The 124,230-nt window shown below is 43.3% G+C and overlaps 8 protein-coding genes, 1 long non-coding RNA gene and 1 other non-coding gene across 11 annotated transcripts; 5 read left to right on the forward strand and 5 right to left on the reverse strand.

Moving 5' to 3' along the window:
- Nucleotides 1–18,355: 18,355 nt before the first annotated feature.
- LOC9266823 (uncharacterized protein At5g39865) lies at nucleotides 18,356–22,392 on the reverse strand. Its single transcript, XM_015782344.3, has one exon. It carries the CDS (start codon nucleotides 22,248–22,250, stop codon nucleotides 21,477–21,479), a length of 774 nt encoding a protein of 257 aa, XP_015637830.1. The 5' UTR covers nucleotides 22,251–22,392; the 3' UTR covers nucleotides 18,356–21,476.
- Nucleotides 22,393–25,404: 3,012 nt separating this feature from the next.
- Nucleotides 25,405–25,476, reverse strand: TRNAG-UCC (transfer RNA glycine (anticodon UCC)). The gene has a single exon. It is a non-coding gene; the product is annotated as a tRNA-Gly (tRNA).
- A 25,589-nt stretch (nucleotides 25,477–51,065) lies between these two features.
- LOC136356429 (uncharacterized) lies at nucleotides 51,066–51,885 on the forward strand. Its single transcript, XR_010741227.1, has 2 exons — nucleotides 51,066–51,356; nucleotides 51,456–51,885. It is a non-coding gene; the product is annotated as an uncharacterized lncRNA (long non-coding RNA).
- A 431-nt stretch (nucleotides 51,886–52,316) lies between these two features.
- Nucleotides 52,317–55,266, forward strand: LOC136356683 (protein FAR1-RELATED SEQUENCE 5-like). Its single transcript, XM_066310928.1, has 7 exons — nucleotides 52,317–52,393; nucleotides 52,475–52,697; nucleotides 52,840–53,095; nucleotides 53,423–53,533; nucleotides 53,621–54,078; nucleotides 54,175–54,462; nucleotides 54,535–55,266. Exons 1-7 carry the CDS (start codon nucleotides 52,317–52,319, stop codon nucleotides 55,264–55,266), a joined length of 2,145 nt encoding a protein of 714 aa, XP_066167025.1.
- A 5,736-nt stretch (nucleotides 55,267–61,002) lies between these two features.
- Nucleotides 61,003–62,403, forward strand: LOC107278201 (protein G1-like8). Its single transcript, XM_015782768.3, has one exon. It carries the CDS (start codon nucleotides 61,223–61,225, stop codon nucleotides 61,937–61,939), a length of 717 nt encoding a protein of 238 aa, XP_015638254.1. The 5' UTR covers nucleotides 61,003–61,222; the 3' UTR covers nucleotides 61,940–62,403.
- An 11,332-nt stretch (nucleotides 62,404–73,735) lies between these two features.
- Nucleotides 73,736–78,226, reverse strand: LOC4339078 (probable methyltransferase PMT23). Its single transcript, XM_015782178.3, has 8 exons — nucleotides 77,293–78,226; nucleotides 76,736–76,885; nucleotides 76,174–76,444; nucleotides 75,931–76,041; nucleotides 75,553–75,724; nucleotides 75,080–75,322; nucleotides 74,340–74,534; nucleotides 73,736–74,254 (listed from the first exon to the last, which is right to left on the reverse strand). Exons 1-8 carry the CDS (start codon nucleotides 77,914–77,916, stop codon nucleotides 74,065–74,067), a joined length of 1,956 nt encoding a protein of 651 aa, XP_015637664.1. The 5' UTR covers nucleotides 77,917–78,226; the 3' UTR covers nucleotides 73,736–74,064.
- A 1,037-nt stretch (nucleotides 78,227–79,263) lies between these two features.
- Nucleotides 79,264–84,542, reverse strand: LOC4339079 (ribonuclease MRP protein subunit POP4). Its single transcript, XM_015782171.3, has 9 exons — nucleotides 84,198–84,542; nucleotides 81,738–81,950; nucleotides 81,627–81,659; nucleotides 81,475–81,548; nucleotides 81,120–81,382; nucleotides 80,848–80,916; nucleotides 80,132–80,190; nucleotides 79,933–80,037; nucleotides 79,264–79,523 (listed from the first exon to the last, which is right to left on the reverse strand). The coding sequence occupies exons 2-9, from the start codon at nucleotides 81,946–81,948 to the stop codon at nucleotides 79,387–79,389; spliced, it is 951 nt and encodes a 316-aa protein (XP_015637657.1). The 5' UTR covers nucleotides 81,949–81,950; nucleotides 84,198–84,542; the 3' UTR covers nucleotides 79,264–79,386.
- A 3,068-nt stretch (nucleotides 84,543–87,610) lies between these two features.
- On the forward strand, nucleotides 87,611–96,363 carry LOC4339080 (zinc transporter 9-like). Its single transcript, NM_001420533.1, has 3 exons — nucleotides 87,611–88,290; nucleotides 88,884–89,033; nucleotides 95,552–96,363. The coding sequence occupies exons 1-3, from the start codon at nucleotides 87,658–87,660 to the stop codon at nucleotides 95,855–95,857; spliced, it is 1,089 nt and encodes a 362-aa protein (NP_001407462.1). The 5' UTR covers nucleotides 87,611–87,657; the 3' UTR covers nucleotides 95,858–96,363.
- A 1,091-nt stretch (nucleotides 96,364–97,454) lies between these two features.
- On the forward strand, nucleotides 97,455–102,367 carry LOC4339082 (zinc transporter 5-like). Of its 2 annotated transcripts, NM_001420537.1 has the most exons (3): nucleotides 99,497–100,264; nucleotides 100,412–100,561; nucleotides 101,477–102,367. In NM_001420537.1, the coding sequence occupies exons 1-3, from the start codon at nucleotides 99,659–99,661 to the stop codon at nucleotides 101,780–101,782; spliced, it is 1,062 nt and encodes a 353-aa protein (NP_001407466.1). In that variant the 5' UTR covers nucleotides 99,497–99,658; the 3' UTR covers nucleotides 101,783–102,367. The 2 variants fall into 2 exon arrangements, with proteins under 2 accessions (XP_025881476.1, NP_001407466.1); XM_026025691.2 differs by lacking the exon at nucleotides 101,477–102,367 and having other exon boundaries at nucleotides 97,455–100,264; nucleotides 100,412–100,921.
- A 20,368-nt stretch (nucleotides 102,368–122,735) lies between these two features.
- On the reverse strand, nucleotides 122,736–123,807 carry LOC4339083 (abscisic acid receptor PYL4). Its single transcript, XM_015782587.3, has one exon. The coding sequence runs from the start codon at nucleotides 123,751–123,753 to the stop codon at nucleotides 123,100–123,102; it is 654 nt and encodes a 217-aa protein (XP_015638073.1). The 5' UTR covers nucleotides 123,754–123,807; the 3' UTR covers nucleotides 122,736–123,099.
- Between the last annotated feature and the right edge of the window lie 423 nt (nucleotides 123,808–124,230).

Genomic DNA, 124,230 nt, shown 5'->3' on the forward strand with positions numbered 1-124,230 from the left:
TGGTTGTTGGCATGTTCTGTATGACTCTGGCAACCGGCATGTGCAATGCAAATGCTGGGCTGCAAGCGGCCAAAGGGCATCATTGCCGGGAAACTCTGCGAAATTAATGTCGCAGCAATTTACTTCTCGTTTGGTGTAATGCATAGAGCTCACCCATATTTTCTAATATATCAAAACGGTTTATTAAAATAAATACTAATTTTTATGTAAAACTTTTATATGACTTAAAATTCAATGCTTTAAAAAATACATTAAAAATACCTTAAAATTGATTTCAAAATTAAGTTTAAAAATTTAAATCTTGACTTTGGCTTTGGCTTATTCGAGCAACCGATGGGACCTGTAAAAGTATATCAACGCCATTTTTAAAACTGTGGAGATTGACTTATAAACAAGCTATAGAATTCTTTGAAACCAATATAATAAATATTTGAGTAAATTTCACAGAACTACAGGTATTTTGACCAAATTATCACGAAACTATAGATTTAAGGAGTTGTATCACAAAACTACATATTTAGCACCAAATTTATCACAAAACTACAGATTTTAGATTAAGTATCATAAAAATGCATATTTAATATTGAACTTATCACAAAACTACAACTTTTGGAGTTTAAATCCCTAACACCATTGTTATGTGTGGAGCTATAAACATCATTACTTTGTGATTAAATAGATTCTAAACCTGTAGTTTTGTGATAATTTAGTTACTAAATATGTAGTTTTGTGACACTTCATCTTAAATGTGTAGTTTTGTGAAAACTTTGGTGTTAAATGTGTAGTTTTATGAAATTTACTCTAAATATTTTGGATGTAAAACTATGATAAGTTAATTCGCCATTGTAAATATATGATGTTATACTTTCAGTTTTTCGTGAGATGTATAATCAAACTTCAAACTTATATGGCTATACCTATCATTATCTCTATGACTATTTGATTAAACGTAAGTAACATTTTTGTTGTATCATTTATCCAATCTTATTATAAATACATCACACTATAAACCAAAAATTTAACCTATATATGATTCGGTCTTATTTGTGGTTTGAAGTAGAATTGATAGGTTATAAAGAAACCAAAGTTGCATGACAAATTCCTCAGGAGAAGTAGTCAATCCACAGGTAAAGCAAGAAAAAAAAAGGCAAACCTATAATGCCAAATAAAACATAATAGAAGATAAGAACAATGAGTTAGAAACAAGAGGGAAAAAAAGATAAAGTGATTACCACTTGTGCAATGGTCTAAGACCATTATATTTCTCCATTTTTGTAAGGAGTTTTGCACGTTCATTTGGTACCCCAAAAATGCAAATCCAGTGCAAAAAAATGTGATTTTTCACTCGATAAGTCAAAAACGACCCATAGGCTCTGTTTGTTTCAGCTTATAATTATTATAATCTAGATTATTAAACCAGATTACTGTAAGCTGGATTATAATAAGCTGACATAGAATAAGCTGTGAGTTATTTGTTTGTCTGGATTATTGGAGGCATAGATTATTGGGTTTGAAAGACTAAAGTCTATAATGCCTTCAGCTATCTGTTCGGTTGATGGCATAGGTGGGTAATTTTTCTCAAGTATATAGGGGTAGTGGGTCTTTAGCACTCAATAATCTCAAAAAAGCTCCTCTAGAGCAGCTTATTAGATTATAATAATCTGGCTTATAGATTATAATAATCTGCTATAATAATCTACTTGTTTGTTTCAGCTTACTCCTAATAAGCTAGATTATAATAATCCTAAGCTGAATCAAACAGGACCATAATACAGTTATGTACTTCCTTATTATGATACAAGCCAGTCGTCTCCCAAGTTCTTAGCTAGTGTAGAGATCTCGGATGTGGCCATGTGGCAATAACCTGAAAAGTCAATATTCATGCATATATGAAGATGTATAAGTCTTCAATCGGTATTCACAACAATTCTTTAGGACATATTAATAGTGCATACTCCATACTCTTTCTGCATGGTAGTGTCTTCTTTCTAGTGCACATCTTTGCTCAAATACTATTGTCTCCATTTTTAAACATGCAACATTGTTAGACTTTTGAGTTGACTATTTGTCTTATTCAAAATTTAGTTGCACTATTTAAATTGTACAAAAAAAATGATTGTATTTTGATAACCACAAGTCCACAAATATAATAAAATCCTTTCTATTAACAACTAGCATATTGGTAGCGTAATATTGAGACTGGAATAAACTATTCCCTCCGTTTTAGGTTATAAGACGTTTTGACTTTGGTCAAAATCAAATTGTTTCAAGTTTAACTAAGTTTATAGACAAATATAGTAATATTTATAATACTAAATTAGTTTCATCAAATCAATAATTGAATATATTTTACAATAAATTTGTCTTGGGTTAAAAATATTATTACTTTTTTCTATAAACTTGGTCAAACTTAAAGCAGTTTGACTTTGACGTTTTATAACTAAAATGGAGGGAGTATCGTTTTGTACTACTGCTACTTTTGAAAAGAAAAGGGAATAGTTACAAATTTACAATCATTTTGAATCGTTATTATAAAGCTGACACTAGAAAATTCTAAAAATACCACTAGGACTGTCATTCGAGTCATTCGAATGCCATTCTTGCAAAATATATAAAAACAAACAATGAAAATTTTGCAAATGCCCAGAAGAAAAACTGAACGTCAAATGGTGCATGTCATGTATATCCCATTGGCCATTGGATGCCAATTCATGTCTGACCGCCAACTTATTGAACTTGTAACTTTCGTATGCATCTACCTAAATTTTATCTCGAATATACATCGGGATCGGGATATGGATTGACTGTACTGTTAGTTATACATATACGGGATAGTCTCTTTTTTTCAATGATAATAGAATAACATTCCGTCCTTTGCTCAACGAGTTACACCAAATTATTACAAAGTCTACTTGTGAACAAACTAACCACATACTGACATAACATAAATTAAACACAAACTAATAAAAACCAACACAAGATTACTGAATTCTATTTGAAAATCTCCATCCAAAGTTGGTGAAAATGTGCATAATTATCGAGTCAAGTTTACGACATCCATCATTTATTAGTTTGATATCATCATTATACTTTTGCAGTTGAGTCTAACCCTAAAGCCAATATGTTGCCCTAAAAAGTACCTGCAAATAAGATTTTAATTATGTTTTATCAAAAATCGTATCATTCCTACTAAACCAAAAGCCAACATATGGCGGAAGCCTCTACAAATATAAGTACTATACTTGTACGTGGTGTACCGGTGTAGGTTACCGTTGTATGTTCTTCTGCAGTTGTCTTCTATTGAGTAGAACATCCATGATCCTGCAACTAGAATCGATCAGGCTCAGTTTGTTCTCATGCTCCCTCACGTGTATATATGTTAACAACAGCGATAGCGAGGAAGACACAATGACGACTAGTCTGTTTTGTACGGTTACTTCTCGCGGATTCCATGGAAACAAAGAACCAGTAAAGCGATCCATGCCAGGAAACCAGGAACCGCCACTCGTTAATTCTGCTATCCCGGCCACATACTACACGTCTACATCGATAATTTTGCTTCCAGACAGCCAGATGCCAGAGCAATTGCGTGCAACGTACTTCATCGCTCGACGGCAGCACCCATCGACGAAGCGGCACCCCTATATGGGGAAAGTATAAAACAATACTACCATAGGAAATATATATGTGACTAAGATTTAGCAAAGGCGAATGTAATTAAACAAGGCATTTGTTAGATTTCAGTTACTTGGAATGCATGAATTAATAGTGGTTGAGTACAATCTACGGACTAACTATCAAACTGAAATTCATGCAAATTCAGCTCTACGATGAGCTATTTTTATGATGATGGCCTAACGTTGTCAACGGTCCTAACTAGGAAATGCGTTAAGTGCGAGGGGAAACTAGGCCACTAGGGGATATTGAACATGAGAGTTTTACATGTGATAGAACTTGATGATCATTAGTGAAGGATGATTTTAAAGTACTTACTGTCAGAGTTGTTGAGAATATAGGCATATAATGATTTAATATATTTCATAAATAAATCATGACATTACAGATGTATACTAGCATTAACGCATCATTAGATCTACACATGTAAACTAAGCAGTAAAACATGAACAGATCAAATATGCGCAACATGTCGAACACGTACCGAGGTGGCGGAAAGACCGGTTGCTCGGCAGGAACTAGTCGCGATTGCGAGCGTCGACGAAGGCGCGCAGCACGCGAGCGTAGAGGAAGGCGAGCTGTCGCGGACGAACAGGGAGCAGTCGCGCGAAGCGCTTCCCAAAAACCTTATTGATGCCTTCTCCCGGTGCAGGACGTCGAAGGCAGAGGTTCCGGAGACCTGCTCTCCCGATCGCCTGTGCAAGCTGGCGAGCGGGATGGAGTAGTCTACGAGCGACGGCGCAACACAGAGGAGGAGGCAAACCCTAGATTGATTTCGCGTGTGTTGCGTGAAGGCGGCGGCACGATTTATATAGAGATAGGTCGCTTGATCAGGGCGCCCGCACGATCTCCACTCTGCGTAACCGAGCCGGATAAGTCGCGCGTAACTTATCCGGACTCCACGCCGTTTTCACGCACCAGATTTTTCGGAATGTTTCCAACAACAAAACAAATCCGAATTTTCCTGCAGCAAAACAAAACTGCAAAAGGAGGCTGCATCTGCGCAAGGGTGAGGAGCCAATTTTGCGGACCATTCGACGCGTACGTTGTGCACGCGCGCCGCCTGCCCGGCCCGGCCAGGCCAGCGAGCGCGCGCGTGTGTTCCCCCTCTTCTCTTCACCACACATGCTTCAAGTGGCTAGGAGGGCATCCTCCCTTTTAAGGAGGTCCCCCTCTCCTAGAATAAGCAAGGTGGTACTAAACTCCACATGCATGCCATCCCATGAGGTGGGCTTTTGTGATTTTCCAAAGAATTAATCTTCGAATGGGCCTTAGCCCATCTATTAATTCCAACAATCCCCTACCAAATTTCAAAATCCCACTGAGATTTGCCTTTTCCAATGTACTGTTTATATACCAGTGGTTCAATGGAGACCGATTAAGGTTGAACATTCACCTAGAACTCCAAGCTACACTTACTCACAACTTGAACAATGGACTACGCCTTGAATTGCAAGTCTTGTGCAAGCAAGTTTCACTCAGAGTCTTATCTGGTACTAGACCGTCTGTAGACTACCCCTCGGGTGGAGCGTATAAGTCATACTCCTAGGTCTTTAGTAAGCTTCCTAGAAGATTCACTCAAAATCTTCATAGACTGCGACCAACAGTCAAGCTTACAAAGGTGAGTTCTTTCAAGAATGCTCTGCAGGACAGCATCTTCGCTAATTAAAGCCAACAGAACTCATTAAGGCATAGCCAATCTGCCTTGCAGCTCACGAGAGTACATGCATCTTCACTTAGAGAAGGTATAGATTGGTACTCTCCTCTAGTTTACTAATGGTTTGTTCTTCCCAGGTTCTAATTCACGGGATCTCCGATCACATAGACTGGGTTACCACCATAGTATAACTCACATGGGTCTCAAACCCATCTCCTTCGATACATTATCTATCACATTTCGTGATAGTCCCTTCGTGAAGGGATCTGCTAGGTTTCTAGTTGTTTGGATGTAATCCAACGTTATAACTCCGGAGTTTCTCAATTTCCTGACAGACTTCAATCGTCTTTTCACATGTCTAGACGATTTCATATTATCCTTAGAACTATTCACTTTGACAATTACCGTTTGATTGTCACAGTTCATAAGGATAGTCAGCACCGGTTTTTCAACAATAGGCAGATCCATTAATAGATCACACAGCCATTCTGCCTCAACAGTAGCAGTATCCAATGCCGTCAGTTCTGCTTCCATGGTTGACCTCGTCAAAATAGTCTGTTTGCAAGACCTCCACGAAACAGCACCACCACCTAGTGTGAAGACATATCCACTAGTGGCTTTGATCTCATCCACATCAGAGATCCAGTTAGAATCACTATATCCCTCCAGTACCGCAGGATACCCAGAATAGTGAAGCCCCAATTCCATAGTACCTTTCAGATAGCGCATTACTCGCTCAACCGCACGCCAGTGATCATCTCCCGGATTAGAGGTAAACTGGCTCAACTTGCTCACAGCAAAGGAGATATCAGGCCTAGTTGCACTAGCCAGGTACATCAGCGAGCCAATGATTTGGGAGTATTCCAGTTGATTCCTAGCAATTCTCTTGTTCTTGCGAAGCAACAAGCTAGGATCATAAGGTGTTGGAGAAGGCTTACTATCAATGTAGCCAAAGCGATTAAAGATCTTCTCCACATAATGGGACTGTAAGAGTGTAATCCCATTCTCACCTCTAATTAGCTTAATGTTTAAGATAACATCAGCTACTCCCAAATCCTTTATATCAAAATTTTGAGACAAGAATGATTTAACCTCATTTATCACCTCAAGGTTTGTCCCAAATATCAGTATGTCATCAACGTACAATCATAGAATAACTCCCTCACCCCCACCATGGCGATAGTACACACATTTATCTGCCTCATTGACTGCGAAGCCTGCAGATGTCAATGTTTTGTCAAATTTCTCATGCCATTGCTTAGGAGCTTGTGTCAGACCATACAAAGACTTCAACAATTTACACACTTTGCCTTCTTGACCTTCAACTACAAACCCATCAGGTTGATCCATATAGATCTCCTCATCCAGCTCTCCATTAAGAAAAGCTGTCTTAACGTCCATTTGATGAACGAGAAGACCATGTGAGGCTGCTAGGGAAAGTAGCATACGAACTGTGGTCAATCTAGCAACAGGTGAGTAAGTGTCAAAGAAATCTTCACCTTCTTTCTGAGTATAGCCCTTAGCAACAAGCCGAGCCTTGTACTTTTCAATAGTACCGTCAGGCCTGAGCTTCTTCTTGAACACCCACTTGCACCCCATAGGTTTACACCCATAGGGTCGCTCTGTCACCTCCCAAGTCCCATTAGCGATAATGGAATCCATTTCACTACGGACAGCCTACTTCCAGTAGTCTGCATCAGGAGATGCTTATGCTTCTAAAATTGACTTAGGAGTGTCATCCACGAGGTACACAGTGAAATCATCACCAAAAGACTTAGCCGTCCTTTGTCTTTTACTCCTTCGAGGAGCTTCACTATCATCCTCCTCAGTAACATGTTCATGTGTATGTTCAGTTTGTTCTGGTAGTGTGATTGAACTGGGAATTATTTCAGAGGGTTGGCTAGAACTTGTCACGCCCCGAACTAGTCCCGACCGGAACTAGCCCGTGACGCTCCAAATTAACCTGTTAATCGATACCAGTCCCAGGAAACAGTGCTGGTATCACAGGGAGACAGAGTATCACAGCAACAGAGGTCTCTTTATTATAGAGTAGAAGTACAGTCATGTTGGGCTGCGGACAGATCCCGAGCTCACAACTGCATTACAAAAGGAAAGCGGAAGCCAGGACTTGGACCAATCATCACAGGCGCGACTTGGGAACTAGGCCGAAACCCTAAAACTCATCGTAGCCGACTTGCTCCTGGAAGAACTCCTCGTCAGCAGGATCCACTTCATCTTCTTCAGCAACTGGGGGGGGATTATTTATATAGAGCAAGGGTGAGTACGGGAGTACTCAGCAAGCCATGGGAATTAAGTGTTTAATGCAGGCTTCAAGGAAAGGCTGTTGTTTTCGCAATTTATTTTATTTAAACTCTTTTCTAAATACAACTAAGTGAGTGCTTCTCAAACGACACGGATGAGACAGTGCGTCTCGTCCGGTCGGAGTATGTGCAATGTGTCAGTCTTTAGAATTAAAACAAGGTTGGCACCCGGCCAACAGCTTTTCAAACGGCCACCCGGGCCAACAACTTTTCAAACGGCCACCTGGGCCTACAACTTTTCAAACAGCCACCCGGGCCTAGCTGATCCCATCAGCTGCAGATTTTTCAAACATCGAACCCCTTTTCACAACAGCAATTTCACAAGCAGTAGTCAAACAAAACTACGCTAGGAATCACCTCACATCCGCCCATGACCGTGGGCACGGCTGTTCGAACAGTTTGTTAACCTCTGCAGAGGGGGTACACTTTACCCACACGACATTACTAACCCGGGTCACCCAGCCCGTGGGGATCAGCCACGTCGGGAGACCTCCAAGCTTTCATGACAAGGCATTTCGAAAGTCGATACAGGTTTACCATATGCCGACGAGAGGGGTCCCAGACCAACAACAGGTTAGGTCCCAGACCATACTGTGCCAGGAAGCCCAGGGGTCCTCCCCGACACCACCCCGGCGAATCCACATGTCTCTCGGCATCAAGGCTCCCCTGATAAGCTAGTTACTCAACCAGGGGTGTCCCATTCAACCCATGTGGTCGTACTTGTCTTATGTTTGGATGAAATTCCAAGGAAATCGGTCCTTAAGTGCGAGAGCGGGAAGCCGTACACCCGGTACGTTCCCCGGTCCGCGGTTTTGGAAATTCATTTAGTTCGCAAGCACCGACCCAGGTGTCGGGTTTTCCAAATCTTTCGTAAAACCCAAGTTTTACCCAAGTTGTTATTCAGATTATAAGTTTGAAGGCGTCCGTCGATACTCGCACAGGATGCACAAATATCAAGACGCAACTAGGTGGTTACAAGGGGACATGCTGTAACAATTAACAAAGGAAGGATCAAATGCAACAAATTAGGTAGGTCTGCCAATCTGCCTTGCAGACGGGACAATAGATTAAGTGTGATCCTATCAATGCATAATATTTCGCAAGCAATATAATTAAATTTCAAATATAGGCACAAGATGTTCAAAGGTGGCTTGCCTTGCTCGAGATCTGGAGCTTGATCCTCGAAATCCTCGCACTGCGGGTCTTCGGGCTCCGAAACTACACGCGAAACGGGACAACTCAACAAACGGCGAAAATAAAGCCCTATTAAAGACCTCTAAGCGTGCCACTAGATAGATCTCGAGATTTGGGAAATTTTGGAAGTTGAACGGAGTCAAACGGATTTACGGTTAGGAAGATATTGAATTTCTAAGATTATTGGATTTTTGGTCTAAAGGAAAAGGATTTAATTAAATCCTTTTTGAAAAAGAAAAGAAAAGAAAGAACAGAGAGATGGAAATTAGACTTTTCCTCGGGCGGCTAGGGCGCGGTCCAAGGTAAAAGGAGCGGCTCGGCCGAGCTTAACGGGCCGGCCGGCCCAAGACGGCCCAAGCGCGCGCGCGCGGGAGGGAGGAGAGAGAGTCCGGTGGACCGGGCTCACCACGCGCGGTCCCGGGTGGGACCCGCTTGTCAGCGGCTCGGCTCACCGTGCGGAGGGAGTACGCGTCTCATGCGCGCGGGCGGGGAAAGGACGCGGTGCACGCGCGCGGTCCGTGGTGGACGCAGGTGCGGCGGGCCCACGCGCAGCCTCACGGCTTGCGGTGGAACGCGCGCACGGGGAGGGACTGACCGGGGTCGGCTCGATCCGGTCTAGGCTGAGCTGGCGCCGACGTGGCGCCTACGTGGCGGCCACGTGGGCTGGCGGGAGGTAGACGACGACCCGGCCGCGAATGGACGGCGGGCGGCGGCGGCGAGCGGCGGAGCGAACCACGGCGATACGGGCAAAAGCGTGCACACCGGGCGGTTGCACGTGACAAGGGGAGACGAGCCAACGGCTCGGATTCGCCGGAGGTTGCTCGACGGCGGCGGATTGCGGCGGCGGCAACCGGCGGCGGGAGAAGAGGGAAACGGCGACGAGGTCACGAGAGGTCGATTCCCGGCGGTGAGAGCATCTATGCGGCTTCGGGAACTCGACGCTAGCGTCGGATTGGGCGGAACTACGCCGAGCGAGGCCGGCGACGAGCGGGTGCTACGGAGCTCGAGCGGCGACGGCGGCGAACACACGGCGAGCGACGGCAACGGTCGGGGCGGCGCCGGCTAACTACGGGGAGGCTACTCAAGCTACTACCGAAAGCTAGGGGGAGGAGATGGAGCGAGGAGGAAGAACGGAGAGAGACATCACCGAGAAGAGGAGGGGCGCTGTGACGAGAGGCCGGCGGCGCGGGAGTAATCTCTCCGGCCTCGGGCCGGGGAAGAGGAAGGAGAGGGCGCGGCCAAAGTCCTCTTCCGCGTCCTCGAACGCACCGGCTCTCCCGGCGCTTGGCGAAGGACGGCGGAGGCGAGACAGAGCACGGGGGCGGCGGCAACGGTGAGGAGGCGAATGGGAGAGGAAGGGAAAGGGGGAGGCTTGGGTTTATAGGATGGCAATGTCGGTTTGGGAACCGACTTAGGGCGGTCAAGGGCGCGAGCTGGCGCTCGGCGGTCGCGGCCAAAGCGGCGACAGGGAGGATGACGCCGGCGAGGAGGAAAAAGGGGAAAAGGAGGGGGAGAAAGGGGGCTTGCCCCTTTGCCGATTCGGGAAAAAGGGGGAGGGGAGCGGGGGCGACGCGGCAGAGAGAGGAGGGGCGCGGCCTCCTTCCCTTGGCGGCTTGCGCGCGGAGTGGCGGGGGCCGGGCGGTGACGACGGCGATGACGGCGGGCGGTTTGGAGCGGAGCGGCGACACTGGCGACAGGCGCGGCAGACGCTGACGACGGCGGCGACCGGGCGGTCGGCCACTCGGCGCGCGCGCGCGGGAAACAACGGGCGGCGTCCGCGCGGGCGCGCGCACGCGAACACGGCGCGCGGGAAGCGTCTTTGCGAGCGGGGAGCTCGCGCGAGGGGAGGGGCGCTCGGCGCGGGCGACTCCCGCGCACGCGCGCGCGGCGCGCGGGCGGGGCGGAGGGGGGAGCGGGGAGAGAGGCGCTCGGGGCGGCTCTCGCACGCGCGAGCAGCGTGTGGGCGGGGAAGAGAGAGAGAGAGAGAGAGAGAGAGAGAGAGAGAGAGAGCGGGAGAGCGCCCGGGGGGAGAGGGAGAGATGGGCCGGGGAAGAGGGGAAGATGGGCCGAGCGAGATTCGGCCCATCGACCTCGGGGGAGGCAAAATAGACTTTTGCGGAGGAATGATTTTGGAAGGATTTGGATTCAGAATTGGACTCGACGATAGATCGGGGATTGAGATCTTGAGATGGCACGGACACTAGACAACAAGCAAGGAAACAAATTTCGCAAATAGGGTTTTTAAGAGATAATTTTCCCGCTAGGCGCCACGACGGAACGGGCGCTACAGAACTACTATGTGTATCCTTCATTGGGAAAAAGCTCTCAAAGAAGGTAGCATAACGAGACTCCATAATTGTACCAAGATGCATGTCAGGTACCTCAGATTTAACTATTAAAAATCTATAGGCAATGCTGTGGTGAGCATATCCTAGAAAGACACAGTCCACAGTCTTAGGTCCAAGTTTGCGCTTCTTCGTTATTGATGCATTGACTTTCGCCAAGCACCCCCATGTGCGCAAGTAAGAAAGTGATGGTTTTCTCCCAATCCATATCTTATATGGTGTTTTGTCCTTATTTCTGTTAGGAACTCTGTTTAACACATGATTCGAGGTCAACAATGCCTCCCCCCACCATGCCTTAGGTAGTCCCGCGGTGTCCAACATGGCATTCACCAAGTCGGTCAGTGTGCGGTTCTCGCTTTCAGCAAACCCATTAGACTCGGGAGAATAGGGAGGCGTCCTCTCATGTATAATGTCATGTTCCTCACAGAATAAGTCAAACTCGTTTCAGAAAAACTCTACATCACGATCAGACCTAAGTCTTTTTTTTCTTTCTGTCAAGTTGATTTTCAACTTCTGCCTTATAAATTTTAAAATAGTCTAGAGCCTCGTCTTTCGTTTTCAACAAGTACACATAGCAAAATCTAGTAGCATCATCAATCAACGTCATGAAATATCGTTTTTCACCCTTCGTCAACACCCTATTCATTTCACAGAGATCTGAATGTAGGAGTTCTAGAGGTGCCAAGTTTCTCTCCTCAGCAGCCTTGTGAGGCTTGCGAGGTTGCTTTGATTGCACACAACTATGGCACTTAGAACCTTTGACAATGGAAAACTTAGGAATTAAACACATGCTGGAAAGCCGAGACATCAAGCCAAAATTAATATGACATAAACGTGAGTGCCATACATTAGCCTCATCATCCACACTGCCACAAATATGGTTCATAGACTTATTGCAGAAATCAGAAAGGGAAAAGCAGAACAGGCCTCCGCACTCATAACCTTTGCCAATAAAATATCCATGTTTAGACACGACTACTTTATAGACTCAAAAACCAACTTAAATCTGTCTCTAGTCAGACGGGAGCCACTAACAAGATTCCTGTCGATAGAAGGGACATGCTGCACATTCTTCAGCTGCACGATCTTTCCCGAAGTAAACTTCAGATCTACCGTGCCAACACCATGAACAAAAGCATGTGACCTATTCCCCATTAGGACGGTGGAACCCCGTGCGACCTAAGAAGAAAACAATGAGATGTCAGCACAAACATGTGCATTGGCCCCTGTATCAACCCACCAATTAGTAGACTGGTTAACTGAAAAAACAGTAGGTAAATTACCATACCCGCTTCCATCTCCAGTGTTGCCAATGGTCACATTAGCAGACTTAGAGGTCTGCCCTGCAGGTGCCTTCATCCCCTTGCGTTGTGGACACTTCCTGGCCAGATAGCCAGGTTGACCACACACAAAGCAAGTCCTCTCATCCTGATTAGGATTGTTGTTATTGTTCTTCTTCTTGAAGTTGGTGGTCTGCTGAGCTTTGTATTTCCCCTTGCTCTTGTTCTGGGCCTTGTGCACAACATTGGCAGTGGACTGCCCACCATCGCCCTTAGACGCGGCATCTTTTTCCCGAGCTTTCTCCTCAACATCAAGAGACGCTATCAACCCCTCAACGGAGTATTCCTGTCTCTTGTGTTTGAGTGCAGTACCGAAACCTCTCCAAGATGGAGTTAGTTTCGCAATAGTGCACCCAGCCACAAATTTGTCGGGTAAGACACACTTAAGGAGTTCGAGTTCCTTAGCCGTGGTTTGTATCTCATGAGCCTGTTCGACTACAGAACGGTTGTCAGCCATCTTGTAGTCATGAAACTGCTCCATGATATACAGATCATTGCTAGCATCAGTAGCACCGAATTTAGTATTCAGTGCATCTCACAACTCCTTAGCGTCGGTCATATGCATATACACCTCGACCAGACGATCGCCAAGCACGCTAAGAATGCATCCCACAAAGAGAGTAGTGGCCTCATCGAATTCTTTCTGCTGGTCAGCATTAAGAACGCCCATAGGCTTGTCAGTACTCACCCAGAAGCATTTCATAGCTGTCAGCCACAGAGTGACCCTGATCTGCCATCTCTTAAAGTGCACACCGGTAAATTTATCCGGCCTCAGTGCATCGGCAAAACCAGCCATAGTAAAATCACAGCGCCTATAATAAGGTTTTTGGATTGTTGAGAATATAGGCATATAATGATTTAATATATTCCATAAATAAATCATGACATTATAGATGTATACTAGCATTAACGCATCATTAGATCTACACATGTAAACTAAGCAGTAAAACATGAACAGATCAAATATGCGCAACATGTCAAACACGTACCGAGGTGGCGGAAAGACCGGTTGCTCGGCAGGAACTAGTAGCAGTTGCGAGCGTCGACGAAGGCGCGCAGCACGCGAGCGAAGAGGAAGGCGAGCCGTCACGGACGAACAGGGAGCAGTCGTGCAAAGCGCTTCCCAAAAACCTTCTTGTCGCCTTCTCCTGGTGCAGGACGTCGAAGGCAGAGGTTCCGGAGACCTGCTCTCCCGATCGCCGATGCACACTGGCGAGCGGGATGGAGTAGTCTACGAGCGACGGCGCAACACAGAGGAGGAGGCAAACCCTAGATTAATTTCGCGTGTGTTGCGTGAATGCGGCGGCACGGTTTATATAGAGATAGGTCGCTTGATCAGGGCGCCCGCACGATCTCCACTCTACGTAACCAAGCAGGATAAGTCGCGCGTTACTTATCCGGACTCCACACCGTTTTCACGCACCGGATTTTTCGGAATGTTTCCAACAACAAAACAAATCCGAATTTTCCTGCAGCAAAACAAAACTGCAAAAGGAGGCTGCATCTGCGCAAGGGTGAGGAGCCAATTTTGCGGACCATTCGACGCGTACGTTGTGCACGCGCGCCGCCTGCCCGGCCCGGCCAGCGAGCGCGCACGTGTTCCCCCTCTTCTCTCCACCACACATGCTTCAAGTGGCTAGGAGGGCATCCTCCCTTTTAAGGAGGTCCCCCTCTCGTAGAATAAGCAAGGTGGTACTAAACTCCACATGCATGCCATCCCATGAGGTGGGCTTTTGTGATTTTCCAAAGAATTAATCTTCGAATGGGCCTTAGCCCATCTATTAATTTCAACAAGAGTTAAGCTAAGGCTCAAGCCAGCCTATACTATTAAGTCTCAAACTAGACCCATTCGTGATGAGAAGTTATCTAAGAGCATCCCAAGAGAGTGGCCAAATGACTCTCCAAGTTAAATTATAGCCAACACATAAAAAAAATGTCCTCCAACAACATCTTCAACCGGCCGGCCAAGCCATCCCGCTGGCCAAACCCTGCTAGCAACTGGCCAAATCTAGCAAGCCACAACCGCTGGCCAACGGTGGGCCCCATGCCCTCTCCCTCTCCCTCATCCGGCTCCCTCGGCGAGCCGCCACATCCGGCGCCGTCGCCTCCGCCCCTGGCTGCATCCGGCACCGCCGCCTCCATCCCCGACCGCATCCGACGCGGCCACCCGCAGCCCTCCCATCATCAGCGTCGCTCCTCTCCCCTTCCCAAGCCGCCGCATCTGCCCCCGCCCCCCGACCTTCTGGCGCTGCTATCTCCATCCCCGCCATCCAGTGTTGCCCCCTCTGCCTCAGCTCCACGGGTTGTCGTAGAGAGAAGCCGCCGCCGTCGCCAGCCTCTACGTGGTCGTCATCACGTGGGAAGATGAACGAGAGAAGAGGAAGAAGGGAGAGAAGAGGAAGAGGGAGAGAAAGAGGAGGAAGAAGATGTAGTAGAGGCTGACGTGTGTAGGATCGAAACACAAGAATTAAGCCAACCATAGGGGGTGAATGGTTGGTATACCCAAAAACCCAAACTATTTGCGGAATTAAAAGTTACCCTCAAATTCGACGGATCACGGTCTGACCGAAGTAGTCGCACCGGTCTAACCGCCTGGATACCACCGGTCTGACCGAGATTGAACCTTCGGTTGAACCGCCGAGATCAACCGATGTCGCCTGTAGTCACCGCCGGTCTGACCGCATGTATGCCGCCAGCCTGACTGCCACAATGCCGCCAGTCTGACCGCGGGTGTTTCGCCGGTTAGACTGCCGAACCCGAGAAAACACAAATCGAAGAACTCTCAAAGTAGATGACAACTTTATTACTTCTCTCTGTGTTTACAAAGTGCAACAATAGCACTCCTAATGAAAATCTCGACTAAACTCGAAACCCTAACTAAACTCACAACTCAATGCTCTCAAAAACGTTACCAGGTGTCAGGGTTATGGATACCACATACCCAATAGTAATCGACTAAACTCGGCGGGGCCCACCACATGCCATGTCTTATACGGAAATAAACTGTCGACATTTGATATTACGACTACGGTATTTGGATGGTATGGGGATCGTTGGTACCAGGGTATATGCGAGATTGAGGTAAAAGAGATGGAGACAGGGATTTTTATACAGGTTTGGGCCCCTTATCTTACAGGTAATAGCCTTATATCATGTTGGCCGAAGCCGGTGTTGTTCTTTATTCATCTGGATCACACAAATACAATATTTGGGATAACCTATCTAACTGTTGTCGACTTGGAGGCTAGATAACCAACTCGTAGTCGACGACAGGGGAGTCTTCCTCGACGAATCCGTACTCGGCGAGATCAGAGATGGCGCTAGATCCCTTTTGCCGGCTTCCGTAGGCACCGGATGGGGTATGTCTAGGCTAATCTCTGATGTTGATATCCGGCGGCTTGTCTTGGCATATATTGGCTTGTGTATTGTGTGTCTATGGTGGGTGTGTCCCCTCTCCTCCTAGGGGCTTGTATTTATACCCATAGGTGCTCCCTTGTCCAAGTAAGACTAGGGAGACCAAATGGATACAATCTGAGTAGTCCTTATCGTTTCCATATAGAACTCTACTTGTCCTTCCTTATCCGGAACTCCTATATACGAGGTATGATTCTGTATAAGACTTGGTATGTGGTGGGCCCTGCCGAGTTTAGTCAACTAATATTAGGTATGTGGTATCCATAACCCTGACACAAACCTCGTATATAAAAGGAGTTCTGGATAAGGAAGAATAAATAGAGTTCTATATGGAAACAACAAGTACTACTCGGATTATATCCATATTGGTCTCCCTAGTTTTATTTGGACAAGGAGACACCTATGGGTATAAATACAAGCCCCCTGGGAGGAGAGGGGACGAGCCACAAGACACAACATACACCCAAGCCAATACGCCGCCAGATATCGACATTAGAGTCTAGACCTACCCCATCCGGTGTCTACGGAGACCGGCAAGAGGAATCTAGCGCCATCTCTGATCTCGACGGGTTCATATTCGAGGAGGAAGACTGCCCTGTCGTCGACTACGAGTTAGTTATCTAGCTGCCAAGTCGACGATAGCTAGATAGGTTATCCCAAATATTGTACTTGTGTGATCCAGATGAATAAAGAGCAACACCGGCTTCGGCCAACAGGATGTAGGGATATTACCTGTCAGATAAGGGGTCCAAACCAGTATAAAAATCCCTGTCTCCATTTCTTTTACCTTAATCTCGCATATACCCTGGTACCAACTATCCCCATACCATCCAAATACTGTAGTCGCGATCTCAAACGTCGACATCGGGAAGCCTCACGCTCCCTCTCTATTTATACATAAGGTAGGCAGCCTAAAGCCACGAACCAAACTCATACTAGAAGTCCTAATCCACCTAGGAAACCTTCCCGTACAAGAAACAAACTTTACAAACTCCAATCATACCAAATTTGGACTCCTTCCAAATTCGACTCCGCATCCCATACACACACAATATCTTCATCGTATGCCATATGGAATCTTCACCAACCATGTGCATTGAACTCTAGCCTAAGTATCCCGCATGATATCTGACCGTCCGGACGTCACCTTATCCCCCAGTCGACTCCCGATCCATCACCGGCAATACTCTCCCGAGACATCAAGTCACCTACACATGAATCAAACAAAGAAACCATATTCCGAGACCAAGCTATCTCTAACTTGACTCATTGTTAGCAAACAACAGTATTACATACGTATAATATCCATCTAGAAGCCATAAACATGAAACAATCACGAATATCTAATAAAACAACCCGAAACCAAAACCGATATAGAGTCGGCCGGTCAGACTGCGGGCTGGCCGGTCTGACCGCGCGAATAACTCCGGTCTGACCGGCCGCACCAGCCCGATCTGACCAGACCCGACAAAAACAGTAACCTTGTTCATCACCTGAAAAATCAATCATCTCCAAAACCACTTCGCCAATAATCTCCAAATATCAAAACCAATAATCACAGATGCCAATTGTTCATCACAGAATAAGAATCAAAAACATTTTGATTTTACAACGTGTAGGTCCCAGTGTCATAGGCTCATAATGAAGAGTGTAGATGGAGAGGCTATTGAAATGAGGAATGAGTTTGGCTTGACAAATCAATTAGAGAGCTGGCTATATGTGTGTTTGGAGAGTCCAATTTAGAGAGGCTGTTAGAGACGCTCTAAGCCCATGGACTTTTGGCTCTATGCTTAAGCTATAGCCCAAGTATTCGAGGACTGGACCCACCCTAGATAAAAATGGTAGGGGATGTGTTTAGCATGACATAGGACACTAAAGAGGAGTTTAATGTCAATGATCGAGAATAAAGGTTAAGCAGACAGGGGAGAATCAAACGTATGACATTGAGCATTACACCAATATTCCTCATGATCTTATCTACGCGACTACGAGCTATCTCTAAAACATGGATTTCTATCTCAATTATTTAACACCAAAATAAACTCGTTTAGGGGAAATCGAATGCAGGAGATTGAGTACCAGCTCTTGCAAACTGTGCCTACAAAAGGGTTGTTTGGTCGCATAAGCGTTGTACCCAGCACGAACATTATGCGAGCATGAAGGAAGCAGCCGCGGGTTGGTTGCAGCCGGATTTGCTGCCCTACTTGAGAAACAACTCTAAAGGGTGAAATCAGAAGAGTGTAGTGTAAAAGTTATAAGAAAAGAGTCAAAGTTGGGCAATAAATTGGCATCACGAATCAGGATCCGAACTAGTATGTACTGTTCTTTTTATGTCAGGTGATGAGAGACATCGAGCACTAGATTATCCTTGTAAACAAGCTTCGCGGACATGATAGCCACGTAGCGGAGGAATGCAAATTATGCAACTGCAATAGTACCGCCATAGTGGACACTAGCAACAAGCATTCACAGTGCAATGCGTTGGCATTCAGCCCAATCGATCCACATCGGCAAAGCAGTAGGAATCTATGCCACATCGTGTTTGGGCCCACCAACCTAAAGTCCTCGCGTCCAAAGAAGGTCACGAGTTCTTCGGTGAAATCGAGGGTGCGTGGGGCAGGGAGAGAGCGCCGCAGCCACGCTGTGGAGCGAGAGGCTTCTCTGTCGTTGCTCCGCGCGCGCACTCACCCACGATCTCCTCGTCCCGCTCCATGTCCGGCGCCGACCACCTCGTTCCAAGTTCGACGCTGGCGCCCCGCTCCATGTCCAGCCCCCCCCCCCCCCCCCCACCAAAATCCCCGTCCATGTCCAGCACCCGCCGCCTGCTCCATGTCCAGCACCCGCCGCCCAGCTCCACGTCCGGCGCCCGCCGCCCCATTCCAAGTCTGACGCCGGTGCCCCGCTCCATGTCCGATGCCCGCCTCCCCATGCCTGGGTCACGTCGTCCCTCGATCCGCGCCGGCTACGCTAGCGTCGATCTGCGCCCGCCACCGAGACCCGCCTTGGGGTCCTCCGCCGACGACGAGGGAAGGAGGGGCCATGTCCGGCCGGGAAAGAAGATACGCCGGCGGGGGAGGAGATGAGGAGCGTTGGCTGGGGGAGGAGTGGCGCCTGCCGGGTTGCCGGTCGCCGGTGTGAGGAGAGGATAGGAGAGGAGAGGGAGCGGCGTTAGGATAAGGGAGAGAGGGGGAGGGGGATTTTATATTATTTTCTGGATCCTATGGTGTTGTGTGTCAATTTTAGACCTCCACGTAAATTAAAAAAAATATGAGAACTAAAACAAAAAGTGCTAGGGACTAAAATATAAAATTAAAGCCACTTCTCGAGTCACTTACACTGTGAAGAATTTAGATTTTAGATACGTAGCCTAAGTCTACGTGGCACCTGGGGCTCCTCATATGAGAGTCGCCCTAAGGCCTTTCACAGTGCGGGACGTGGAGCGTTACCTCGTGTTGCTAGCTCGGATTTGTGCGTGTGTGGCACTAGAGCATGGAGCTCTGTTTGGTTGCTTGTCCCCCATCTGGACGACGAGTTATCTCATCAAAAACGAGGGCGCGTGTTGCCGTTCCTTGTGCTGTGGAGGTCGTTCCCTCGCTCGGCATCTTGCTCCCACTGCCGCTCGGCCCTGAGGAAGCCGCCGCCTCGGCCACCGTGCCGCTCGAGATTGCTATGTACACCGCGCCGGCCGGAGACAAGCCCGAGGACGCCGCGCCACTGCTCTAGATCCGTGGAGGACGACGAGGCAACCGCCGAGGTTGCCGTCGTCGGCCGAGCCGCCGCGTCACTGTCTCGAGGACCTCCGCCGCCTCCTTCAGAGGACGAAGTAGCGTCGCCGTCTCGAGGACCTCCGTCGTCGGTGAGGAGGGCTAGGCGAGGACGCTCCAGATCCACGCTGCCGCCGCCGCCTTCCCACCGCTGCTTCTTCACCAGGCCCCAAGGACGCTGCTGCCGCTCGGCGTTGGGGCAAGCGGCGTGCCGGGAAGAGGGAGAGTCGGGCTAGCGGGGACGGCGCACGCTGCCGCGGGTGATGACGACGCCACGTCGTTGGCGACCACGCGGGCGACGACGACGCCGCGTAGGTGTCGACGACGGCAACCACCACCACCGCGTACTCCACTCCTGTGAAGAGAAAGAGGAATGTGAGAGAGAGAAAGGGAAAAGTGGGAGAGAGAATGGGTTGGTGGTTGGTTTGAGGATTTTATGTAGTAACGTGCACTGTGAGATGTGTGGATTCGTTGTGTATCTATACTACGTGGCATACGAGGTGCTTGCACTGCTACTGCCCTGATACCAACGGGATCTAGCCAAGCAATGCCATCGCACGATGAGATGATCCACATCGGGAGACATCAGGCAGGAAAAGCGAAAAAGAGCAGAGCTGGACACTAGTCATTCAGCAGAATCAGCCAGTGCTCTCTGCTTTCTCTCACGTGATCAATACTCCAATAATCAACGGAAGAAACCGCCTCCGCCTAGCTCCTCCCCAGTCATCATCACTCAACTCACCACTTCATCAGTCGCCAGCGTTTTCACCACCACCGCGCTGCTCGGTTGCGAACTTGCCGAAGCCTGCCGAAAATCCAGGATCGAGCCGTGGCGGTGGCGATCCAACCCAACACAGGCAAAGCAGCCGATCTCTCTCGCCTCGGTCGGTCTCGGACTCTCGGAGATGCCGATACCACCGACCGCGCGTAGCAACTCCCAACGATTTTTTTACCCGGCACGCACGCGCGCGCGGCCACGGCCGGGGCCAGCCAAAACTCAACTCGCTCTGACCGTGCGCCCCGTCGCACCGCGCATGCCGCCGCGTGGTTCCGCGCGTGGCGTGGCGTAGCGTGGTTGGCCGACACGCTACCGAACCGAACAGTCGCAGTCTGTCTCGCACGCAGATCGCACAAGTTGATGATGTAACGCCAAAATGACATGAAGTCTAAACAAAGCCGGTGATAGAGCAATTGACACGCACCGGGGCACGCGGGCTCCTCCTCACGCCACCTCTGCACTGGCGCACTTTGGATCCATGCGTAGAGCGTGCCATATCCAATGGCGCCGGCTCCGGATGCAGGGGAGGGCAGGGATCCCATGCCTTGTGAAATTATTAAGAAGGCTTGAAAATTGAAATATAGTATTACTCCTACATCCGGAGTCAGATAACCAGATGTATAAAGTATAAACTGGGGTATCAAAACTATGATATAATAATGGCTGCAAGGTTGATGATTAACCAAGAGCAGAAACTGAAAGATTAATCTCTTCTAAAATCAAGTTGTAATTCCAAGGCTGGAGGACAGCTAAATTGAACTCCACTCCACAGCCTCATCTGTAACTGACTAAGGAGTAACAGGTTACTCTACTACTCACTAATCACTAATGAGTAAATGACTAATGCTAGAGTAATTGACAGAACACGGACACACGGATGAATGGATGATCTCCCTCTCCCATGGTTGATGAGAAGAAAGTTTGAAGTTGAAATGAGTTGATGAGTTGTTTGGAGGGGAGCCATGGCCACACGGATCTTGGATCTGGATCAGGCGGGCGGGAGGCAGCAGTCCGGGCACCGGACGAGGCCGTTCTCGTTGCACATGGCGCAGGCGCGGAATCCGCCGCCGACCTTGTGGCTGTACCGCTTGTGGCTCCCGTCGCAGCTGCCGCACAGCACGTAGCGCTCGCCGGCGCAGCGCCCGCAGGAGGCCGGGGTGGGGTTCGCGGCCGCGACGATGCGGCGGAGCTCGCCGGACTCGTGGAGGCGGCGGACCTCCTCGGCGCCGCCGAGGTGGCGGCCGTTGACGAACACCTGGGGGAGGGCCACGTGGCGGCGGTGGGGGAGGAGCGCGGCGAGCTCCGGGAGGAAGGCCGGGTCCATGGAGAGGTCCCGCTCGTCGACTGCGGCGCGGAGCCCCCGCAGGATGGCGCGCACGGCGCGGCAGTCCTCGTAGGTGCCGCGGACGACGCGGAGCGAGGTGTAGTAGAGCACCACCCGTGCCCCCTCGCCGCCGCCCGGCTCGCTCCAGATGGCGGCCGCCGCGTGCGGCTGCTGCTGCTGCCCCGCGGACTGGAGGTTGCGGAGGACGCGCAGCGCGCACGCGGCGACGCGGATGCGGTGGAAGACGCGCGGCGGCGACGGGGAGGAGGAGGACAGCGCGGCGTGCGGCGGGACGAGCAGGGACTGGAGGTCCTTGAGGGAGGGAGACGAGAAGGTTAAGCGCTTGGAGGCGGCGACGAGCGCGGTGGAGGTGGTGTCGGCGGCGGCGGCGGCGGGCTTGGACTTGGAGGAGCGCGTCCTCACCCAGGACGGCCACATGGGGGGCGGAGGGCGGTGGCGAGCGGAGGAGGGGAGGGGAGGGAGGAGGAAGACGGCGGAGTGGGGAGATTATTTTTCTCCTCTTCGCTTTGCGTACCCGTTGAGTTCGCCTCGCCGGCCTTTTGTGGTTTTATGTGTGGCTGTGGAAAGGCCTGGGTTTTACTGACTTTTATCATGGGGATGGATGCCTTCTGAAATTTCAGCTCATATGCCGCATGAACCAAAGTCACCAGCAGAGTGCCAGGATTGCAGTACTTCTTGTATTCTTTTCATCCAGATACAAATCAACTTATAAATTATAAAGTTAATTACTCCTAAACATTACGTATAACCAAAAGTTCTTATGTTTATTTTGATCAGAGATATCCATACACAATTTAGACTTACACTAGTAATCCTATTGCTCTCAACGAGATAATGTTGTTTCTTAGATGGTGCCCATTATATATATATATATATATATATATATATATATATATATATATATATATATATATATATATATATATATATATATATATATATATATATATATATATATATATATATATATATTCAAACATAAAAATAGGGCATCTATTTCTATTATACCCACAAGCTGTGTGAAACTCATCATGTTTCATAAGGCGGGTTATTCTGGTCCGATTTTGTTCATATGAAGCCTACCATTAAGTGAGGTTAATTTGTTCTTAGATATACTCAACTTGTCATTATCCAAACGAATGCAAATAGAAAGTCGGAAGCATTTGGTATACGAAAATTATCATGGGGATGGATGCCTTCTGAAATTTCAGCCCATATGCCGCATGAACCAAAGTCACCAACAGAGTGCCAGGATTGCAGTACTTCTTGTATTCTTTTCATCCAGATACAAATCAACTTATAAATTATAAAGTTAATTACTCCTAAACATTACGTATAACCAAAAGTTCTTATGTTTATTTTGATCAGAGATATCCATACACAATTTAGACTTACACTAGTAATCCTATTGCTCTCAACGAGATAATGTTGTTTCTTAGATGGTGCCCATTATATATATATATATATATATATATATATATATATATATATATATATATATTCAAACATAAAAATAGGGCATCTATTTCTATTATACCCACAAGCTGTGTGAAACTCATCATGTTTCATAAGGCGGGTTATTCTGGTCCGATTTTGTTCATATGAAGCCTACCATTAAGTGAGGTTAATTTGTTCTTAGATATACTCAACTTGTCATTATCCAAACGAATGCAAATAGAAAGTCGGAAGCATTTGGTATACGAAAAAAGAATCTCATGATTAATCCATGTCTATCCAATATAGCTCAAATCCGTCGGCATGTTTTAATGGAGCAGATTTGATTACGATTTAGTTTCCATATATGTGGATTTACTTCTTTTTGGTAAACAGTTCATAGTTTATTATCCATTGGTTAAGCGAAACTCATGGCACTATGTTATCTATGTAATCAATGTTTGGTAATGCCGCAATGTTCATGAAATTCATCGTGAGTTTGACGAGAAACCTCTAAAAGTCTTGAGTGTGATTTCCCTCATATCGAACCTAGCCTTGAGTGAGGTCCTTATTTATTCTTAGATTGTGTCAGTTGTCCATTTGAATAAAATAGAAATTTAAATAACTTGGGAAGCATTGGTAGTTTAGTGGTGGCAAACTGAAGTCATAGGTATAACTCCACCCATCAGATTTCAAATCTTAGTACCCATAAATATCACATACACGCAAATGTGTTTTTGATAGGAGTTTAGTGACCGTTAATCTCGGTCTTTTCACGAGTGTGTTAAGTGAGACATTTAAATATATCTTTGATATGATCACGCGACTTAGAAAATTGAAATCTCTCTGTTCTTTATATTTAGAAGATAAAGATATAATACAATAAATAAATACCAATATAGCCTTATCATATATGATAATGAAATCTAATACACTGTATTTACAGAAAAGGTGTTCATTTATTTGGAAAGAATGAATGACATACATACAATGCATTATAGACGTATAACCATTATACCTTTCAATCGGGTTATTCTATTCGACTATTCGACTTCTAGATAGAGAAAATGACTAAGGGAGAATGCATGAATGAAAAAGAAGACATAATTCGGATAGGCCCATGTTATCATATATGATGGTAATGATCATACTTTAACATTACTCTAGTGCTACGGATTTCAATGTGGTAGACATTCTATCTGAGTATGTATTAATGGGTGTATTTGTTATGTGTAATGGTGTATTTACATGTGTGTCTTGCTTGTAGTGAAACTGATGGGATAACTTTATACTCTATGGGAAAGAAAAGAAGATGATATGAATACTTGTGTCATTATCTAAAAAATGAATACTTGTGTTGAGTCACCAAAGCTTGAAAATGTTATTCCATTTTATATTGATGGAGCAAAAGACCACGGACATGCTCGAGCAGGTCCAATTACAAGTTCAACAAAACTAGCACGCGTTCCCTTCTTGAAAAAAGTTCACTATATGTTCCTCGAGTAAGGATCGAGTTTATATCGTGTTCATTAACTGTAAAACCAATACAACACGTCCCTTATCTTTTAAAACTAATACAAATATAGTTCCAAGATGATATGAATGGTGTTTTTAGCTGATGTGACGTCCACATGACGTGCTGATTTGGTAGCTGACGTGGCATCCACATGACATATTGATTTGGTTTTCATCGGACAACATAGCATCTATATGACGCTTACATGGCATAACTATCAAAAATAAAATAAAAATAGTGACATCGTATCAGTCGAAACTACCGTCCAAACCATCTTAGGACTATATTTGGACTGATTTTGAAAGGTGAGAGGCACGTTGTATCTGGTTTTAGATGAACACGAGCCAAATGAACTCGACCCTTAGATAAGGGACCTGAAGTGAACTTTTTTTCCCTTCTGGCCCCTCCTCCGGGTCTTCCCTTCTGCCCACAACAAAAGGTGTTATCGGATAGGCCCATGTTATTGGCCCATACCAGCAGCAAAAACACAAAGACCGGCCCACTTTTTTAACATGTGTTCATAACTTGTACTAGCTGGTAGTTTGGGTTCGTCTGAAAAGAGTCAAAAAAATTCAGTAGTTGACCACTGAAATCACTCTCTGAACTCGCTCGCAAAAGAAATGCGTTCGCCGGGAGTCGAACCCGGGTCTATTGCTTGGAAGGCAATTATCCTAACCGTTGGACTACGAACGCTTGTACGGCCCACGAGCAGATTCATCACATTCTATCCACAAACTATCTAAGCTTCGGGGGCTTGACTCTGCAAAGCAAAGGAAGAAGGGATCGAGGACAGGACACAGCGCACCGAGCGAGCAACATCGCCATCTGCATCCGCGCGCTACAGTAAAAACGGGGCTACTCTTGCCTGCCACTGCCGCGATCCGACGAGGCAACCCATCGCCATCTTGCGGTTAGGATCTCTCCTTTCCCGCGGATGCCGCACACACCCAAAAGCAGCAGCGGCAGCAGCTGGACGAAGGAAAAAAAAACGGCAGAGCCAAAAGCCAGCTAGCACGTACTACGCTCGCAGCTTTGGAATATTGTAGCCTTTCATTGTTCCAGAAAAGGATCAGGCCCCCGGCCCTAGCTAAGCTAGCTAGCTTCGCTACAGTCTTCTACTGAAAATTCCCCGGCCTCCTTCCGTTTAATCTGCGCCGTACTTTTGTACACAAAACGTAGGAGTAGCTTTCTTTGGCAGCCGTCTCGATTGGAAATGCTACATTTTTTTCGTGAACACACAAAAGAATTGCACATTAATATATTAGAAGAAAAAAAATTTTGTTACACAACGCAATCAGCCAGAGACCGGCTTATGCCAAAGGAAGAAAAAATAAAACAAGATAAGAAACTAAAGCTTAGGAAGAACTATGGCCGCTAATTTAAACGCAACTCCTAATAGCGGGAAGGGGCAGAGCCATGCTATACTCCCAAGAAATCCCTAAAAGCGGTAACCCCTGCTAAGGACCACAGATGACTCTTCGAGAGGATGGACTCTAAAACCACTGAGACCGAATAAAGCGCCGAGTCAAAAACTCTGAAGTTCTGTTACTTCCACAGCTGTCGAGAGACCAGGAGAATGAGGGAGTCAAACATCAGAAATACTACTCACTCGCTATACATTCATATATTGGCAAATGGTAACTGCCGTGTTTTTGAATTTGGCTTTGCTCCTTCTCAATCAATATTCAATCATTCGTGCAAACCAGTGACACTGCTGTGTCGATTTGTTCCCTCTCTGATCGTCCACTGTGTTGCGATTCCGATCAATAGTTCATCGGCGTCTGAGAGCGTACGTCACTGATCATCATCTGCTGTCAACAATTTGGCAGTGACCTACGACAGATCGATCGGCCGTCCAGATCGAGGTTTCTGCAAGACGATTAATCGGTTCTGAATATATACATACTACATCAGTAGATCCATATTTAGATCTTCCTGTCCCCAATCAATTATTATTTGGCTTTTTCACACACTACACACATACTGGTACACCTGACACTGTTCCAAGATTCTACTAATCGATGGGAAGGGTATGGTGCAAGCTGTTTAGCTATTTGAAGCTGTGTACAAGGTTAAACGTTCTTGACGGGAAGAAGAGATCATATCGATCGAAACACTTTTGCTTTTAGTATTTTTTGAGCTGATTGTGAGTGCCAAAGTACTTTTTAATCGTAGGCTATCATTGGTCGTTGGGCGATATGATGTGACCTGGAAGAAACTTGATCGATCATACACTGATTTTAAGCCCCACATGCTTACAACACATAATCTGGAGCTGATCTAGAAAGGTAACGGCGATTAGCACCTGTGTTGTCGTTGTTGAGCAAGTTGTTGTGTGCGATCGAGGTCTATCTCGTATTCTCGTCATGTGTGTGTAGTCGATATCAGCATGTCCTATACTTATACTAGTTTAATCTCGAGCAATTTGATTGGACTCGTACGTTTGGGATCAAAATCTGAAAGGAAGCACAAATTAATCAGAGACCAGCAGCCCGTCAATATATATACTACTCCAGATACTATTAATTTATTTCTTTTATTCTTATATTTGAAAAAAATATATTAATTTCTTCCGGTCACATGTATATCTTCAAAGATCTATGTATATCTGTACTAACAAAAAAATAGAAAAAATAATACTAGTATTATGGTTAGTCTAATAATGTCATGTTACTATATTTTAAAACGAATGGAGTAATATCACACTACTACATGATTGATTTTTCTGGACGACCCCCGTTTTTGTTTCCATATGGTCCGTAAGTGGAACCGCACGGAAAAATAGAGGGACCGGCGCCAGTTTATCACCCGCACAGGAAAATCAATTTTCGTATGCGGGCCACTTAACAGACCCACACGTAGACTGTTAAGTGACCCGCACACGAAAATAGCCCACCCCACGAAAATAAAGTGCTGCTCCCTCCACCCGGCTCCTCCCACACTTATCCTCATCATCCTCCTCCTCCCACAGTTCTCCCTCTCCCTCTCCTCTTTCCCCTCCTCCCATCGCCCTCTCCCTCTCTCTCTCGTCCTCGGTGACGCCGCCCTCGGCTAGGGCGGCGGAGGTGGCGGCATCAACTACGGCTCCTTCCCCTCCTCCCATCGCCCTCTCCCTCTCGTCCTCAGCGACGGCGGCGCCCTTGGCTAGGGCGGTGGAGGCAGCAGCATCGACTACGGCTATGGCGGCGGCATCGGCTACGGCTACGGCGACATCGGCAACATCGGCTATGGCTATGGCGGCGGCGGCTGCATCGGCTACGGTGCGGCATCGGAGGAGGCGGCATCGACTACGGCTCCTCCCTCTCCTCCCATCGCCCTCTCCCTCTCATCCTCGGCGACGGCGGCGCCCTCGGCTAAGGTAGCGGAGGCGGCGGCATCGACTACGGCTACAGCGGCGGCATCGGCGGCGGCGGAGCGTATCCGTACGCGGGGAGGCCGGATCCGTCGCTTGCCACTGCGGGGAGGCCGGATCCGTCGCCGGCGACCTCGGGGATGACGGCGGCGGGCTACGGGAAGGCGGCGACAACGATGGTGTTGATTTTTGATTAGGGTTCGTGGTTGGATTTTGATTAGGGTTCGTGGGTGGATTTTGATTTTTTTTCCCTTTTTTTATTATCACGTGCGGTCGGTATAACACGACCGCACGGGATAATCGATTATCCCGTGCGGTCAGCCCGCCCGCACGCGAAAATGGCGATTTTCCCAGCGACCGGCTGCAGACGGGCTGGACCCTGCACGGGATAATCCAAACACCCGCATGGGAAAATGGGTATTGTAGTAGTGTCAATTTTTTTTGTCAGTATATAGTATACATAGATCTTTAGAGATATAAATGTGAATGGAAGAAATTAGTAATAGTTTTTCTCTAGTAGTAGTGATGGGTGAGTGTGCGTGCGTTGCGAGTATTTGCGTTGTGCTATGTAATTCTAAAAAAAAGTAGGAATACAACTTAACTTATTAATTCATAATTTAAAAATGATTAAATTAAGGAAATAGAAACTAACATGACAAGTATTATGATCGATGAAATTTGTATGGAGTTTTTTTCTCCAAATATTAATTTTGGTTAAAATAAAATTATTTTGTTTTTGAAATTTGATCGAAAACAGTTTATTAAGTGCGTTGCACGGACCTATGCAATTGCACGGACTAGTAACAGGCTTACAGCTGCTAGCTATCTAATCGATCCGTCACGTAAGCTCCCGATAGAGTGAGGGTCCAGCCAGTACCGTCACAACGGGCAGTACTATGCCGTTAGGCTCAAAGCTAGAGCACATAAAACACAAAACGCGAACCTGCACGACGTACGTACGCGAACTCCATGCATGCGTGTCTCAAGGTAGGAGTACATGTACGTATTCTAGTACACACAGCTATAGCTAATAGTAATAGCTACTCCCTTCGTCATCCCATAATATAAAAATTTAAGATGGGCTTAGATACAACATTCTGTTCGGATACATTGTAAACATTTGAGAGTGGATTTTAAACTCTCGAGAAAACATTTTTCTCTCCTTAATTATTTGCATGCCACTCAAACAATTAAGATTTTTTTTAACAAAAAAAATTAAGAAGATATATTAACATGTGATATATCACATACAAGTTAAAATTTAACTTTTATAAATTATAAAAAAACTTATAACTAGTTAATGTATATTCACAATTAAATTTGTTTTTATTCGTTGCGACATGTAGAAGTTAAATTTGATCACTGGTGGAGAAACCCTTTGTAGTCCCGGTTCGTAACCCCCTTTAGTCCCGGTTTCCAAACCGGGAGTACCAATCCGGGACTAAAGATCGCTATCTTTAGTCCCGGGTGAAATAACCGGGAGTAAAGATCGATCTTTAGTCCCGGTTGGTAACACCAACCGGGACTAAAGATGGCTCAGCCACGTGGCCGGCTGAGCCATCTTTAGTCCCGGTTGGTGTTACCAACCGGGACTAAAGATCGAGCTGACCTTTTTTTTTTTTGCATAGCCCTGTTGCTGCATGGTTTATATATATATATATAAACCATGCATATATATGTTTCAATACATATATATGTATATATATATATATATATGTTATATTATATTATATGTATATACATGCATAATATATATGTATTTATACATATATGTTATGCAAATGCATATGTATATAGATATATATATGACCAAAATATATTTACATTATAGAAAATGTGTACACATGCATATAGAAACATATGTAGTCATGTATTAATTACAATCCATTATATGTCCTAGCTAGCTACGATTTCGACGTAGTAGTACTCGCTGATAGCTCAGAAGCTAAGGACCGGTGAATTGTGTTTCCGTCGTAGTAGAATTCACCCTTGGGATCAAGGATTTCTTCGTTGATGAATCCCATGAGTTGTTCTTGAACCGCCGCGATAAATTCCTTGTGTGTGGTCAGGTTATCCCTCATGCGAATAAACTATATGAATGTATGAAATTGATTAGTAATTAAACAAGAAATCGCTACGTAATGAAATTTTGAATTTATTTGTACTTACATCGAGCTCTCTTGTGGTGATGATTTGGTCTGCAAGGCAGTGGCAATACTCGCACACGTAATAGCCGCACAAGTTAGTTCCCTGCTTTTGCTTTGCGCACTACAAATAAATGACAAACAACGAGAGATCTAATTAATATACACTTGTATGTATTTGAATCGGAGAAATATAAATGTAGAGCATGTGTACTCACAGGAAATTTGAACTTCCGCCTAAGTCTTTCTCTCCATTTGCCGCGGACCAAATGACGGAACCGATACCAAGCCCTACATGGAGTTTAAAGCTATGATTCGTAGTAGCAATTAACATAACAAGATTTTCTTAATTAACAAAGGAACTTATGACGGTACCTGTTTATAAGTTCGAAAACCTTGTCAAACGTAGACTCTTTTTTATCCATTGAGTCATATACGTTGACGGTGCAGGCCTCCAGGTCGATGAGTAAAAGCACCCAGTGGAATCTGCAATGTGCGTGGGATGCATTACATATGAAACACTTAGCAAGTTCGTACGGGAATGAAATTTGGTATGTAGGAAGACAGTAAAATTAAACTAACTCTGTGTTGTATGGCAACAGTATGAACGTCTTGTAATGCTGCGCCTTCAGGAGATGGACGAGATTGTCCTCTGTTTCTTGTGGATATTGGTCGAGCATTGCGACGTTTACTTTCCGAGGGTCGATGAATCCAGTATCGAAAACCCTCCGCCGTCGGGCCCTTTGAATCTCCATTCTACAACGATAAAAGGGAGTATATTATTTTCTATGGTCTACTTATATACAAGGACCTAATTAATTAAAGGAGACGTATAGTAAGAAATCTAACTGAACGATATACTTACAAAATCCAGCAACTCATAATAGAGACGTCGAGGGTGTCCAGCTGGTATAGTTCGTAGATTCCCCTGAAATTGATCCAGAGAATGTCATCTCCTTGCAAGAAGTCCGTGTCCCTGATCCTCGCTCCGATCATCTCTCTACCGGTGGCGCTCATCTCCATGTACAGCTGATGGAACTTGTACATTTGTGTGGGTAGGGACTGCAGCAGCTCAGGCTTGACAAGCGGTTTACCGAGTTCGTACATGTATTTCACTTCCGCCTTTTCGATTGGTGCGACTCCTAGCAATTGATCCGTAGTTAGACCGGTGTCAGTAATAAATTGTTCTATCGTCATTTCTTTACCGGTCACCAACGGCTCGATCTCCTGGTTTGGTTGCTCTCCAAGCTGAGGGACTGGTTTGGACTTTCCAGAAGATGCTTTCTTCAGCGTTCGCTCATAGTCCGATAGCTTGATGGCCTCCTTGACAGATGCAGACATACCCCTGAAGAAGTTCCTGACAGTGGGGTCTATAGGAATCTTCTTTTCTGGACTTCGAGGCTTGAATTGTCTCTTGACTTCTGATGCAACGTAAGCGTCAAGCTCCTCTTGCGTGCAATCGTACCCCGGGTCCTTGTTCTTGGCGGCGTCAACTTTCGCCTTCTTCGTTGCCCTTGTGTGGGCAGGCGGTGGAGCTGGGGGGGCCCTTGACTTTGAAGGTGCCGGAAGAGGAGCTTGCGGGGGAGTAGGTGTAGGAGCACGAGGAGGAGTCGGTGCAGGATCCTGAGGAGGAGTCGATGCTGGAGCCTGAGGTGGAGACGGTGCTGGCGGAGCATGAGGAGGAGACGGTGCAGGATCCTGAGGAGGAGATGGCGGAGCCGGAGGAGATGGTGCACGAGACGCCGCTTGTCGCCCAGGGAGGATGATGTACCGCCTGTGCCATAGAATAATGGCATGGCATGTGTCTCGTAGATGCGTCTCACCGTCTCCTCCAGGGTAATCCAGCTCGAGGTCCTCGTACGCGCCTTCGACCAACTCAACTTTGACCTTTGAGTATCCTGCTGGAATCGGCCTGCAGTGGTAAGTACCTGAAGGGTCTGTTGGGATGGCCATGCCCGACGCCACCTTCATGTTGTGAGAGATTATTTATTAGTAATCAACATATATAAGCAGCAACTAGCGGAATGGCTAAATCTTACCTTTATTGATAAGTTCTTGAAAGGAATATGCAGCTCACATGGTGTCCGCTGAGTGATGTCATCAACGGGATAGGTCGATTCGTCCTGTGTTTGCTTGGCGTCCATGCTCTGTGATCCTACCTGCCCCGTTGAGGCGCAGCTGCTACGGTTTCCTGACGGGCTCACCATTGCAGGAGGAATGGTCAGCTGGGGATCATGGGACCGATGTGCGGCCATGCGTTCATCAACCTTCCTTGCCACCTCCTCTTGCATGTTGAGTTCGTAGCTCGATACCCGGAACTCTAGGTCTGCAATCTTCGCCTCGGTATCTCTCTTGCTCCTCATCCGACTCCTGTACGTGTGGATGTCCTCCTTGAAACCAATCTTCCAAGGAATCACCCCTTTCCCTCGTGTTCGTCCTGGATGCTCTGGAGTCTGCAGGGCGAGTGTCAGCTCGTCCCTATCTCTGTCTGGTCGGAACGTGCCCTGAGAGGAGGCTTCCACTGCATCTGTTAGTCGTCGCGCAGCCTCTCGTATCTGATCGCCGAAGACCAGTGAGCCATCAGCTGGGTTGAGCGTTCCACCGTGAGCATAGTACCAGAACTTCGATCGTTCCGGCCAATTGGCTGTTGCCGGTTCGATACCCTTCTCAATCAAGCTAGCCTCCATCTGCTCCCACTTCGGCATCGCGACGCTATAGCCTCCTGACCCCAAGTGGTGATGGTACTTCTTCTTGGCGGCATTTTCTTTGTTTCTTTCCATCATCGCCTGCCCTTGTTCACCTGTCTTATATGCAACGAACTCGTCCCAGTGATCCCTTAGCTTTGGGAATGTGTCGAAGTTCGGTGTCTGCCCCTTCAGTATATACTTCTGGTACAGATCTCCCTTGAAGCTCTGAAACTGTTCTGCCATTTTCTTCAGAGTCCACCTTTTCACTTTGTCCTCTGTACCTGCAGGAAGGATGAATGTCTCGAGCATTGTGGTCCACAGCATCTCTTTCTCCGAATCTGGGACAAAGCTCTCATGATCTCCGCGTGCCCTTGTTCTTCGCCAGTACACCGTACTGACAGGCACGTTATCCCGCACAACCCAACCGCTGTGACGTACATAGTTCTTGGCGGCTTCGGCCGGGGCACTAGGACGTCCATCTTCTTCCACTTCCGTTATGATGTGCCGACCCTCAAGCTTCTTCGCTGCACCTCGTTGCCCGCGTGCCCTCTTCTGTCCAACGGAGGGTTGACTACCACTAGCCTACTCCTCCTGGTTCCCCTCCACATCCCTTTCCACGTGCCCCTGCTGGTTCCCCTCCGCATCCCTCTCCACGTTCCCTTCCTCGTTCAAGTACTGGTTTGGATCCTCGTTCCCCTCTTCTTCATTCCAGTACTGGCTGCTTCCCTCCGCGATTGTATCGTACAATATCTGTTCCTCATCGCGGTCAGCCATCTGTTGATACAAGAAACATCTGCTAAGTCACGAGACATTTATGTTTTAACAATCTAAGTCATGTATGCTAAGTGTAAATGTCGTACATTAGAACCCTACACAACCTTACGTGCTAAGTCTAATTACAAATCGTGATATAAGCTAAGTCTAGGTGACGTATATTATACAACCCTAGCTAGTAAATAATTATATACTAAGTCTAATTACAAATAAAATAATCTTATATTAAAACTCAAATAATATTACATGCTAAGACTAAAATAGTCATGTATATGCTAAGTGTTTCGTGCGTATATGCTAAGTCTAATTAAGACTACAATAGTCAATTGCTACTTGTCGCACCAATTCCGTAGTCAATAATTACATACTAAGTCTAATTACAAATAAAGTAATATTATATTAAAACTCAAATAATATTACATGCTAAGACTAAAATAGTCATGTATGCTAAGTGTTTCGTGCGTATATGCTAAGTCTAATTAAGACTACAATAGTCAATTGCTAGGAGTCGCACCAATTCCGTAGTCAATAATGTCATACTAAGTCTAATTTGCAATAAAATAATCTTATATTAAAACTCAAATAATATTAGAACACTACACAATCTTATATGATAAGTCTAATTACAGGTCTAATAATCTTAATTAATTGCATTACAAATATAACAATCATTTATATTATTACGTCACTTGCCTGCTCCAATTCCTTCTAGGGCTAGCTCTTCCACTCAGGCTTGACGGACGACTCCGACAACACGTCTTTTCTGCAAGATACAAAAAGATGTATTAGGATAAATGCGAAGTAACATATATATATATATATATATATATATATATATATTGCATTTCACGTTAACGTTCGTCCTCGTTCGTTCGCTTGTTCTCATTCACGTTCGTTCCCTCGTTCTCGCTTGTCTTCGTTCGATCGTTCTCGTTCTCGTTCACGTTGTCGCGGCAACGTACGTTGACGTGTTCGTTCTCGCTCTCGTTCGTTCGATCGTTCTCGTTCTCGTTCGTTAACGGCGGTGTGGCGGCATCGGGGCGGCGGTTGGCGCGGCGGCATGGCGACGGCGGCGGCGGCGTGGCGTTGCGGGGCCGTGGCGGCGGCGGCGTGGCGTGGCGGCGGCGGCGTGGCGTGGCGTGGCGGCGGCGGCGTGGCGTGGTGGCGGCGGCATTGCGCGCGCGGCGGCGACGGCGGCGGCGGCGTGGCGTTGGCATGCGGCGGCGGCGTTGCGCGGCGTCTCGTGGCGGGCGGCGCGACGGAGAGAGATCGAGATCGGAGAGATCGAGATGCATGAAGGGAGATCTGGCGGCGGCGGCTCTCACCCCAGAGATGCGGCGGCAGCGGAGGAGGCGGAGGCGGCGGCGAGGACGACGAGCTCGAGACGACGGCGAGATACGGCGGCGTCGGCGCGGGGATTTGCCCTAGGCAGTGGCGGCGAAGGAGAGAGGCCGAGAGAGATCGATCGGCCGAAAACGTCTAAGTGTTGGTGAAGAAGACGAGGGCGCACCGGGAATATATATACCCCCGGATCTTTACTCCCGGTTGTTGAGAACAACCGGGAGTAAAGAAAAGATCTTTAGTCCCGGTTGTTGAGAACAACAATAATCGTAACGGGCCAAGTGCTATGGCCGCTGCTCATCTCTCCAAAAGGATTCATGCCATCCGTACTCAAACCAAACCGTATGTTTCGTGCGTCCTTTCCAAATTCTTTAAATTTTCTGTCGATGTTTCGCCACTGCGAACCATCGGCGGGGTGTCTCAGCATCCCGTCCTGTTGACGCTCTTCAGCGTGCCATCGCAACATTCTAGCATTCCCCTTGTTCCTGAACAAACGCCTTAGCCGTGGTATTATAGGGAAATACCACATCACCTTAGCAGGAATTCTCTTCTTTGTTAGCTGCCCGTCAACTTCTCCTGGATCATCCCGTCTAATCTTGTATCGTAGTGCTTTGCAAACAGGGCATGCTTCTAGGTTCTCATACTCCTCACCGCGATATAGGATACAATCGTTCGGACATGCGTGAATCTTATGAACTTCCAGTCCTAACGGGCAGACTATCTTCTTAGCCTCGTACGTTGTCTCGGGCAATTTGTTTCCCCCCGGAAGAATGTTCTTGACGAGTTTCAATAAATCGCCAAATGCCTTGTCACTAACCCCATTTTTTGCCTTCCATTGCAACAACTCCAGAGTGGTATCCAACTTTTTGTGCCCCTGCTCGCAACCTGGGTACAACGAAGTTCTGTGGTCCTCCAACATCTTGTCCAATTTATGGGCCTCCTTTTCACTTTCGCAGTCTTCCCTGGCGTCCTGCAACATCTGACCAAGATCATCCGCAACGTCGTTACCATCAGCAGCTATTTCCTCCTCGCCCGTTTGATTTCCTTCAAATCCAACATACTGAGCAAAGTCCGGAATATTGTCGTCTTCCACTTCATCTTCTTCCATTTCAACACCTTGCTCTCCGTGGGATGTCCAACAATTATAGCTTGGCATGAACCCCGACTCAAACAAGTGGAAATGAATAGTCCTGGATGCAGAATACTCCTTCTGATTCTTACACTTATTGCATGGACAACAAATAAAACCCCTTTGCCTATTAGCTTCGGCCACTCTCAAAAAATAGTGCACGCCGTCAATAAACTCTTTGGACCGCCGGTCAGCGTACATCCATTGCCGATCCATCTACATGAGTCAAAAAAACCGTACACAAATAATTATTCTTACAATAATGACAGTCATACAATAATTATAAGATATCTTTATTCATACAAAAATCATAAAATATTACACCAAATAATTCTTAAAAACTATTTGTAAAGTTTTAAACTAATTTTAATGTGTTTTACTTCTTTTAATTTTCATTTTAGTTTGTTTTCTATTATTTAAGATTAACTTTCACTAGAGTTTTCCTTCTCAACTATTTTATAAAACCTTGTTTAGCAAATGAACTAAATTTCTATATATTCTTTCTTCCCCACACACATTTTCTCTCTCATCAACTTACAACTAAATTTTGGAGACAAAAAAAGTGTGCAAAACATAGGTGCAAATGTAGTATGACAAAAAAAAACATTGGAGGATGAAGTTGCAAACCTTTTAGGCACCTCCGATTTGTATGTAATCACCAAAATAAATTCAATAGAAATTTTGGCATGACATCCCCTCTTTTTTGAAGAAATTTTGAAGCTTGCTCGGGCAGCTGGAGGAGGAAGAAGACATATATATAGGGGTGGGACTTTAGTCCCGGTTGGTAGCACCAACCGGGGCTAAAGATCACCGGGATCTTTAGTCCTGGTTGGTATTACCAACCGGGACTAAAGTTAAGATGTACCAACCGGGACTAAAGATCCCGGGGGGGCCTGACAGGCCCTGACAGCATTCGAACCGGGACTAAAGATGATCTTTAGTCCCGGTTGGTAACACAAACCGGGACTAAAGATCAAATATGCCCGTTACCCTTTTGAACCGGGACTAAAGATCATCTTTAGCCCCGGTTTTTATTGCATCCGGGACTATTGTGGAAATCGGCCGACCGACGAAAAATGGTTTCTCCACCAGTGGATCTTGCATGTTTTTGAGTAATATATCACATACTACGCTATCTGGTTGAACTTTTTTAATTTTTTTCATAACCATTTGAGTGACATTCAAATGACGAGTGGATATCCCCTCGAGAGCATATAATAGTTTTATATAACATTCTGTACTAGTGATAGTACCCTCTTCCTACTTCCGCACTATGTTGTATTCAGCGGCGGATCCAGAAACAAAAAATTGGGGGACTCAATTACACAGTTTCTTCAACCTCCGGCCATTAAAGACCTTTAGTTTATTATTCATGGTGAAAAAATTGAAGGTAGTGCTTCGGGGGTATCCATGGCCTTATGGGTGTAGGGGGACTCGAGTCCCCCCTGCACCCATGTTGGATCCGCCCCTAGTTGTATTTAATGCATGTTATAGTTATCCAATTTTATACTGCTATATTATACTTCCTCCATCTACTTTTGATAGTCATATTTTATCTTGGCACACTGACTAAGGATAAGTAATTTTACTTATCATCCATTTAAATATGTTACTTGTTATTCCTCGTAAACAAGCAATTCATTAATATTTACACTTTTCGATACCCATGTAGCCAATCTTTTGTGGAAGAATGGAGAGTCACGCATTAAATCCGAGAAAGTTATTAAGATAATAGGTGATTAGATTGAAATATGTCTATCAAAAATAAAATTTTCAGATTTAGAAATATGCTTATAAAAAATAAACGGAGGGAGTATGCCGGATGTAGTAGTAATAATGAGGAGTACCTCATCAGGTCACCTGAAGCCAGGACATATCAGGCAGCGGATCAGCCGGCCGAGGTGCCATGTCCTGGTCGGCGCTAGAGAAAGCTAAAGTTTCTCCTAGCTACTAAAGCTATTAGGAACGAGTACTACGTACGGTGGAACGTACATCTGCAAGGGCTGTACGTGAATTGTGTAATGTCGGGACACTCGCACGGCATACGGTACCCGCTGATCATGAAGGTGTACCACCTATAATGATTACAGATTCTGATGAAATTTCTGATACATGAATGCATATATAGTAGTAGTATGATCGATCATCCTGTAGGTAAATTTAACTATCTATTACATGGGTGATGGAACCATGCACGCATACACGTGAGCCTCACGTGATGACGTCAGAGAGGAGCTAGCTAGCTAGCTAGAGGAGTAGAGGGACAAGAGACGATGCCAGTGGCATGCCAGAAACTTTTTTTTTTTTGGGGGGGCGAAGCAGTCCACGGGGACCTATAGATTCGTGTCTTGTGATCATTTGGCGATCGTGGAATTTCGCTGCGATTCTGTCGGACTATCGACGCATGCCAAGTCGCCAACAAGCTAGGGCATGGAATGATCGATGCTGTTTGATTCCCGGGAGGCCCCACCCTCCATGGACGATCCACCACAGTTGCCTGCGCTCCAACGGCATCGATCGATGATCACTATTCACTGGAGTCGTAGCTAGCAAGTTGGTGAAAGAAACCATTATCTTTTCGTTAATAACGACCTCAAATATCGATCATTAATTTGTTCATTTCTGTCTGGTTAATTATATATCAAATCAAAGCGCATGTGAACTGCAGTTGTACTATGCATGCATGCCTTGTGTTGCTGTTTCGATTGACCCGTTGTTGGTGTGATGTGAGATGATCGATCGGGCTATATAGCTGTTGTCAATTGATTGGCGTACGATCGAGAGCAATGCACCCGGCCTGCAGGGCCCAAGCACCATATCCATATGCCCCTGTAACACGATTACCGCCTTGATTATCTCCCCATGCGTGTCAGCACAGGACAAGGGCCGGGCCGAATTTTAATTCGGCAAATGTACCGTGTTGACAAGAACGCCGACAAGCTAACACCGCCCCCCTGCAAATGCATGCATATGCATTTGCAAGGTCTCTCTCCAGATCGATCGGTGTTTTGCGTCGTTCCACCTGTGCGCCCGTGTGGTTGGATAGCAGATCGAGGCCATCACGGCAAATCGACGTCCTGTATACGTACGACACGATGGCTACCACGCGAATTATAGGTGAACCACCGGCGCCAGCCAAACTGATCGGTCGCGGCCGGCGCGGGCCCGCGCGCGAGCAGTCGCTGTTCCGGCGCGCGCGAGGCGAGGACGTATCACTGATCAGGCCGAATCCAGGATAAGCTAGTACTAGTACTGGATTAGGTGCTCCCCGTACGATAATACATCATTCGCATGATTACAAGCGTTGATCCAATGATCCATCCATCAGGTTAGCTGCGCCTGTACGCGATTGTATGGAGGATGCATATATATGCATGGGACACGGGTCTTGGGCTCGATCGGTGGCTCTCGGTGAGTGGAGGTCGCGAGGCCCATGCATATGCGCGTATGCGTGTGTGGTCCACTGGCGCCGTCGCGCCGATCGATCGGTCCAGTGCCCCGTGCCCCGCGAAGCGCGTCCCGTTCGCTTCGCTCGCCCTCATCACCGTCGATCTCCGTAGTCAACCAATATATCCTGGGTTCCGAGGATAGATAGCTCGGTCGCTGTCTCGTAGGGGACACAGGCTGCGAACGGAGGAAGTGCCGGGGGAGGCGAATATTGGCCAGACTCCCGCGCGGATTCTACTCCACGCGCAGAGTGGAGATCATGAGGGCCGGCAAAATCATGCAAATTAATTTAGTCAAAAGTAAAAAAGAAAAACTTAACATTTTAATTCCATCACGGCACCGTATGATTCTGCTACTGGGCGTATTAGGACTTGTACAAAGATAAAACCTGATATATACTCTAGCTTAATATATTTCACATAGAAACTATCATCCTCCAAGAGTTGAGATAACAAAAGCTCTCATCTTTAGTGTACCAAAATATTTTTTTATTACTATTTTTGTCTTTTCTCTACCTATATGCAATAAACTTTTCTTTAATAAATGCTAAGAATCGACTCTTAGATGACTTGCTCTCAATCTCCTGCACACATATCGTATCATAGAAAATATATCGATCAATTTGTTTATTTTACAGTTTTTGATAAAAATTTTGGCATGATTTGAACGTGCGATGTCAGTACTACGACTTAATGGGAATCTATGGCTATATTTAGTTTCCTTCAAACTTCCAACTTTTCCGTCACATCAAATATTTGGATACATGCATGGAGCAATAAATGTGGACGAAAAAACCAATTATACAGTTTGCATATAAATTGCGAGACGAATCTTTTGATCCTAATTACGCCATGATTTGATAATGTGATGCTACAGTAAACATTTGCTAATGACGGATTAATTAGGCTTAATAGATTCGTCTCGCAGTTTACAGGCTGAATCTGTAATTTGTTTTGTTATTAGTCTATGTTTAATACTTTAAATGTGTGTCCGCATACGTCAATTTTTTTTACCAAAACAACTAAACTCGGCCTATGTCAGCAAAAATGCTCCTCTGTATGTCATGAAGACCAATAAGGTTTCAACTAGGGCCTATATTCAGCAGTACTACTGCACCAGTTGACAAATCGAGGGAAAATGGATCATATCTATGGTAAGAATCCTATGACTACAAGCAAATTGTTTTAGAACTGGCATCAAAATGAGCAGTGGTAACTCCTAATTGAATAACATCATAAAAGATCCAAGATATATGATGCACATTATTTGATATTTGTTAACAAGTTTCAGTTGAAGCGGATATTCTAGGACACTACTATCGAAACTAGCATAATTACAACATGTCAGTATTTCAATGGCTCTTAACAAGTTAGGTAGACATTTATTTTCTTGCTTATACTCTCTCTCTCTCTCTCTATATATATATATATATATATATATATATATATATATATATATATATATATATATATATATATATATATATATATATATATATATATATATATATATATATATATATATATATATATATATATATATATATATATATATATAGAGTTATCATGCGGTTATATGGTTACGCTCTCAAGAGACTAGTGCATATGCATCACTATATTATGTTCACACCAATTACAAATCCTACTGAGACGGACACTACTACAAAACCCCTATGGATGACGACTTATAGGTGCCGGTTCAATTGGAATCGGCACCTATTCTCATTTATAGATCCTGGTTTACATCAAAAACCTACGAAGTATATATATGTGCTAGTTATTAACCTAAAACAGACATCTATAGCTCTTATAGTGCCGGTTTCAAAAAAAAACCGACACCTATAGGAGGAAAGTATAGGTGCTGATTCAAGTCCCAAAACCAGCACATGTAAAATATAATAGGTACCGGTTTTTTAGAAAATCAGTACCCAAATAAATCGAGCCGAGCTGAACCTGCAGGATCATGCATCCTTATGTATCCATTCACGCCCTCGCCCATCCTTATCCAGCCCACTAGCACCGCTCCTTGTCCTCTCCTCACCCTCGCGCACTCACACCGCTGCTCCTTGCCTTCTCTGATGGGGACGTTAGGTCCTAATCTTTCGATAGGTATTGATAACTCTCGATGTGGGAAACTTGACACACACGATCCGGCTTCCGATCAACACGATCCGAACCCTGCAATTGCAACACCACGTCTCCTCTGGTTATCAACCGTGCCGAAACCCGGTTGACCTAGCCGAGAAGGCTAATCCCTGCATGCGAATCAATGAACACAAGCAAGAACAAGATAGATTGCAACACAATTGCATATGAATGATTAAGCACTTGAATTGGTTCTACAAACTGATCTAGCGGCGAAACTACAATGGCAGAAATAATCTAAGAAAAACCCGACTCTAAACGATGATGGCTACTGAATAAATATGATTAGGGACGTCCTAGGGTTGCCCTAGGGCGCACACTCCCTTGGGCTAAGCCCACAACACAATTACAAGGCCGAAAAACCAAATCAGATTCGGACTGGATGAGGTACATGGCTTGTTTTGTAGATTCCTGACAGCTTGGTGAGAATTTTAACGTGGGACCAAAACCATCCGAAAGTAGACTCCATAAGCTTTCCAACAAGTACTTATGGTCCCGAAATTCCTTCTAGATCAGTGGCTAAGTCCGTTTGAAGTTGATGCTGTAGAACTTTATCTCTTGTCTTGTATGGACCAAAAGTGACGTTTAGAATTTTATCTCTCGTCTTGTATGGACTAAAAGTGACGTGGTGAGGTAGCATTAGACTTGGAGAATGTCTTGGTTTGGTCCCCAATCAACTTCTTTGATCATCCATACATTCCTTATGCTCCTTTTCTTTTCCTTCACCCAAGCAAGTATCTCTGCAAACGAAAAGATACAAAACTCATGGTGTAGTAACGTTTGTTCAAATATATAATAAGTAAATCTAACATAGAACATATGTACCTTTGATTGATGAATACATAAGTTAGTCATGGTCATACCCGAGCTAGTTGTGTCCTCGTCATTCTCCCTAGGTACTAAATAGCAGATAGTAGGGTATTAGAGGATTGGCTCTTCAGCGTATGGATAGGGGGTTAATGTTGATGCTAGCTATATTCATGAAAAAAGACTCTTTTTTTACTTAACCAGCATTGCAATGAGTTTCCTAACTTAACAAACATAATACAAGATTGAAACCAACATAAAAGATGAAAGAGAAGAACATACATATAGAGTGCACCCCTTTGTTGGAGCTAAACTATCTCTATTAATTGATAAGTTAGTATCTAGCAACATGCATGGCATGATAACACAAAAACCATGGCTCGAAGCCTTGCGTTGGGCAAGGCCGTCTCCCTATGACGCTCTTTGCCCCCTTCCTACATGCGGTTTGTTAGTGTGATTAGGAAAAGGTATAAGCTCGTCGGTGCGGCAACCGAAGAGAGTAAAGGCGGTGGCCGAAGAGGGGGAGGCAAATCTGGAGGGATAACGGCTAGGAGGAACTTAACTACGAGTTCCCAGGAGGACTCTAGTACCACCGCCTTCTCTAGCTGGAGCCTCCCATACACATCTTGTCAACGTTTTCTAGGTTGCATCATCTGGAGGTTCGGCGAACCAGACCACAATGATCCATGCTAACCTCGTAGCTCATCATCCGCTTTGTCCTTTGAGCTTGCCAACTCGTGCTAACGAAGAAGGGAAAAATGTAAGGTGGAGAGGTGGTGGCAGAGAGGGGATCAATTTGACCAGGCGGAGATGTCTAGATTTTATACTAGTTTAGTTTTTTTTTATGTATGGTGCTAAATGTTAGACTTATATGTAAACTGAAAAAAATTATGTACAGTAAAATAGAAAGAAAAAAGTATGAATTACCCCAGAAGTATTGGGTGAGTACGAATTACCCCCCCTAAACCTGAAAACCAGTCATTTTTCACTCTCAACTATCGATACCGGACAGAAAACCCACCCGAGCAGCTTTGCAAGCGGCTTTGGTCTACGTGGCAGTCCAGTCAACATTTTTTTTCTTTTTAAATCAGTGGGCCCCACATGTCAGTCTCTCACCCTCTCTTTTACCCCTCACCTCTCTATCTCTCTCCAAAATCCTCTCTCTTCTCCCTCACCTCAAGGACGACGACGGGAAAGCACGGGGCAACGAAGGGGGCGGTAGAGCTCGGGACAGCGGGAGGAGCTCGGGACGATGGCGGGTGGAGTGGGCGGCGGCAAAGAGGGCACCCGCAGCCACCGGCGCTTGGGACAGCGGTGAGCGGAGCTTAGGGCAGAGGGGGCAGCGGAGCTCGGGGCGGCGGAGGGGACGGCACAGGACGGAGCTCAGGGTTGCAGGAGAAGGGGACAACGGAGGGAAGCTGGGATGCCGGCGAGTGCTTGCGGAGGGGAGGCGGCAAGCGTGCCGAGAGGGAGGAGGCGGGTGACGCTCCTCTCCTCTCCCCTGCCGCCGCGCCGCCATGCCGCGCGGTGCTCCTCTCTGCAAACGAGCTCGTGCGCGAGGGGCGCAAGGAGGCTGAGAGACGAGGAGGTCGGACTCCCCCGCGATCGCCGTCTCCAGCCAGATCCCAGCGAGCAGGCGTCGAGGAAGGGTAGTGGGGCATGGCGGTCGTCGTTGGGCCAGAGCCAAAGGTGGTCGCCGCAGCAACGAGGATGGCTGGAATCTTCGTACTCCGGTGGAAGCGGCTCGAACGATGACAGCGGAGGCGGCGGGGATGACTCCGACTACTCTCCCGGCCTTCCCGCCCCCTCGCCGGCCTGCTCCCTCCTCAGCCCACTCCCTGGCCTCCTCACCTCCTTCCTCTCTGGCCGCCCCCGCTCCACCCACCCTACTATTGTCGGCATGCTTCGGCCGCTACCGCTCCGCCCGCCCCGCTCTGCCACCGCTGCTTCACCCCACCGCTCTGCCTGAGGCTTGCCACCACAGCCGCTCCACCTGTGGCTTGCTGCCACCGTAGCTCTGGCCATCGCTTTGCCATCTCAAGGAGGCCATTAGAGCATTAGGCCATTAGGACGGCGGCGGAGGAGGCACCCGCTGCCGCCGGCGCGCGAGCCGTAGCCGCCTGTATCTAACGGGAGAGAGAGGGGTGAGACTTGAGAGGAAAAGAGATAGAAGATATATCTGAATTCTGACAGGTGGGCCCTATCCTTTTTTTTAATAAAAAACTTGTTGACTGGACTGCTACGTAGACCAAAACCGCTTACAAAGCTACTCGGGGGGGGGGGGGATAGTGGGGTTATCCGGTATCGATAGTTGAGGATGAAAAATGACTGATTTTCAGGTTTTTTTTTTTTTGGGGGGGGGGAGGGGAGGGTAATTCGTACTCACCTAATATTTCAGGGGGTAATTCATACTTTGTCTAGATTTATAGTACTAAGATATTCTGTATACTTTGAGATGTAAGGAGTACGTGGCATGTTTGATCTCCTCTTCGGCCAATTTTAGAATTGGTTCCCATTGTGAATACAGTTACGGGCTTTCTGCTTCTCCTGTGACATCACGTTCCCGTACGTATGGCGTTTTAGCTCTAGCCACGCACAGTCTGATGAGTGTCTGACGATTTGACGCAACGCCATCTAGCTAGCTCCGGCCGGATCTCGTTCAAACACAAACCTCCTTCCAGAACTCCGCGCGCGCAGAGGTGGCGGCGGCGCGCGCCGACGGCTCCCTCCCTTCTGACCGATCGAACCGAACGGCACCTGACAAAGAAAAGCAAGCAAGGTGGTCGTAATCTGTCGAGAGAAAATTATAATGTTGGCCGTCGCCTTCCCCCCCGCGGTCCAGGTGGGGTAAAGAAGTTAACCAATATACTCACTAAAATAATCATCAATCAAGCTAGTGCCCAGCGAATAAGCAAAGCTACTAATCTCGACCCGGCTGTTCGGCCCTAATGCCCAAGATCATCATCTCGATCGATCGACTCGATCGGGACTGCAAATTGCTGCAGCCAGAACCAGGCTACTGCTGCTACTTGCTAGCTTAATTTCCCGTAGTCGTCGTCGTCGCCGCCACTGCTCGATCGAGTCTTCAGGAAGAAATTACAGGTGAGAGGTGAGCACACTGGAATTGATCAAGAACAGCAGGTATTTGACATGTTAATGGTCCAGGAGCTACGCTGTTGCTAGGTCCATGTCATGTATCACGCATGGTTTTCACGTTTGAAATGAGAAGAGAACGTGCACATATTGGCAGTGGCGGCTAGCTTTGGAGATGGCAGGCACAAACGCCGGTAAGACTTGACATGCATGCATGTCTGTCTAAATTGCAATTAATTCATTTTTAGATCGTGATGGATCATCTCATTAATTAAGAGGACTAAGGTAGAAGAATGAACAATTGTTTGCGTACATATCACTCTACGTTGGGATAGTATGAGTGTATGACAGTGCAAAACTGAAACTGCTCTATATCCAAGCAAAAAGCCCAAGTAATAGCCGGATGTTCACTCAATATATAGGCTGTTTATACCCCCAGTGATCTGTACCAAATTAACAATTCAATTCCCATTCAGTTTCCTTCTTTAATTAGTGAAACGAGGTTTGACGAATAAAAGAACAACTCAATTTCTGAAGGCGTGTACGAGTACGTCTTGCTAGCTGCACTGTCATTTGCACTGTTGCACAGCGGATACAGTGGATGCAACCTTTGAGTTTTTGACAGTATTAGCTAACGTGTGCTCGGTGCCAAGCTTGGACGACGACTGTACACTGTAGCTACCATGATGACAATTTGACTGTAGTTTGTTTCATGGAATAAGCAGCTAAACGAGCTTGGCCACACAATTACGCGAGCTTAATTTCAGCTATAGCTACTTTAATTTTGAGAGTACTACTAGTAGTGAAGCATGCACATGTGTGAAAGTGTTAGGGTTAGGGATGCATTCTCGTAGCTAGCTTTTCTCAGGTGATTTGATAGGTTTATGAGCTACGCGCTGTAGAGAGAGAATGTTTTGAACTAAAAATGAAGACGTGGACGCTTCGCCGAACATTATTTTCAAATTTGCTGACTCCTTTCTGCATGAAAGGACATCAGTTGGTAGTCTTCCACTAATAATTCCGATTGGTGTTACTTTCGTTCTGTGACAATTGAAGAGATATATAATGCCAGATGCGCTAGCTGCAAATCAGTCCTGCTTTCCCTGTAGAAAACCACGGCTTGTTGGCTGCCTCGAAACAAACCAACCGCGTTGCCAATAATCATGACATTATCTTTCTGTGCAACACGAAAAGTACACTAAGAATGGAAGAATTAATGAAAAAAAGTTTGAGAGTATCTCTAATAATAGCCTCAATTTAAGTCCTGAAGTACTCCGTTTCCTAAGGCCAACAAAAGTATCTCCAACTCTAGCAGCAACGCCTATTTTCTAGGATCCACACGTCAGCAACACAAGTCTGAGAAGCACGACATACCTGATGTTTACGTGACATGAACGTAGTGGGCATGCACGACAGGACACAACGACGAAGCAAGTAGCAACGCCGAACGGAGAGGGTGGAGTTGTTGGGTGTGGAGGAGGAGAGGAAAGGACAACACTAAACAAAGGGGAAGATGCAGCTAGTCTTCGTTGTGATCGGCAAAAGGCGAAGAGGAGGAAGAAGGTTGTCACACTCGGGGGTCAGGGAGGTCTTCAAACTTGGGGAAAGAGTCATGGAGCTCATTGAGCTCGACCCTGAATTCCGGAGGTTAGAGATTGGGCTAAGCTCCATGGCACTCTATTGTGAGTCTAAAAGCTAACGGTTATGTGGAGACGGCCCGTGCTCCACTATCAGGCACCAAGGGCGGGGAGGATGCTTACAGACACGTGGAGGGGGGGGGGGTGTTGGGGAGGGAGCTCAAGGTCTGGTGACACAGCGACAAACGTGGCATCATCATTTCGTTCTTTCGGTGATGCATACTACTAAAAAACGATTTTCCTGGACAGGGAGCCTTTTAGTTTGCGTGCGAGCGGTAACTCGGTCCGTACGGAAAAATCAGCTCATTTTCCCGTGCTTTTTCCGTGCGCTCCTCTTAAATGGACCACACGGGAAAATGAGCCGATTTTCCCATGCGGACCTATTAAGAGAGCCACACGCAAAAATACTCATCCCTCTTTTCCCTCCTACCCATTTCAAAATTTTCTTTTTTCCTCGGTCCCCTCTTTCTCTTCAATTTATCCGGTGCCTCGGTTCTCTCCCTCACCTCTCACTCTTCTCTCTCGCCTCTCCTCTCTCTCTCACACCTGCCTCTCCTCTCCTCTCTCTCTCACACATCTCCTCTCTCTCTCTCTCATGCCTGTCACGGCGCGGCGGTGGAGGCGCGGGACCCGACGGCCATCCCCGCACGGCGAGGCGGCGCGGCGGCCGCTGCCGCCAACGACGAGGAGGAGGCGGCCAGGAGCGGCGCCGCCCTCCTCATGCTCGGATCCGGCGGCGACAGCTGCCCCCTCTCCCCCGCCCGGATCTGGCGGCGGCGGCTGCCCCCCGCCCGGATCCGGCGGCGGTGGCGGCAGGGTGCCCGAATCTAGGGTTAGGGTTTCACTATTTTGAAATTTTATAATTTTTTTTCGGATTTTTATTTTTCCGTGTGGACGACATAAGCACCCGCACGCGAAAATCGCGATTTTTCCAGACCCCTGGGTGCGTGCGGGCCACCCATCCGCACGGAAAAATCTCTTTAGCCCGCACACAAAAACCGTTGTTGTACTAGTGATAAATGGAGGAGGGGCGGTGGAGTGGTGTGGGGGACGTCACAACAGAGACATGGAGAGTGTCAATTGGCAGTCCAATATCGTGGGGGAGGCGCGCGGGACTACATGGGGGAGGAGCATGTGCTGGTGGAAAAAAATAAAATGTCTTCCTATGCTAATAACTAGTGGATGGGAAGGCTAGTGTCCCAGGAATAGGAGCTATGGATTGGATTTTAGGGCTTTATTAGGATCTTGTTAATACCGTGAACCTTAAAAATTGATTTAAGGCCGTGTTTAGAAATCTTGCAGGAGTTGCTTTTAGAATATCATTTTTCATGTTTAATTAAAGAAACAACATACATGTATACACACAAGAAATACTGCATGTGACTTTGTAAAGAATAATAAGTAGGCAGATCTTGACCGCGATCAACGGGTGATCAAAATGTAAGTATAAGAAATATTATCGCTAATCCTTATCGTAATAAAGTAGCTTTCGCTTCTACTTTTGATTAACAGCCAGATCCTATACGTACTGGACATCAAATTAGATAAATCAATCTCCTATTACCGGCCTAAAGCGAAAAATGTAAATGGGAAAGTGACGTTCAAGTTATCATAAAGATATATATGTGACAAACAAAAGAAGCGCATAAAATATATAAGATTGAGGAGTACATAAAGAAAGCAAAGAACGGCGCGTAACCAGCATGCATGTGTAATATACAGTACATACTACGGACTATTGTTACTGGTATTATTTTTAATCATATGACAAACACACTGTTATTTTTTTCCAATCATATATAGCAACTTAGTAGATTAAAGAAGAGTCCACACATGGGTTAACCTTGCAAGCTGTGAATTTTGAATTTCTGACAAAATGCTACATTTGAGAGTCCAGTGAGGTTACTATTGCATAGTTATCAATTCCAAAATTTAAAATCACAACCTTCGTTTTAGATGATGCTGCTGACGTTTTATCACACGTTTAATTATTCGTCTTATTAAAAAATATAATTATAATTTATTTTGTTGTGAGCTGTTTTATTACTTAAAGTACTCTAAACATGATTTATATCTTATATATTAGTATAAAAGTTTTAAATAATGGTTAAATATGTGCTCAAAAGTCAACAACATTATCTATTAAAAAACACAAGGAATATTAAATAAGTTTAGAAAAACTAAATGCGACAAATCCTTGGTATTTCTGATGCCATTTTTAATTTAGTTCATGGTGAAACCATAGTAAAATCAACCAAAAAGTTCATGGTATTTGCAATTGCATGTTTTATTTACTCTTAATAGTTAATAATCTATGATTGTGATAATATTGTCCATTTAATCAACAGTCAGATCTTGTAGATGTGAGGCTTTTTAGTTTACGGATTCAGTTACTAGTATTGGAAAAGATAGCTAGGTAGAGAGAGCTAGCAGTACCAAATAATAGGGTCACAACGGCATCTAAGTTTGCAGTCAAGATCTATAGCTGCACACCGTACCATTCATTTTTGATAAGTTTAAGACTCTCGCGTATACACATCCTTCAGAAAAATCATTGAAATTCTCACTAATAAATTATATATCTTATTGGTTATGGATAATAGAAATTCCAATAAATATATTTAGATTAAACTAAATCATCACTATATATACGTACTATTTTTCATCTATATGTATCTACAATCACAATGTGAAACTCACTAGCAATATGGGTCTAACATGTGGATTTTGAGTCCAACATCTCGTTGCCTGACACTTCTAATAAGTTACAAATTAAACAAGTTTTAGTGCTGAGTTCTGAGTATCTTAATACCAAGAAGGGTTCATTTCAAACTAATTTTGGTATTTTGTTCTAACACTATTTTGCCAAGCAAAACCTAAACAAGGATTTTTTTAGAACGACCAGTGAAAAACTTAGGATGAGATTATTTGTTGAGGACAATTTAGTAAAAGTGAGAGGATTTAAATTACTATTTATCCATTAAAAAGGGTCTATTTAATTAATAATATATAAAAAACCGTCATACATATATATAATATTCTCGTATCAATGAAAAGAATTGTTTTACAGATTTTGTTAGCTAAATCTCATTACAATTGTGCAATCATTTTAGAATACATAAAAGCAATTCATATATATATATATATATATATATATATATATATATATATATATATATATATATATATATATATATATATATATATATATATATATATATATATATATATATATATATATATATATATATATATATATATATATATATATATATATATATATATATATATATATATATATATATATATATATATATATATATATATATATATATATATATATATATATATATATATATATATATATATATATATATATATATATATATATAGGAAGCCTATATTCTACTCCCAGGAGTAGCTACTCCTATTGTAACCATCGGACACCTATCCAACTCACATCAGGGTTTCGGGCTTCAACTCACTAACGGATTGTGAGAAAAGATCCATTAAACCAGCGATGCAGAAACTTGAATATTCTTTTTTTTTGAAAATTCGGATCACTGCGCTGTGTTCTGCATGGTGAGTCATTTTGAATGTTCTGCATGCATGGTTTGTTACCCGCACGCATGCACGACCGAGCGACCAGGAGAGTAGTTAGTGTGGAGGTTGCTGTATTGATACTCTATTTAAGTTGACGGTGATGGAGGACAGAAAATGAGGACCACAATTATCTTTCGGATTTGTGAGGAAGAAGATTTTGTTCTGCAGGTTTTTGATGGAGCAGAAACTCTCCGGTTGGAAAGGGCAGAATGTCGTCGGCGAGGTCTGTTGCGTCGCCTTCCGCGGTGCGAGTAGGCGGAGTCTCGTCGGCGCCTGATGTCGAGCAGCAGAAGTCGGTGGCGGCCGTAGGCGCATCGTCGCCGGTGAGTAGTAGCAAGCACCATCATATGGCGAAGGCAGAAGATGGAACCATTACAGTTAATGGTGACAAGCAGCATAATCCTGCCGCAGATAGGTACACATTGAAGTTTAGTTTTAGTTTATGTTCTGTTGAAATTTTTTCTCTTGTTTGTTTGTTTGGCTCTAACTGGTTATTGCGTTATTTGGTCATCAGGAATGGTTTTGTGCGTTGCATGGATACTGCTGCCCGGAGTGAAGTGATGAACCACTCTCTCCAGAAATATGTCATTCATTTCGATGGATGTCATCCTCTTCCCATGAGAAATCCTAGGAAGAGATGCGCTTGGTGCTCACTCCGTGATATTCGCGTGGCTTGCGACATGAATTTCAGAAGCAACGAAACAACCCGGGTCAACAGTAATGGTTGCGAACATGTGTCCAATGAAAATATGTAGACAATAGTGTGATGATCAGGAAAATTGTAATAAGGGCTTGCTTTCTGCACGGTCGTAGATTAGTCGTACGAACTGTCTCTAGTTTTGTATGGTATTTTCTATGAGGAAAAAGCGAGTAGTATCTAAGTTTAGAAATCTGTATCTTCTACTGTTTGGGAAGTGAAATAAAATTGAGATGTTATCCTTTCATTTATCTATTTAAGTTGTGTGTACTGCAAACTCCCTGTTGTCATCGTGAATGCAATCCTTCACCAAGATGAAGTTCTTCGAGCAGAATATTGTACAAGAATGGAGCAGAGATTTCGAATTGGTTTCTGTGAGTGTAGCGTTGCGTACTCGGAATGTTTGTTATAGATGCTATTTTTGTGGCGGTATGGTTTCATCAGAATTCGTTAATGTTGCTAGTGGCTGACTTTCCGGAGTCCAATAACATGCTTCGCACGTAGGAGCCTTGATTTTCGGGGAGGTTGTTGAACAGCTAATGGAAAATAAACCGGAATTATTTGTCAGTATATATCCAACCAGCTGGAAAAAATGACGCCCTATAGCAAATTCTGTTTGCCAAAAGGGGTAGCTACCAGAATCCGTGCTGGACAGAAACAATATTCGCGAAGATAGCTATGGAGGAAGAAGGCTGGCCGGAGAAAGGTGGCGAGGATCATAGTGGACAACCCATGGACGTAGTTCCGTTGGAAAGGTATTTTTTATGTCAGTGTGATTGTAGTGTACAATTTCCCTTTCTGCATTGTTAGCTGAATTCTCATTTTTTTGATCCTAGGATCGTGGTTGAGGGGGAGGAAGATAGTGATCTGCTGCCTATTTCACTCTTTGACCCAGCCATTCTGTTGCCGAAAATTGGGCAGACCTTCAATGAGGACTCTCATGGCTATGCGTTCTACAATCTGTACGCTAGGTTCACTGGTTTTGGTATAAGGAGATCCAAGAACAGATACAAAGATGGAGGCGTGAAGTCCATGCAAGAGTTCTGCTGCATTCGCGAGGTAAAAATCTTTAGTGTATTCTTTTTTTTTTTGAAAACCATGGTTTCGTATTCTCGTAAGATTGGCAAGGTTCTATAGTGTGATGCGTAGGATCATCATTTCATAGGTTTTACGTAGTAAGGTGTTCCTGTAATTTATGCAGGGTAGAGATAATTCCGTCACTGGTCCGCCGACCAGGATAGGCTACAAGGCTATGGTCAGGTTAAATCGTTCTTCTGAAAGTCAAAAGTGGAGAGTTTCTGCATTCGTTAGTGAGCACAACCATGAAATGAAACGGGACCTGCAGCATACTAAACACTTCCGGTCTCATAATTTCATTGATGAAGGGACAAAGAGGAACATAAAGGAAATGGTAGATAATGGGATGACACCTACAACTATGTATGGATTACTTTCAGGTATGCACGGCGGGCCGTCCTTAACCCCCTTTACAAGGAGGGCTGTGACAAGAATGGCGTATGCCATCAGAAGGGATGAGTGTAGCAATGATGTGCAGAAGACACTGAATTTTTTTAGGGAAATGCAATGCCGTAGTAAGAATTTCTTTTACACCATACAGATTGATGGTGCTTCAAGGATTAAAAATATATTTTGGTGTCATTCTCTTTCCAGATTAAGTTTTGACCATTTTGGGGATGCAATCACTTTTGATACTACATATCAGACTAATAGGTACAACATGCCATTTGGGATTTTTGTCGGTGTAAATAACCATTTTCAAACAGCAATTTTTGGTTGCGCTTTGTTGAGGGAGGAGACAATCGAAGCATTCAAGTGGCTTTTCCAAACATTTACTGATGCAATGCATGGGAAGAGGCCTGCAGCAATTTTAACAGGTATATGTTTATTTGGATGGATCAGTGGTGTGTTTAATGATATGTCTTCTGTTTTTAATCTCGAATGGTTGTGAACTTCTTTTTTAGATAACTGTCATCAAATGGAGGTGGCGATCAAAGCGGTTTGGCCTGAAACTATTCATAGAGTTTGCAAATGGCATGTTCTGAAGAATGCTAAGGAGAACTTGGGGAACATTTACAGTAAAAGAAGCAGTTTCAAACAGGAGTTCCACCGGGTGTTAAATGAACCCCAAACAGAGGCAGAGTTTGAGAAGGCATGGTCAGATTTAATGGAGCAGTACAATCTCGAGTCTAGCGTGTATTTGCGCAGGATGTGGGACATGAAGAAAAAATGGGCTCCAGCTTACTTCAGGGAATTCTTTTTTGCTAGGATGTCAACCACACAAAGAAGTGAGAGCATGAATCATGTTCTGAAGAAGTATGTAAAACCATCCTCTTCGCTACATGGATTTGCAAAGAGGTATGAGAATTTCTACAATGATAGGATTGAAGCGGAAGACGCTGAGGAGCATGATACATACAATGTATGTTTTTTTTAATTATTTCCGTATGATATATCGGTGTATGGTACTTTCTGCTGAACATGTTATAATATGCTTGTCATTTCTCGTGAACTGTAGGAGAAGGTTTCCACATTAACTAGCTCGCCCATTGAGAAACATGCTTCTCGGGTGTACACTAGGGGTGAATTTTCCAGGTTCAAGGAACAGTTCAAGCTAAGCTTTTCATTTATGGTTTATCATACTTCTGATCAGCATGTTCTGCAGCTAGTCCATATAGGTGATGACACCTTGCAAAGTTGGGGCAGCAAAGAATTTAAGGTTCAGGTTGACCTGACTGAACAAGATCTGTCATGTGGATGCAAGCTTTTTGAACACTTGGGAATTATATGCTCCCATATTATCAGAGTAAGTTTGAATATTAAGCAGTTCTCATAACGCTGTTGTGTTTTTGTGTGTTAATGCATAGTGTTTTTGCAGGTTATGGTACAGTATGGTTTCACGGAAATACCGAAGAAGTATATCCTGAAGAGGTGGACAAAAGATGCTAGAGATTCAATCCCAAAGCACTTGGAGGAGTCGTACTTGAAGGATAAGGAGGCGGCATCATCGAGAACTTATCGGAACACCCTCCTGCACAAGTCTGCACTTGATATGGTTAGACTTGGTGGTACTAGTTCAGAAACATATGAGAAGACAGTGGAAGTGTTGACAAAGCTGATTGGAGAACTTCAGGTCATGTGTACTTCGCAAGTTGTAAACAACAAGGAAATTCACTGCGGAGATAGAACAATTGGGAAGAAACCTACTGGTGTGCAATTGGATGATAGTGTAGACAGTTCTGACTCGGAGCATGGAATGTCTGATGAATTTTGTGTAGCCGATGAGGACGGCATTGGACAGGATGTTTCTGCTGGTGAGGATTCAGTTGATGTGGACATGACTGATGTCAACGAAGAAGACATACTCCCTCCTGAGGTTAGAAGAAGTCGTGGACGACCGAGGAGTACCAGACTGATGTCGAAGGGAGAGACATCTAGCAAAGCAAAGAAGAAGAAGGCTAGTGAGAGTACCTCCAAGGACGAGTCGAAGAATCACGCCAAAGGAAAAAAAGAGTCAACGAAGCAGATTAGGTACTGCAAGCAATGTGGTGGTCATGGCCACTATAAGAGTACATGTGGTCGGAAATCTAGTTATGAGAGGAGGAAGTGAGTGTAATTATTCTGTTCAATGTTCTGCAGGGTTGATGTTAGCATTTCGTTTAGCATACAATGGAAATTTTATTATTATTAAATTTCGTCAGCAGAACATGTAGTTCATTTTGAATATTTACATTTGGCAAACATTGTAGGAAATTTGCGAACACTAGTTTTGTATTTTCCTATTTTCTGTTGTGCCTCAGAGTATGTGGTGAAGTTGTAGTCTTTGGAAGCATCCTATTGGAGCAGAACATGGCTAATTGTTTCTGCTAGAGGTAGTGTTGGACGAATCTTCGTGGGAGCCAAAAACGTTTTTCATCATGCTCTGCATCGGGAGCAGAACATGAAAAGAGTGCGTGTGGTGTTTTTTTAGATGGGGTTTAGCACGGTAGCAGAACATGGCTAGTAGTTTCTGCTGTTGTTCTGGTGGGATGTTTTCTCGGCGGCAGTACATGGCTAATAGTTTTTGCTGTTGTTTGGTGGGATGTATCCTCGTGGTAGCATAAATCAATTGGCATACTATTCTGCTCTGGGAGCAGAACTTGTCTTTTTTTCGCCGGGCATGCACTGATTTGGATCGTGTCATGATCTGCTCTCTAAGTTTGGAGGAGAGCTGATCACGTAATGTACGGCAACAGAAGATGTAATTAGTTTGTAGTATTTAATTTGCCATAGGTGAACATCATGGATTTGATGTTGGGAAAATCTAAATTTATGATATTTGGAAGGTAAATGACAAATTCATTAATTTGGGAAGAGAATAGCAGAGAACATGAAGCCTTGAAAAATGTTGAATAAGAACAAGACAAATATTATTGGGACCTAACAAATTTTAGATAATAATGATGTAACTGAATGTAATCTTTATTTTGGCATGCTTGCATAACATGCTCAGATCTTGTTAGATAACTTCAGGCAGTGAACGACGAAGTCCGGCAGAATAGCTTCATTGCCTTTGAATGACAATAAGTTGGACAGAAATTCCTTTCGAAGATCTCGTTGATCCTGTTGTTAATATAGAAAAATATTTATTATAAAAGGAAGCTACTTCAATGAAACTTAAGTTGAACCTAGTGTGTACATAAAACTCACAGATTTTGGGGGGTTCACAAGGCGAGTTCCATCCCAGTTTCGCATGTAGTAGAGCACGTGAAAGGCACATTCCAGCCTACCAAAATTGTTATTATTGTAATGACCATAAATGAGTAGAATGGAAAAATTAATTTGGATCAAATTGGGAGCATGAACTAGAACCTGTTGTTTATAGCTGGGATGGCCGAAGGGAACTCAGAAACCCAGTTTGGTATATCCTCGTCCCAATCTGGAAATGCAAGCTTCATGCACTCCTTCAGAGCAGATGAAATGTGAAATTTTGTTTTTAAGTGTCTTTCTGCTGTATCCTCTGATCTTTTCGAGGCGTCTCTCAGTGGGTCAAGAATGCATAATTTTTTTTCTCCATATCAAATGCGTATAGAGAATAGTGCAGTGGTTGAAGTAGTGGAATAAATATCTGCAAATTAATATTGACATTGCAAAAGTTAGTGGCCTGAACATTTGCACTTGATGTACTGAATTTTTCAAGATGCTGTTAATTATCAAACCAGGTGGCAACTAGGTACGTCATATGGTATCAGGGAGTCATCTTTGAATGAGGGGAGATGATCCTCTGGGTTCCACTGGTCATCACCAGCTGTTGCAAACATCTACAGCGCCATATTGTGTTAAAACACACCATATTTAAGAATTAAAATAGTCTAGAGTAATTGGAAGCACTTACTGCAAAATCTTGATTTAAGAAATGTCTCCAGCCTACAAAATCAGTTCCTCCAAATCTCTGTATCTCATCCGCTGCTAATACTTGAACTGCAACATTGAATGTTTCTTCTTGCATTTGAGTGTCTAGCCGAATAGCCTGTTGTATGTCATGTAGGCTTAATGACATAGGGACAGGTTGGGAGATGTGAACCCAGATTTTCCTGTTAAATGTGATATCTTTACAATTAGTGGTGAAAGAAAGGAACATTTCAGGTAGGTGGCTTACATTAGAGCTTCTGCATAAGCGATTGAAGTTGTATATGTGTATAAATCATCAAGTGTTTCAGATAGGTGGCTTACTTAAGAGCTTCTGCATCAGTGATTGAAATTGCATATGTGTATAAATCATCAAGTGCCTTCTGGTCATGCCTGACGAAAGAGTGTTGCTTGCTCAGAAATGGTGATTTCACCGAATGGCTTGGTTTAATCGACCTCTTTGGCCGATCGAATAGGATATCAGAAGGACCGCCGATAATTCTCCTCTTGGATTTAGGTGGGAGCTTTGTACATGCGTACTCCTCACGCATGAAAATCCTCGCCCCACTCGTCTCTTTCAACATAGAGTACGGAGAGAAACTACTAAGTTTAGTTTGTTGGTAACCTATTATGAGACAGAACAGTAAGAGTGAGACATATTATGTGCATGTGGTTGGTTATGAATGAAAATGAAAAACTGATACAGGCTTGTGGGTATCATTACCTCCATGCGAAGAGGGAGTTTTGTGCACTGCATTACCTTCTCCGGATTTGTCAGAGGCATCTACTGACTTTGAGATTGGCTGATCTGGGGTACGTGCTAAAAAGTTGAGTTCTTGTTCTTTGTCAGAGTCTTCAGCCACATTGGAGATGTCATGACCTGGGGTACATGCCACCATGTTTGCTTCTTCGATATCTTGTGTTATTCCTAGATTAAAGCTTGGGGGCTCGATGTCAGACCTGGCATCGTAGGTACGATCCACATGGATAGCCTGTGTACAGATATATCAACAATTCTTATGGAAAAATGGATTCTTTTTATATTGAATAGATTGACAAACTACATGAGATTGCACCTCTATTGCACCCGTATGATGGCCAAGATTGTATTTTTCATCATGTTTGTTTCGCAGCTGAAACCCAAAAAAAATGTCAATAGTCTGAAGTTTCTGCACAAGGGAAATTTCAACAAGAATACTCTACCGGCAGGAGAGTTGATTTTACCTTCATCTTTCCATACGCGGGGAAAGGATTCCGGTTCTTGAGAATTACATCCCTCTCAATGAATTCTGCTATCATGGAGTCATTGTACACGCCAATCCTTGGAATGTTTTCCTGCTCGGGAGTGTCCGTCCCGAAATCCAGATTGTCCAGATAAAAAAGCTGAGCAGTATAAATTATAGCATGTGAAAAGATGTTGCGGGTATATTAGAAAGTAAAAGGCAAATAATTCGAACGAATAATAGGATAATCTCACCTGAGGTAGTATAATGCAGCCATTGATGTAACCAATGCTTTTTCGATGGCGTATTTTGTGTTGCAATGCTGCTGCTGCATCTTTGATGTCATGCAAAACAAATTCCGCCCAGTTGTACTTGTGAATATTTTCTACATCAACCAAAGCCTTCATATACCTTATAGATATGTGATTGTTAACAGATTGAGGAGCCAAGAATTTGGTTACAACAAAGATTATAAAAGCAGTCTTGAATACAATCTGTTCGTGAACAGTCATCGTCCTGTTAAATTTTTTCTCCAATATCCTCTGAATTGTTACAATGGTAAGTCCATCAAAGGAATCTTTCTCAAAGATTTCACACTTATAAGCCTTAACATCTTTTACCTCGTTTTTTATTGCAGGCAAAATCTCCTTCCGTCCACAAGGGATTCCCAAAAGTAGGCTGACATCCTCACATGTCAAACAAATTTCATGTCTAGATCCCGCAAACAGATTACCTGATGATGGGTCTAGCTTGCACAGAATCCATGCTCCGAATTGCTTGTTCAGTTTAGTCAGCCTCATGGAAAGCAACCCATCAAACTCCATCTGTTTCACTAGCTCTTTTTGCTGATCACCAAAACCTAAGAATAGATCTGAGAGAATAGCAGGAGTGCACCTGGTGTAAATTTTTTCTTGTACTACCTTTTTACCCTTGATGCCACTTGTTTTTTTGGAATTTGATACTGCAGAACCAGGTAGCTGCTTCCGCTGATGCATCTTTCTTGCTTGAGCAGCATGAAGGACTCTAGTGAAAACAGAACTAGAGCCACCACCACCTGAAACATTCGCACCTGCTGCAGGACTGCAAAGGTGCTGCAAATGCAAAAACATAAACAAAACAAATTAGTAAGAGATACGATCAAAAAAAGACTCAAAGATTAGGAAAAAAAAATCCATCAATGGCTGCCGCGAGCTTCGACGGCGCCGGCGTTGGGGCGCTCGGCGTGCACGCGGCACATTGGGGCGCTCCTCTCCGGCAGCCTGCAGCCTGACACTGCTATACCGTACCAATGTCGGGTTGGTGCTGTTCATCGTCGCCATGGCCGGCACCACATTCACTGCAAAATAACAGATGAATATGGCAACAAACCTTGGAACTGGAGTTCTCCATGCTAGACCTTTCAACGTTATCTGCAACGCAGCCGCCGGCGAGGCTACTAATCTGAGTTTAGATGGGTTAAGAACTCTCAAAACGCAAAGAACGGTTTTAGATCGATAATGTTCTGCTCGACGGGATAATCATCCTGCTTTCTCGCTTTGGATAAGCAAACTGAAGAGCGAAAAAACCACCCTGAAATATATCTGGTCAGCTGTCTCCGAACAAAATTCTATCTACAACAAACTCAGGAATCTTGATTCAATTTTCGAATCTGCTACAGAACAGAAACAATCTTGTTGACCCCGAGGGAAAAAAATACGGGTAAAAGAAAACGGGTAAAAGTATTCGATTCAATAAACCCGTTAATAGTCATTACCATTATCTGGGCAAACGAATTGAATTGGTGGCGGACAGGGAGGGAGTAGCTACTCCCGGTAGTAGTATATAATTTTCCTATATATATATATATATATATATATATATATATATATATATATATATATATATATATCTAAAAAATAACTATTGCAACAAATGAAATTATCAAATCCTCAAAAAAAATTTATCACAATCCTAAGTTTCTAATAAGAGAAAATTGCACTTTACATAAGATAAAATATACCTTGTTTCGTTGTACACCAGATTTAGCACGTACTTTCTCCTTACACCAGAGTTCATTGTTTTAGTTAAGTTTCACTCAACATCAGGGTACTTTATCAAATATATAGGATTTTCATGATATTTCATAAATTTTGAATAAATCCTCATGAAACAATGGTATAAATTCAAAAAGGTTTTATAATTTTTAATCATATTTCACACGATTTTTCTTTAATATAGAGTTCACTAGTGAAAGTATCAGTAAACCCATTGCAGAGTAAAACAATATACGCATTACCCGGCGCAATTAATATATGCACAATTTACTCTTCTCATAACTCAAACAGAGTAGTCCTAATCTTCGAACAGGGACATTGCTGTTATCGAGTTAATACTCCTCGTGTGACAACAGCCGGGAATTGTACACTACTAGGCACTAGCTTCAGCCTACGTACATACGGAGTATACACGTACTACGTACGGCAGCAAGGTATGCCCGTTTCACCGCATCTTTTCCTACCCCACACGCACGCATGTATAAGTACATGTACGTATACGCGCGGGATGCTACTGTTCATGCATACGTACGTACGTATTCCGGTATACATACATAGTACACGCGTACTCCTATACGGGGGAATTGTTCTCCCGGGCCAGCGGGGGCCACCACCACCACGTGAATGGCCCACCGGGCCCCACACCCCCCCGCGCGCCTCCCTCCTATCACCTTCCAACTCACCGCTTCCTCCGTCCGCATTCACCTCCCTTTCTTTCTCCCCCCCTCCTCTCCCCGTCGCTCTCCCCCGCATCCCATCGCCACCCTCCCCTCCCAACCCGCGTCTCATCTCACCTCCACTCTCCTCCGCCACCGATCGATCGCTCCGGCCGCCGGCTGCGGCCGGCCGGCGCAGGTGGTGGCGCCGTCGTAGTAGTTAGCTAGGCGCGTAGTTGTGGAGTTAGCTTAGCTTAAGCTGTTGCATGGAGGGAGGAGGAGGTGGGGCGGACGGGCAGGCGCAGCCGGTGGCGCAGGCGCCGCCGGCGATGCAGCCGATGCAGCAGCTGAGCAGGTACGAGTCGCAGAAGAGGAGGGACTGGAACACGTTCCTGCAGTACCTGAAGAACCACCGGCCGCCGCTGACGCTGGCGAGGTGCAGCGGCGCGCACGTCATCGAGTTCCTCAAGTACCTGGATCAGTTCGGGAAGACGAAGGTGCACGCGTCGGGGTGCGCCTACTACGGCCAGCCGAGCCCGCCGGCGCCGTGCCCGTGCCCGCTGCGCCAGGCGTGGGGGTCCCTCGACGCGCTCATCGGGCGCCTCCGCGCCGCCTACGAGGAGAGCGGCCACGCGCCGGAGTCCAACCCCTTCGCCGCGCGCGCCGTCCGGATCTACCTCCGCGAGGTCCGCGACGCGCAGGCCAAGGCCCGCGGGATACCATACGAGAAGAAGAAGCGCAAGCGCACGCAGCAGCAGCAGCCTCCCCCACCGCCGCCGCCGCCGCCCCAGCACCAGCCGGGCGCCGCCGCCGGGGAGGCGTCGAGCTCGTCGTCTGCTGCCGCCGCCGCCGTCGCAGCAGAAGGCAGTGGCAGCTCCGCCGCCGCCGCCGCCGCCACTAGCCAGACAGGAGGAGGAGGAGGAGGAAGCACCACCACCACCACCGCTTCTGCTGCTGCACCGACCACCGCCACCCGAGTATAGTAGATCGATCACCTTGCTGCAAACACATCCATGTCTATTTGCTTCCGTATGCGTCTCGCCCTTAATTTGCAAGATTTCAGCTACTTTCTTTTGCCATTTGGTTCTCTAGTATCCTTCTGGCTCTTTAGCAATAGCTAGTAGCAACGATCTCCTCTCCTCATTTTCTCACTTGATTTCTTCCTCCCTTAAACTTGGGTCTTTTTTAGTTTTTTTTCTCTCTTTCTCCTTAGCTTGTTGCTAAATTACCTAGCTAGCTAGGTCAGTGAGTATATATATATTGCAATCGGCAACTGGTAATTGGGAGTAATAAGTAAGATAGGGAAGTGAGCTTAATTGTCATAGTACTACTGTTTGCTCATCTCCCATATACACATACTACTACCCATGATGAGATGAAAGCAATACTTGAGCTTAATTGCTTATATATATATACATACATATATATTTAAGATCTTTCCATTTCAGCCGGGATCTCTCTCTCTCGCTCTCTCAATATATATACATATTGTTTGACTGGTAGTGACAACTAGTACTGACTGTTTCTCTATAGTTTTCGATGAATAATTTACATATACTACTATAGTGCTATGCAGTGCTCCACACACATCTTCACTTAATTTGGTGTTTCCCTCATACTGTGCAAGGTAGAGAGGCAAACTAATTAAAAGCTTTGCATCAAATGGCGCATCTACTCCATTGCTTCAGCTCGTACATGTACACAGACAGACACAGTCTCAACACACGCCAGGGGAAAATTAAAAAAAAAAATCAATGTCCTGAATCACACACACTACCATCATATCACTTCCTTCCATTTTAGCACACCAATTTCTTCCATTTTAGCAATTTTTTTTGCTGCAGTTCAAGCTAGAGTAGTATTTGTCAGTTTCCATGGCGGGAGGTACGGAGGAGGAGGCCATCAGGACGATGAAGCAGCCATGCAGATGCGTCTAGCTTACGATGATTTTGCTGCCTCGAGAGACTTAAATAAATGAGAGATATGTGCATGGAGGAGCAGGTCGAGGTCGGGATGGACCGATGGATGCGGCGGGAGAGGGTGTGATGACTGATGACTGATGAAGATCCTCTCCTGGTCCCCGGCCGGCAGGACGATGGGGGCTACTGTAGCTGGCTAAGCTAAGGCTATACCGAGTAAGCCGCTGACCAGCGACCGCACGTGCGGCGGCCGCACGCGCGCGTATAGCCGCGTACGCGCGCCACTGTTGCTGCTGCTGCTCCTCGCCGGCCGCCGCCTCCTGCAGTGTGCAGTACAGCTGCACGCGACGCCGTCGGCGAGGCATGTATGCAGGTCTCCTCTCTCTCTCTCTCTCTCTCTCTCTCTCTCTCTCTCACACACACACACACACACTCACACACACATTCTTGATCCATTGTGACCTTGCCTCCTTGCTAGCTAGATAATGGACAGTTCAACACACCCCCAAAGTTCATGTGGAAGTGGAATATACTATTGATTGTGATCCATTGGTCCCAATATTTCTCTCATCTGCATTTCTTTTCCTTGTGAAATGCTCTCACATTTGGGTGCAGCGAGGTTTCTTTTTCGAGGAGAGAGAGAGAGAGAGAGGGGGGGGGGAGAATGAGATCAGAGGTGGACGGAGAGGAAGAAGAACAGTAGCTAGCCTTTTTTCTCCCTCACTTTCTCGCAGCGCGCAGGAGGAGTGGGCCATCGCCCACGCTAGCTAGACCTGCGTCCTGCCTCCTCCTCCTCCGCTCCTCCCGCCTGATGACCGATGCGAAGAAGTGAGAGAGAGAGAGAATGAATTAGCTCTCATGAATCTCTCGCTGGTCTTGTCTTTTGCATGCCCCTCTCCCTCCCTCATCACTCATCACCTAGCTAGGGCCTGTTTGGTGTGGAGCTTTAGATTCTGAGAAGCAGCTGTTTGGTAGCCAACTTTTGAGAATTTGGAAAAGCTCTGAAACCCAGCTTCTCCAGCTTCTGCCTTCTTGGTTAATTTTTCAGAATCTGTAACTACAGATTCTTAGAAGCTGTAGACTATTTGGGACAGCTTCTAGCATAAGCAGATTTTGGGAAAAGCTGCAGCTGGGACAAGCTCCCCCAAACAAGACCTAACTCTGGACTCCTCGCCACTGTACGTGTGTTTTCTCTGACCATGAAACTGTTCTCGCTTGCACTTTCGCCCAGTTTTCGCCATGGAAACTGTGGCCTCTCCTCCTCCTCCACTTGCTAGCTATAGCTTCATTCTCGCCATGACCCCACCCACGGTGAAGGTGGTTGCCTGGGCATGCAGTTGGCAAAATAAACTGCACCTCCTCCCCGCGTGCAGTGCTTGCTTTCAATTTCCCTCATAATGCCAGGTCTTGTCCCAAATTTATTGGGATAGACCGTGGAATGGCCGCGATCCATTCACCATTGGCAGTTGAGTTGATTATCTTCAGCAAGAAAATTAATATTACTCTTATAGTACTAACCCCTTTTTATTCAATTATTATTAGTGGTTAATATTTTGATGTTTCACTGCACGTACGTATCCTAAAACTAGGTGAGGTCTGAGGTGCTTTGTAGGAGTACTGTACATGTTTGTTGGATCCGTACAGGCTAGATTCATCTACTACTACTATAAAAGCAACCTCAATACTCCTAGGTTGTTAATTTAGCTGGCTAGTACTAGCAGCTAGCTAGCTGCTAATCATAATAGTATATATTAGGGGTACTGCTGCGCTAATCATAATATTAGGAGTACTACTGCAATGACGCTACATACACTAGCTATAACATGCAGGTTGCTTGTGCTTTATTCGATCATCGATCGATCGGGTTGCGTTGCAAACGTTCGTTCGAGTGATTTTATATATCTTTTTCTGTTGTTGTTGTTGCTGCTGCTGCTAATGCACAGCATTAGTAATGTGTGTGGGGGCGTACGAACAGGAGGGAGCTAGAAGGAATTATCTAACGCAAGCAAGCATCGATCATTGGATTCTCGAGATGTGATGATTGGGGGCATGACATAAAAATTTGGGCCCGTACATTCGCTGCAATGCTAGGCTAACGTACAAGCTATAGCTGCTCTGCTGCTACCCCCAATTCTCGTCGCTTTGTTCCTTGCTGTCGTCGTCGTCCTTGCTACCTGAAGAGATGCATATGCTGGTACCCCTGCAGCAGCAGGAGGGCCGGACTGATTAGCCACTAGACGATCGATGGATCAATAATCTGCAGTTTCGATCTTGATCGATTGATCGGTTGCTTGCTTGCTCACTCAACTAATAAGGCGGAAGGAGATGCAGTTAGCTAGCTAGACGTCATGTGTACGTCTCAGCTGATTTATATATTAATGAAGGAGATGGTTTTAATATATATGGTGTTGTTTGGTGTTTGTATCTTTCTGATATCTGAATTAACGACCAATCAGTGATGACTAGCTACACTTGCAGATATATGTGGACAATCAGACAATGTAGCTAGCTAGGTGTACTACTACTACATGGTTCCTTGCTTGCACGACGCAAATTGTGTTATTTGGTAATATGACACTGCAAGCATGTGGTTTGCAGCTGCACAAAGCCCGGCCAATGCTTCCACATTCTGCTATGCTGTCTTCTTTTTCAGAGCTAGCTTAGCTTGCAGCTTGTGCAGGGTGTGGTGAACATATATATATGTACAGTGTAGCTACTGTGGTTGAGAGGAAGAATATGCATGCAGATTGAAGACACAAAGCATATGCATGCAGCTTTTGCCCAAGAAGAAAATATGCCATTGGACCCAATCGAGTACTTACGAAAAAAACACTGTCCATCTCAAAAAAAAAACACTGTTTATCCTTTTCTTTTGTGCCATAAAGCAGCAACCAGTGTATTAACACACACCTGCTATGGTAATCATTCATCCATGAGTTCAGTTATGAAGTGGTTCGCGATTTTGTAGGCTCTGTAATTTGAAGGGCTCAGAATTTAATTACCTTAAAACCACTTGGGGCTTTTCATCAGCTGATTAATTGGGTACATCTTGTTTTGCTAGCTAGATTTCTTTTGTTAGTTTAGTTTGTGCTAATGGCATGGAGATGCAGGTGACTGCGTAACTATATATCTTACGCACAGAGGAATATGATATCTGCTTATTATATTTTAGGATGGATACTACCCATCATAGCACCTTATTAATAAAGTCGTTCATAATATATGTTATTACAATGCAACTTTTGCTTGTTGATGTTTGATCAGCTTAATTAATTAATAGCGATCTTTTCATCCTTGTTGTAATTAAAAAAAAATATTAGTTCTCTGTAACAAATGTCCTTACGTACAAATTGACTATTGAACCTTGCTAATTACCTAGCTAGATATTGGTTTGTTTAGGAACATATATGTGTACGCTTGGTTATATATATATATATATATATATATATATATATATATATATATATATATATATATATATATATATATATATATATATATATATATATATATATATATATATATCTAGCTAGTCATCATTCAATTTAATTACTCGATAGTGGCCGGTTAGTATTATGGTGGATACAAGGATCAATACATTTCATGAGAGGCACCAACCGCTAAGAAAAACATCAAAACCGCTAGCATAATAAGTTTTGACCTTCAAGGAATATCCGCCAAGTCTAGAGAGCAAGAGAAATTTGTTTTTATTGGTTAAAAAAAGATATGACCATTTCAAACTTTTCAGAGCGTCAAGAAATCCATACTTGTCAGTCAAAACCGCCAAAAAAAATCATTACTTTGGGTGCTCTAAAACCGCCAATTCAATATGATTTGCACAATAAAGAAGCAAACAGTAATGTTCATTTTATACGAGAACGTACACGAAGCAATTGCACACAATTTAATGTGTTTCGCATAAATATTTCACTAGTTGGATATATAAGCAAATTAATCCAACCGGTAATGCTCTTGTACACATTCCATTAAGTTTTATATATCTACCAGCTTTAGGTGAGAACACAGTTCGATCTGATTTATACTTCCAGTTAGTGGTTCATTTGCCCTTTGTTTTCCTCTAAGATTTGATAGAGATGTGTAATCCAATAAATTATTGGCAGATAGAAACTTATTGGACAGTTTTATGGATTATTTGTACACTGATCCATATCATACTGGCCTCTCAATCGATCGTGTTAATAAACAATAGATATATGTCGTTTTTATAGTGTAACTACATGAGTACTTAATCCCTTAATTTGCAAACAGTACAGTAATTAGTTAGGTGCCCCCAATCATTCTACTTGCAATACCTGTTCTTGTACTATTTTGTGTTATTTTATTTCTTTCATTTTGAGAGGGCCGTGTACCATACATAGCTAGATATAGAATAACTATGAGCTCAACGTTAAGCAAAGGTAATGCAGAATGATTCTTTTTCCAGTGCAGGGAGCACTCAATATCTCTGGAATGAATTAGTGGGGTCTGATCAAGATTACTTCTAATTATATTTCCCACAAAATTATGCGCTATGATAGCATATGTACGAACACTTTATGATGAGGATACAGGAAATATGAAGTCGAATATATCGCCAGCGTAGCTCTTACAGTGTATGCCAATGGCGCTCTGACAACGAAATAGTAAGAGAAAAGGACAGAGAGAAGGGAAAATAAAAGGAAGAGATCACGTATCTGTACGTATATGTGCTGTTCGGTACAGAAAAAGAGATTTTACGGTCATTAAGATGTTACACTTCAAAAATAGCTTGTGGCGCCTCCTAAAGAATTGCTAAACAACAGTACTAAGCTAGCAAGGAATGCATAATTTGATTAATTAGGGGTAACAGTTAAAGCACACATGCATGCGTGTTCATGGTTCTTCCTATATATATAGCCAGCTAGCTGGTTTGATTTACTAGCGCATGAAATCATGCAAAGCGGATGTGTTGTACCAATATACACGATCCGATCGAAATCATGGAGCTAGTTTCTGGTATCGTTGAGTGAGGAACGTACTCTTTTTTTTTAATAATGAAAATGGGTTACTATCTCCGGACCCTGCCTGTAGGCACACAGCCAAAAAGTCCAGAAGTGAACAGAAAAGAACTTAAAAAAGGCGAGATGGGACAAACCTCCAACTTCTGCCGATAATATGATCTACTAAGATAATGTTTTTTTTAAAATCATGTAGATTCTATCACGAAATTCTGTAGGTACTACGCCATCCAAACTGGAATAAAAGTTTCTTGACTACCAATTCCAAACGTGTAGCACCATTGCGCATAGTATTCTGTTGTTCCTGTGAAAGCATCATACACCAAGAGTGGAGCCAATTGAAACACATGAAGATAACATGCATAATGTTAGGCATTCTTTTATGGTTAAAAACTATATCATTACGGCATCGCCAAATTAACCAACATAGAGCACTAGCTCCAAATAAAATCAATCTTTTTATGGGTCTAGGCACTCCCCTTAGCCAGTTACCAAAAATATCTTTTGCATTGTGGGGAGGGGGGATATTGAAGGCAAAGAAGACACATCGCCGAGCAAAACGTGCAACATGACAGTCAAATAAAATATATTAGATGGTCTCTTGTGCATTAAAAAACAACATTGCTTGTTTCCCCTCCGTTTTCTCTTTACGAGGTTATCTTTCGTCAAGATTACTTTTTTTTTTGAAGAAACCACATAAATACTTTGATTTTTAGTGGTACCTTTACCTCCCATAAGATCTTCTTACGGATTCTTACATTGGAATTGATGATCGCATTATACATGGATTTGACTGAAAAATAGCCATTTTTATGAAGCGACCAAATAAAGTAATCCTTTTCATTTGACAGGGTTATGTTAGCTAGTCGAGAAATCAAATCATTCCACTCAACTAACTTTGGCCCTAGAATTGATCGTCGGAATAAAAAAAATTCAATGGTGTTGGTGCTCATAACCTCTGCCAAAGTAGAATGTCTCTTTCGAGCCACATTGTACAGATAAGGATATTGATATTTGGAACGTACTAATGTATATGCTCAAAGGATTCGAATGACCAAGCCCTGTAAATTCTTATTTTTAATTATTATATCAACATGGCATAAATTACAGTTTAGTTGTATTTTGGATGGACCGATTCATCAAATTAAACAACTTGAACATGAGTCCATATTTATGTTAACCCCTTGACCCCTCCCCTCCCGCGTTACTTTTCTATAAGAAAAGGAAATTGCCTCTACTATTCTTTTAGCCATCTCTCTGTCACATCCATGTGACCATTCTGTAATAGCTTTCTCAAATCATATATAGTCGATTCATAGATTCAAAATCCTTTACTTCTTGATCATGTTGGTGTTGGCATACACAACACATGATGGTTAGGTACATCCATGCATTGAACTTAGATGTGTATGTCAAATCTAAGATTTCGAAATAGGAAAATGCATATGCTAGATTCTATGTGGTTGCATGTTTCCTCGCTGTTAGATTTTAATCTAATGGCTAGGAAGTCGTCTTCAACCTTACACCAAGGGAGAGGGGGACTAGGGAAGGCAAGAACATAAAAGGGAGGGTAGCTTACCGATGCAGCCAACTAGCTCCTTAACTATCCTTTCATCTTTCCCCATTGTTCGTGACACCAGACTCCAATGAAGAATTTACAGATGAGGGTTAGGATTTTAGGATAGGGGAAAGAGGGCAGATTCCTTACGCTTTGAGGGATTTCCAGGGAGGCGGCAGACTAGCACTGCGTGACGGACAAGGACAGGCGGCGAGGCCAGATGAAGCTAGAGGGGGATGGTTGATGGGGTTAGCGGCAGGGCATTATATCTAGAGTGGTTAGGAGGCAAGGGCATCTCGATGGCGCAAGCCACCGGAGATGGAGAAGACAGGCAGGATGAAAGCTAGCTCTCGCTGCCCAACTGAGAAAGAGGAGGAGGAGGAGAGGGGAGAAGGAGGTGGAGGAGACTAGTGGTAGGTCTCACCAGCAGTAGTGTGGCTGGGAGGGTAACACGCTAGCTCAGGCATAGGAGACATATGTTCGAGTGGTGCGCATGTGAAAGATAGGAAGAGGAAGAGAGATAAGATAATGTGGGTAGGGTACCACAGTTGCACAAATCTTAATGTGGTCTGGATCGTCTAAAAGCTACTAAATTTATGGGTATTATCATGTGACTAAAAGCTATACAATCCCTCATAAATAACGTACGTCAAGCAAATACCTACTACATCCCTCATAAATAACGTACGTCAAGCAAATACCTACTACATCCATTCTAGAATGTTTCAACTTAGATTGCTATGTCCAGATTTGTAGGTTGTAATATTTCAGGACGAAGGACGAAGTATAGCCATTAGAGATCTCATATCCAATTAGTGTACCCTTCTCTTCTTACACCCAACGCTTGTATATTGGGATCCTCTCTCTAAGTATGTAGTAGAAAATAGGTACTATATAATATTATATATCTAGTAAGAGGGTAGGTAGTTAGACAATTTTGGCAGCTCATCATCGATATCTAGTGCCATACAACACACAACTAATTTACTGTAAACTACTATATCTATATGTATATACCTAACTAAAAAATAAGCAAGGGTCCAGTAAAAAAAACTCCTTTTCTTTTTCACCGTTTTCCTTTTTTTCGTTTTTTCGCCTTTTTTCTCTTTCTTTCCGTCCTTTTTTTTCGTTTTTTCTGTCCGTCTTCGTCCTTTTTCTCACCATATTTTCTGCTTTTTTCGTTTCTCCCCGTCCGTATATTTTTTTCGCTATTTTTCCGTCCATCTTTTTTTCGCCTTTTTTCTGTCCGCTTTTTTCCATCCGCTGTTTTATTTTTACCTTTTTTTAGATTTGTTTTTTTATCTGCCATATTTTTTTCCTCGTGGGCCAAATTAAAACCCAGCGTTGTTCGTTACTGCCTCCCCATGTGTTCCTTCTCTCAATTAATTGTAAAAGTTAATTCTCCACTGCTCTCAATTTTTCTCCTTTCAATTCCGTTTTAATTCACCGAATTTAATCTCTATTCACCTTTTTTTTATCCTGAGTTTTATGGATTCACTTCGATTTTGATAAAAACAGAAAGAGAAGATCGAGTGTATCAAAAATCATCAACCAATCTTAATTAGAAGATTGATAAAGATTCGACCGGATTTGATGGTGAGAATCGATTTTGACATGGGACACGAGACTGAGACGACCGTCGGCTATGCGAGCTAGAACTATAGCTGCACTTGTAGGTTAGATATAAGAGAGGTAGGCCAAACAGAGCAAGCTAGCTAGTAATTGTGACAAACTAGTAAAATAATGGTTTGTACGCGCTGAGAAAACGGTACGCATGCAGGTGGATCCAGCGCGGCGATAGATCGATCACGTACGCGCGTATACGTTACGTAATACACGTACGGTGGGCAACTCGCGCAACTGTACGTACTCTCGCACGGTCGTTATACATACAGGCATGTATATATGTACAGATCGATCGTTACTTAAATCGTCCCGTGACAGTGAGTGTTATATATATATATATATATATATATATATATATATATATATATATATATATATATATATATATGATAATTATACGTACCTATTGGTAGAGTGGTAGTATAATAAACACGCACTATCAAAATGCACATGTTTTGCTAGCTATGAGTAAAAAAAAATATCATAATATGCCATAGACAAGATACATTTTTAATCAAATATGTTAGTATTACTTGGTTGCCTATTTAAATATGTGGTAGTTAGTTGTTTGTAATAAATACTAACACCATCAATATCGGCAACATATCCTATGCACACAAGATCTCATGTGTACACACGTGCACACCAACTAACAAATGTCATAAAAAAATCTAAAAAAATTTGCATGTTTTTCAATACTATTACACCTAGGGGTAAAATCTTAACATCAAATTCATTATATTTTAGAACAGAAAAAATATGACAGTTTTAAGGTTGTCATTCTGTCAAAATTTTATCTTTTTTTACTCTCTATATAGAATAAATTTGAAGATGCAACTTTGCACATAGATGTAATACTATTGGAAGTACATGTATAATTTTTTCTAGAGTTTTGTGATAATTTTTAGTTGGTGTACACGGTGTGTATTACGTGAGGGTCTATGTGCATAGGATACGCTCCCCATAACATCAAAAAATATCATGGGCTAATTTATAAAAACTGCAAAAGTAGTGATATGGTGACAGTTATAGATTCACTGCCACCACCACTAGTGAGTGCCTTTTAAAGTAGTATTAACTGACATCGTCTTTGTCGGAATCTTTTAGGACCCCTAACGGATGAAACTTTTGTTTCTCTATCAATTACTTGCCTTAAGCTGGATCATATCCAAGGTTGCAGATAACTTTGTGTGTTTCGCACACATCCAGCATATAAAAGTGTCTCGGAATTACTCACCAACCGATAAACTTCTCATGGTCTTTCTCGTTGTAAGCTAGGTCCTCAACATTGTTTTAAGAGTATCATTATCGACATCCACCCTATGATCACCCAACAGGGATTGAACAAACATATCATCTTTGTGTCTTCCTCATTCAGACCGTCGTCCGCTTCATCCCCAATATTTTCTAGCTCTTGCTCTCCATACTTGGTCCAACATGAGTAACCTTTCATGAAGCCTCGACAGATAAGATGCGTGTGTATTCTAGCACTATTGTTAAGCATCTTCTTATTCCTACAATCAAAGCATGGGCACGTCGTCTATTAATCGTTCATTCTGTTCTTGTCTTGCTCTACAACATTTATGAAATCGGCAACACCCCTTCTATACTCCAGGCTCGCGCGATCACTTCCATACATCCAACTTTTATCCATCTATAAATTATGAAAAAAAATAGATATAATATATGTAACTATATATTACACAAAAATTGTAGTGGTAATTTGTTTATTATTACCTAGGGAACAGTATACTGGGTTGGGATTTATAATGTGAGCTAGCTATCCATAACAGGCCACAACCAAACCCCATCAAAGATTAACTCTCATCGGTGATGGGCTTCACAATTATCTTTGTCAAGTCGTAACGTTGGGTCCGTCACCGATAACTCTTATCGGTGATAGGGTATCGTATCGATCATTCACCGATTACCTTGAATGAGCTGCAACCAATCCCCGTAACCGATGAGAGTCATCGGTGACTGGCCTAGCCCTAACTCAGTGTCTTTGCGATGGGGCTTTTTACAACCTGACAAAGATGAATAACTTTATTGTAACGGGCCACCTCCGTCACATATAAATCGATTGGTATGCTCGGATTTGTACTAGTGCTAGGCTTTATAGTACCCTGGGTGGATTATTTAATTCTAGCTGAATTATAGCATGTTAACTAATATGTATTAAACTTTCGATAATTTTTGTTTTGGGTTCCTATGTGCATGCATGTACGGGCGGGCGGCAGGCGTACGTTCGTACCATCGTAAGTACGTACTCCTTACGTGCGTGCGTGCGCACTGCTTTAACTGATGTCTCTTCCCGCCGGCGGAAAACGTGGGCCGGAGGGGTCCCGGCCGGCGATCTTTGACCAGGTGCTGAGCCGGGCACTCAGCGACCGACACGCCCTGCCGCGTGTACGCGTGCGAGGTAAAAAGTACCACACGCGCTTCAGAGTTTTAAGCAGTGGTACGTTACACCAGGGGTACACTAGCCTCCATTCAGCGAGACAGAAATGGCCCAAAGCTTACATTGCATCACGGATCGAAGCAAGCAGATCACATATACTCTCTCCGTACCAAAAAGAATTGAACTCTAGCTATGAATCTTGTTCAGATTCATAGCCAAAGTTTGATTTTCTTGTTCAGATTCATAGCCAAAGTTTGATTTTTTTTGGACAGAGGATGTATTCGTGAAAGAGCATAATGTTTTCCTGAAAAGTATCTGTTTCTGAATGTAAAAGAATAATAATATGATTACAAACTTGTGAGCACTAGTGGACTAGCCTAAGCCTATTACTGTAATGGCCCCCCATAAACAAGATGTGTATATGTATTTTTGTCGAACTAACTGTTCTGTATAAGTATTTTGTAGAATCAACATGCCTAATCCTTGGTTTGATCAAACTCTGTCTTCTGTATAAAGAACTAATCAATAGGGATGTAAAGAATCAATTGAATTGTTTGCTGTTGATGACTACCCTGAAAACATTTGAGCGTCATTCTGATCAGGAGGCTCACTTGCCAGAACGCCAGAAACCCTTTTTAGCAACAAGAAATTGCTGTTTGACAACTACAGTTTCGTAGTGCAGGGACTTGAGAACTGGCCGCATCTTTTTTATCATTTCTGTGGTGTCTCTCAACACAAACCATCTGTCAGGTCTCAATATCCTGTCTATTTCAGCTGCTACCTCCATGATGTCACACCTAAAATAAAGATGCAAAGATCACCCTAGATGATTATGAGGTAATGGAGCAAAAGTAGTAAATATTTCAAGGCCTCGCTGCATACCTATTTGTAAGACTTCCAAGAAGATAGCTCATGTGAAGGAGATCATAGGTCCGTGGGTACGTGTTGAAAGATTCACACCAATCATGATATACCCCAATAAGGCCTCTGTTGAAAATAACTGGCAAAGTATCGGGCTGACCGACCGGAACAACATTCATTACCCATAATGGTTTATCAACAAGTGCTGCTGCAAAACTGGTTCAACAAAATAAGATTGATTAACATCCAAAACAAGAAATGAAGTCGTGTTTTTGTTTGATAACATATATTATGTAGATCAGCATCTAGCCATATTAAGATCTTTAATATCATTATTTAAGTTTCATGTTCGCCTGATCCCCATATAGGAAAGAGACCTGGGTCCAAATGGACAAATAAGAGCAACATTTAATCCATTGCTGAAGCAATGCACAAGTTCAAGCTATGTTTAATGATTAGTTCCTACATCTTTCTAACAAAAACTACATATTCAGATTGAATGGCAAGAACTCAGGTTCAACCATCATGTACTAAATCTCTAGATCTCCATGTATACAGCAACAATGCCAGAACATGGTCTAATGCATTTCTGTAGTGATTCTAAAAGAAAGGAATGAAGTATTTGACTGAAACAAGCACCTCGTATAGACCCCCCCCCCCCCCCCAAAACATGCCATCCCAAGTTGAACCACTAAAACTCTACTAAAAGTCAATCCAAGAGAATTTCGCGGAATAAGCAGCAGAAAGTCGTGTTTTCTTACCCTCCATAACCAGCATTCATGTCCATTACATTGCGGGTGGATGACCAATTAACTGGAAAATCATTATAGTATATTTCTGAAATGGCATGTTTCCAATACTTCGTATCAACATCAAACTTCTCGTCGGTACTTGAAGAATCATCAGGCACATTTAGATATCTGGCATTAAGTCTTTCAGGCCAAGGAAGGGGCCAGCTGCTCTTTTCAATTGAACTGGAAATGCATGTATCAAGAGGAGCGTACCTGCAAAAGATAAATTGTATACATGTCACCAAACAGAAAATACACTATAGATCATTAACGGTATCTAAAACATATTTAAGCAGGATAGGTTAGTAACTATCTTTTCACTGTTGTCTGACAATGAACCAATAAGTAATCATCAGAAATAGGCCACTGGTGACTACAAGATCAGATGCAATCTGACTTTATGAGAACAGGGAAGAAAGAGAAGGATATGAGCTATAAATTACCAAGGAAAACGGGGCCCATCTTTCTTAGAACACATAGGGGGTTCATTTGTCCTTCTCTCCAGGTAGCAAGAGTTTGATGCTGGTTTTTGATATACGACAACACCAATTCCATTACTATCTTCAGATTTTACCACTGTTCTCCAACAGATTGATTTGGTAAGTTTAACCATTGCTGCCACATGTGAAATGGATATTTCAGTGAACACAGATATAACCCACCAAATAAACGACAAATGTTAACTTGCTAAGTAAACATTGTTTTGGGAAGAAGCAAAAGTACTAGGCTATTTTCATTAGGAAAGTACTAAGCAAAAGTTTTCTTGGGTGATATTCTAAGCTGAATGCTTGGCAGATAATAGAACATGACACCACACAAACCATTCCAGTCATCTTGATCTCTTTTTTCTTGACGGTAGACAGGGGTTGCAGACCAAATGTAATATCCTCCAGGCCTGAGAACTCTGTTAAGCTCCAACAATGGTTTTCCACCTGCAAATTCCCAGTAGCAAATAATAGTTAAAAAAGAAATTTGCAAGAAACCAAAACGGACAGTTTTCTGAGAAAATAATATAGACACTGTGGTAGCTTCTTATAAATTTGGTGAAGTAATAGAATACTTGCCATTCGCATACCAATGGACCCTGCACCTTGCACAGTGGACAACATCAAATGCCTCATCAGGGAAAGGAAGTTTTTGTGTTCCAATAACAGCTAGAAATGCTGGAATACCACGTTCTAATGCAAACTGTATCTGAGCTTCATGCTCATCCTTTGGGGCAAATGACATGGTAATGACGTTCCTGTCAAGCAAGTATCCACCAAAGCTGGCAACACCACATCCAACATCCAGGACAGTTTTTGTGTGTGTTCCCCATTGAATGGTGGGCATTATCTGTAAACAAAATTTATACATGACATTAGAAACAGCAAGTTATGACTTATGACAAAGAACTGGTGGCAGCAGTCCTACATTCAAATTACCGAACCCCAACAGAGTCAATGCAAGCATAGCCTTTGTGTTTAGCCCCCTCAAAGTCTAAGAATAAAAAAAATTGACAATATTGAAATTGCCAGTATACTATAAAGTAGAAGAAAAGAACAACAGGAATACGACTAAGGAGGGTCCTAATTCACAAGACCAACAACTCATTTGGACATCAAGGTACTTCAAAGTAATATCTACCTGTTCAATAAACTGAATGTATCTTGTAACGCCAGTTTTGAATTGAGTTCCACCTCCAGGGAAGACAAGATAGTCACCAGATTTTGTTACCCAGTTTTGGTCCTTCTTATACTCCACCAATTTAGGGTGAGGAACATTGTTGTACCAAATCTGGATTTGGAAATGAAATGAGATGGCTTCAAATAGTCAGTTAATGGCATCTTAACCATAAGATATTCATGTAACTATCATAAATACACACACTGCACTCACTGCCTTGAAAGTTGAAAGCCTATAAAACGATACTAGTGGTTAAAATAGTATATGCACAAAAGGAAATTTAGCCACATTAAAGGATCACTAAGCACAATCTGCTTGACACCCAACATTACAGCTCTTATCTGGCATTCTCTATTCTGCCTCACGACAGTAGCTTCCTAAAACAGAAGATAACAGAGAATGTTCTTAGAGTGTAATGAACACTAAGGAATATTATATACGAAAAATGGAAAAGAGTATCAACAGCCAGAGCCACTTTCCCTCCCTCACCGACGGAGGCAAGCGCGCGAGGTCCTCACCATGTCACGGCTGCGCGGCCACGGCACGGGCGACCGGTACCCGGAGGGCACCCGCACCAGGCACCTGGGCCGCGGCGCCACGGGGCAGTGGCGCTCCCGGTGCTCCATGTGGCGCCTCGAGCGCAGCGCCTTGATCGCCCTCATGTTGTCGAGGCACGGGATGTAGTCCGCCGACGACACCCCTCTCCCCGGCCTGCAAGTCTCCCACCTCACCTTCGCCGCCGGCTCGTCCCCGCCACCGCCGCCGTCGTCATCCGCCACTCCCTCCGTGGCGGCGGCGCCCTTATCCGCATCGAGCCGTGGCGACTCGCTACTTCCACCACCTTCCCCTGCTGCAGCGTCGGCGTTGACGGCGGCGGCGGTGTCGTCTGGTCGCGATGCGGTCTCTTCGGCTTTTTCGGTTGCGTCGGCGCTCTCCCCGGCTTCGGCGCCGCCGGCGACGACCGCGGGAGGCGCGAGCGTCGTAGTAGGGGCGGTGAGGCGGGAGGAGAGGACGGAGAGGGATTGCGCGGAGGGGTCGAGGAAGAGGAAGGCGAGGGCGAGGAGCGCGGAGACGAGGAGGAAGAGCGACAGCGAGAGGAGGAAGGGCCGCCGCTTGCGCTGGTCGGAGGTGGGCACGGCCATCGTCGCTGCTCCCTCCTCCTCCGCCGCCGTGAAGAGATGCCGGAGAGGCGGAGAGAGATCGAAGACGGTGGTGGCGATGGTGGTGGTGGTGGTGGTTGGTCACTTGTTCACTCGGTTGGTCGGTCGGTTGGTTGGGCGGGTGGGAGGACGGAGTCAGGGGGGAAGTGGAGCGTCGCGGCCACGGCGGGTTGCGTGGTTGGCCTTGGCCGGCCGGCGGCGGCGGCGGCGGTGGCGGTGGCGGTGGGTGCAGGTCGTTTTCGACGGTGGTGATGAGCCTTCTTCCCCTTCGATTTTGGTATAGTTCGTTGTTGCAGAGCTAGTGCGATATCTGATTTTGTTATGATTTGTTGCAGCTAGTGCGATATGCCGGTATCCCGTCGAGTCCTTGGCGGGTTATCTGACTCTGACGAAACGTGATTATTCCATTCTGGTTATCGGTAATGACGCACTGAGGAAAGCGGTAATGCAACTATACCCGTTTTGCCAGAACTCATTCAACCCTCTCGTCTACGCCAATCACCGAGTCAAAAAACATTCACCTGGATTTCAGTTACAGACTAGTAAAAACATTCACGGACTTCAGTAACAGACGTACGGAGAAGTATACACCCTCCGTCTAAAAAAACCGTATATATATTATAGGACAATAAATCTGAACAGATGTATATTCAGATTCATGTATTAAGATGTGTCACACCCAGTACTAGATTAGTTTTTTATGGGATAGTAATAGAATGTGTCACATCCAGTTCTAAATTAGTTTTTTATGGGACGGAGAGAGTAGGGCTTACAGCTACATGGTATTGCACCAGAAAACGAAAAAAATGTAGCCTCTCCGAATCGATGGAGGGCACATGCCGATCGATGTGAGAGCATCGCCAACAATTTTTCTTAAGTCCTCCTCATCTTAAAATTAAGGAATTTCATTTTACAAAGTAATTCCAACAGTTCTCCTAATCGTCTACTCAAGAATTAGAATTTCCTTTCCTGTAAAAATCGCTATTTCACAATTTAAGCATCACATCTACTCAAGAAGTTCCCTTTCCCGTGAAAATCGCTCACAAGTTGGGCGTCACGCTCGCTCCTAATCGATCGTGCACCGGGGAGGATGAGGCGATCGTGCGACACATCAGGATGCAACAAAGATTTATGTTAGTAGTTTAGGGTGTCCCATATTTTTATTTCAGGGAGTCAAGTTTTAGGTTATGAGAACCATAATTTTAAGTCCTAAATGCCCATCAAAGAATCCTGCAATAAGATTATTGAATTGGAATTTAGGGGAACTGTGGGCCATGCTCTGAATGCAGTGATAAGGTAGAGCCGTAGTTGTATTCAAGTGATACTTGCTTAAGGTGTGAAGAGGGAGATTACCATTAAACTTCAGTAACAACACCTAAACAACTAAACCCTGTACATGTTTCTGGGGGAGAAAAAACAACCAAAATTACAACAGACAAAGGATGAAAAACTCTATCTGATCTGTGCCTGCACTCGCTGCTGACGCTGGTTCTCCTTCAGCTTCTCCCTGGGTGACAGTTTGTCACCGATCAGCGTGACCTTCCAACAGTCTGCTTGGAGGATGAAAACTGACCCAGCTTTTGGCACAACTGCAGGTTCAAACTTTGTAATTAAGCCACAAAGATATGCAGATAATATCTATAGAATCGAATGTCTCCATGCAAACAGAGATTGATAACACCAGCCGATGGACTGACTGACAAGAGTATTTCAGGTGTCTCGAGCAAGAAGCGTTCAGGTTGCTGGATGGAAATTTCAAGTGCGTAGCCCTCAGAGCAATACATAAGCTTTCATAACAGAGCACCTTCCTACTGTAAATTTATTATGCTATCTCACATTATTTTCAGTTGACAGCTCAATGAGCATAATATGGAGGAAAAGAGCTGCGTAAGAACTATGTAACCGTATTTATATGATTGAAACAGACACTGACTTGAGGAAAATAGCATTCATCCTATATACGCGGTTAAATATTGCACCAGGAATTTGAAGAATTACCTCGGAAGCGATTGTCATCTGATATGATTCCAAAAGTCTCTGCAGTATCGCGAATCATGATGCCGCATACGCCTTGATAAGAAGAGGCTGATTTGCATTCTGCCACTGCAAAAGCCACAAAACCATAAGAAATGATGATAAAACTAACAGAAACAAGAAAGCAATTGAATACGCAGCTCATCTTAAGCATATAAATCACCTATTACAAGAGCCCCATGAAGATCTGCTGAGAGGAGGGTTTCAGATAACTGCTTTTTCCTGCAGAAAAGGCAGTACACATAAATACTTTTTTGTGATTAAATAACTCATATATGGCATAGAAAGGTCACAATAAAAGGGTCATAACGAAGTTCTGGAAAAAGGAGGAATTGATCCCTTACTCTATTGTTTTATCTAAGCTGTTGAAATCATTATTGCATTTGTTGATTTATCCAACTCTTTGAATGTGTTAATAATTCAGAGCTAAAAATGGTATATTCATTTAATCTCTGAGAACTTTGTGTAGTCCACTTCCATAAAATGAACCTGATTTCAGCAATAATTTGATATGCATACCAAAAGATTTAGTCCCTACAGTCAAGGAAGTTTCTGTACATAAGCAGTTTGGGTGGACTAAATTTTATTATAGCATATAGTTCTTATTGAAAAACTTGAGTTCAAAAGGGTAGAATCAAATTAGTAAACCTATCAGCTAATTCTATCAAAGAAAGCACAAGCAGCCAAAGGTCAGTGAGGTTAGAAGCTAACATCGAGAGACTGGTAGCAGCAGAACCCAACATTTGTGCACTTAATGTTTTTTCGCTTTTACTGCAGTTTTAGTATATAACAGAATAAACTTTATGCCCCAAGCAATAAGTAAAGAACCAGAAGGTGAGAACAGTAATAACATAACCAAAAAGATGGTGGAATCCATACGGTGTGCTTTTGGTAAGCTCTGTGATATACTCTTTCCACATCTCATGCATTGGCTTGTAGAGGTCAAACCTGCAAGGGCAAGCCACATATGTAAAAAGTACATAATGTCCAAAGGTACTATATTATGTGAAGATTCAATCAAACATGTAAAGTGTAGTTTAATCATTACCCTAAAGGGATTCCATTTTATCAAAAGAAAACCATGATAAGGAAATTATGACTGAGGACAAGAAAAGGAGTCAATCTATGCACTTATTCGGAACAAGACTTACTTGCGGAGTGTCTCAGGTAAATCAAATGACCCACATTTCTTATGTTGCTTAAGTGACATGTGCCTTTTTGATCGCTTTGAATGAATTAACAAAGATTTTGCCTGTGCATCAACTAATCTAGGACCCCTGTGAACATAGTTATCCAGCAGAATCCCTTTTTCCAGCTTTAACTTTTTGGCTCCCTTGGTAATTTTTCCAGCATCTCCACCTTTCTGAATTATGTCATAAACAACATTGTGCACAACATCCATACTGTCCAAATCCTACAACAATGAAGTACACTACAATAAATATCATAAGTTATTTCCTCATGCCTAAATTTAATTTTTGAAACCCACACACGGAGAATAGGTACCGAAATGCTTCTTTGGAGCAAATTATCATGTGGAGCAAATGAAAGTTCAGAGTATACAGGATTGGTTTCTCCACCTACAAAGTTAAATGTACATGTCAAACAGCCACACACAGAACTCACAGATCTATGTATGTTAGAGCCTAAGAAGGCACCTGAGGAAGCAGAAGAACTGGAGATTGCTAGACCTGAGATCAGAAGCAGTGTTAGAAAAAATGGCCAGAAAAAAAAAAACTGCATCAAAAGAATGATGGGCAACATTAAACCTTTTTTTGAAGGAAACGGAGCAGAAGTTCGAGATGGAATGAAATCTGGAGCTTTGCCTTTCCTTGATGCATCAAGATTGGGCTTGGGCGCACTATCTTTATTCCTTGTCTGACACCTAGGCTTGTCTTGCAGTTTCTTAGCTTTTGCAGCAGCATAACGTTGTTGAAGGGCTTCTAAGGTCCGTTTCTTCTGATCGGAAATAGTTGACATGCCTATAAGAAAGATCTGTGGTTAATCAACAGTTCAACACGAATGAGAGGAATCTCAGTTCACAAGGCAAATGAACATATAAGAAAGGAATCGCCTTCCATACCACAAGTTTGATAATTCTGCAAACCAACAAAAATAAGTAACAAGCAGCAGACTCTAGACGATGATAGGAAATAAATTGATGCATAGAATGCAAGGTTTGCACTTAAGATACATGCCACTTGAAAGTTTGGACTTAGAAATATGCCACTCCAAAGTGGAATTATTTTGAAACATGCCACTACGAAGCTAAATTGGTTGATTAAATTGCCCCTATGACCTTCTTCCTCTCTTTCCATCATCCCACTCCAGAAGTTCTCTCGTCCCTCTCTCCAGCAGGGCTGGATGCCGGTGAGATCCTCTCCCCCTGGCCAGCAGGCCGCAGACCTCCCTATGCCCTGTGACTGGCCAGCCCCAAGCCCCTCATTCCCCCTCCCTCCGGTGGCACATTGATTCTGCAAAGGAACTTACCTTGCCAGCTTGCAGCAGCTTGGCAAGAAGAGACCTCCAAGCCGAGGCAGCCCTCGGTGCAGACCTCCCTGAGGAAGAGCTAGGAGGCTCACTGGCGGACCCAGGATTTTGCCGAGCCCTGGGCCAACACTAATTGCTATCTTGAAGTGGGCTATTGGAGTAGCTAGGAATTTTTCGTTGGCTAGTTCGACTTCAAAAGTTCACATCACTAATCAAAATTTCTAAACACTGCAAATCCCATATACAAGTACAAATTTGAATAAAAGGCGTCACAGATATAACAATAGTATCTTATAACATCATAGCCAACTAATTTAACAAGCAAGTTCAAAATGAGCAAATATTACCACCAGTGCCGGAGGAAGGAAAAAAATTTAGGTGTGGCCTATGAATTACCACGGAAGTTAGCACAGAACGAAAAATCTCAATGCACGTCATTATACGACACAATATCATCTCAATAAGTCTACATTAAGCATGGCAAACAAGAACTACTCACAAGTTCATGATTCATCATCCATTTGCAAACAAGTGTAGATAGAAGAATAGGTTCTCAGAAAATATCTCATCTTCTCAAGATTCATGTTTTCAACAACACATCACATATAGGAACTACAGTACTAAGAATAGATAGATATATATGTGGAATCTACAAAACAACTAGTACCAAAGATTGATTAATGTTCACATATGTAGAATCTGTTGATGGAGTGATGGATACTTGGCTAGTTGGCTTGCTTGCTGTCACTGCTTGGTGCTGCACGCCTGCACAGATGTTGTGCCCTTCGTCCCACCCTGCTCGCAGGCCCCCCTGGTCCCTGGCGGCTGGTCGCGCTGCCGCCTGGTTGGAGAGGATGCCGCAGCCGCAGCTTTGCGCCCTGGAGGCCGGAAGCCTGGCAGCCACGCCCTCCACACCTCACCCAGCCCTCCAGCGCGTGGCGAGCACCGCAGCAGCCGCCGTCCACTGATGGGGATTGGGGAAGGGGATTGATGGATTGGGGGAGGGTGGAGGAGATGATTCAAGAGACAAAACAAGACAGGCCGCATTTACACTAAACAAGCCTAATGGACCTACTAGCTATCAGTGTGAGGACCAGCACTGGCACACGCGGACGCGTCCACAGCACGTCTCGGCCGTCGCTCGTCTTCTCACGATGCTGCGTCGCCATTCTCTCTGACCCGGTTGTTGCTCTGTGCGGAGGAGTACGAGGAAGGGGGAAGGGGGGGTGGTCAGCAGGCGGCACGAGGTACGGCGAGCGCCACACCTCGCCCTACTGAGCCCTCCGCCCTGGTCCCAGGATTTTGCCGAACCCCAGGCCAAGACTAATTGCTATCTTGAAGTGGGCTATTGGTGTAGCTAGGAATTTTTCTTGGCTAGTCCGACTTCAATAGTTCAAATCACTTACCAAATTTTTTAAACACGGCAAATCTCATATACAAGTACAAATTTGAATAAAAGGCGACACATAAATAACAATAGTATCTTATAACATCAATAGCCGACTAATTTAACAAGCAAGTTCAAAATGAGCAAATATTACAATAGGTCAATACCAATCCCCAATCCTCTTTATGTTTCACCCAATAAGCTAATTCCAATCCTACAATAACAGCAGCGATTTATTCCCATTCAGCCATTCACAAATCACAAATTGGCAACCTAAGCTATGAGCTAACTAATTAGCCATGACAATAAGCAGTGAGGCAAAATTATTGAGTTACGTCACAGAGTCACTGACCTTCAGTGTTGTCCAATCGCCAATCGGAGTCGGAGGTGGAGCGCCGCAGCGGGGAGCCGGAGTTTGGAGACCTGCCACGAAGGATTGGAGGAGACTGGAGAAGACGAGACGGGCAGGGGGGCCAGGCGGCCGCGGCGGTCGGCGGCTGGCTGAGCCCTCAGGCACTCGGCGCCTCTGCGCGACTGCGGCTGCGCGTCTCGGCGTCCGTCGATCTGCGCCGATGCGGTGGCTGGCGGGGCGCGAGAGGCGGGCCAGGCGACCGGTGACCGGCGGCGAGGAGAGTCGCCGGTCGCGCCGTTGCGCGTGCGGAGGAGGCAACCAGCACTGCCGCCGTTGCCGCTTGCCAGAATGACAGCCCTAGCGCTGGATCGAGGTCACAGACTCACAGGTGGATCGGGCTAGATTGAGATGGGCTTTTCCCACAGGCCACACGGCCCATGTTAGGGGAACTTGCTTTCTGCATAAGTTGGGCTGATATTTCAGCCCACCTAACAATGTGAACTTGCGAGCTGCACGGCCTGCGGCCTACCAACAACGCAAACTAGTATATCAACCAGTCAAAAAGCAAGGACCTATGGTTCGAGTATTTCTTTAATAAAAAACAAATAGTACAAATGCAAATGCAAAAGCTCACCTTATAAACACACACACGTCCTATTTCCATGAGTACCTGCAGAAAATTGGGCTAGTATATTTTTGAGATTGATGGGGTTACAATGGGTGCCTTGCTATCGACGTATATGTTGTATAACAACACTAAACGAATAATTAGCCACTAATATGAGTACCGTGTGAAGTTTAGAATTTGAACCTGGATATGCATGTTCCGTAACAAGAAAAGGAGCACCGTGTGAAGTTTAGAATTCAAACCTAGATATGCATGTTCCATAACAAGAAAAGAAAAACGAGATTTGGAGGAAGAGATGTCCCTCCAAACATCTTTTAAAAAAAAGTTATAAGTATGTTGGGGATTAACACGGGACCTTAGATTTGAAATCACACACCCCTTACCACTACTATCAAATGCCTCTTCACGTTCCATCACAACAAACCTAATTAATTAGACCCATACCGCCGATTCAAAATGCGCGCAGTACAATTTGAGGGTCCTAGCGTGTTTCTCGTGTAGCTATCGTGAATTCTCTATTATCGCCTTATTGGTCACTATATATGTGTCAACAAGTTTTAAAAGGCTCTATTTGACATTACGAGAATTATTTTACAAAGGAAAAAAGAAAGAAAGAAGATGGCATTACAAAGGAGTAGTAATATGCAACTCAAAGTCAAATCCATTTTAAATTACTATAGCAACCTGGGGTCTCATCGTCATGACCCAATCAAATGAAGCCACCGTACGTATCAATGAATTCTTTATCTCTGCAGTCGTGTTAATTTGCAGCTGCTAAACACGATTGCACTAAAGATGGCGACATATGTGTGCTCATATGAGGACACATGCCACCGTTTTCGAGATGAGTAGTTTGGATAAAATACTTTCTATCTGCAGCTTCTCGAGAGCTAGGGCACACTTCATGCGGCCGGTGTGCTTCTTGCCTGGTCAGGGTTAACAGAAACAGACACATCGTCAACTAATATAATACTAAACTGATGAACTCGCCCATGGCAACTCATCTCACTACATGTTGCAATAATGTGTCACACTCTACATACATTCATAGTGTCGACATCTGAAAAAATCTATAGACTTGTAGAGTACTACAACTACTCCATCCGTTTCGTTTTATTTGACGCCGTTGACTTTTTATCACATGTTTGACCATTCGTCTTATTTAAAAACTTTTATGAATATGTAAAATTATACGTATGCATAAAAGTATATTTAACGATGAATCAAATGATAGGAAAAGAATTAATAATTATTTAAATTTTTTGAATAAGACAAGCGGTCAAACATGCGCTAAAAAGTCAACGGTGTCAAATAAAATGAAACGGAGGGAGTATTTATTTGCAAAGCCAACACCGGGTTTTGCGAAAGATTGATCGTGATGACAGTGTTTTATGTGATTCTTTAATACTACTGGTGAATTTGGTTGTGTGATGACAGTGTTCAGTGTTGTAGCTGGTATGCAGGGTTCAACTAGCTGGGAAAACATATGTGATTTAATTGTGTGCTTTATTAGATGGAGTACTAAAGATTATTCTGCATTCCAAATGATCTAATACGATTCACCATGTTCTAATATTAACTTTAACTGTATATATGGTGATAAGTTGCTTGATGGGAAAATCTCTCTTGTGGAGAAAAGTGAGGAGATGTTCACGTACGTACATCAAATTATACGTACGGTAAAAAATGAATATGCTTTGTTAATTTAATTGGATTAAAAAATTTGCATGTACTTCCATTTCGTCGATATCTCTTAAAAAAGATTATCACCAATGCATGCAATAATCGGTTGTTTTGCTGGAAAATATACTGCTCCCCATGGCACAAGCTTCTAGATTTGTTATCTCGAGTTGTCAACATGGCATGCATGATATTGTTAACAATACTCTCATGATTAGAAATATGCATTTCATACATTTAAGTTGTTAATTCTAAATTATTGGCACAAAATAATCAATTATACATATCAATATGATGAGCACATTGTACGTAAATTGCGGGGCCCATCAAACACGTATTTGGTGGGGGCCCACCATGTGCGTTCATCGGTTGACAACTATGCCAACCAAACACGTATATAGTAGGCCCCATCAAATATGTTCCTATTTGACATCTATTCTCATATGACTTACTCTATTTTGTTAGATTTACGAACTACTAATATTATAAAAAGCTATACGTTGCTATCCACTTGTCTTTATATTTCTCGGATTGGTTGGCACTTGTTGTATCAATACTTACAAACTTATTTTATATTTTCACAGATCTTAGGGTAATTTATTTTATATTTTCACTAGCATCTTAGGGTAACTCTTAGGGTTTTCTTTTTCTTATCCAGCCTATAAAACTATTTTATATCAATATATATGCTCCTCTACTTAGGACAGTCCCAACCCATAGTGTTCATAAGCAGTGTCTATGGTGCCATGTTAATAAGACATCACAATAGAAACTACACTCTCTACAACCCATAGTTTCTTAAAGTGGACCATTAATAAATACATCATCTCTCTTTTCTACCAATCATATTTATTTTTCATCTAATATGAAGACACTATTCTCTCCCAATGCAAAACTTGATAGTGTCTAGTGCATAGGTTCTCATGTTGAAGCTGTATTTTGCATGAGACCCAGTTTCTTTCTCTTTTCACTCTCTCTCTTAATTAATATAGTACCACATAAGCTAAAAGTATTACATGGTAATGAAGTTAATGCCATAGACACCATTCTAGATGGAGGGTTGAGACTGCCCTTATATCCATATAACTGTACGGATACTATCTCCACATTGGTTGTTCGATCATCACCAATCTTTGGCCACAGGCTAAAAAGATGGCTTTCGATCTCAAGCTAACCGCATGCCTCCTCCTCGCCGTCTTCTCCCTCGCCGCCGCCGCCGACTGCGAGTGCCAGCCCAGCGACGAAGGCCACGACGCGGCCAAGTCCCGGACGCTCAAGGTCATCGCCATCTTCTGCATCCTCGTGGGCAGCTCAGCGGGGTGCGCCATTCCGTCGCTCGGCCGGAGGTTCCCGGCGCTCCGCCCGGACACGAGCCTCTTCTTCGCCCTCAAGGCGTTCGCCGCCGGCGTCATCCTCGCCACGGCGTTCGTGCACATCCTCCCGGTGTCCTTCGACAAGCTCGGCTCGCCGTGCCTCGTGGACGGGCCGTGGCGGAAGTACCCGTTCACGGGGCTCGTCGCCATGCTCGCCGCCGTGGCCACGCTCCTCCTCGACACGATCGCCACGGGCTACTTCCTGCAGCGCGCGCAGGACAGCCGCGGCGCCGTCGCCGCCGTCGCCGCGTGCGGCGGGGACGCGTCGTCGTCGCACGACCACGAGCGCGGGAACGCGCACGGCGTGTCGTCGGCCGTGATCGCGTCGGCGACGATGCCGAACGACGCCGCCGACGACTGCGACGACGCCGAGGACCGCGCGAAGCTCGTCCGCCACCGCGTCATCTCACAGGTTTACTATATATATATATATAGTAAATTTGTTTGGTGCTCCATGGTGCCCGGGCACCATTGTTGAAATTGAGTATATACCCAATTCAAATGAGCATGAAACTTTTTCAATTATTTAGGTATTAATATTAACTACTTTACTAACTAGTTGAAAGCAAGTTTGAACTGAATTTGAACTTGTTTTTGTTAGATTTTGATTCTAGGTATATAGCATCCATACATATAATTAGTTAGGTATGTAATCATGGATTGTGAAATAAAGTTAAATTTGAGTTGTTTTGTTGATAGGTATAGGTATGAATCGAATTCTTATAACTAGGTATATACTCACAATTTGAAAATTTTGAAAAATTTGAGTGATTTTGTGCATTTGAAACCATGGTGCCCGGGCAACCATGGTGCCCCATATGAGTGTCATATATATATATATATATATATATATATATATATATATATATATATATATATATATATATATATATATATATATATATATATAGCTGGGCGATGAACATGGATGCGCGTTAATTAATTTAAATTTGCTAATGTTCATACGTTTCTTGGTTTGATATGAATTTGCATGTGTGGATGAAGGTGTTTGAGCTGGGTATCATAGTGCATTCGATTATCATCGGGATATCACTAGGTGCATCCGAGAGCCCAAGCACGATCAGACCGCTCGTGGCCGCGTTAACATTTCATCAGTTCTTCGAAGGGATAGGGCTGGGAGGATGCATTGTTCAGGTATGTGTTTTCCTTTCACTACCACACGACACTAATTCAGTGTCGGTTCCAAAAGGGCCAACAGTGCTAGATTTGGATCTGGCACCGTGGCTCTATGTTCTCGGCACTGAAAAGGGCTCATCTGTGACGAACGAGTAAAAAAAGGCTGAGCTCTCGAAAAAAAAAACAGGCTGAGCCGGATTTGAGTTAGAGGATTATAGAAACTATAAACTCTGTAAATTACATGCAGTCTTTATGTGCTTCATGTGGGAGTGTGGGACTACTCACAAAACGGAAATGCTTCAAGACAAAAGAATATCTACCATGACAAATTAAAAGACAAAAGACATATCTGAATCACAAATCTCATGGAATCACGTATCTACCATTCACATCACATAACGTGTATACCTTCAAATGAAAAGGATCTAAGTTTCAAACAAAAAAGGAAAGAGAGAATCTACTCTATACCACTGAGTTTATTCAAGTTTAATGATTTTCCATCGATATTATCTTTTTCTACAATATACCGACGACTTTATCAATTGTTCTACAATGTGTCATTGGGCTGGGCCTTCTTTTCAAAAATACCCAAAATACCCTTAGAAATATACAAGATTAACAATTGATTTATCTCATTAGAAGTTTCAAAAAAAATGAAAATTTTTAAATGGCATCCTTACACAACATGGAAGTTTGTATACAAGTTTCAAGTTTTTTTCTGGTATATTTAGTTTTTAGAAAAAATATTTTTATGTGGTATGTGAAAGAGAATTTGCTTATATAAGACATAATAGAATAAAAATATCTTATGTAGTGTATGAAAGATGATTTATATTAAAAACAATAGTAAAAAAGTATTTTTATATAGCATATAACAAATAAGTTATATATTTTTTAAAAAATAGAAATGTAAAAAACTTAAAACTTCTATACAAATTTCCATGTTGTATAAGAAGGCCACATGAAAGTTTTCATTTTTTTTTGAAACTTCAAATTAGATAAATCAATTGTTAACCTCATATATCCATAGGGGTATTTTAGGTATTTTTGAAAAGAATACTTAGCCCAATGGCGTATTGTAGAACAATTAATAAAGTCGTCGGTATATTATAGAAAACGACAATGTTGATGGCAAATTGTTGAACTTGAGCAAGCTCAGTGGTATAAAATAGATTCTCTCAAAAAGAAACAACAAGAAAAAAAGAATTGAATCACATCATAAATCCGATATGGTGAACTTATTCTCATACTTTTTTCTTCTCGTCGTCGATGGGGTCAGCAGCAGTGATGGGAAAATGGGACATGAATACAACCAGGTACATGGGTTATCGATGGTAAGACTTGATGGCATCATGATGGGATCTGGATGGATCCAACCTCGCCACCGCTAACTCGATCGGTAAGGTGACGACAAATCTAACGTCACCAAGCTCAACCGATGGCCCCCAAGCTCCAAGTGGCATGATCCGACAACCCCCGAGCTCTAGGGAGCTCGATCTAGTGGCCGATGTGCTAGGGAGGGGTAGAGAGTCGTCACCGCACTGGGGAGAGGTGGATCCTGCGGTGCCACTTGCCGGTGTGGGTCAAGTGACAGGGATCGAGGGAAGGGAGAGTGGACATAGAGAGGCAGGGCTGCTGGGGAGAGACGAAGAGACGAAGGGAGGTTGGGAGAGGGGAAGCATATGCCCTCTAGGATCAGTCGGTCGTGTAATGGGACTTAACCACTCGGTTGATCGGCTCAGTTTTTTGTGGTTCCCTAAAACCAGCACACATAGTAGTTTTGGGGTGTCGGTTTTCTAAAATGCTACTATTGATAATTATTATTGATATCGATTATTTATTAGTATCTTTTTATATGGAACCAACACTAATAATTGTTATCAGTGCTCTTCTTTTTTACCTGTACAGAGTGCATGTGTGGCCGGGTTTTTGTCCAATGGTGCCATACTAGGTGCCATCCATTTAAAATTCTATGGTAGTGTTTCCAACAACACGAAATGTGAGAAATCTGCAAAAATATTATTGTTGTAGTGACTAGTGAGTAAGGGCGTACAAACGTGAGTATCCCATTCACTTCATAATGTTTGTATGCTCATCCTCAATGGTAGTCGGAATCGAGATTGCTAAGGGGCGATCGATCGCCCCTAGCGATCGCGATCAGATTCGGATCCCCCCTCTCCCTCCACCTGGTTTTCTTTTTTTTTTGGCACCGCATTACTTTACTATTTTAATAAATTTATGCACCTAAAGTTTGTACACCTCAAATTTACACATCTAAAGTTTAGAGAGACCTAAAGTTTATAAATCAAATGTTTATATATCCGATTCAAATTTGAATTTAAATTCAAATATTTTTTATATATAGTATTTCTATACATCTAAAGTTTATACACCTAAAGTTTGACCCAAAGATTATAAGTCAAAAGTTTATATACCCGATTTAAATTTCTATTTGAATTATATTCGATTCAAATTTGAATTTGAATTCAAATATTTTTTATATATAGTATTTCTATACATCTAAAGTTTATAGACCTAAAGTTTATAGACCCAAAGTTTATAAGTCAAAAGTTTACATCCCCGATTCAAATTTGAAATTGAATTATATCCGATACAAATTTGAATTTGAATTCAAATATTTTTTATATATAGTATTTCTATACATCCAAAGTTTATACACCCAAAGTTTATAAGTCAAAAGTTTACATACCCGATTCAAATTTGAATTTGAATTCAAATATTAATTTATAGACCCAAAGTTTATAAGTCAAAAGTTTATATACCCGTTTCAAATTTAAATTTGAATTTAAATATTTTTTATATATAGTATTTCTATACATAAATTTTTCTAACTTTGTTTTTTTATTTTTTTTTAAAATTTATGGTGTAGTAGGAAGAGAAGAAGGGGAGGGGGAAGGGAGGTGAGGAGCGAAACTCCTAATGGGCGATTGATCGCTAGGGGACGCCAGGGGAGATCGGATCTGGTCTCCCCCTCTCCTCCACGTGGTTTCCTTTTTTGGCACCGCATTACTTTCCTATTTTAGTAAATTTATGCACCTAAAGTTTGTACACCTCGAGTTTACACATCTAAAATTTAGAGACCCAAAGTTTATAAGTCAAAAGTTTATATATCCTATTCAAAATTTTTTATATATAGTATTTCTATACATCTAAAGTTTATATACCTAAAGTTTATAGACCCAAAGTTTATAAATCAAAAGTTTACATACCCGATTCAAATTTAAATTTGAATTATATTTATTCAAATTTAAATTTGAATTTAAATATTTTTTTATACGGAAATGCTAAACACCGGTATCCCGTTTGGGCACGGTTGGGATGGGACAGATTTTCTAGGAATCACAGAAATCATCACGAGCTTATCCGAGTCCCACTCTCAACAGAGACACAACGTTTCTTGTGCTTATCCAAGTCCCCCACTCACAGTTCTCTCACCGTGGGCATGGCGCGTGAGATCTCGCTGGCGCCGACGGCGGCGGTTGCGGCGGCGAAGCCGGTGGCGGCACCTGCTCGCGTCCGCCGACGGCGGCAGCTCCACCTCTTCAGTGTCGCCACCGATGCACACGAGGTCAGTGCGGGAGAGCGGCGTGAGCGTGGTGGTGGTAGTTCCACCTCTTCAGTGTCGCCGCCGATGCACACGAGGTCAGTGCGGGAGAGCGGCGTGAGCGTGGTGGTGGCAGCTCCACCTCTTCAGTGTCGCCGCCGATGCACATGAGGTCAATGCGGGAGAGCGGCGTGAGCGTGGTGGTGGCGCCGACGCCGACACCCACCGCGTTTTCTTTGGTTGACGGTCTCCATCAACAGGAGGTTCTTCATTTTCTTGCTCTAAGCAGTGTCAGACGATACATCGATCGAATCAAATGATATGAACTTATCCATGTCCACTCCATGTACATATATTTGATCTGGAAGTTGACGGAAGCAAAAATCATTTCCCCATATATGAACAAATGAAGTGTATTACATGGGTGTAGACTTTTTGTGGAGTAAATACCAGCCATGATACCGAGGAGGATCATGGCACCTCCCAAGTATCACATGATCGTACTTAGTTATAATCTGTGAAACCCACAGAAACCATGATACCAGTCATGATATTGAGCAGAATCATGATACATCTCATGTATCACATGATCCTTCTAAGGTATCATCTATAAAACCTGATGATACCAGACATGATATCTGAGAAGAATCATGATACCTCCCATGTATCATATGATCCTTCTAAGGTATCATCTATGAAACTTGATGATACCAGACATGATATCTGAGCAGAATCATGATACCTCCCATGTATCATATGATCCTCCTAAGGTATCATCGGTGAAACCTGATAATACCATCCATGATACTGAGGAGGATCATGATACCTCCTAGGTATCACATAATCATCCTCAAGTATCATACGTGAAACCCGCAGGAACCATGATACCATGCATGATATCTAAGTAGGATCATGTGATACATCATAAGTATCACACATAATGATACTTTTGATGTATCATGTATGAAACCTTCAGGTATCACACAAGATGATATATACCTAGCGAGGGATCATGCGTGAAACCTTCAGGTTTTATGATACCGAGAAGGATCGTGAAACCTCCCAAGTATCACATGATTCTACTAATGTATCATCAATGAAACCCGCAGGCACCATGATAGCAGTCAAGATACTCACAGTCTTGATGGTATTACTCTCATTCACATATTTTTACTGCCTATCACCTCGATTCTTAAACCGGGCCTTCTCAGCATGTTGTCCTCCCACTGGTGTCAAGTTCATTGATGCAAGCTTTCTCTGTCAAACCTTGTACTATTTTGATTGTAAGATCATATCCTTGCAAAACACGATTCTGAGGATGTTTCACAAGGAAGCAGAAGAGCCGGCGGACGACGAGGGTGCCGCTGGAAAGAAGCAAGGAATGGCGCGCGATTCCGATGAGGTTTCACCGGGATGCAGAGGAGCTGATGGACGATGCTCGCGGCGGTGGAAGGAAGCGAGGAATCGCGCGCTTTCTAGGAGGATTCGCCATGATGGGGAGAAGCCGGTGGACGGCGCGCGCGCCGGCGGGAGGAAGCGAGTAATCGCGCGCGGAGGCGAGCGCTTCCGAGGAGGTTTCGCCGAGATGCCGGGAAGCCGGCGTTTGGCAAGCGCTGGTCGTCATTCTCATTTTGCTGCAATGCATGCAGGTGGTGACAGTTGCTCAGAGCGATGTCATATCGGTATCAGAATCGTCCTGTTTTTGAACGGGATTCCGGTATATAGCATCCCCTTTTTATATATAGTATTTCTATACATCTAAAGTTTATACACCTAAAGTTTATAGACCCAAAGTTTATAAGTCAAAAGTTTACATACCTGATTCAAATTTGAATTTGAATTCAAATATTAGTTTATAGACCCAAAGTTTATAAGTAAAAAGTTTACATACCCGTTTCAAATTTGAATTTGAATTCAAATATTTTTTAATATAGTATTTCTATACATAAATTTTTCCAACTTTGTTTTTTTATTTTTTTTAAATTTATAGTGTATTAGGAAGAGAAGAAGGGGAGGGGGAAGGGAGGAGAGGTGTGTACGGGGGCATAGGAAGAGAAGAAGGGGAGGGGGAAGGGAGGAGAGGTGTGTACGGGGGCATGGGGACCAAGTGATCTATCGCTCATTAGCCACACCTGGAGAGGAGTGTATAGGGGCGGATGGGGATCGATCGCTCCATTAGCCAGGCCGGTGGGAACGTGGGATCGAGCCTAGGAAAGTACAGATATACAGCATGGTAAGTGGTCAGCCTTCATTCTTGTCAGCTCGCTAGCTTACCAAGGTGCAACATTTATCTACAGACTTCAGCTCTTCGGTGTATGGTTAACTGGTTCTGTACCACTTTATTTTTCTCTAAAAGATGACACTACTATAATAACATCTCATATGAGACGTCCTACCAGTGCCAGTTAGACAAAAATCCGTCCCGATGGGTCTCCTCCCCGCACAACACTGTGCACACTCAAATAGAGCAAAAACCGGCATTGATGACATGTATAGGTGCCGGTTCGAGAAACAAACCAAGACTGACGTGATGGTCTAAAACTAGCATTTATAAGGTATCCTATAGCAGTGTGATATCATGGATGGTGTGAGTGTGTGATCTTGCTAGCTTTGTCAAGAGAAACCCATTTAACTAGGTCGAAGGAATAAATTATCAACCTTTTTACTATATTTGTTAAAGAATAACTAGGTTATGAAACTTAGAAACATAAGTAACGGATTTTTCCACACAATTTTGTCTATGACTCTTAGTTTTATTCATAACCTTTAAAACTTAACATGTAGAAAGAAAAAAAACACTTGTAAGTAAAAGATGTTAGATACATTAAAAGAAAATACGAGAATTTTAGATTCCAAAAAAAAAAATATCAGTAGTGAGACTCCTTTCAAACGTAGAAATATCATTTTATACAAATGCACGCTGATCGATATATAGGGCGGTGAAATTTACCCACTTAATATATAATTGCAGGCTAGGTTCCATCTTAAGTCTGCAGTGACAATGGCCATCTTCTTCTCGCTAACCACACCGGTTGGGATTATGATCGGTATCGGCATCTCCTCCGCCTACAATGAGAATAGCCCCACGGCCCTGATCGTGGAAGGCATTCTCGACGCAGCGGCTGCTGGAATCCTCAACTACATGGCGCTCGTCGACCTTCTAGCTGAAGATTTCATGAACCCTAGGGTGCGGAAGAGCGGAAGGTTGCAGCTCATCATCAGCATCTTGCTGCTGGTTGGGATAGCTTTGATGTCCTTGCTTGGTATTTGGGCTTGAATAAAACTTAAGAAGAAACTCCTTAAATATCTGACTACTCCCACTCCGTCTTATAACAAAAGGGATTTTGAATAGATGTAACATATCCAAGTACAATGAATCTGGACATACTGTCTGTCCAGATTCGTTATACTCCCTCCGTCCCAAAATAAGTGCAGTTTTGCACTATTCACATTTAACGTTTGGCCATTCGTCTTATTTGAAAATTTTTTATGATTAGTATTTTTATTGCTATTAGATGATAAAACATGAATAGTACTTTATGTGTGACTAAATATTTTCAAATTTTTCACAAATTTTTCAAATAAGACGGACGGTCAAACGTTGGGCACGGATATCCACGGCTGCACTTATTTTAGGATGAAGGTAGTACTAGCATATGTCACGTCCACCCAAAATCCTTTATATGATGGTGCCATTCGTTATGAAACTATTGTTTTTAAATAAATTAATTATGACATTCGTTCAGAAGTTCAACAAACGAAATAAAGCTGCATATGGTGCCATTTCATTGTCCATTGTCTGGCTCAGAAAAAGTTGGTGCGCTTTCTTAGTCGCAATCATTAATTGAAACTGCAGGTTCTATCGTTTTATGATCTTTGGTACTAGTAGTACTAATTGACTTGTAGTTGACGCCATTTTTTATTTATCTTTACGCGAAAAATGGCGGAACATAATGGAATCGGAGTAATTTAATAATAACTTATTGATAATTGCACACACCATCAAATCACGCCTAGCTAGGGTTTATTCGGTTCATCCCTATAATGAATGAATTGAAGGGGGACTAATTTCACATCTCAATAGGAGTGGTATAAGTTATCTCTAATTCCCCTTCAATCATTTTGTGAAAGGGATTAACCGAACAAAGCCTAGGTTGTGTTTAGTTCAGCGCAAAGTTTGGATTTTTGTTGAAATTGAAGATGATGTGACTGAAAAGTTGTGTATGTATGACAGATTGATGTGATGGAAAAGGACTGAAGTTTGGATCCAAACTTTGGATCTAAACACAGCCCTAGAAGAGATAAAAGAGAGACAACTACTAGAAAACCGATCTGACATAAAGGGGAGATATTTTCTTCTTGGGTGCACACTGTACCGCCATATTCCTAAGGTGTACTCCCTCCGTCCCAAAAAAAAAAGACAAACCCTGGTTTCCGTGTCCAACGTTTGACCGTTCGTCTTATTTGAAAAAATTATGAAAAAAATAAGACAAGACACGCATAAAATATTAATCATGTTTTATCATCTAACAACAATGAAAATACGAATTATAAAAAAAATCATATAAGACGGACAGACAGTCAAAGTTGGACACAGAAACCCACGGTTTGCCTCTTTTCGGGACGGAGGGAATATTAAGCCACCAGTAGGGAATCGCTCCCTCTCGATTATCTCTGTCGATAAACCGTCACGAAACATTTTCACACCGGTACTTAACATGTGTTTTTTTATGTCCTACTCAACTACTCATGTTGGTTTTTCATGTTTATGTTATTCTACTCATGTCGGGTAATCCTTTTCAGTTTTTATTATCCCTGACAGTTGGTTTTTCATGTTCATATCATCCTACTCATGTCGAGCAATCCTTGTCAGTTTTCTATTATCCCTGATAGTGTTTGTCCATCATAGATCCTGTAGCGAAAGTCTTAACACACAATGAAATCAACTGGGACTACGGCAACAACAAATCTTTGGTCTCACTAAATTTTTATTGATAATGTTCAAAAGACAAAAGAGACAAAGACCTGCGGCGAATTCATGTCTATTAAATCTATACTTTGTATAAAGTTATAACCTATTAAATTTAAACCTCAACACGTAAACATGCTACACCATTATCCACTAACAATAATTACAAGCATGCAATATCATCTATAATTTATTGAATCTTACAAAATAACACGCAAAGCATATTCAATTATCGCCTCTCACATCGTTTCCGTAATTTTTAACATATTTATCCATCATTTTTTAAATACTTAATATATATTTATCCATATATTCCGTATCAATGCACGGGATATTATTTAGTTTGTTTCATGATTAAACCTTAGCTTTTCATCATTTTTTCCTATCTTCGGCCTGGTTTAGTTCCTAACTTTTTCTTCAAACTTTCAACTTTTCCATCACATCAAAACTTTCCTACACACATAAATTTTCAACTTTTCCATCACATTATTCCAATTTCAATCAAACTTTCAATTTTGGAGTGAACTAAACACACCTTCCACATCTCGCGATGCAAATCTTGGCCAACAACATAATATTTCATTTATAATCTCCTACAGAGCTAGCTATTAAATTTATTTCTCTCCAAACATAGCATAAAACAAATTTATTTGTTGTTAATAACTAATATAGTGTTTACTCCTTGCTTGATTGTTGAAATGACATATTAAGGATTATTTAGTAATACCGGCAACAAATCACGTGCCTCACTAAATCCTTGTTATAAATGCACCAACGAGAGCGTACACTCATCAGCACCAGGATTTTGAACCCCTATATAACCACATCTTTAGTGCTTTCCTCGATGATTCATCTCTTTATATTTTTGTTCGATAAATATGAATACCATTATATATGTATTAACTATTAAGTCACAAAACTTTGACTGCATATATATACGTCGCCAGAATGTTGCCGTGTACAACAGAAAGAATTATATCAAGTACGGTGGCTTGCTGTAGAAACTTCGTCTGCTAAATCTAATCTAGGCTCCGTTTAGTTCACACCAAACTTTCCCTAAACTTCCAACTTTCCATCACATCCAAAACTTTTCTACACACATAAACTCTTAACTTTTTTTTTCAAACTACCAACTTTAATTTTTCTAAACTTCTCCTCAATTTTAGAAACTAAACACAGCACTAGTGTACGTCCTTTAACATCACTTAAAGTCCAGATAGCTAGGCAACTCCACTAGATTGGCACTAGATTAGCAAATGTAATCTAATCTAGGAGAGATGACCTAGCTTTGCATACTTCCAATCGATGAATGTCGACACTATAGCAACACTGCCAATTTTCAATCAGTACTATCATGGAGACGACTTCCATAAACTACCAGTAGATTAGATGCTGCTAGCTAATTATTTTTGGAGGAGCTCATAGTTTATTTATTTATTAATTAATAATTCCAGCTCCGGTTTCGTCTCTGCGAAGAGTAGTAATAGAAGTACGAGTAGTTCTTTAATTCCTCGTTAGGTCTGAAGATCTATCATGCATGCTTTGATGAGAGTAATTAAGTACGGCAAGCATGGAGCAGCAAGTACACACTTCAATTCTTTTCTGCTTCGAAAACAGAGGAATCGACATGTGCATCTCACATTTGGTGGAGGAGGTGGCATCCTCACCTGCTCCTGTGTCCTACAAAATTGAATTTCTTTCTCTTTTTTTTTGACCAATTTCATTGAAATAGAAGAACCGGATTAGTGCATGTTTCACATTTTCATGCTTATACCTGTTGTGGCAAAGGCAAACCACACAAAAAATTGGAAACGCATCAAGGCCAGCCAAACTGTTATTGTTGCTCGAAGAATTAATTAACTAAGTAGTTATAATTTAATCTCAGTTGAGCGCGCGAACGCCCCAGCAATCAATTATTTCTCTTCTTTTTTAAATTTGTTTGTTTACATGCAACGGATCGGAGACTGAAATGGAGAGTCCACGGGTTCAAAAGGCCTAGAAGAACGAAGCGGAGCTTAGCTCGCGCATGTGCCAACCTGAACCTCCGCTGCGAAACGCCGCGACATCTCGCCGCGCGAGCTAAGCTTAGCTGCAGGTGAGCCATCGGCGATGGCGACGGCGGCGATGACCAAGGTGTTCGTCCTGCTCTTTCTGGTGGCGGCGTGCTACCTGCCGGCGCACGCGGCGGCAGCGGAGTGCGACTGCGCGACGGACACGGCGGGGCGGGACAAGGCGCAGGCGCTGCGGCTCAAGGTCATCGCCATCTTCTGCATCCTCGCCGGGAGCACCGTCGGGGCGGCGCTGCCGTCCCTGGGCGGCAGGTTCCCGGCGATCCAGCCGGAGACGGACGTGTTCCTCTCCGTCAAGGCCTTCGCCGGCGGCGTCATCCTCGCCACGGGCCTGGTGCACATCCTCCCCGCGGCCTTCGAGGCGCTCAGCTCGCCGTGCCTCGTCGGCGGCCCGTGGAAGCGCTTCCCGTTCGCCGGCATGGTCGCCATGGTCTCCGCCATCGGCACGCTCATCGTCGACACCGTCGCCACGGGGTACTTCCACCGCACGGACGCCAAGAGGAAGGCCGCGGCCGTCGCCGACGAGCCAGCCGACGACCTGGAGGCCTCCGACGAGCACAGCCACGGCCACGCCCACGGCATGTCCGTCATGTCCGTCGCTCCCGCCGGCGAGGAAGACCTCGTCCGCCACCGCGTCATCTCTCAGGTATGTCATACTACATCTCCCGCCACCGCGCCATTCAAGAAACAGAGCTGCGAAAACAAAAAAACGCAACCAAATTAAGAAAATTCAATCAAAATTTCTGTTCTTATTTTCTTAATCGATTTTGCTTGTGCGTCCTTGATGGTGGAGGTGCTGGAGCTGGGAGTGGTGGTGCACTCGCTCATCATCGGGATGTCGCTGGGCGCCTCCGACTTCCCGAGCACGGTGCGGCCGCTCGTGCCGGCGCTGACGTTTCATCAGTTCTTCGAGGGCATCGGGCTCGGCGGATGCATCGTTCAGGTGATTTACCCACACATTTACTCCGCACTCACAATTGTCAATTTCAACCTGTTTTTTTTTTTTTTCGAGAGAGAGAGAGAGAGAGAAAGATTTCAACGTTTTTGGTGTTCATATCCTATCAATCCATCGTGCTTACTAACTCGTCCGAAGATACCGATTTCAAACAAGAGGACAACTGATGTCTTGTACTACCAAAAAGTTAGAAAAAGACGTTCCGATTTTGCAGATTTACAGATGGGCCTTAGTACTTTGAGGGGCCCAGTTGTTAAATCACGACTCAAATCGCATCCCATCCTACTTCCCTGGGCGGCTGGGCCTCCACTAATTAATCTCAATCAAAAGTAATCCTTCTATTTTATATTATTATTAATCGTTTTAACTTTCTTTTTAAAATTTGACTAAGTTTATAGAAAAATATAACAACATTTTAACCCAAAACAAATATATTATCAAAATATATTTTATGTTAATTTTAATGAAATTAATTTCGTATTGTAGATGTTAATAATTTTTCGGAATTGCTAGAAAACTTCCGCAAGTTTTTTTTTGCCCCCAAAAAACTTTCAGATTTGTGGCCATCAGATCGCATTGAGATTTGTGCATGAAGGAAAATAATTGGTAGAAAGAAATTTTCACCCATCTCACGCGTAAGAACTTGATGCTAACCAAAACATAGTAGAATATAAGTTTTATATAAGTTATATTACAGTTACAGCGCAGTTGCAGTGTGGTTACGATGTAATTTCACTTCAATTATATTATAGTTATATCTGAAAATTTTTCACTCAAAAAACTTACTGCGGTTTTCTTAATACTCCTTAATCTTTCTATAAATTTAGGTAAACTTAAATAAGTTTGATTAAGAAAAAAGTTAAAATAACTTATAATATAACCTGTTCTTTCTTGTTTCTGCAGGCAAAGTTCCGTGTCAGGTCAGTGGTGACGATGGCGCTCTTCTTCTCCCTGACGACGCCGGCCGGCATCGTCGTCGGGATCGGGATCTCCTCCGTCTACGACGCGAACAGCCCAACGGCGCTGGTGGTGCAGGGGCTCCTCGAGGCGGCGGCAGCGGGGATACTCGTCTACATGGCGCTCGTCGACATCCTCGCCGAGGACTTCATGAAGACCAAGGTGCAGAGAAGGGGACGCCTGCAGCTCGCCATGAACGTCGCGTTGCTGCTCGGCGCAGGGCTCATGTCCATGATCGCCATCTGGGCGTGATGAGTGAGTGACCATCACGGCCAGCATGCGACGTGCGGCGTTTCAATTTGTTCGGCAGGAATGGCAGGTTTTTGTTCTTAGGCGCGTCTGATCACGCTCGCGCTCTCGCGAAGACCTGAGAATTCGTTCGAGGATCTCAAAAGAGAGACCACTCCGTTGGTTGAAACTGACGAGGAGAGGGGTCTCCCGTGCACGATATGTAGAACAGTTCAGTGACCATGTTACTCTGACTTGACTGACTGACCCGTCATCGTCGTCGTTGCTCTCTTACTGTGCAGAACTTGTAGAGTCGTGCACTTGCGCCTACCACTGTCCTTCATCTTGGAGGACAATAATGCCAGTGGTGGGCAGAATTCTGGTCTTGATGTGAATCCGTGATGTACGGGGTAAGACAAGGCTCGTGAATGAGTATACTCCATATCTGTAAAGCTCTATCATATCCGAAGGTCATCACGAGTTAGTTAGAGTGTTAATCCTTCCTTTCTGGGGGAAAAAGACATTATCAAGCCTGACGCTGTCCATGTGTTCAGCTTACATCTAAACATGGAGCAGTCCGATAAAAGGATATTCCATATATGTTTTTCCACCCTCCAGAAGTACCACTCTTCTACATTTTACAACTACTCCTCAATCATTTTTTTTTCAAAAGAAACTACTCATCAATCATCATGCAGTAGTATCTTTTCTATAGCAAAAATGGTGGGGGTGGAGGCTCCCTGTATTAATTTGGAGAGGATGGGAACTATAGGCCCTGTTTGCGCTAGGGGCTCTCCACCACCACTGCAACTTGCTCCGTCTCCTTTTTTCCCAGTCTTGCATACCGTAAAACACTATAATATACTTTAACGAACTCTAATATATTTGTCCTCACTTTTAATGAATTTCAATACGTTTATCCTATATTTTAGCAAACTTCAATATATTGTTTAATCGGTTTTGCTATAGTTATGTCGCCATAAATCTTCTCTAATTACAGTCAGTTTGTTAGCCCTCAAAGTTTCGTTTAGATTCATGCAGGACTACTTAATTTGCCATCGTGCGTGCAAGCACTAGTTCGTACTACATACACATGCACCTGTGCTGCTTGCTGTGATTTATCCGATCGATCACGTTCCTTTGCTATCTACATGTAAAATTACACTCTATTTACATATGTAATTTTAATATTTACATATGTAATTTTGAAATTTACATATGTAATTTCGAGATTTACATTATAAATATACTAAAATTACATATGTAATTTAGGAAGTTACAATGTAAATACATGCCGACTATTTTTTGGTGAAAAATATGGCGCCATAAATATAGCTACACCCTTGTTTAATTGCTTCAAAGATAAGAGTCCTTGAGGGACAAACACAAAAATAAAGATACTTTGTTGATTTGCAGGTGATTACCGCTGTATAAAAATACATACTCCCTCTGGTTCTATAATAATTGACACGTTTTGGACAGGGTTGAGGTTAAATTTTTATAACTTTGACCATCAATAACTTTAAAAATATTTTATTTAAAGAAACTAGAAAAACATATATATATATATATATATATATATGTCTTTCAAAACACTATAATAAAATAAACATGCATTTATTTATTGTATATATTATAATAGAAAAATAAGGTCAAAAATATATCTTGTAGAGCGTGTCATTGTCCAAAGTATCAATTAAAATGAAACCAGAGGGAGTATACTATAGCCTCCGTTGATTTGCAGATGGATAGTGGAGATTATGGGGCTAGCTTATGCTTGTTACTGTGCCCCTCTGCGTAGGATCTCGTGTTCGGGTGATCTACACGCTCAGCTCGCTCTGATATCCTGTCATATTGGTCTTCTGAATTCTGATCGCTGAATTCGGTTCGTTCACGCGGTGCGGCCAACGGCGATCGAGCAAATGGTCCGAGCACAAGGCTGTCCTATGTCAGATTCTTCAGATAGAAGGCCCGTGCGGTAAACTTAAATGGGCCTCGCGTTCTCGTCGTTCATGCATGTTTGGGCCAGAAAGGACCCATATTCCTCCAACTGTTGACAGGCCCATTATCCTATGTCAAAACTTCCTTTCCTTGGGATAAAGGTCCAACCGGTGAGTACCTAAATGGCTAAGGGCCCCTTGAATCGTAGGGTAGAAAAAACAGAGGAATAGGAAAAATACAGGATTCTGATAAGAATTGATGTGTAAAATAGAGGATTGCAAAACATAGGAAAAACACATGAATGGTCATTTGATTGGAGCGCAGGAAAAACGCAGAAATCGGATGAGAGAGATAGACTCAAAGGAAATTTTCTAAGAGGTTGGAGCTCTTGCTAAATTTCCTCCAAAATCCACATGCAATGTGTCATTCCATAGGAATTTCATAGGATTTAGAAAGCTTCAATCATTTGAATCAAAGGGCCAAATAGAAAGATTTCCTATAGGATTTGAATCCTATGAAATTCCTACATAAATCGTTTGATTCAAAGGGGCCATTAATCTAAGAATTTTTGTAACGGTCCATCTGGCCATGTTGAGAAATATCAAAACGGGAAATTGGCGGGTCAAGCTCCGATAATTCAGAAACAAGCACACCTCAAATAGATGCAGCCAGTGGAACTATAGCTATGATCTTAATTTTAACCAGACAGGTTGGACTAGTCATCGGTTGTTTTCTTATAATAAAAGTTATTTAAGTCCTCAGAATGCAAGAAGGTATGAATGATGAAATGTCATGCATGTATCATACATATATACCATGAGATTTGGAAATAGTGGATTGTAAGAGCAAGTGTCGTTGGAAACACTGAGCTCAAAACGAGAGAAAATAAAACAGAACAGTACAATTAGTGTGGAGATTATGGGTACCCCATACCTACATGGCATAGTTATCCGACTGGCTATAGGGGATAACTTATATCTATGGAATATGTAACAGATCATGACTTGGGTGTTACGTTTCCCTGTATATTATGGGACGGCCTAAAGTCCTGGTTTGATAAGATTGTAAAGTAGATTTAGGAAACCGATACTGTATTGGTTAAGGTTTCTATCTTGTAACCTTGCCCCCCAACCTATATAAGGAGGGCAGGGAGCCCCTCTAGGGGCATGATGATGAGACAACCTGATCGTCAGATCAATACACACTCGGCGGATTCAAATCCCCAAACAGGAGTAGGGTATTACCTCTCATTGAGAGGGCCTGAACCTGTCTAAATCCTTTGTCTCCACATCCATCCACTTTTAGGTCTCGTGCGCTACCCCGTTTTATTATTGCCGAATTCATGTTTCGACAATTAGGAGAAAGTCGTGATAGGTAGAAAAGCGGAGAGTGTGTTGGACTTCATGAGTGGATTAGGGAAGAGCGATCTGCTGGTTCTCTTTTAGTAAAAAAAAAAGGATAGATGTGAGCTAATCTCAAAATGTAACCTTCTGGTGATGTTTGAATCACCTAAAGATGAAGATAAAGATAAAGATAAAGATTAATTGTTTCATACAAAACGAGGTGATAATAACATATGATTAATTGAGTTTTAATTATTAAAAACTTGAAAAATATATTAATCTCATATTTTAGAACAACTTTCATATAGAAAGTTTTCGCACGAAACGCACCGTTTAGCAACTTGAAAAGCGTGCCACTTTTACCACTTTTATCCAAAAGTTTATCTAGTTTTTTTTTAAGAAAAGAACAGGGCCTCCAAAAGGATGTGTACTGCGCACTGACTAACAAGATTGCTCGAAGAAGGAGAAGAAGATAAAAGAAATATGATGGAGAAGAAAAAAGGAAGATGGAGCGAAAACACCCCAGCCGGTAGCTGCAACTTTAAGATTATTGTAATCTATATTATTAAGACAGGTTACTGTAAGCTGAATTATAATAAGCCGACATAAAATAAGCTGTGAGCCGTTTGTTTTCCTGGATTATAAGCTGTTTGTTAGCTGTTAGCCACCCAATAGTCTAAAAAAACACCTTTAGAGTGGATTACTAGATTGTAGTAATCTGGCTTATATATTATAATAATATATCATAATAAGTTATCTGTTTGTTTTAGCTTATTTCTAATAATCCAGATTATAATAATCCTAAGTTGAATGAAAAGAGCCCTAGACCCTAGCAATCCATCCGTTCTATAATTAAATTATTTTTAATCTCTTCAGTTTGTCCTAGAATATATTCACTTTTATAGTCATTGTATCAGAGTTTGTGAAAATGTGGTATAGATGTAATGGGAATATAGAAAAAAATAATTACATTAGGATTTGATAAAAGTGTGGATATCATAGTTTTTTGGGGTTTTGTAATATGTGTGGGATGTGTGAAAAATGAATGTATGCCCTGTTTAGATCCCACCCTAAATTTGTTCACCATGTCACATTGAACGTTTGAACATCTGCATGAAGTATTAAATATAGGCTAAAAATAACTAATTGCACAGATTGCGACTAATTTGCGAGACGAATCTTTTAAGCCTAATTGCTCCATGATTTGACAATGTGGTGCTACAGTAAACAATCGCTGGTTTACGGACGGATTATGTAATTAGTTTTTTATTAGTGCTCGAACACCCCATTCGACACCCCGGGAGTAAAGATCCAGGGGTATATATATTCCCGGTGCGCCCTCGTCTTCTTCACCAACACTTAAACGTTTTCGGCCGATCGATCTCTCTCGGCCTCTCTCCTTCGCCGCCACTGCCTAGGGCAAATCCCCGCGCCGACGCCGCCGTATCTCGCCGTCGTCTCGAGCTCGTCGTCCTCGCCGCCGCCTCCGCCTCCTCCGCTGCCGCCGCATCTCTGGGGTGAGAGCCGCCGCCGCCAGATCTCCCTTCATGCATCTCGATCTCTCCGATCTCGATCTCTCTCCGTCGCGCCGCCCGCCACGAGACGCCGCGCCACGACGACGACGCGCCACGCCGCCGCCTTCGACGCCGCGCAACGCCGCCGCCGCATGCCAACGCCACGCCGCCGCCGCCGTCGCCACGCCGCCGCCGCCTTCGCCGCCGCGCGCGCAATGCCGCCGCCGCCACGCCACGCCGCCGCCGCCACGCCACGCCACGCCACCGCCGCCACGCCACGCCGCCGCCGCCACGGCCCCACAACGCCACGCCGCCGCCACCGTCGCCACGCCGCCGCGCCAACCGCCGCCCCAATGCCGCCACACCGCCATTAACGAATGAGAACGAGAACGATCGAACGAACGAGAGCGAGAACGAACACGTCAACGTACGTTGCCGCGACAACGTGAACGAGAACGAGAACGATCGAACGAACGAGAGCGAGAACGAGAACGATCGAACGAAGACAAGCGAGAACGAGGGAACGAACGTGAATGAGAACGAGCGAACGAACGTGAATGAGAACGAGCGAACGAACGTGAACGAGCTAGGGAACGTGAACGAGCGAACGAACGAGGACGAACGTTAACGTGAAATGCAATATATATATATATATATATATATATATATATATATATATATATATATATATGTATATGTATATATATATATATATATATATGTATATGTATATATATATATATATATATGTATATGTATATATATGTATATGTATATATATATATATATATATATGTATATATATATATATGTATATATATGTATATATATATATGTATATATATATGTATATATATATGTATATATATATATGTATATATATATATATATATGTTACTTCGCATTTATCCTAATACATTTTTTTGTATCTTGCAGAAAAGACGTGTTGTCGGAGTCGTCCGTCAAGCCTGAGTGGAAGAGCTAGCCCTAGAAGGAATTGGAGCAGGCAAGTGACGTAATAATATAAATGATTGTTATATTTGTAATGCAATTAATTAAGATTATTAGACCTGTAATTAGACTTATCATATAAGATTGTGTAGTGTTCTAATATTATTTGAGTTTTAATATAAGATTATTTTATTGCAAATTAGACTTAGTATGACATTATTGACTACGGAATTGGTGCGACTCCTAACAATTGACTATTGTAGTCTTAATTAGACTTAGCATATACGCACGAAACACTTAGCATACATTACTATTTTAGTCTTAGCATGTAATATTATTTGAGTTTTAATATAATATTACTTTATTTGTAAATAGACTTGGTATGTAATTATTGACTACGGAATTGGTGCGACAAGTAGCAATTGACTATTGTAGTCTTAATTAGACTTAGCATATACGCACGAAACACTTAGCATATACATGACTATTTTAGTCTTAGCATGTAATATTATTTGAGTTTTAATATAAGATTATTTTATTTGTAATTAGATTTAGTATATAATTATTTACTAGCTAGGGTTGTATAATATACGTCACCTAGACTTAGCTTATATCACGATTTGTAATTAGACTTAGCACGTAAGGTTGTGTAGGGTTCTAATGTACGACAATTACACTTAGCATACATGACTTAGATTGTTAAAACATAAATGTCTCGTGACTTAGCAGATGTTTCTTGTATCAACAGATGGCTGACCGCGATAAGGAACAGATATTGTACGATACAATCGCGGAGGGAAGCAGCCAGTACTGGAATGAAGAAGAGGGGAACGAGGATCCAAACCAGTACTTAAACGAGGAAGGGAACGTGGAGAGGGATGCGGAGGGGAACCAGCAGGGGCACGTGGAAAGGGATGTGGAGGGGAACCAGGAGGAGGAGGCTAGTGGTAGTCAACCCTCCGTTGGACAGAAGAGGGCACGCGGGCAACGAGGTGCAGCGAAGAAGCTTGAGGGTCGGCACATCATAACGGAAGTGGAAGAAGATGGACGTCCTAGTGCCCCGGCCGAAGCCGCCAAGAACTATGTACGTCACAGCGGTTGGGTTGTGCGGGATAACGTGCCTGTCAGTACGGTGTACTGGCGAAGAACAAGGGCACGCGGAGATCATGAGAGCTTTGTCCCAGATTCGGAGAAAGAGATGCTGTGGACCACAATGCTCGAGACATTCACCCTTCCTGCGGGTACAGAGGACAAAGTGAAAAGGTGGACTCTGAAGAAAATGGCAGAACAGTTTCAGAGCTTCAAGGGAGATCTGTACCAGAAGTATATACTGAAGGGGCAGACACCGAACTTCGACACATTCCCAAAGCTAAGGGATCACTGGGACGAGTTCGTTGCATATAAGACAGGTGAACAAGGGCAGGCGATGATGGAAAGAAACAAAGAAAATGCCGCCAAGAAGAAGTACCATCACCACTTGGGGTCAGGAGGCTATAGCGTCGCGATGCCGAAGTGGGAGCAGATGGAGGCTAGCTTGATTGAGAGGGGTATCGAACCGGCAACAGCCAATTGGCCGGAACGATCGAAGTTCTGGTACTATGCTCACGGTGGAACGCTCAACCTAGCTGATGGCTCACTGGTCTTCGGCTATCAGATACAAGAGGCTGCGCGACGACTAACAGATGCAGTGGAAGCCTCCTCTCAGGGCACGTTTCGACCAGACAGAGATAGGGACGAGCTGACACTCGCCCTGCAGACTCCAGAGCATCCAGGACGAACTCGAGGGAAAGGGGTGATTCCTTGGAAGATTGGTTTCAAGGAGGACATCCACACGTACAGGAGTCGGATGAGGAGCAAGAGAGATACCGAGGCGAAGATTGCAGACCTAGAGTTCCGGGTATCGAGCTACGAACTCAACATGCAAGAGGAGGTGGCAAGGAAGGTTGATGAACGCATGGCCGCACATCGGTCCCATGATCCCCAGCCGACCATTCCTCCTGCAATGGTGAGCCCGTCAGGAAACCGTAGCAGCTGCGCCTCAACGGGGCAGTTAGGATCACAGAGCATGGACGCCATGCAAACACTGGACGAATCGACCTGTCCCGTTGATGACATCACTCAGCGGACACCATGTGAGCTGCATATTCCTTTCAAGAACTTATCAATAAAGGTAAGATTTAGCCATTCCGCTAGTTGCTGCTTATATATGTTGATTACTAATAAATACTCTCTCACAACATGAAGGTGGCGTCGGGCATGGCCATCCCAACGGACCCTTCAGGTACTTACCACTGCAGGCCGATTCCAGCAGGATACTCCAAGGTCGAAGTTGAGTTGGTCGAAGGCGCATACGAGGACCTCGAGCTGGATTACCCTGGAGGAGACGGTGAGACGCATCTACGAGACACATGCCATGCCATTATTCTATGGCGCAGGCGGTACATCATCCTCCCTGGGCGACAAGCAGCGTCTCGTGCACCATCTCCTCCGGCTCCGCCATCTCCTCCTCAGGATCCTGCACCGTCTCCTCCTCATGCTCCGCCAGCACCGTCTCCACCTCAGGCTCCAGCATCGACTCCTCAGGATCCTGCACCGACTCCTCCTCGTGCTCCTACACCTACTCCCCAGCAAGCTCCTCTTCCGGCACCTTCAAAGTCAAGGGCCCCCCCAGCTCCACCGCTTGCCCACACAAGGGCAACAAAGAAGGCGAAAGTTGACGCCGCCAAGAACAAGGACCCGGGGTACGATTGCACGCAAGAGGAGCTTGACGCTTACGTTGCATCAGAAGTCAAGAGACAATTCAAGCCTCGAAGTCCAGAAAAGAAGATTCCTATAGACCCCAGTGTCAGGAACTTCTTCAGGGGTATGTCTGCATCTGTCAAGGAGGCCATCAAGCTATCGGACTATGAGCGAATGCTGAAGAAAGCATCTTCTGGAAAGTCCAAACCAGTCCCTCAGCTTGGAGAGCAACCAAACCAGGAGATCGAGCCGTTGGTGACCGTTAAAGAAATGACGATAGAACAATTTATTACTGACACCGGTCTAACTACGGATCAATTGCTAGGAGTCGCACCAATCGAAAAGGCGGAAGTGAAATACATGTACGAACTCGGTAAACCGCTTGTCAAGCCTGAGCTGCTGCAGTCCCTACCCACACAAATGTACAAGTTCCATCGGCTGTACATGGAGATGAGCGCCACCGGTAGAGAGATGATCGGAGCGAGGATCAGGGACACAGACTTCTTGCAAGGAGATGACATTCTCTGGATCAATTTCAGGGGAATCTACGAACTATACCAGCTGGACGCCCTCGACGTCTCTATTATGAGTTGCTGGATTTTGTAAGTATATCGTTCAGTTAGATTTCTTACTATACGTCTCCTTTAATTAATTAGGTCCTTGTATATAAGTAGACCATAGAAAATAATATACTCCCTTTTATCGTTGTAGAATGGAGATTCAAAGGGCTCGACGGCGGAGGGTTTTCGATACTGGATTCATCGACCCTCGGAAAGTAAACGTCGCAATGCTCGACCAATATCCACAAGAAACAGAGGACAATCTCGTCCATCTCCTGAAGGCGCAGCATTACAAGACGTTCATACTGTTGCCATACAACACAGAGTTAGTTTAATTTTACTGTCTTCCTACATACCAAATTTCATTCCCGTACGAACTTGCTAAGTGTTTCATATGTAATGCATCCCACGCACATTGCAGATTCCACTGGGTGCTTTTACTCATCGACCTGGAGGCCTGCACCGTCAACGTATATGACTCAATGGATAAAAAAGAGTCTACGTTTGACAAGGTTTTCGAACTTATAGACAGGTACCGTCATAAGTTCCTTTGTTAATTAAGAAAATCTTGTTATGTTAATTGCTACTACGAATCATAGCTTTAAACTCCATGTAGGGCTTGGTATCGGTTCCGTCATTTGGTCCGCGGCAAATGGAGAGAATGACTTAGGCGGAAGTTCAAATTTCCTGTGAGTACACATGCTCTACATTTATATTTCTCCGATTCAAATACATACAAGTGTATATTAATTAGATCTCTTGTTGTTTGTCATTTATTTGTAGTGCGCAAAGCAAAAGCAGGGAACTAACTTGTGCGGCTATTACGTGTGCGAGTATTGCCACTGCCTTGCAGACCAAATCATCACCACAAGAGAGCTCGATGTACGTACAAATAAATTCAAAATTTCATTACGTAGCGATTTCTTGTTTAATTACTAATCAATTTCATACATTCATATAGTTTATTCGCATGAGGGATAACCTGACCACACACAAGGAATTTATCGCGGCGGTTCAAGAACAACTCATGGGATTCATCAACGAAGAAATCCTTGATCCCAAGGGTGAATTCTACTACGACGGAAACACAATTCACCGGTCCTTAGCTTCTGAGCTAGCAGCGAGTACTACTACGTCGAAATCGTAGCTAGCTAGGACATATAATGGATTGTAATTAATACATGACTACATATGTTTCTATATGCATGTGTACACATTTTCTATAATGTAAATATATTTTGTTCATATATATATCTATATACATATGCATTTGCATAACATATATATGTATAAATACATATATATTATGCATGTATATACATATAATATATATATATATATATATATATATATATATATATATATATATATATATATATATATATATATATATATATATATATATATATATATATATATATATAAACCATGCAGCAACAGGGGCATGCAAAAAAAAAAGGTCAGCTCGATCTTTAGTCCCGGTTGGTGTTACCAACCGGGACTAAAGATAGCGATCTTTAGTCCCGGATTGGTAGTCCCGGTTTGGAAACCGGGACTAAAGGGGGGTTACGAACCGGGACTACAAAGGGTTTCTCCACCAGTGATAATACCTAATGTGACACGCTAAAATTTTACACCCCTACATCTAAACACCCCTTATTTTGGAACGGAGGGTGTATTTTGGAACGGAAGAGAACACGATCGCTGAAAACAGAACATGATCATCAACCGAACAGGAAACTCATCCCATTTATGAGTATAATAGAAAACGAAGGCCACGAGACAATGATGAAGCCGTGTGCAAAGTGCAAACAAAACTAGCGACCAGATGACCCGACGCTGGCTTCTTGCTTCGATCGAGCTGACCACATCCATGCATGTGCATATCATCACTTACGTTACGCACTTGGCCAAAGAATCCCATGGCGTCATCCCAATTCTCAATGAAGCTGAAGTTTCGCCCTGTACACTCGTTTTCTAGCATGCACAACTAAAGCCGCACCTTGCAAATCGAAACAAACCGGTAATAAAAACGATAAAACCATGTAAGATTTCCGCAAAGAAAAGTCCTGCGCAGGAACGTATATATGTATCCACATGCACGCGAAATACGTGCGAAGAAATCGAACTGATTAACTGAACCTTGCCCACACAGGTCAAGTCAAAATGTCCAAAAGGAAATCACTCCCAACTGGCCCTTGGGTTGGGGTGGCGCATGCATGGCATGGGCATGGCCCGTCCATGGGCTCCCGCGCCGGCCGCGTGCCAACTAGGCGGAGGCCACTTGGGCGAGAGAGGCAGGCGGGGCGCACCGCGCACGCATCGTCGGGGCAAGTTAACCCCCCAAATAAAATCGAGGACAAGATCGATACGAGCGACCCACCCCCACCCACCAACCCACAGGCAGCTCGGCACCCGCGTCCATACCGTAACCGCAGGCAGTCAACAACGTCGTACAGGGCCAAGTTGGGGAAGGTGCCGAGGAAATGCGCCGTACGCTACGCACGCGCGCGCGCGCGCGCGCACGGGCCACGAGGGAGGGTGGAGAGTGCGGTCCAGATCTGCGTGAGAGCAAGTTTAATAGTATTAGCTAACTACTGGCTCCAAATCATCTATAACTAATGTAATAGCTAATTTATACAATAGTTGCTTACTATATTATTAATATCTGGTCCCACCTATCATACACACATTACATTTTAGAGTCCGTGCTGCAGTTGGCTACAGATCTGTAGCCCGCTGCTCTTCTCTCTCTTCCTTTATCTCTTTAAAATATGTTTATAGATGGCTTATAGCCTACTATTGTACCTGCTCTAAGAGCGAGTTTAATAGCATAGCCCACTACTAGCTACAAATCATTTATAGCCAATGTAATAATCAATTCATACAATAGTTGCTTACTATACTATTAATACTTGGTCCCACCTGTCATACACACATTACGTCTTAGAGTTTGTGCTATAGCTGACTACAGATCTGTAGTCTGCTACTCTTCTCTCTTCATTTATCTCTTTAAAATATGTTTATAGGTGGCTTATAGCCTGCTATTGTAGGTACAGTAGTAGTAGGCTATAATCTAGTTATAAATACTCCTATATTTTAAGGAGATATAAAATAGGAGAGAGAAGAGCAGCGGGCTACAGATTTGTAGTCAGCTGTAGTACGGACTCCAAGATGCAGTGTGTGTATGATAGGTGGGACCAGATATTAATAGTGTAGTATGTAACTATTGTATGAATTGGCTATTAAGTTGACTATATGTGATTTGGAGCTAGTAGTTGGCTATACTATTAAACTTGCTCTAATACTCCACCCGTTCTTGAAAACTTACGTCATTGACTTTTTTAAATATGTTTGACTGTTCGTTTTCTTTAAAAAATTTAAATAATTATTAATTCTTTTCCAATCATTTGATTCATTGTTAAATATACTTATATGTATACATATAGTTCTACATATTTCACAAAAGTATTTGAATAAGACGAACGGTCAAACATGTGCTAAAAAGTCAACGGCGTCGAATATTTAGAAACGGATAGAGTAGAAGACTATAAAAAAGCTAAATGCTGAAGTGGATGAGAGAGGAGAGGAGAGAGAGGGGAAGTGGGTGGTAAGCTCACAGCCGGCTTAGGTATAGGACAAAAAAATAATCTATAAGAGATACAGTTAGACCATATATTAACCATAAAAAGATAACCACTATACAAGTTAACGTTAACTGGGAGGTACGTACTGCTGTAAAGATCTATTCAGTAGACAGCTCGCTATATTATTAGGCTCGCTGGGGGGGGGGCGGTGGGATTCTTTCGGATACGGTGGACAGCCGCGCTCTCCGCTCCGCTGGCGCCGGATTGGAACTTGGAAGGCGTCGCGTCGCGGCGCGGTGCGGCGGGGACGGCGGGCGGGTGCGTGCGGGCGCGGGGCAGTCAAGCCGGGGCCTCTCCAATCCGGCAGTCCATATGCACGCCACAACTAACGACGGCCAGAGGCTTTGTCGCGGGCTCAAGGGCTCACGACAAAACGGGGCTAGCTGCACTAGCAGCCGGCTGACCCGTTCACATCAGGTGGAGGGGTCGGGTCACCAGGAGTAGCGCTCAACCGGGGGCACGGCACGTACGACGCATCGTTTTAAGATGCACCCAGACAACTACTCCTACTCTGGTATAAATGGGATTATGGACCGTCTGACATACGGTAGTGTTTCGTGTTTGATCAATGTGCAACATCTATGCAAGTGGTTATGACAAATTTATATTCATCCATCACGGTACGTCTCACGGAGAACCATTTAATTTATAGCTTAGGCTGCGTTCTTTCTCTCAACTTGGAGAGAGTTTTTCGGCTCACGCAAAACGAGAAAAGTCATTAGCATATGATTAATTAAGTATTAATAATTATATACTTAAAAATTATTTATTTGAATTTTTAAAACAATTTTTATATAGATTTTTTTTAAAAAAAACACACACACAAATTAATAGTTTGAAAAACGTCCTAACAAAAAAAACGAGAAATTTAAAGTTTGGAGTTGAAGAAAATAACTAGCATATGATTAATTAAGTCTTAGACTTGCAATACTTTTCAATAATGGATATTAAACCCGACTTGAACTAACTCCATTTTTGATCCATACGGACGTGTTTCTTTTTTATTTTCAATCTCACAATCATGCTTATATATTGTGACTTTTAGAAGATGGATTATTAGAGCATGAATGGTATGAATGGTGATTTTAAGCCATATGCTTATTATAAGCCGTATGGTTTATTAGAAAAAATAAATAATTTATGGGTAAAACTATTATATATGTGTTATTAGCGATTTGAATACTAATGCAAACTTCGATGGAAAGAACTTTAAAATCAATCAAGTTTTAAAATTTAAATTATGCAACGACTTATAAGCTGCAGAGAAAAAGATATGGGAGCACTATAAACAATTAGTACCATAACTGTCTAGTTATCGATAATAGGTCTCATAATTAATGGTGTGACTATATTGATGGTATACATAATGATTAGGAAGGAATTAAGCAATATAGGGCATATTCAATGGTAGAAACGGGTATGGTCTCTTAAACAATACAAAATTATTTAGAGACCATGTCTTTACAATAGTTGAGACGACAAAGGCTCTAATCATTAACTCAAAAAATATTCCTTTGTTAATATTCTTTTCATATTTTTATCCTCATGCAACCATATTTCCATATTATAATGACTAAGAGTCGTTGTTAAGCCGTTGTCATGCATAACAACGATGTTTTATCTCTCCTCTTTCTCTTTCCTCCATGTCAACAAGTATTCCTAATTAGCAACGCTAAGAGATCACTATTGACAACCATTGTACATGCCGTTAGACCATTTGTCGATCAACGGATGACATCCTTCTTTCTTCTCTTTCTCTTCATTCTTCGTCGTACAATAAATCCTACGTGACATATTCTCTCAATAGTGACATTATTCACGCCCTTAAAAGTTGATTATGGATTGGATTCTGATGCGTATGGGCTTTATATATGACCTAGTACGTAGAATGATATGGTTTTTATAAATCCCCAATGAAATCTTATATGCAGATATTTTTTAGAGCAATATATATACTTACTTCGGTCCTGGGCACAACTACTAAGGTGTGACAAGAACAAGGAACTAATACATATTGCATATCGAATCCTAGAGTCAACGGCTATACATATTTTTACCAAGCTCGAGTGGAGATTTAGAAACAAACTTGAATAAATGTATATCTCCTTTAGTGTTGGAGTATTAGTCTTTGCATCATTCCTGGATTGTACCTGCTCTCTATTGAGCGAATTGTGTAATAAGTGGTTGTAGCTTCACTGAAGTAAAGGCCAGTTCATTATCTAAAAAAAATAAAGACTTATTTGGATTGTTACCAATTTTGTCCTATCAATATTTTAGTAGAATCATTTGGTAAGTGAGTGTAAATCCATCAGGGGTTAAATCTTGGTGTACACAAATATTATGCACATGTAGGTGAACTTTCAACAAGATTTTGATGAGATCATTAATGTGCTGTTGGTTTTTTAATCTTAGAGCATGTGTTAGTGGGGCGTCTAATATGGTGTCAATTTGGTATTGCGTATGAAATACTCCCTCCGTCCAAAAAGGACAAACTCTGAGTTTCCGTGTCCAACGTTTGACCGTCCGTCTTATTTGAAAAAAATATGAAAAAAATTAAAAAGACAAGTCACGCATAAAGTATTAATCATGTTTATCATCTAACAACAATGAAAATACTAATTATAAAAAAATTTCATATAAGACGGACAGTCAAACGTTGGACACGGAAATCTAGGGTTTGTCTTTTTTTTTTTTGGACGGAGGGAGTAATATATGTCAGTATGTTTCTGCAATGTAATCCAAAATAGAATGAAAAAAAAGGAAATATGGCTTGAAAAGAACTTAGGTCCCATCTTTTGGCTAGCTAAATGCTCGTAACATACCATACAACGTATTAAAGAAATCATATATGTCTTCAGCGATTTAAATGTCTTTTTTTACGAACGCGCAAAAGAATTGCATGTTAATCTCTATCTCTTCTACTTATAAAAAAATAAAAAATAAGAGATGTTTCCTCCATCCGTCAAAACAAAAAAAAGTAGCGAAAAAAAGTCCGACTCCTACCGATTCCTTCTCAAAAAGGGAAAAAAAAGTCCTACTCTAGATCGGATTCACCCTTAAAAACGAAAAATAAAATTGATGTGCCGGATTGAAGATCTGTTTGCAAAAATGGAACCTATCGGTTGAGAGCATTCCATTTTTATATGATTTTAATTTTTGATCTGTACTTTTGCATTTGAGTCCCTGTAATTTTGTAATTTTTATATTTACATTTGAGTCCCTATAATCTTGTGATAAGATACTTGAGGTTGTTTTTGATTTAAAAAATAATAAAAGGGAAAGAACATAGGCAGAAAGCTGCATAAAAAGAAAAAGAAAAACCGCAAAAAAAAAGAAAAAGAAAAAATAAACAACAACAAAACTCCGTTTCTCCTAAGTGGCGAAAATAACCGTAGATCCGATCCTATAAAAAGCAAAAAAAAGTGAAAAAAATACTAGATCTGATTCATTTAAAAACGGAAAAAAAAAGTCCGATTCCTATAAAGGCGAAAAAAATTCGAAAAAACATATAAAAAGTTCGTCCAGTTCTCTAAGAAGAAAAAATGGTTTGTATAAAATAAAAAATACGCGTGAGGAAAAAATAGAAGGGGCGAAACAAATTCCGATTTCTAACCAATATATATCTCTTCGCTACGTATAATCTAATCTAACTATTTAAAAAGAGAAAATGCACGACAAAATAAAAACGGTTCAAAGAAACGTGTGAGAAAAATCAGAAAAAAGCGCAAAAAAAACACGCTAAAAAGGTTTTCCATCTTCCATAAAAAATAAAAAAACGTGCGAGAAAAAAATATTTCCATCGTCAGTAAAAAAATTTTAAAAAAACATGCGAGGGAAAAACTATCAGAAAAAACGCGCCATTTTTAAAAAATGGTTTGAAAAAACCGTGTAAAAAAACATCGCCTATTAAAAAAACAAATCGATCCGAAAAAACTGTCAGAAAAAAGTTAAATTGATGGACACTTGAGCCGGATAGGATCCATCGATTTTTTGTCATCTACTACACGGCTTTTATTTCGTCATATATTCTCCTGTATTGGAAAAAGAAAAAAAGAACATTCGAAAAAACAAGCAAAAAAACACGCGAGAAAATAATTGTCAGAAAAAACATGCAAAAAACACACTAGAAAAGAAAAGCAAAAAAAGGAGAAAAATATGGTTTTCGTCGTCAGTAAAAAAAAAGCAAAAAGAACATGCTAGGAAAAAAAATGTTAGAAAGAAATGCGCCATTTTTGAAAAATGGTTTGAGAAAATCGCGCAAGAGAAAAAAACATCGTTTATAAAAAAGCATGTCGCTCATTAAAATACAAACATTGTCATTGACATGATTATGCATGAAAAACGTATATTATCATTAGAATTTTTTTCACCCGTTGCAACACACGGGCATTTTTGCTAGTATATTAGAAGGAAAAGAGTTTTAGTTAAACAAACGCAATCAGCCAGACTGGCTTATGCTAAGGGAAGGAAGAAAAAGTAAAAGAAGAAAAAAAACCTGAAGCTTACAGAAATTACGGTGGCTAAAACAGACTCCAAGCAGCGGGAAGGGGCTAAGCCATGCTAAACTCCCAACAAATCCCCAAAAGCAGCGACGCCAGCTAAAGACCACAGATGGCCCTCCACATGGACGGACTCCAAAACCACTGTGACCGAAGAGAGAGCGGAGTCGAAAACCCTAGAGTTCCGCTCCTTCCATAGACACCAAGAGACCAGGAGCACTAGGGAGTCGAAGCTGTCGCGGAGGTGCTCAGGTAAGCAGGCCCTGGAAGACGGCCACTAGTCCTGGAACCAACTGCCACGGAGTGGAGAGAGGGCAGACAAGCCAGAAGGCGACAACACCCGGAGCCAGACCTGCCGAGCGAATACGTAGTCGAGGAGGATGTGGTTCGCCATCTCAAGATCTTGAGCGCAAAAGGGGCAAGCCGAGTGACTATCGATACCACGCTTCTGGAGAAGATCAGCCGTCCAGCAGCGCTGCTGGAAAGCGGACCAAAGAACGAACCTGCATTTGGTAGGACCCTTTGCTTGCCAGAGAAGATCAGCACAGGCAAAAAAAATGTTGGCCATAGAAGAAAGCCTGTTATGCCGAACGCGCAGAGTAGCGCTGGTCAGCCGTCCAGCGGCAAACGAGACGATCCTCGTCACCGGCGAGAGCTGTACGTGAAGCACCGCATCCCAGATAAGAAGAAACTAGGAGATGACCGGGACAGTGAGGGCACCGCGGATATCAGCGATTTAAATGTCAATACTTAAAAATAAACTTCAATAGAAAAACTTTAAAATTAAGTTTTAAAATTTAAATTTTGACAACTACTGATTATGCATAGACGAAACGTTAGGTGCCTTAATTAAGCGTGAGGAAAATATAGAGATATCTCGCCCGTCTTTACCTATCAAATTGATGAATGCAACATTTCACCTTTCCCAAAGACAAACGAAACGAAGCAATTAAAATTCGAAACTTCAACTGAAAGAAAGAAGCCGGCCGGCTGCCGGCGCATCTCGAAAGCAGCCGTTTTTCAATTCCTTTTGAAACCACCGATGCTCTCTTGCAATCGACCGACCAATCGCTTTGCCATCGTCAAATCCTCCGGAAAGTCGATGTGGTCGTCGCCGTTTAGAGCCCAAGCGTATACCTGCAAGCGGCGACGAAGAGGTCGATTTTTTTAAAAAAAAATATTATTTTTTTTTGGCTTCTACATCCAACTGGGTATATGCAGCCATTTTAAATTAGGAACTTAGCCCATCAAACAACCCAATTTGAACTCGAGATTTTGCGCTACTACTCAGATCACTACAACCACTAAGGCCCCCTTTGATTCAAAAGAAATTTATAGGAATTTTAGAGGATTTTATTTCTATAGTAATTTTTCCTATATAGCCCTTTGAATCAAAGGAATGGATCTTATGGAATCCTATGAAATTCCTATGGAATGCCTAATGCCATGCAAGTTTTGGAGGAATTCTAACATGAGGTAAAACCTCATGGAAACTTTCCTTTGAGTCTTTATCTCTCTCTAATTCATGTGTTTTTCCTGCGGTCCAATCAAACGCTCATTCCTATCAAAATTCTACGTTTTTTTTATTCCTACGTTTTTTCATTCCTACGATTCAAAGGGGCCCTAAACTGCATCTCCTTTTACGAGGAAGAGATAGATAGAATGAAGCAGTTGGAGAGGGAAAAAAAGAAAGAACCCCAGAAAAGGATTAGCACGCCGGCGAAGCTTCTCTCCCCCTGTGCAAAGCAAGCAAAGCACGGCGCGCCCAACTTGCATGGCAACTTGCATGTGCGATGCCGCAAGCTCATCTAACTTAGCAAAAAAACAAGAGGAGAAGGAGAGGATAATAACAAAGCATGGAGGCCAAATAAATCAAATCCGGCGAACGGCCGAGTTGTTCTTTAATTTTTGTTCCTCCTTTTCTTTTCTTTTCGCGAACACGACGGTCGAGTTGCTCTAGATAGCTAGCTGATCGATCTTTCCTGTGTAGCAAGCTTGACCGCGGGAACGAGCAAAGAGAGATGGCGGGAAAAATGCCAGTTGAACAACTTGGCCAAGTGCCCAAATATATAAACTCCTATGCTACTACTCTTTTTCCTCTCCATATGTCGCAAGCTTTCAGTTTGTTAATGCCAAGTGGTCCTTATAAAACAAGAAGGGGCAAAAAAAAAACTGAAGTAAATGTTCATAACCATACTGCCAGTTGCAGATTTTTAACATCACGGTACAGGGCTAGCTAGCATGACGTCGTACAATTTGGTCAGGCATGTGTACCATTTTCTTTGGCAACGGGTACAAAAGGGCTCGATCTGTGAGCTGTGAATATCTTAATTTCGCCGGATCAGCCAGCATTGATACATTGAAACACCAGTAGTTGAGCATGTCATCACTACTACTGTAACCAGCTACTCCGTCCCTAAATATTTGACGTCGTTAATTTTTTTAAATATATTTGACCATTCGTCATATTCAAAAACTTTGTGAATATTATTCAAAAACTTGAGTAGTAGTAATATATTTTAACAATGAATTAAATGATAGAAAAATAATTAATAATTACTTAAATTTTTTTTATAAAACGAACGGTCAAATACATTTTAAAAAATCAATGGCGTCAAATATTTAGAGACGGAGTGAGTAATTACTAAGCTATACCCAAGAATCACAATGTACGCGGCTTGGCTGGCTCCATGTTTGTATTGCCTGCCGCCATGACTGGCATCAGAGCAAGCTCCAAGCTTTCGCTGCGATATTAGCTTGCATGCACTCGCGTCAGGTGGCACAGACCACCTCGACCTGTCGAGCAGAAAGAATCCTAAGCGAACGCATACATACACCGATACCCGCACGGTCTCCTAGCTGATCGCTGTCAAGCTAGTTCTTTTGCCCAGTTGATGGATCATTGATGATGGATGGATGAAGCATCGTTCCACTTTACTTCCTCATTCTGACAGTGTGTAGCTCTGTATTTGTATGGCCAATATATGTGCAGTGTGAGCAGCAGGATGGGGTATTTTCTTAGTAGTGAGGTTAGCATCGAGATCTACAAATGTATAGCTGAGCAGTAGACCTGAGCATTGCACGGGTGGCACCTGAGATCTCTAAATAAAATGTCTGAAACTCTCAAAGTCTTAGGGGAAGAAGTGTATATATATACACACAAAGTCAGACGATTATGATAATATGATATTAGATCGCGACAGTGGAGCATACATACATATACAGGTGGATTAATTGTTTAACTATATATATATATATATATATATATATATATATATATATATATATATATATATATATATATATATATATATATATATATATATATATATATATATATATATATATATTTCAGAACAGCAACTGAGCCTGAAAACCACGAGGTCTGAAACTGAATTCTGATTCGTTTTGGATTATGTGTGTTGCAGAGCTGATATATAGTACACAGTACCATGATTAAATTGACAATGGACCATATTAGTTCGATCTTTAACATACCGTTCGTGCATGATGCAGTGGTGAGTAGCAGAAGTATAAGGATGATTAGATACTTTAATTAGCAGCCAGATCACGATTAGCTATCATGCACCCTCACTATTCCAACATAAACAAGTGTCGATGAAAATGTTTGGTCACTACCCCTGCAACTGCAATTAACCACACCTCCATGTGCATTCCTTTTGCACAACTGTTCCTAATTAAGTCCACTAAATCAAACCACCTACTCTTACATCAAATTTCAGCAAATTTGGCTGCATGGAAATTGCATTTCTAGTGCACTAATTAATTAACTCTGATCAAGTAATTAATTATCTAGGCCACGAGATACAGATAGATACTAAGAGTTGTACTACATGTGTATGAACTATGAACAATAGTTAATATCAGGCAGCACCCACACAAATGATTTGTACTCTGTGTTGTCTACAAGCGAAAAAAAAAGAGGAAAAAAAACAAACAAACTAGAAACCAAACGCTGATCAATCTACACCCAAAGAGCCAAACACGAGAAGAAGTCAAGAAGCGATAAGCATCAACCTCCCGGGGAAAAGAGAAAAACGGCGGCGGCGCGAGCCGGTGGTCGCCGGAGATCAGGTCAGGTCAGGCAGGAGGGAGAGGGAGAGGGAGAGGGAGAGCTAGCTATGATCTAGGCGGCGCGCGGCGCGGCGAGGGCGAGCTGCTCGGCGGTGCGTGCCAGCGACTGGAGGTTGCACCGGACGATGGTGTCGACGAACATGCGGGTCTCGTCGGCGGTGTTGCCGTGGGGCACGTCCACCACGTAGGACTCCACGACGACGGCGGCGGCGGCGCCGGCCGCCGTCTCGTGCACGGTGGTGACCGACCGGTAGTTGGAGAGGCGGTGCTCGCCGCCGACGACGCGGAAGCTGAGCACGCGGCGCTCGTCGTCGAGGATCTCCAGCCGCTCGCGGCTGCTGGTGGCGGGGAGGCCCGACACCACCCGCACCTCCCGCACCGACCCCACCGCCACCGCGCCGCCGTCGCCGTCGCCGTCCAGGAGGCGGCAGCTCCGGATGAAGTGCTTGTACGCCTGCGGCCGGTCGAACCGCCGCACCACCGACCACACCGCGTCCACCGGCGCCGCTATCGCCTGCACCACCGCCGAGCAGCACTGCCCCACGCCCGCCGCGTGCTCGTGGTGCCTCGCCACCTCCGCCGGCACCGCCACGCACGACGCCGCGTGCCCCGCCGCCCCCGCCGCCTTCAACACTCCCCCACCGCCACAGCCCCCGATCCGGCTGTGCTGCGGCGGCGACGGCCGTGGAGCGGTGTACGGCATCATCCCACCACGCTCTTATCTCACACAGGTTTCTTGGTTTTTATATTTTTTTCACACAAGAAAGAGAGAGAGCACTAGACACGGTCTGGCTACTTATATACCTTGGAGCAAAACAGCAAATCACCAATCAAGCTAAACCAATACTGAGATGGTCATCACACAAGTTGACAACTTACTCAATTACACTTGCCATTTGTAACGGTGGTTTTTGCAACTTGGAGCAAGTGGTTTAGGGTCACTTGTGAGAGTTGGGGTCCTTTGGGATGGTGTTTTTTCTAGCATCAGGGACAAAAAAAAAAGTGTAGTGGTTTTGGGCTCTGCAGCTTGTTTTCCAATGGGTGGAATAGAGGAAAGAGGGTGTAGCTGAGGCCTGTTTGGATGGGGCTAAAATTGTTTTAAGTCCCTGTCACATCGGATGTTTGACGTTAATTTGGAGTATTAAATTTAGATTAATTATAAAACCCATTTTATAACCTTGGA

This window comes from Oryza sativa, chromosome 5 (genome assembly GCF_034140825.1).
Source record: "Oryza sativa Japonica Group chromosome 5, ASM3414082v1".
NCBI lineage: Eukaryota > Viridiplantae > Streptophyta > Magnoliopsida > Poales > Poaceae > Oryza > Oryza sativa.

Coding starts and splice junctions, on each gene's coding strand:
- LOC4339083 (XM_015782587.3), bottom strand. CDS start 123,753: ATGATGCCGTACACCGCTCCACGGCCGTCGCCGCCGCAGCACAGCCGG.
- LOC4339079 (XM_015782171.3), bottom strand. CDS start 81,948: ATGTCAACTATTTCCGATCAGAAGAAACGGACCTTAGAAGCCCTTCAA. Junction 81,383..81,474: donor TGCTCCAAAGAAGCATTTCG/GTACCTATTCTC, acceptor TCATTGTTGTAG/GATTTGGACAGTATGGATGT. Junction 80,917..81,119: donor TTACCTGAGACACTCCGCAA/GTAAGTCTTGTT, acceptor TTGCCCTTGCAG/GTTTGACCTCTACAAGCCAA.
- LOC107278201 (XM_015782768.3), top strand. CDS start 61,223: ATGGAGGGAGGAGGAGGTGGGGCGGACGGGCAGGCGCAGCCGGTGGCG.
- LOC4339080 (NM_001420533.1), top strand. CDS start 87,658: ATGGCTTTCGATCTCAAGCTAACCGCATGCCTCCTCCTCGCCGTCTTC. Junction 88,291..88,883: donor GCCACCGCGTCATCTCACAG/GTTTACTATATA, acceptor GTGTGGATGAAG/GTGTTTGAGCTGGGTATCAT. Junction 89,034..95,551: donor TGGGAGGATGCATTGTTCAG/GTATGTGTTTTC, acceptor ATATAATTGCAG/GCTAGGTTCCATCTTAAGTC.
- LOC136356683 (XM_066310928.1), top strand. CDS start 52,317: ATGGAGGAAGAAGGCTGGCCGGAGAAAGGTGGCGAGGATCATAGTGGA. Junction 53,096..53,422: donor TATGTATGGATTACTTTCAG/GTATGCACGGCG, acceptor ATTTTCAAACAG/CAATTTTTGGTTGCGCTTTG. Junction 54,079..54,174: donor AGGAGCATGATACATACAAT/GTATGTTTTTTT, acceptor CGTGAACTGTAG/GAGAAGGTTTCCACATTAAC.
- LOC4339078 (XM_015782178.3), bottom strand. CDS start 77,916: ATGGCCGTGCCCACCTCCGACCAGCGCAAGCGGCGGCCCTTCCTCCTC. Junction 75,725..75,930: donor AGATCAAGATGACTGGAATG/GTTTGTGTGGTG, acceptor CACATGTGGCAG/CAATGGTTAAACTTACCAAA. Junction 75,323..75,552: donor GATGGGCCCCGTTTTCCTTG/GTAATTTATAGC, acceptor TATCTTTTGCAG/GTACGCTCCTCTTGATACAT.
- LOC9266823 (XM_015782344.3), bottom strand. CDS start 22,250: ATGTGGCCGTCCTGGGTGAGGACGCGCTCCTCCAAGTCCAAGCCCGCC.
- LOC4339082 (XM_026025691.2), top strand. CDS start 99,659: ATGGCGACGGCGGCGATGACCAAGGTGTTCGTCCTGCTCTTTCTGGTG. Junction 100,265..100,411: donor GCCACCGCGTCATCTCTCAG/GTATGTCATACT, acceptor TTGATGGTGGAG/GTGCTGGAGCTGGGAGTGGT.